The following is a 143544-nucleotide window of genomic DNA, read 5'->3' on the forward strand; positions in this document are numbered from 1 at the left end:
TATATTCTGTCACAGTTGGTTGTGTTTTGCCTTTTTGTGCTGATCTCTGTAAAAAAAAACGCAGCACGTAGGAAATTAAAAAACAATGAGAATGTTTCCAACATCATTGCTGTACCACATCCATCCAGCAGTAATTTAAATGTGTATGAAACAGAGTACAAACCTAAACAGATGGGAAGCTTTTAAACAAAACCTAACTTAAGACATCAGCGAATGACACTGGCTACTTTGGGATACAGACCTGAAACTAAGACAGAGTCAATGGAAGAGCTAGTTTTGTCTTTTGACCCAGGCCCAGGTACCTACAGGCTCCTGTGCTGTGATATCTTTGGAGAGAGGATCCTGTCTGCACATGTGGCCTTGATCCCTCATTCAGGTATGTGATGCTGCCATCGTTCCTCAGTTCTGCACGGAAAATGTGCCAGGTAAGTACAACTGGAGCAAAACTCTGAGACTGCCTGCTACAGGGTGATGTGGATGCTAAAAATTCAGACAGGCTCAAGGGGAGACGAGCCAAGCTGGTAGAAATGTACTGAGGGGCTTTTTAATGCATGGGTATCACCTCTGGCTCAGGAATTCTGCTTGGAAGCATATTTGGGGAAAGTATCATTTTGTGCTGCTCCCACTGTAATTCTCTTTCCTAGGTATCTGCTTTTGACTGTTAATTTATATGTTCTTAAAGTCTTACACAGTGGATTTCAACCTAACTATTAACTCTTTTGAGTCTTCCTTTCAACCACACTCAGCATGTCTTTATAACAAACATTCAGCCAATCTCTCCAGTTTACTGAGAAACACTTCAGAAACCTCCTGTCCTCCCACCTTTCTGCCTGCTTCTGAACATTCACTTCTCTTTCACAGCTTCTACAGCAGCCTTGCCACGCAGACCAAACATCAGCCTGCCGCCGGCCTCAGTTCTGCTCACCCCAATGACTAACAGACTGTTCATCCCTCACCCTATCAATTCTGCATGTTTCCCTGTGTTTCATGTTTCCCAATTCACATCAATTTTCTTTCCCCACCATCCCCAACCTCTGTTACTGCTTTCAGCTCCTAAGCCCTCCCTCTCTGCCTCCAGAGATAGAACTCCTTATCCTTTCCCATTTCTTTCTGCACCTTCCCCAGGTTAGTGCTGCAGAGAGTGCCGCAGGGCGAAGAAGTAACTCAACTGTCATCTCTGCATGGGACAGAAATAAGGAGCAGAGCTGCTGTGAGCTTTTGTTTTTCCTTTTTTCTTTTCTTCCATCCTTTAAAAATGAGTGTAGTGTTGTTTGAGAAAATACTTATGCCCACTCTCTGAAAAGGTCTGATAGGATGCTTTTACATGGGGAAATGGGCAAATATAGTAACCAGCAAATCAGCGGGGAATTTATCTCTGGCCGAATTAAAACATTGTAAGGTTATAGCAGCTTGCTTTGCTAGTAGATTCACTTCAACCACTGCCAGAATCCCATCGCTTGTGAGGAAATTCACAAGACAAAGTAGCATGCACCCAGAGCCTGTGTAATCATCACACCTTCCTTGTGTTAAGCTAATGCACACTACACAAAAGCTAGAGCTGTGTTCTACCATTATCTGACCCACCTCCTGCCTTCTGCAGCTGGGCCCCCCAAAGCAGAGTGGTCCCTTGTGTCCTTTGCCAGAGGCTGTGCAGTCAGAGGCCTGGCTGTACAGAGTCAATTGCAGGAGCGTGGATGGTGGTAGCTGTCTGAAGCAATTCCACCATGTTCCTGAAAGAAGAGTCACAAACAAGTTCTTGTGGTTTTGAGTCACAGGTTCTCCCTTTTGCCTCTTCATTTGCTCCTTAAAATTCTTTTAGACACTAAAATACACCACAGAAATATTTATCACAAGTCAGCACGTCTGAGCACAAGCGACCCTATTGATAAGCAAATTTGAAGGCCAAGGTTAACCTGAGCAGAAGCCTGACCCCATAAATAATGAGCAGCAAAAGTCAGGAACACATTTGAGCAGAGACCTCTTCAGCAAACATTTGGCCTGCCTCTAGGTGGACCATACTGTGCATCAGCAAATATGAAGAATTACCTCAAAATCCAAAAGAATTACTTAACTTTAAAAAAAATGGTATCATTTAAAGAGTTCAGCCTGTTTAGCTTGCTAAAAATAATATCATCAGGTGATCTGATCCAGTCACCTTCAAGGAGAGAAAAGCTTTAGGACTAGAGAGCTCTTTATCCTAGAGGAGAATGGCGTAAATACTCACAGCAGGAAAGTAAAAAGCATAGATTCAAATGAGAAAAATATTCCAACTCGTCAACACTGACGGGGATTAACTAGTGGGACACAATATCAAGGAATGAGACAAGTTCTCTATTTTTTACTACCTTCATAGTTGCACCAGAGGCATTTCTGGAGATAGATTGCTCATAAACTCAAGTTCCAGTTTCAATGGCTGCAAGGGATTATATGGTATGTAGCGTGTCAGGCCAGATGCTTTATTGATTTGTCCTGGCCTTAATTTCCCTGAAAAGTCAGCATCTGCTTACCCCTGTTACGTAACAGGAGTACAGACCAAACAAGCCACTCTTTCAAGGTGAAACAGGACGCCGCTGTGGGGCTGAAATCAGAAAGCAGAGTCAAGAGCAGTGCTCCCTCTACCTCAGATGAGGATTGACTCAAGGCAGGAGGAGCCCTCTGGCATCCTGGTTTTGCTTCTGCACCTAAAGGCCAGGCGGTATAGTCTGCACACTTACCTACGTTCTGTAACCTGAAATCTGCAACAAGGTGAACTTTCTCTCTCATGTTATGGCTGTCAAATTGTTAATTCACACGGGTATCACAGAATCAGAAGCAAAGGGAAAATATCTTGTTCTAGAAACCGAACATAAAATGCTGAGATGTGGTAAGGATGAATACTTTGGTTTCTTTCATTACATTTTTTTTTCTCTTCAGTGGAGTACAGCTAAGCTGACATATAAATATATTAAACAGCTGCTCATCAGAAAAATGGTATATTGTAGCCTTAACTGAAATTCATTCTGTTCATGGATTTTTTTTAATTTATTTCTTGATTTTCTTGACTATATTTGATCTCTGCCACTGCAGAAAAATCTTCTACTTGGAGTATGAGTTTAGACTTAACATTTTTCCATTCTTTTTTTTCATTTTTTTTCCCTGTGTATATTATGCAAGGTCAGATCACCCAAACTTGTCTCATCTGAAAATCCCTGTTTAATTCAGCGGGACTGGTCAGATAAGATTTGGAGACTCATGCTCATATTCCACCTTTTTCACTTTACTGCAGTATTTACAAAAGACTCAACAACTGTCAGTTCAAACAAAAACCTGACTGACACTGAATAAATGTCTCCGCATAGCTTTTGCTCTCTGAAATTAATCAATTAAGTGGGCAAAGCTTCACTTCATGAAAAAGACAGGAGATAATGTAACATTCAGCAACATTAAAAAGGAAAATGCACTCCAAAGAGGGACTTTGATTCCTTTTAAGTTGCAGTAAATAATGCAAGGTTGCAATAGCACATTTCAGATACACTCAAGATTTTAAAATGTGTCAAAACTACACATCTCAGCTAAGGCTACAATACCGAATTTGTACCTTTTTCTTGATGAGCAGCTGTTTTAAAATATTTATATGTCAGCTTAGCTGTATTCCACTGAAGAGAAAAAAAAAAGAAGCAAAGAAAGAAACTGAAGTATTTCTCCTTACCACATCTCAGCTCTTTATGTTTGATTTATAGAACAAGATATTTTCCCTTTGCTTCTGATTTTTTGATACCTGTGTGAATTAACAATTCGACAGCCATAACATGAGAGAGACAGTTCACTTGTTACAGATTTCAGGTTGCAGAACGTGGGTAGTGTAGAGTGCAGACTATACCTCCTGGCCTTTAGGTGCAGAAGCAAAACCAAGATGCCAGAGGGCTCCTCCTGCCTTGAGTCAATCCTCATCTGAGGTAGAGGGAGCACTGCTCTTGACTCTGTGCTTTCCGATTACAGCCCCACAGCGGTGTCCTATGTGATTGTGGGCAACACACTTTACTTGGTCTTAGCTTCAGTTTATCCATCTATTTAACAGGTGTAAGCAGATACTGACTTGGCTTAGAGTCAGGATGGTGAAACATCTCTCATTGATCTGAATAGTTTTGGATGAGGCCTTAAGTGAAAGAAGCCTGAGTGAAAGAAGCATTCAGGAGATGCAGATTTTTTTTCCCATCCATGAATTATGCATGAGTACATTGTGATTGTCTTGATTCTATCCTCTATTTTGAAATTATTCATCTAATTCCTTCAGAAAATTTTTGGTCTGTAGGCTGTTTGCAAGTAGTTTTGAGAATGTCTACTCAAGCAGCTGCTAACTTCCAGGTGGGGGTGGAAAAGACCCATCTTCCCCCAGAAAGCAGAATGGACAGGTGTCAACACAAGACTGTGATCATTCCCTTCCCTTCCCTTCCCTTCCCTTCCCTTCCCTTCCCTTCCCTTCCCTTCCCTTCCCTTCCCTTCCCTTCCCTTCCCTTCCCTTCCCTTCCCTTCCCTTCCCTTCCCTTCCCTTCCCTTCCCTGCTCTGCCCTGCCCTTCCATGCCCTTCCCTTCCATGCCCTTCCCTTCCCTTTCATGCCCTTCCATGCCCTTCCCTTCCATGCCCTTCCCTTCCCTTTCATGCCCTTCCCACCTTGCCCTTCCATGCCCTTCCCTCTTTAATTCATTTTTTTTTAAGACTATATGTGTTATGCTTCCGTATGTTCTTCTTATCCCTCTTAAGAACTGGATGAGAATGGACACAGTGGAAAACACCACTGGGTGTAGTGATTTCACTCAAAATTTTGCCACAGTTTAAGGTCAACAGGAAGTAGGGGAGAACATGTTAGTTTAACTAAGGTGGGTTGGCCAACATTAAATCTGCCGTTCCTTGAGCTCTAAGGACTTGACCTTGAACACCAATAATCTATGTTGTATTCAGGTGTCCTTGTACAAAATTCTCCTTCTCCTAAAAGTGAGACAATAGTAATACATGTCTTATAAAAGTATGTATAAAAACCAACCAACCAATGAAAACAAAACAAAACAAACAAAAACCAAACAAACACAAAACTATCATAAAATTATGATAATAAGACCACAAAACCATAGCTGGGAACCTAAGCTGTGTGGCCTGCATCTCTGACTGGTAGTACTTTGGATACTGAACTACCAGTAGAAAGTCATTACCTTGCAAGCCCTGAACCAGGTACGTGCTGGAGAACGAGATCAATGCAAGAAATGGAGAGAAGACTGCCTGAGTTTCTTGTGAGAAGCTCCTGTCCAGGAGAAGATGTAATTGTGAGGAAGGAAATGCCTTGAACAGAATTTCAAATGGAAAAACACATGAAGTCCCTACTGGTCAGAAGGCTGGAACAATTTGCTTGCATCACGTTTCGGTGAGCTGCTGTAAATTGAAGAGGGATTAGAACCTCTCAGAAAAAGTTACAAGAACACTCTGCAGTATTTTTTTTTCTGCAGATGAAGCACCTGAAGATGTTACTACCTTCTGTGTCATGTATGCTTATTAATATACTAATTTATAGATTCACTCTACTCTGACTGAAGTAAATATCTAAATAAATATAAAATTCAATCCTGTAATATTAGACCTTTCCATGAAATCCTAGGGTTTGACTCATTTGCATTTTGCTTTGTTTATATAATGCATGCTTATTTTAATTACTATTGCTGCACTTTAATTGTAATTCTCTGTGCAATGCCTGAGCACCTTGCTAAGTGGATAAGGGAAGCACTTTACTCCATAATAACATAATTAATCCATTATTATTCATTATTATTTTTTTTTCTGGAATGGACTGAAAAGAATGAGGACTTTGAAAAACACAATACCAACAAATTATCTATAGCAAAAATAATTTTAACTGAATTCATACTTTCATCATCTTCACCATTGTTTTCCTCTAGATATCATCTCTCCTAAATGGAGAAGCAGTAGCATTTAATGACCTGAAGACTGGGCTAAATGCCAAAGATGCTCGAAATCAGAGATCACCCACCCCGTCCCCTGCCCCGCTTCCTGTGTGGCCTTGGACAAGTCATTGAATCACTCTGTGACCCCACTTCCCTATTTCTGATGGCTGCAATCCTAGCATTCACCTTCAACGGAACGGTAAAGCTTACTTCACTAATGTGCAGAGCTTTGCAAATGAGATATACTAGGTACTGTGGCAGCGTAATCAAAGGGACACGATGGCTGGATAAAAGAGGAGGCGTTTCCTAGCTATGCAGGATTCTTGCTTACCGAGCAAAAGAAGACATTCAATTTCTTCTGATATCCTTGCAGATTCCTCTTGAATGAATACCCTCTCTTCATTGAATTTTCTTATTACAAAGGATTATGTAACTCTATTACCTCTTGAAATTTTGTAAGTAGATCCCTGCATAGTCTTTCATGTTAGGCACAAAAGCATTGTGCTGCTTTTTCCTTTGGCACATGCTCTCTGGAAACCTGGAAGGTCAGGGCTGGTCTTACCATTTTTGTCTGCCAGTCCCCAGACCCACACAGAAAACTGGTTTCTTTCTGATTCTCCTAGCTCATTCATTCAATCTATGGCTGTAGGTCCTTGTCTGTTTTATTTATGACAAAAAATTATGAGTAGAAACTGGGCTAATGAGGCTGGTCAAGCAAATAGACTGCAAAAAAAGCAAATAAATATATCAAGTCCATTCCAGACAGTAAAATTCACGTTGCCTGATGAGCATTCAAGCACCATGACACAGGACATCCAAGCTGTATTGTCCCATCCCTGGTCTTCCACACCAGGATACTTTTTAGTTACTATTACCTTAAGAATACGTACCACAACCTGTCTTACTGTATACGGATAGGCCAGCACAATGTCTATGGCCCTTATTCTGTCGTTGCTTTTATCCAGGTGGGCAGAAAAGGAACATTATATCCAACATGAAGATAGAACTGCGCACAGAGCTAGCCCCTAAGTGTTGAAACAGCCTGTTCCATTCTACAAGAGAAACAATCCCTGCCTAAAGTCTCTCCTAATGAGGACAAGGAAGCTCTCTTATCTTTGTGTGTGTGTGTTATGTACGTACCCCAATGTACCCACAGCTATCCCATGTTCTTTCCCAGAATTCTTTTCCATGCCAAAAGTACATGATTTCCTCTGGTTTCCCTGGACTCCATTCCTGTGAGACAGGACTGAACTGATGCTGCTCAGTAGTGTCTCTTGAAAGGAGGCAGCATACCAGCACAGTTTCCTAAATGATCATTTCTACTCTTACCCCAAAGTATCTTAGGTGCTTTCATCTCCCCTGTGTTTCTGCGTGTGCCTTTTTTCACATTCCCCTACAACCATCTCTCACCTTGCTACACAACGCTAGTTCCTGTTCAGTGGACCCCCCTCACAAGACATTAATGGCACACCAGGCAGTGAGGTGGAGAAAGGTCTCTCTTAAATATTTCCATTAAAATCGTAAGTGTGGGGGATTTGAGTGCTCTTAGAGTTCACTCTGGGGTCTTCCCCTGACACACAGGGGACATACTGCAATGTTTCACGATCCCCCAAAGCCATCTCTAAGTGCTTGCAAGAGAACTGTGAATAGCAGTTCATTTTTAGAAGTAATCTGTGAATGGTTTCTAATCCTGGTGATCCTGTTTGCATCAGTTTACATTCCCAAGGCTATCTGTGAACAGAAAGGACTGGAAATATACCTTTCCGCTCATCTGAGGCTGAGATTCTCCTTCACATTTCTTGGTTCCTCACTTCAGGAGCTCCTTGCTACGGTGCAGTTTTTGCTGATCTGAAAAGGCAAAATGAAAGTAGTTCTACCCTCAAAATGATCTATTTAAGAATAGTTGCTTTTCATTCTGTGGACCTGCACCTTTTGGATGCTCAGTCAAATCTACTGACATGCTTGCCTAAAATCAGGACTGCTTGCTACTCCTCCTGGACCTTCAGAGCCAACGGTGACTGACAAGGTTGCTGCTCTGTTACCCTCCACAGAGATCATCAAAATTCTTCACGGATCTACGCTGGAGTCCCTGTAAATAAGCAGGCTGCCTTTACCTAGGCTACCTAGTAATGAATATGACTGAAAGTACACAGATTGTTTCCTCAGACCCAAGTTTGTAAGTTTGTGAACTCACAGATGTGCATGAGGAAGGGCAAGGGACGGCATTTCTTGAGAAATGGACATCATCTGCAAAGAAATGAATAGTGGGGGCCCTGCCTGTCTTCTCTCTGCCCCACACGCCCAAGCGGAGCTCCGCACTTTGTCCCGTTTTCTTCCCAAGAAGCCAAAGGAGACCAAAGATTCAGAGGAGCGGCAAACTCGTGGGGATGTGGCAGGTTCCTCTGACATCCATTTTCCTCGGTAACTCCTTCCCTCCTGCGTGCTAACAAGGCAGCGTGAAAAACAGGACCGCTACCGACAGGGCAGCCAAAAACACCTCAAATTATTCCAGTTTGGTTAAGTGTAACCGAAAAAATGAAAAAAAAAATAATAAAAGAAACCACTAAGTCATGATGGGAATTAAAAAAAAAGGCACCACGCGGAAATGCCACCGAGGGAGGCCAGCAGACCGCGGCGGGCTGGCGGGGGGCTCCCGTCAGGCGCTGCCTCCCCTCAGCACGTCGGTGACAGGGACAGGGGCACCCCCCGGGGTCCCCCCGTCAGCCGCCCCCCTCTCGGGGCCGGGACCCCCTCAGCACCCGCCCGCCCCCCTCCGTCCCCCGGCGCCTGCGCGGCGGGGCCGGGGCGGGCTCTCGGCGGCGGCGCCCCCCCCCCCCCCCGCCCCCCCAACGGTCGCCTCGCCCCCCCCGCGGTGCCACCGGGCGGCCGTTGGCCGGGCGCGTGCCCGCGCGGGCGGGCGGGCGAGCGGGCGCGCGCGCTCCGGCGGGTGCGTGCGCGCGCGCGCGGTCCGGCGGGTGCGTGCGGGCCGCCTCCCCGCAGCGAGGCGCCGCTCTGGCCGGCGGCCGGGCGGAGGGGGCCCGTCGGGTCCGCGCGGGGGCATGGAGAGCCTGCTGGAGAACCCGGTGCGCGCCGTGCTGTACCTGAAGGAGCTCACCGCCATCGTGCAGAACCAGCAGAGCCTCATCCACACCCAGCGGCAGCGCATCGACGAGCTGGAGCGGCGGCTGGACGAGCTGAGCACCGAGAACCGCAGCCTGCGCGGCCAGCAGCCGGCCCCCGGCGAGCCCCCCGCCGCCACCGCGCCCCCCCCGGGACCGCCGCCCGAGCACCCCCCGGGGCCGCCGCCGCCTTCGCCGCCTTCCCCGCCGCCTCCGCCGGGCCGGCCCGAGCCGCTCCAGCACCACCAACAGCTCCCGGCTCCGCCGCAGCTGCAGCAGCCCGCGGGGAAACCGGCGGCGGGGGGCGGCCCCGGGGGCGGCCGGGCGGCCGGGCACCAGCACCCCCCCGCGCAGCCCCCCGCGGAGAAGGAGGGCAGGGAGAAGGGGTGCTGCAGCGCCCTGCTCCACCACAAGACCCCGCCGGCCATCGGGAAGGGCATCCTGAGCAGGAGACCGGAGTGAGTGGGGGGCCCGGGGGCGAGGGGGAGCGGGGCTGTGGCCCCCCGCAGCGTGTGGGTGGGTGGGCGGGCGGGGGATCCCCGCTCCTCCCCTCCGTGCGCCCCTTCCCCGGGAGGGCAGGCAGAGTGCGAGGAGCAGAGCAGCCAGGATGCTCCTGCCTCCCATCCTGCCTCCCCGCTGACCGCTTTTCTTTCAGGGGTAGGTGTCCGTGGCCCGCCTGAGCCCACCCGGGCTGCCCGCTCGCACAGCATCGTGCCCTCATCGCCTGACATAAATACATAAGTCTTGGAGCAAACACGAGCACGGTGTAGCCCAGGCAGGGGGAAGCCTTCCTTCTGCTTGCCTGAAGTCACCGGCATCCGTCAAAAAGCCCATCGACCCTGGAAGGAAAATCCCAGCTCCCAGGAAGGAGCGGGGATTTTCCTGCCCTCCCTGATGTAAGGGGCGAGGGGACGCGTTACGTTGCGCATGATGCATGTGGGTTCGCAGAGATACAGATGCTGTACATATGTTTGACATTTACGATGCGTATCGCACGCGCGTGTGGGTTGCCTTTTTTTTTGGTGAGTGGCACCTGATACCGATCCAGCGCTTCAAAAGGACCAAGTATTTTTTTGCTGGTCTTTCCCCTTCAGTGAAGAAAGCATGACTACTAGTGCTGAATACTGTCATAACGGTCTGTGTGCATGCATGTATAGTAAACAAGGATGAGCATTCCTGCACTGTAGCTGGTGGAAGAGGCTACTACTGAGGAGTCGCATTTGCTCGGATTGTGTGTCCCGTATATGCCGTCAGTTCGCCAGCTGGTAATAACAACTGCACTCGGCATTGTGCTGGCCTTGGTTTAGGCACTTTGAAAGCAGGGGAATGTTTTCTGCTTGAAGCCGGTTAGTGAACTTAGGAAGGGAAGGTGCTTAGTTTCTGATGTGGCTTCTTTCACGTGAGGAAGAAGCTAATGTAAGTAGTACAACTAGAGCTGCTTTTCCTTTCTGGAATGAGCCCTATTGTTTTGCTTATAGTAATGCCAACATAAAGTACGCAGGACAATGTATAGCCCTAAACATCTTCCTTATCTCTTTTGACACTTTAAAAAAAACAAGGGCCCCTTCTCTGTCATGTTGGCTTTGAGCACAGAAGCATAGCTATGATATGGAGCTTTAATTTCAGACGGTGTAAGCAGAATTACACCGCTTCACAACAGCAATCTATCACATGATTCTGTGAAAATCAGTAGAGAAATTACTATTGAAAGAAATACTATTAAAGGATTACGTACAGTCAAGGCATGCTTGAATCCCAAAAGACAGGTCCATACTCCTAAAATACTCCACTGTAATGATTCAGTTTTGCGATCACACCTTAAAGGAAGCAAGTGTATTAAAATACTCAGAGTATTGATACAGGTAGTAAGCATTTGCAGGATCTGGCCCTTATTCATCATGCAGTGGATGAAGTTTTAAAAAGACGTGGGGCCAGATCCTGAGCTCATGCTGCTGTAAATCCGGAATGGCTTAGTTGAAGTCACTCAGTTGAAAACAGTGAGAAATCCGTATAAAAATGCATAATCAACCTCATTGTTTTTGAAATAGTGAACCCCTGCAGTGAGGGCTCTGTTAGAAATGTCGTATTAGCAAGGGCTTTCCTTTCTTCCGAACAGAGTTTCTAACATATGTCATTACACAGATTGAAGAATCAATTTCTGTGCATGTCTAAATGTCTCTTCCTTATCCGAGCTTTTTTGTCGTGGGGTTTGGTTGGGACAAGAATCGTGGATCTGTTCTACGTATCAAAAGGCACAAAGAGAAGTGCTTTAAGAACACAGCTGATCACTGACATATCGTACCACAATCTATAAATAACAGATAGATAGATAGATGGATGTAGCCTTTTTGTGGAAAGTCAGGGCTGCTGCTGGGGATAACATAGCAATCCCTGCAGCGCTCTTCACTCACGAAGATTGAAATAGTCTGCTTCTGTTTACTTCTATAGCATAGGCAAACCAAAGTCTTTGTATAGAAAGGGAAATAGGAAAGATGCAAAACAGTCTACAGTTCTCACTCCTGCAGGTTCCTTTTTTTCCCCTTGATTGTGTACACCGGGTTTCATCCTCTCTCATCTCTGACTGTTAGAAGGAAATCAAAGGGACTGCAAAGCCTAACTTAAAGGCAACGCGAATGTGGAGGATCTTTCACCACCTTTTTGACAGCATGCCCAGTATCCCTTATGATCCAGCTGGCTAACCTGAGAGTTGTATTTTGGCTTTTGCGTGACAGCAGGGGACATGTACTTCAATACCTACACAGATTAGGTGTCTGCGCTTCCTTCCTTCCTACACAAATCTGAATGTGTTTTTCCCTGTAGTGTAAACCCTGAAATTCAATGTCCTCTGTTTTTTTCCCCTTAGCCAAGAGTGTAAGAACTGGCTGCTCACTACAGAAAATGGCCACTCTAAACAGAACAGAAATGATATTTTAGCACGACAAGATGCAGTGGCTGAAATCAAGGGCTAAAGCAGCGCCCAGGCAGTGCCCGGCAATCACAACCCGGTGATGGGATTTCCTCTGCCTCTCACAAAAACAGGAGGTTCTGGGCAGCATGTTTAAATGTACTGGTGGTGCCTCGTCTTACCTCAGACACAGCCCAGGGATTTTGCTCGATTTGATCTAGGATTGAGGTTTTTTGCAGCCCAGCTCACCTCAAGCCCTGGATAGAAGTCAAGAGCTGAGCTTTTGGACACATGTGACTATTCATGTCAAGTAGGGCAGTCTTCTGCAAGGGGCTTGGAAGAAAAAAACAACAGAATCATCTCTTCTTTTTAAGGGAAGTTCAGTCTTACTTTCGTTGTTAGCTCTCTTTAAAACTAATACAATTTTTGTTGTTGCTGTGTTTGCGTTTTTTTTCTTTTTAATAAGAAAATTACATTTTTAAAGAGAATAAAAACACAATCCCTCCTCTAGAAGGGAAGAATTCCTGAGTTTTTGCAGAGGCACACTAATTGTTGCCGCATGTTGCCTGAGAAAAGGTAGCACTGAGCTTACCTATGAAAGGGGAGACAGGGAGAAAGATTTTTGCAGAGATTCTGAGCAAGGATTAGGCTGATTATTATTCTATGGCATCTGTCTCTTTCTACCTTAGGAATCTATTGCATAAGCACCTCACAGCTTTAAAAACAAAAAAATAAGGTCATTCGTCATGGAATGTTTTGCTTCAAAAATACAGGTTGCTAAATTAGCATGGCTTAGATCACCCTTACTAGGCAGCCTCTTGTCTTAAGGGACCACCCGAAAGTATCATCAAATGGCGTGAGTATAAATTTTCCTCCCCATCTTTATCAGAAAACTACCTTCTTTTCCAGTCCTCAGTACCCTTCATTGAGTATCAGAGAAATGCCACAGGGTTGAATTTAGCACATTAAGTCTAAATGGCCTGAATCTTGCAGTCTTTTTTCAGTGGAACTCTCTCAGTGAAGCTCTGCCTATGGAAGGACTTCAGATTTTGAGCCCGTGCGTTTTCTGGAAAACTCACTTTGGGTAATACAATTAAATAATAGTTAACATTCAGTTGCTGTTTCTTCCATCGAAAGGTGTATATGCGATTTATGAACATTCAGTGTAGCATTCAAGTCTTCTTTTAATCATGACACCAACACTGAGAGCAGGTGTAGAAACAGTATTTGTCTGGCACGACTTATAGAAGCTAAGTAGCTCCTTTAAATTATTAGTCTCTGTTTGCTCTGCAAGATCGTCTCATCATGCAAAACAAACTCTTAAGACTCTTGGAAGAAATTTTCTAAAATCACGTTTTCCCAGAGGTCTTAGAGCTCATTTGTATTTGCATTAAGCTGAAACCTATTCTATTTTATTTTGTATTGGTTTAGGACAGTATTTTTTATCTTATTAAAGAGGCGTGTTTTAAAAGATATTGTTAGAGGCACCTAGTCGGTGCTGTGGTCTGAGGCTGTTTGCTGTATTTTTGTTTAATTTCAAAAGCTCAATTATGTAACTTTGAAATGAAGATATTGCATATGCAGAGGTGTTGTTTTCCATAATTTTTCTTTTTAACTATGCATTAATGTTCTATTCTATGGATTATCTCCAGGGTAAAGGCATTAGACAAAATCCCACAGATTTCAATGGGTACTAACAATAACTGTAAATATTACGGCTTACTATTAACATATTTTGCTATATTTGCGCATTGCACCAGCACACACAAAGAAAAAAAAAAGGAAAAAAAAAGAAAAAAGGGAAAAAAAAAGGCCAGAGCAACTCTGAATTGCCCGTGTACCCCAGATACCCATTCCATTCACTTTGGGTGCACAAGGAGTGCTACATATGCCCTCTGCTTTCATTCTTTTGGATTCAGATTTCCCCCAGCCTACTTCAGAGTCTAACTCCCTTGAGCTTTCACACACCAGAAATAGTTGCATTGGGGCTGCCCTGGGTTCTGAAAATCCCTGCTAGCAATGCACAGTTTCAGCATCAAAAGTTATTTGGAGTAGAGCGCTGTAAGCTGGTTTCAAATGACAGGAGTTTGCATTGGCATAGCTGCATGGATGCCAAAGCCCTGCTTAGACGAGACTGAAATAAAGATTACAATGAGAACAGAAAAGAAAGTAGAGTCTCTATGAATGTGTCCCATTTTAAGATATATCTGTACTGGTTCCATTCACATGGTAATCAGCCTAAGACATTCTTTAAGATACGAACACACCTGCGTCATATCTGCATCAGGGCCTATAAAGTCCCAGGCAAAGGAATATGGAATTAATGATTCATAACAATATTATAAGAAATCAGATGAGGCAAGAGAAGGAAAAAGTCTCAGCTTAGGAGGAGTTCAGGATGAAATTCTAGGTATAAAATGGCGTAGTAAAGATGGCATGAGGAATTCCCCCCACGGGGACAGAACTGCAATATGATGCTATATAATGTCCCAGCCAGAGAAACACACTATCAAGGCCTAAAAATGCTGCTGTGGGAAGTCTTACTGGCTGGCTGGCAGCCTCGGGAAGGAGTCTGTGTGCAGTACTAACTGTTGTGTTTGGGACAGATACTGCTGAGTTTGGCGTCCCGAGCCCAGCTAGAGCAGTCTAACAAAGACTCACACTAACCTTAACAACAATAAGCCAGGGCTCAAAGCAACAGCAAAAAAGGTGAAATGTTTAATGCTTAAATGCAGGGATGCATACGCATTGTTTTGTTTTTCTCGTGAGATGGAGATATTTTTATGTCACTCAGCTATACGCTCTGTTGCAGCCAGGATGCTCTTCTCTGGTGGCAAGGGTACCTTTCTTGCACATGCTTTGTGTCGGCCCGCTTGGTGTCACTTCGGAGGTTAAGGCTCACGAGGGGACTTCAGGAGCAATGGGCTTGCATGGCAGCACTGTTAGCAATCAAAAGAATTCATGCATAGCTGTTTGAAAATTGTATAAATGGAAAAATACCCCAGATGAATAGGTATTAAAGACACCTTTGAGAATTTCTGCCAGGTGACTCTTGGGCCAGCTGTCCCTTTCTTTGCAACACATGGAGCATGGAAGGACACCCATCGTTCTGAGATTGCAACAAGTGACTGATACTCCCTGTCCTTCGCAAAAAGATGTGCACACGGGAATATACGGTTTGGGCATGGTACATACAGCTTATGCATGCAGCAAGTGGCTACTTATAGGAGGCATAGACTGTACACATTTTCACCTACACCCTACATGAAATTATTTGCACTTTTATTCAGAGTAAGCCAGAGAAATCTAGCCTTGGGATGCTTTTCTAGTCCTTGGAAGATGCCAGACCGGAGCTTGGTAGCGGGCAGTTTGGTCTTTGATTAATTTCGGCATCTCTCTGCTCATTCAAAGGAAGTGTTTACCTGATAAAACAAAAAATATTTCTGCAATATACCTATAAGTACCTATAGACAAATGGATGTGTTAGATTGTAGTGATGCCTATCTTACATTTACTTTTTTTTTTCCTTCTGCATTGTAATCCAAGTAGAAACAGTGAAAAAGAGCTACTGTCTCTATCTTAATCTTTCTGTACCTAGGGTTTATAGACCCTCTGCTTTTGCTGTTATTTTCCCTATAATAGCCTTGGTGCTTTTTTCCCCTTTCTTTTAGTTCAATGATGTGTTTTTTTCCGTTATTTTTTTCCCTTTTTTTCCACCTTCATTCTCTGGTATGAAACCTTTTGTTGTTTCTCCCTTAGGAAAACATTATAGAAAGGCAGAAATATTCCTCTGTATAACGGATGGAAAATATTTCATTTGACATAAATTACCTGTAGCCTGTAATCATGGCTTGGTCCACATTCCATGGAACCATGTAAGAACAAATGAGCAAACGAGAAAATAGTCATTTATGGAGACAGAGCCTGAAATGTGACCTTTTTTCCTTTCCTTTCATACCTTTAAAATATATGGTATATTTTAATGTGCTTGTGCTATCTAAATTTTTCCCCCAAAGAGTAGTATCTTGAAACAAATTAATAATATTCTTATACTCATCTATTCTGGAATTTGTCATTTCATTTATCTAAGCCCTAGGTGAGAAAATGAGAGTTGGATTTGTTTTGAGCAATGGCTCTGTTTAAGAGGCAGAAAGATCTTAGAGTAGTGGACTAACAGTCTTAAGATCAAAGTTCAATCCCTCCTAAATGTATTTTTAACAGTCTTCTGATGCTGGACAGTCCCTTTCATCTCTGTATTTTTTAAGATCTGTAGCAAAGCAATTGGGGATATATTGTTACAGATAAGAGTGGGCAGACAGATCAGGAACAATCCTTTTTATAAATTTCAGCATAGGAAGGAGTATGAATCTCCTGTCATTACTTGCAATGTGTACTGCAGAGCAATATGTGTATTTGCACATACGAGAGAGAATGTATTTGCATGAGCGTTTGCCTACCGTAAATGTCTAAGAGCAAAGTTGAAACAGCACCTAGCTTCTGTGCCTTTTACATACAGAAAAGCAAACTGTCAGCGGGAGGAAATCAGTGTATCTTTACTGACGTCAATACAGCCATGGCAATTTACATCACCTGAGGATGTGTACTAGATTTTGTGCATCTGTCCTCACACACAAATACATATGCATCCACTAGTGTAAATGAGTGTTGACAATAGCAATAGATAGCAGCTGATCACAGAGATAACACTGAACAATGAGAAAGCCATTAAACAGCGTTCTGATCCTTCATCTAGTAGGTTTGTAATATTTTCCTATGGTATTTTAATTTAAGTTAAGCGTTTTGCCGCTGCAGGCTTATAAATATGTATTTGTTCTGTTTTATAATGTTCTTTTCCTGTGCTCTACCTTTTGTATACACTCACAGGCTGCTTCTCACACAGGTATTATTTTTATTGCCTTTGCTGAGATTATGTCCATTGATCAGCTGTTATTTTCATGTGCTCTGAAGTTATAACTTTCTGACAGGGATAGAAGGGAATCAATATTTTCCATGATTAGTCACGTCTGAGAAAGGGTATTTTGGGGAAATTGAGCTGATTTTGAATAAGAAAGAAAAAGTGACAAACCTTATCCTTCCTGCCCTCTTCTAGGTGAAAACAAGGGGGTCTGTGAGCTGCAGAGCTAACGAAGCTTGGCTTCCAAAAGATTTGTGTCATGGTGACGTTTTCTAATGCCTGACAAGATGTGAGTTCTGATCTATGCTTCTCCTGGTGCTGAGGCTTTTATAACATCTCTCTCCAACATGGAGACTTCAATGTGAAATGAGTTCAGCTCGCTCTGAAGGCTTTCCCTCAGTGGAGAACCTACAAAGTTCTCTCTGTTCCACACCACCAGCTATTTTCATGGAATTTGTAAGAGGTTAATCTCTCAGAGACCACTATTACTCACTCAAACTTGGCTTAGTTACAAAGTAGGAACCAACATAGAGGCGCATATGCACGTGCACACACAGAAAGACAAAGACACATGATTAGAAGGAAAAAAGAAAAGAATATATGGTCACAGAAAACCTATTTTGCTTAGGAATCCAGGCAAAAAAAGACCCTAGATATTTTTTAAATTAGCTCTCCAGTACCTCAAAGTGGCTGAGCAGTCCACTCCAAATTTGTGACATTTTCATGGAGCTAGTGTTCTGTGTGCCTTTTAAAAGTCTTGGAAGATTAAAATTACAAAGAATTGGGAAATTACTGTAGGAATCCAGTGGGCACTAGGTTGAGGTTTACCATTGTCAAATTAGTCCTCCCTGTTACTCCTCCAGGCTTCACATATGAAGTTGGTGGATCATCTTAATGCACCGGCCTGGATTTGCATGGTCATGGGCTGCTGCTGACACAATTAGTACTAAAGAGGTTGATTTATATTTGCACTAAAACATCTCTGTCATTTTCAAGACTAGTAGAAAATTGACACACAGAATGTTATGGATCTTAAGGAGGCTTGGGGTTCTCTGTGCTTTGGATGTTTTTCTCAATTTCTGACCATTCTATTAAAATTCAGGACCTTGCTGTCGATCTGTTTGTCTCTCTCATGTCGAATTCCAGGCAGTCCTCCAAAGCGGTTCACACTATTCTGCTCCAGTGAGAGAGTTGTTCTGACAGTACCTCCTTCAGCCTCAGCATCCAGCATCTTCTTGCTGCTGTGCCTGCGTGGGCACCGCCTCTGTGGAACGTTCTTGGATCTGCCTCCTGGAGAGGTGTGGTTTTGGCACTGAGATCCTTAGTGGACTCTATACGTGATGACATTTTGCAAAAGAGAGGTACCTCTCCAGATCTGTGGAGATTATTACCTTTCTTTCTACTTCATTTATGGAACCAAGCTCAAACCTTTCTTTCCTTTCTTTTACCCCTCTGTGAGAAATACTGTTTCTGTCTCTATTGGGCTGCTCCAGGAAAAGTTTCATCTCTTCAGTCAGTTCAGCATCCTCACAAATGCCCTTGTCTTTCATTTGCTGGTTTTTAATTTGCAAATCCATTCCCAGTAGGACACCAGTAAATTGCCTGTGTCTGCCTAGGTGCTCACATGGCCCCCTTCACCATAGTAACTGAGTATCTGGATTTGTCCTGAGGCCCCATGCTGATATCCATGCACACTGGACCACTAACCTTCATCTGAACTTGCAAAGAATCTGAGGAATCGCTCTTTTCTCTGAGAATTCCTTGGTTCTCATGCCAAAGACCTCTCTACAAGCAGTTTTCTTCAATAATGTTTTGAGCCAATAAACCTATATCAAGTCAAACTCCTAATATAGATAGACCAAATGGCTCTGATCAGTAATTTGCACTGTTTTCAAATCCAGGTAAGTCTAAGAGACAGATTCACTTAGCAATTAAATGCAACTAAGTGGCTGAACTCACTTAACATATTTGAAGGGATGTGAGATAACACTCATACTTATCATCTACATTAACAGTTCTACTTGAACTGACTTCCGTCCCACCACTGGAGCTAGTTCATTTGAGTTAGCTGTTAGCCTATCACATTCTGTGCATGCTTGCCATGCCACTCATTTGGGATGGCACAGCCAACTGCTATAATGTTTCCCCCAAGAATTCTTTATTACTCATTTGGGAAAATACTGATCTCCATGTTAGCTGCAGCAACATCCACTGCTGGTCCCTTGTTTCTGCCAAGAAAGGAGTGTTTGTCAAGCTGAATACATAAATATTTGACTTAGTAGACACGCTCTGGTTGGAACTATGATATCACCTCTGTCACCTCATTTACCATGGCTCTTATGCTGACAAGAAGACAGGGAATACCAGATTGTGTCCTTGATGGATGAAAAGCATTGGCAAACTCCCCCCCCCAAAAAAATAAAAAACACAAAAAACAACCCACATTATCAGACATTTAAAGGTCTTTTCCCTCCCGAATACGGAGGAAAGAATCTGCTCCTTTTTTAAGGAAGGAATCAGACTTATGCTGAACTCTAGTTGCTTTCAGCAAGTTATTTTACTGGTCAGCAGAAGAGAAGAAATATTAGTAACGGGAAGAGTGGAAGAAGAGGATGAGAGGCATCTACTGTGTGTCTCTACTCTCTGCTAAGGGCAACCTTCAGGCGGGTTTTAAGTCTGTATTAACCTGCTCTTCAAATCCCAATCCTGAAAGCATGGCTGTGGCATTGCCTCAGGACTGCGTCCCAGGGGTGTGAGCATCTGCATGCTCTCCAAAGCCTGCGCAGCAGTCACAGAATAGGTATACCATGCTTCTGGGTTCTGCAGAGGTTGTCTGTGCACGGAGATACAAGCCAGCAGAGGAGTGGACAACAATGCAGAGGAGTTAAAAGGGTAAGGAGAAACAGGAAACTAGATTGCAGGAGTACCAGGAGCCTCAGTAACCTTACCCTGCAGGGGCTGTGAAGTGCTTGAATGCCTGGTTCTTTTATGTGTGTGACTGTAATGATACTTTAATGTAGCTGGGGGGAGGGAAGGAATGACAGGGGTTTATGTTCTATTTTTATGAGGCTTCCTACTCAGGAGAAATTATTAATAAACAGCACACACTGAACATTACTCTTAACAGATACTGACTGCTTGAAGCTACCTTTCCAGTCTGCAAGTCCTGTGCTCAAGGAAGGAGCATGCTACTGTATGCCCCGAGTATATGTGGCTAGCTCTCATCACTGGGGGATATGAATTTTTCGGATCTCATGAAGAAATTTACCAGGCATTTTGACCAAGCAGTTTAGCCTGATCACTGTGTGGGAGATCTCCAAGAGGTATCCGGAGTGCTAGGAGAAGACAGTGGAATAGGCTGGAGAGAGCATCCCTTTCAGGATGCCCCCACCTGACATTAGCACCTGCTTTTCCGACTAGGTGTTGGGGACCATAGCCACCTTCAACCTTTCACAGGATGTGCACACAGAGAACAAGGGCATTATCCCTGTCCACATGCTGGTGAAAATCTGTCAGTGTGTTCCTCTCACTATTATGTCTAACTGACAGCAGGGCCCATTCTTAATTGTCTTCCTCTTCTGAAGTTGTTGTCTCTTTTGTGACATGGGTTTGAAATGCTAGCAAATCCTCACTGAGCAGTTCACATTCCAGTACCTCAAGCACAAATGATAATATGACTTACAAAACACTAAGGAATCAGGGCCATTCTTCTGCTGCCTTTTTTTTCTTTTTTTTTCTTTTTTACAAGGCTTCATTGCAAGCTGCTATGGCCAACTCTCGTATCTAACACCAGAAACAGCTGCATTTCAGAGATGAGCACATTTACACAGTAATGTTACATTTTCTAAATTGCTTAGGGAAGTAGTGCACTTATTGGCAGGTGGGATATTGCCAGTGTATGAGTGTATGTCCCTACCAATATCTAAAGGTGCAGCAAGTAGAAAGTATGTAAGCTTTTCCTCTAGTACATCTCTCCCCGTGACAAGGTCTTGCTGCAGGATGGATAATAGAAAGACCATGCAAGAATAACTAATAATAATACCACTGACTCTTCCGCATCACTCTTTATCAGTAGACCCTTCAGTGCTTACAAAGGCAGTCCTCATTTTACAGAAGGGGATGAAGAGATGGAAAATGTTTTGCTTGAGTTCACCCAGCTATCCAAAGCTGAGAGTAAAACCTGTGTCCCAGGGCTCTGATCTGTCAAGTAGGCTGTAGTGCCTTGAAAGAAGGAGACAAACAGGACGAGAAGTGCTAAATGTTATGAGGTCACTTCTGTGGCATAAATAACACTGCCCTAAATGCTGAAATCTGATTCACTCTCTGGACAGCTTGATATCAGGAAGAGTTTTGCCCAAATAACAGTCTAGAGCTTGGCCAAAAATCCCTAACAGCCACTTGTGATTGTTGTCATATATATATATGTATTAGAAAGAATGAGCAGTGGGGGCTGGAGGTAAAGTTGAGTCTTGAACGTGAGCAATTAAGACACATGGTTTCAGGTTGACAGGGCTGTGAATGTGTATTACGTGAAAGTCCAGCAAGGTTTACAAGGGCAGTTAGTCCAGAAAGAAAGTGTGTCTGAGTCAAAAGGTGATGTCTAAGTTGCTGGAGTGTGTTTTGCTTCTTGCAGCAATCAATTACAGGTTGCAGAGAATGATGTGGGGAGGGGGTAGAGATACAAGGGTAGTTTGAGAGCCTACAATCTCTGCTGTTTCAGTCTGGTTAATGGGAGACAGCTCAGTAAGCTCGCAGAAGACACCAAAAATCATTCCTCTCGTGGGAGCAAAAGGAAAAGCCTCCCACAGAGGTAGGCACTGCATGTGAGCTAGGGAAGCGGAAAGTAATTATCACAGCTGTGCATGTGAATAAGTTGACAGAGTGCCTTCTCCAAAAACCACTGCCTAGCAAGGTACAGTTCCTTCTTTCCACAGCTATATTTTCCCTCCCCGTCTGCCGTTAAATACAGAGCCATTCTGGGGTCTGTTGCCTTTGTCCCCTCCTCCCCTGACACAATCAGCAGTCTGTGCAAACAGCTAGTCCTGCAGACAGATTCAAAGTCTTGCTTGGTCAGATTCTTTCTGCCTCATCCAAGGAGAACTCTTGCATGACTGATATGTGTAGTTTAATGGATGCTGGGCTGAGGGTTCTTCTCGTTTCCAGTAATAAAAAGAGCACTTGCCCTTCTCCCATCACTCTGGTTTGTGGTACAGTGCTTGATGGTAAAAAAGTTCCATTAGCTCAGTCTGATTTTCTCTTACTGTCCCTTTGTACAGGGACTTGTCTTATAAGATGGCGTTTTGGCAGGCCTTTGTTTTCAGTAAGTATTGGGGCAGACTCCACCACTTTATAAACCTGAAGGGTGCTCTTTGGCACGCTGTCATGCATGTATGAAAGGGGGACACATTTGGGGAATTTTTCTGCAGCTTGAATCCATTTCCCACAGTCAGGGGATGTATTTGGTATAGACCTAGCCTGCATTTGGGAATGAAAAGAGATGACGAGAGAGATCTGGAACAAGGGCAGGAATACCTTAAGGATACAAATGTGCTTTGGATTTTTCTGGAGTTCCTTTCTCTTACTAGCAAGGAGTTACTTATGGTGGTTGCTTTTTCCTCTCAGCTTGCATTGTAGGAGAATAACGATTTCCTCCACTTGAAAGGACTCTGCATCTGAGAATCAGGACATCACTCTCTTTCCTTTATCTTCCAGCTCTATTTGTTATTTCTCCATTCCGATTTTATTTGCTGCTGTTTTGAATTCCTTGGGGTGAACACTAGCAGGAGGCACAATTAGTAACTGTCCCTTGGGATGCAGGATGATTGGAGATATCTCAAAAAAAGAAAAAAGCTAAAATATGACCAACTCATGACATTTCTCAATTATTACTCCTTTTATTAACATTAGGAAGAAAAGTTAGGACCTGTTTGGCTTCTGATAGCAACAGCAGCATTTGAAATGATACCAGAAAGAATGAAACTTGCCCTCAGGAAGAGAATATGAACCCCCTCTCACAACTTCAAGTCTCCTTCCAGACAGTACCTCTTTTTCATCCTTACTTGCCTGGCCCCTGCTCCTCTTTCTCCTAGCAGGAACATTATAGCAGGGGATGCTCTTATTTAAACTGAAACAGTGCATTTTGTCTGCTGCCACTACCCTCTGCTGGGCAGGGAAAGCTTCGAAGGCAAGAAGTTCATGAAGTAGGTGTCATGCCTGGAGGCTACCTTGACTTTGCTCATTGAAGTGAGCTTAGTGACTTGTGTCAACCCTTGTAGTGTAGGTATTTCCCCAACTGGAAAACTCAAGTTTGATCAGCAGAGTTGCTGCACAAGTCCAGAACTTCATTTACAAGGTAGGAGTTGCTGGTCTGAATTGAGGTGAATGTGAGAGGTCTGCAGTTTGAGGAGGAGATGCAGAGAACTGGCAGCAGTGATACTGCAGGACTCAAAGAAAAATGTTGCACCAAGGCCTAGTAGATGCTGCATGACTAGCAACATTGGTGAGAGTGCTTGAAGGAGCAAGACTTGAATAACACGGGAAAGGCTAAGACTGGATTCTAATGCACCAGCAGAGCTGTATGCACAATCCAAACTGGAATATCATGGGATAACAGAGGAATATCAGAGATAACAGAGCTTTCTATGTCAGCAGCAGAGCTATGTGGATGGATAGGTGTGGACTAGCAGGATCCAGTTGTGCTGGCAGTCACTGACCCCTCCCTTTCTCTCTTCCTTTGTAAGGTTCTACCTCTCAGGGAACTCCTTTTCACTGAATGGTTCAAGCTGGTCTTTGTCTTTTCAGCCTTGTGATTTCCACTAGTACCAAGACAGAAATTGCCTCATTTGCTAATAGGTATTCTAGTTAATAATAGCAGGTCCTTCCACTGAGGATATTTCTGGCCAGTTTTGGAGGATGGGAATGCTGTTCCAATGGCACAATGCTGGTGCACAAGTGGGAATGCTTACACCCTTTTGTGTAACTTGTGTTGACACACGATCTATTCACCAGAGAGCTTCTGATGTCCCATGTTGCTCGCCGAATCGTAACTGAGATGGTAGAAAGAGTGTAGCAATTCCACAGTCAGCTGAAAATCTCCTGTGTAGAAAAACACACTGAATTTCCTTGACACAGGTTTTCTGCATATGAATTCATTGGCTGTTTGGGGATTTGACTATAAAGAATCCAAACAGATTTTCTCAATCAGGCTTTTGATGTTGTTAATTATTAATTACATAAGAATAGGTTTTCAAGAAAAGACAGATCAAGCCATCTCCCAAGCAGCATTCAGAACAGATTTTCTACAGAATTAACTATAGATCTAAAAAAGAAAATTACTCCCATACTTGGTCTGTTCCCATTGTCTCCTACACAGTGCATAATACTGGTTCTGTTTACTTTGACGTAAATTGAGAGTAACCCTTCAACGCGACGAAAGCAGCCCAGTGGAAGCCCATGCCATGAACAGACGTAAGTGAGGAGGGAGCAGAGGCCCTTGGAGTTCTACAGGGGCCACAAGCAACAGATGCAGATTTAATTAAACTTTTAGTAGCTGGATTGAACAGTCAAGAGGGAAGACTATTTCAGCCTTGGTAGAAATACAGGCTGCATTGCTAACTAAAAAATATCTTGAATAAGCAAACAAGAAAGAAGGGTTGCACTCTAGTCAACAATGCCTGTAGTCAGTAAGAGAACAATTCACTGTGGTAATGGATGTGGCATGGGTCCCAGTGCCACAGCAGCTGTTCTGTGCACTGCTGCATATCTCTGCATATCTCAAAGGTCATACCCATTCTGGTTCTATCACCAGTGAGACAAAGATATACCAGGCAACATTTTTTTCGTTTAATTTACCTTTTTTTAGGCCCAACAGATATTTGTTTTCCAAACACTCAAAGCATGAAGTCTTCATTCCCCTATTAACTCATTTTGATGGAGAATACAGTCAGGATATTGGAGAACCATAAACTGGAACATCACAGGAAGACAACACTGACAGGACTGCTTTCCTTCCACACTCCCATTATTTAATTTTCCTTTAAAAAGGAAAAAAAAATCATCATCACCAAAATCCTTCCAAAACAGAACAGAAGTTACCCTACTTTCATCCCCCATCCACTTCTTCCCTAATACCCACTGTCAAGACCAAAAGCCCTACCAGGTTCCTTTCAGTAAGGATCTGACACAAAAGAAAAAGGTGGTAAGGTTGAGTAAAAACTGTGAGATGAAAGGAGGTCTGAAATTTAAAACTCAGTGCCATATGAAGGCAGCATTTATAAATGCTAAAGAAGCAAAAAGCAAAACACGTTATTTTGCCTTGCATTTCCCCAGAAAGCATTTACAGGTACACGAGTGCAACAGTCAGCCTTTTATAACATATGCATAGTTTTTCATCTACTTACTCAGTTGCCATCATTTTGCCTCCTTCTTTAACAGACTGAGGGTCTTGAGACAGACTGAAAGCTTTCCCAAGGAGAGCTAATAAGGAGAACATTGATAGAAAAACTCGTTAAGACAAATGAGTTTCAGGAAAGTGATTTATGCTGCTGAATTTGTAAAGGATCTTGCAGTCATTCCAGCCCCAACACTGTCTGACAGCAGTTGTTTTTATGAAAGAAGTTAAACAGAAGCCTGACTGCTGCCTAGGCCTTTCTTGCAGAAGGCTGGGTTAGTTAAACAAATAAAGCAAAATAATAAACAACTGGAAAGAGAACATGATGTAGCAGCTAATGCTATCAACTGATCAGACTTACTACAGTTCAGAGGTGCATGCCACCCAGGAGTCACAAAGCCTCGGCGCATTCTGCAGGATGGCATTTGGACATCAAAAGTTGCTGCTACTGGGCCAGATGGCCTTACTGCTGGAGCGTGTTGAGCAATCTATTCTTAGATGCCAGCGTTACTGCTTCATGGAGAGCTAAGGGTGATGTGGCAAGTTTCTCGTCCTCAAATGTGTTAGTATGGCTTGATCCTGGAGGTTTGCAATTACCTCACAGCCACTTGTACTTTGTAATGGAGCCCATCAGTGGAGATGTCTGCAGATTCGTCTGGGAGCAGCCTCCAGATGCATCTGAATTTCAATTCTGTTAGTCTGTACAATTCTCTTTTTTCTTTCTTCCAGACTGTATCCTCCATCTCTTTCTATTATTAACAGTTTCTCATCTTTACTTTCATTGGAGCACTCCTTGGATTGATTTAAAAGCCCTGACTTAATTAGCTGCCAAGGCAGAATTAGGATGCCTAAAACCCACGATGCCACTTCACATCCATCTCCTGTGCTTCCATCATCCTCTATTTCTTTCCCTTTTTTGTCTTGCTCTTTGTAGGTTTTTCTTCTTATGAGTCCCCCATTGGTCAAAAGCATCCCATGGCGAGAAAGAGAGAATTTTTATTTTGTCCGAGGTCAAACAATAAATTTAAGTGCCATCCTCTTGATCTTTGTGAGATGCTGAGGCTGCCACAGTCTTTCTGTGCCTTTACAAGCAGAAGAAGGGCTGAGGAAAGGGAACGAAGTGCAGGAACCTCCTGATTTCATCCTGATACTTGGAGCTCTCAGTACCAGCCGCTACAAAGTCACTGATTCTATTTTTCTTTTCCTGGCAGAAGCATCTGTGCAGTCAATATCTAGCCACAAAAATCCACAGAACCTTTATTCTATTTGCACTGCAGGCAGCAAAACACTTTCCAACAAACTTGGAGCCTCTAGCAATAGAGCAAAAGAACAAGAGAAACACAACTTGAAAGTGACACAGAGAGCAGAGGAAATGAAGAATGTTACAGAAATTTTAATTACTGCAGAAGTAAGATGTCATAAATACAACTCAATGACTGTAGAAAGCAAGCCATGGTGTCATCTAGAAAGAGGGATGATCAGCAGATAATGAGACTGAGGGATGGCATGAAAGAATATGACAAAATCTTTGAGCTTAGAATCTTCCAGGAAAAAAAAAAAAAAGAACAGTGGCAAAGACTTAAATGCACATAATCAAACTCCTCCCTCCCCTGCCATAACACCTCAGGGACTGTGATTAAGGAACATAAATATTTTTCTAGGCATTCCCATGATTTTGTTCAGAGCACTTGGCACATGAGAAGACCAAGTTGTTTTGTTGGTCTAAGATGGCCTGCATCTTTCACGTCTGCATAGAGACTACCAAACTCTGGGTACTATATAAAGGAGAAAAAAACCCAGAGCGTTTCAAATCACCATCACCCCTTCTCTGCTTACTAGCGTCTCATTAGCACCTCCTGCCCTCAGCTGTGCTTTAGCTTCTAGAAGTTGAGGAGTCAGTCTAACTACAGACATACTTTCAGACCTTTAAGAGTTCAGCGTTTGGTTATGGAGTAGAAGGTGATAAGGAAGGACACAAATAATTGTCTTTCCCATTTTAAGGATCGTGAAGGAAAACAAGGCTATGACACTGAACTGCTGAGTAAAGAATATTGAGGAATATCCTGCCAAGCTTTATTATCTTACCCATTCCAGCCAGCCACCATTGGATTTCTGGGCAGATTTCCAGAATCAGCGTAATGCAGAACTGTACACACATATGAAAGCTTAGCTCATCCTGTAGTCACTTTGCTATTTAATTTTCCTAAGGAATGTCTGGCATGCAGTTCCCTTGTGTGCATGGCCCCTAGCAGTGACCAGTGCCACAGATCATCTACAGAGCATCCGTTTGATGCAACTATCATAGGCCTCCTCTTCCAAGCATGCCCTCAAGGTGCCCATTCCAAAGGGTTCTACTTCTCCTCTAAAATCCCAGTTCAACAGTCTATTAGAGGCTTTGGTGTGCTTTTCACAGGGGCTCTTACAGTGCAGTGCAATTAAATTTCCATTAGTTTGTGACAGTTGCATACAGTGAACTTTATCAGAGAGATCTTTGGCATTCATACGTTACACTGAAGCACTAGTTTAAGCAGTTAAAAATTTGTCTCCCTCCATACACAACCTTAATGAGGCTTTTCAGAAGCATTCCCCCACTTAGGAGTTTGTGAATTAAAGAGTTCAGAGGATATGTAATTGGAAACAGTTCCATCAAATAATGGCTGCAGACTGGAATTCCCTTCTTGCCCTGAGGGACAATGTACTTTGTTTCCAAGCCAGAAGAATATTAATTTCCATTTACAGAACCCTTCTACATTCGGAGTACTCAGACGGACCATTACCTGCCACTGAGACACGGCTGCCTCTGGGACAGAAGGCATCAGTCCCCTGTGATCAGAACTGCCATTTCTTGCACAAAATCTGTTGTGCAGGTGTTAGGCTAACCAACTGAGACCAGGCCATTAGATGGTGCATAGGAGCATGGCCCCGGTGATTTCTGGTAAACAAATGGAATTTGACAGAAGACTCCAGGTTTAGGCATGCAAGCATGGAGCTGAAAAAGCATCCATTTAGTCTTACAAGGAGTTCAAGTGACTTTGGCAGTACATCTTGCTAGGCACACTAGACCTTACAGCGCTATGCCGTGGCACTGATTCAGTGAAGGCTCAGCTGGAAGAGTGGCACCCACTGCAGCACACCCTTCCATTTTTCTTGGAAGTCTTCAACTGTATGCCTAGACTGATGCACTTATCTTATATTAGTTGACATGAATGCAGCCTGAAGAAGCATAGCTGTAGGACATTGAGTGTTGCTAAACAGACTCTTTTTGAGCTCAGTGAAGGAAGTCTAGCAACTGCAATGAAAACTTGTCACAGTCTGTTTCCTTTGGAGTCACCCTGATTCTGATTTTGCTATGAGTTTTGTTGTCCTAAACACAAAGATCTCGCTCTAATTCTTTTTAAAGGAGAGAAACATACCCTTGCAGGTGGCAAGAATGCAGCACAAGCAATGCCCAGTTTTGCTCCTAAAGCATTTCCATCTGCCAGTCTTGAACAAGATGAGCCTCAGTGTGCACCTGTTCTCAATATTTTCACATTTTTTTCTTCTATGAAGGATTCTCATTCTGTAGTTTCTACTGATGTGAGAAAACTAAATTATCAAACACAAGTGAAGGGGTAACTTCCCTGTTTGTAATCACACAGGCAAACTTGAAACCCTATATGATCTTCCCGTATATTTTGCTAGAGAGGGGGTTTGTTTAGATATCCCTGGCTCAGAGCTCCTCTTTACACAGCTGTGCAGCATACTGACTGCCAAATCCCACCTAAGAGAGAGCTACAAATTAATGGCACTCTCTCTGTCTCTTTCTTACCTACCCCCCTTATAAAGCACTTAGAAGATTAATAGAAGTGTTAAAAAAGTTGTGTATCGTTCCTCTTCTGAACAGCTGCTGTACATTTGTGGTGGTTTCACAATGGTAGGTAGCTCAGCTTCACCATGCCACTTTTGCACTCCCCATCATCAAAAGGCTGGAGGCAGAAAATACAATGAAAAAAAGAGCTTGTAGGTTAAGATGAGGACAGGGAGATCACTCACCAATTACCATCACGAGCAAAGCAGACTCAGCATAGGGAGATTAATATATTTATTGTCTATCACTAGCAGACTAGAGCAGTGAGAAACTACAAGCAAACTAAAAACATCTTCCTCTACTCACCCTCTTCTACCTCCTCCCCCTGAGTGGTGCAGGGGAGCGGGTAATGGGGGCTGTTGTCAGTCCCTAAGACTTTGTCTCTGCCGTTCCTTCACGGTCACTCCCTGCCCCTGCTGCCCGCCCCTGCTCCCCGTGGGGTCCCTCCCGCAGGATGCTGTCCTTCCCGAACTGAGCCTGCAGGGGCTGCCCACAGGCAGCAGCAGCTCTTCAAGAACTGCTCGCACACGGCTCTGTACCGCGGGGTCCATCCCCCAGGAGCAAACTGCCCCAGCACGGGTCCCTCATGGGCGGCAGCTCCCCCCAGAGCCCCTGCTCCTGCGTGGGCTCCTCTCCACAGGCTGCAGCTCCGGCCCGGGGCCTGCTCCTGCGGGGGCTCTCCATGGGCCGCAGCCTCCTCCAGGCCACATCCACCTGCTCCAGCGGGGGCTCCTCCACGGGGGGGCTGCAGCGTGGAGATCTGCTCCATGTGGGACCCATGGGTGCAGGGGGACAGCCTGCTCCACCAGGGGCCTCTCCGTAGGCCACAGGGGAACTTCTGCTCTGTGCCTGGAGCACCTCCTGCTGCACTCACCTTGAGGGCTGCAGGGCTGCTTCTCATTTTCTTGCTCCTCTCTCCCAGCTGCTGCTGTACAGCAGTTTTTTTTCTTTTTTTCTTTTTTTTTTCCCTAAATCTGCTCTCACAGAGGCAGAACCAGCTCGGCTCTGGCCAGCGGTGGGTCCCTTTTGGAGCCGTCTGGAGCTGGCTCTGACCTGACATGGGGCAGCTGCTGGGCTCTGCTCACGGAGGCCACTCCTTCAGTCCTCCCCAGTGCCCCCATACAAAACCCTGCCGTGTCAGCCCAATAAAACCTTCATTGTACAGAATGTACAAGTAGAGCCACAGAGGGCAAAAATATCTTCACTGTCTTCTTTGCTTAGCTGTGCCCCTCACACAGGTTGAGGACTCAAGACACTTAAGTTTAGTATTGCAACATTAATTCTTCTCTCTTTCATATCTTCTCCAGCAATCAGGTTTCTAACATTTCCCCTTCTCAATATGAATGCAATTACATATGTCTCCATGGTTGCTACTGCTGCATGGGGAAGAACCTGTGACATGTCCCAGATCAATGAATAGCATTGCAATGTCTTTATCACAGCTACAGCAAGAAAGCAGACATCATAATGCCAGAGGATGGGGTGCAAGTGTGTGTGTGCATGTGTCTGTGCAGGGGCACATCTTCACAGGCTGTTCTGAGCAGTACTAACACCATTTTACAGGGAGGTTGTTTTCTCAGATAAAGTTCAGTTACCCTAAAGAGAGAGACGATGCTACCATGAGGGAGAAAACACTGCACTTAGTTCATGAGGATGGAATTGTGCTACCAGAATAACAGCACCTGTTGGCTACTCTGCAAGAGAATAGCTTCTCCATTGTAAGAAGTAACACAGCTTAGTTAGAATTCAGAAGCCCTTTCCACTGAGCACAAGCATAAGGATTTCTTGTAATCTTTCTCTGGCACCATTTGAGAATATATATGAACACTAAAACTGGCTAAGAAACCACCCACACATTTTCAATATATGATAAGGTCTCATGAGAACCTATGTCTTTCAGTAGAATGTGATGCGTAAGAATCAGCAGACTAGTATTTGTTACTGGATTTTCCGTTGGAAAAAGAAGGATTTTCCATTTCATGTGGAAGGTCTTTAAAAAAGTAGACCAACATGAAAAATATGAAAGTATTTCTTCTGGGCAAAAAAAAAGCATTTGTTTTCAGGAGAGTGTTTGGACTCTAGCAATTTCTGACCAGTTGTCATTTGATGCATTGTCATTCAGACAAAATCGTGACTGCTTTGACTTCTTTTGGCTTCGAGCGGAAGTGATATTGGTCATGGCATCTTTGGAGCTCGCTGTCAGAAATGACGCAACAATTTTGCCTCTAATTGTACCCATTAACAGAGCAAGGAAACTTCCTACTCATTATTCCAAGAATAGCAACAGTGCCTTTTGAGAGGGGATTAGCTGAAATTTCAAGTGTGCCAATACTTGTCAACTCTGAAAGCTCTCCCAAGCAGCAAGATTAGTCGGCAGAAGAAGGGAGCCTGCACAGCAGTGATGTGAATTGGTGTTGAGGATTGGTGACATAAGTTGCAATGTGCTGAGAACTCCTAACTATTCCATATGAATAAGCATAGTGAGATGGCCTTCCTACTGGCAGGCTCAGCAGAACTCCTGCTTCTGGGAATCTGCAAAGGTTGACAGCCTTCTCAAACCTAAAACCAATGCTGAGGCACAATGCTAGATCAACATGGAAGGAGGAGAAGGCTGATTTCCACTCTGCATGCATCCTGTGTCTGTTTGCTCTTGTGTTCTTTCATCATACTGGAAATTCAACATGCAGGAGGACTATGTGTTGGGATCAATCATGGAAGAGGATAAATATAATTTTGTGGGGGTCTGCATTTTATTTGTCTGTGTGGTTTGATGAAGAGAGAATGTCTCAAATGCTTGTATGAAAGTTTTTTGGTAATTGTTCCCATTGACTGGCCAAGACTCATTTTGCTGGCTCTCCTTTTTACTTTTTCCTTTGAGAGCAGTGCCTATTAGTGACAATCAGTTAGTAAAAGAGATATATTGTCGCCCGTTAGGGCATGTTGCAACTTTTCAGTCTGGTTATTTTATTAAATCAACCCAAATTAAATATCTTGCTTATGCTGCACACTTCCCACCTCCTGATAAACCTTCTGCCTGAATGGAAGCAGGCGAGGTGTGAGAACTCAAGTAGACTGTTAATGTGTGCCTTGGGGAAAGTTACCATTTTTAATGATCCCATGAAATAGATGCAAGTTCCAGACATATCCTTTATCTCTAGTTTCTTCATGCATACATGCCATCTGCTTTTTGCTTTATAGTAGGAAGATGTAGAATGTTTTGTTTAAGTAGTCCTGGAAACTGGAGGAAATAATTCCAGTGACACCTATGCATTCTCATGAAGATCCTCTTTTAGCTCAAGCCGAGAGAGTTCTTTCTCCAAAAGAAAACATCAGGGGCTCCATTCTCTACTCTCAACATACAAGCGGATGTGTAGCCAGGTGCTGCTGTTCCCATTTGCATGCTGCTGCAAGACTTTTACGAGCCTTAGAGGTGATGTCAACAGAAAGGTGTTGCTTATGTGGTGTGCTGACAAACAACTGGAGGTTCTGGCTGTGTTAGTGGGGTCATATTTTGTCTTTTGGAGAGGAGAGTGGTTAGAATACCTGTAAAGCTAGCATGCTAGTAACAACCAAGCAGTACAGGTTAGGTTCATTCCTGTTCCTGTTGTTTATTAGTGATGTGAGCCCATTCCCATTTTCTGTTGCCTTCGTTTTCTGTAAGGGTTTGGTTTGCCTAGTCTGTAACAACCAGGCTTATGTTCCTCAGGTTCAAGTTCTTTTATCTTTTCAGTTTTTTTTTTAGCCCTGCCAGAGCAAGGATGATGCTCAATTCAGGTCGGCACAGCATACTACTTCTAGGACAGACATACTCCTTTGGGACCACAGTTTAGGCTATGTAGAAGAGCACCAGGATTAACATGCCACTCCTTTCAAGAAGTGCTCAATTCTGTTCCTTGGGGCTGCCTCCCAGTAAAGGAACTTACCATGACCTTTAGGGGAGCACCGGGCCAGGTGAGCTGCTGGCAGAAGTGACTTGCACTCTGTTCACTAGAAAGTTTCTCCCTCATCTAAAGAGGCTTTTTGCTTTGCAGATTGTCACAAATCCGGGCAGGGGAAAGCAGTATGGGAGGGATAGATTTGACAGCTGCAAGCTTCAGCAGTTAAGCGTAGGCTGTTTCTGTCTCTTAATCAGTATACACGTTTCCCCCCACTCCCCGCCCCACCACCCCGTAACCTGTTGAATTCTTTGTGCCGGTTTCTTCCTCCCCTCTGAAATTAATTCTTCTGGTTCCTAGTACCTTCTTAATCCTTTGCAGCAATTTGAGCAGCTGAATGGAGAGGAAGCTTGGGCTATTGCTTAGAGACCAGGACCGAGGCATTAGAAAGGTAGGAGCTTCATGCTACAGACAGGCTTGCTGTGTGACAGTGGGGAGATTGTATTGTCTCACTTTACCTCAGCTTCCCCCTGTGTGACTAGAGGAGTGTTACTCACTTCCCTTGCAGGGGGTAGCACGAGGTGTCTGCCAGTGGGGTTTATAAAGAGCTTTGAGACTGCTGCCTTTGAAAGATGAACAGTTTTGCTGCAGTGAGTGCTCGATGACTGGACATGTTTGACAGCACTTTGTGGAGCAAAGAAATGAGTGGGACTGTGCATTGTTGTCACAAAGGGGAGACAGTTTCTGAGACAGCTTTTGAAGTTGAATTCTATATATCATTTTAATGCAAGAGTATATTTTAATTTAGACACGTATAAGGCACGACAACTTCAAAAATTAGAGCAGAGGCTGAGTCAGGCAGCCATGCTGGAACATTCCTGGGCAACAGGCACTGCCCCAGGGCCAGCACTGAGCTTCGGTTTCCATTCCCAACAAGTGTTCTGGTGTAGGTTAAACAAAGAAGGACCCTGAAAAGTGGCAAGAGTTACTTGGGAAAGCTCAAAGAACACAAAAGCAATGAGAGTGTTCTGCTGGTCTCTTACAGAGATTAATAGTATGTTTTATATTAACTATGTTTTGATGATGGGTATGGCATTCCAAATGCAATAGTACAATTTTCCAGTGAGAAGACTAAGAAAAAGAGTTGAAGGCTGAAACTCAAATCCAGCTTAGCATTTTTGCAGGTAAGTTTTTTGGATTCAGAGCTCATTTGGGAAGGGAGAGAGACATAGGTTCAAGTCCCTGCAGATTCAGAGCAAAGGTTTTCCTCTCCAGTCACTGTGAATTAGGTAGAACAGGAATGCAGCTCACTCAGTCTCCCACACACGGTATCAACAACCAGAAAAGCCCGTTATGCAGGTAGTACAAGACAATCAGAGGTCTCCTTTTGGCCTTCTGGCACACTCATGAGAGGAGGATGTAAGACAAGAGATGAGATAACTAAACACAGAGATCATTCCTACTGCTCTTTTCCCTTCAGACCGGATTTAGCTCTTGTGAGAAGTTCAGAACTGACGTTACTGAGGTCTGAGGTTGCCTGTTTACCTCAGAAAACGAGCAGAGCACAGGCTGTGGCAGCTCAGGCTTCCATGGAATGCCTCAACAAATCATCCTTCACCCAAAGGGATGTGCCTCGGGAGCACAGGGAGAGTAGTATACTTGCAGCATGCCACCACTTCGCTCTTTCAAAGCATCTTCAGCCCAAGGATGTCAAAGGGCTTTTCAGGTATTCCTAAATGATGTGCCTGGCACCTGCAAGAGGTTCACTGATCTCAGCAGATAGGGCAGCTAAGTACTACTGGTTTTTTTTGTTTGTTTGCTTGTTTCCCCTGAAAGTGAAGCACACACCTCATTCTACTGCAGGCTGTGCCTGCTCTCAGCATCAACTTAAGGGGACACAGTAAGTCGTGTAGAACTTTGTGATGCTGGCACACAGTCTGTACGGATAAGTGGGATAATTCACACTTCTCTTGCTGTTGCTTCAGTCTTTTTGTGCCTCTTGCTGGATCATATGTTGTGGATTATACGTGAGCCACAGATTCCTCAGAACTGCGTCCTCACTCTAAACCCATACTCAAGAAGCATTCAGTATAGAATCATTAGGGGCTCTTAGGATCAGGCTGTTGATTCTGCTAGCCATAGAAAAATAATCCCATTTGAAAGTGTTTAGGGTTGAATATAATTAGATGTGAAGACAGAGAGGACGATATAGACATTGCTAGGGGAGGCTGCTGCATGAGAAGCCATATTGTTTACCGATTCTCCTGCTTGAAATGGCAATAAATGACATTTCTCATGCAACAGACACAAGAATAAGATCTGTTCGCAAGTAGGAAGAGCCTTAATTTGAATGCAGATAGTTAGCATTTCAGTCAGGACAACCCTTAAGAGCTGAATTGGCTAGGATTCACTGCATGGGACTTGAAATCAGATCATATACAAACTCAGTGGAAATAGTGTTTTAGTGGGAGTTGGAGGAGATCCCAGATGAATAACAATTAGATTCCATTTCAACCCTTACTCTTGGCCAGCTGCTTCTTTTGTATGTGCTGTGGAAGATTAAAAAGTTTGGAAACAGTGTTCATGTGGCACCTTACCCCAGTGCTGGGGCATTCTCTGGCGCACTTCTCTATACCAGCAGTGCTAACAGTTTAATAAGACTAAGGTTCAGCATTTGAGAGTGTGATGCTGAAGAGCTGCATATAGCCAGGGTGCAGTCTATTTCAGTCAAATCCATTCTGCCTTGAGAAAACTTCAGGGACAAAGGATGATTAGATGTAGAATTGAAGCTTACTCGAGCAAGTAAGTGGCCAAAGACATAATAAGCTTTGTTTACTCTTTTCTGGCTAGCATACTGATAACAGTTATGACGTTTCCTCTGAAAAGAGTAAAAATTGCACACAGGTGTCCAAACTCCCCCATTATATTCCATACCTTGGACTCTATACAGAGGTCTCCCTGTGCATCATTGGAAAGCTATGGAACTTCTGGAATCCTTTCAGCGTTTTTCTGTATGGGGAATCTTCTTTTGTTTGTTTGTTTGTTTTGGTTCTTTTGTTTTTTTAATGGGGAATCTTGGAATATGGTTACCTTTTGCTGGAATCTCTGATCCTGTCTCAGAACTGTTGGTAAGCTGATTGCATAGAAACATTGCCACAGAACCTATGAGGTTTTCTAATAATTACAGCTGGACAAACTGATTCTAGAATGAGGAATATCACAAAGCTCATTGAATACATTATTCATTGATTTTCACTTTATTCACTCAGCTACAGAATGAATAAAAAACAAATTATAAAATGACTCAATTATTGTCATTTACCTAGCTACTGTATAAGAACAGTAGCTTCTGATATCAAGAGCTGCTTCTCCTGATAGCAAGAGCTGATACTCCCATTAAAGCTGTTGATCAGATAGGATCTACAAGTCTCCAAACCAGATACATCTGTGCGTAGGCTATTGTACGTGCTATTGATGCCAATAAATTTGCAGTAATGTTCTATTTTGCCTAAAGCATCCTTTTAGATGACTCTTCTCCACAAAATATAGTCTCCCATTGATACCTGAAATTTTTCACTAATACAAATTCACGCTGGTTTTGACTACTGATTTTTTAAAATAGCCTCATATCCAGAAGCACACGGATCAGCTCAGTGTTTTCAGCTATGTAAATAGTGAAAGCTGACTACTCCAGACGGCATCTTAACAATGCTACCTGAACCATGCAGTTTTATCATGGCATACAGTTACACACAGTGGCTGAAGCAGAAAAATAAACCCACTGTTTTTTCTCCATTGATGCCTCTTACACAATTCATCACTGTTTTGCAAAGAGGCTTAAGCTGTCCTGTGGCAGTAATCACTGTGAAATCTCCATAAGTGCTGGAAAAGGGTGGTCCATTCCAAGTGCAACCTAACCATGAGCCTTCAGTCTATAATGCAACCTGGTTTTCTAGATAGAAATTTCTCTCTCTGTCCAACTAAGAATGGGTCACAGTTTGGATGTAAAATTGAGAATAGAATCCAAGTCCTGCCATGATAAGACCTGAAGAGAAATACAGTCTCTTCCAGCTAAGTTATTTGAAGAGCATTCCTTTGGCAAGACGTGAATTTTTTTTTTGCTATGTTAAAACCCTGCGGGTTCCAAAATAGCATCCCCCTGGAACACCCCAGCATACTCTTTCGGTGAGCCTTGTCCGTGCTGGAACAAAACTTTGGCAGTATGATCTTCACTGTCTGATTACTGTATAGTACAGTGACAAGTAGTACACAAGAAGAGAATTGTTAAGGCTGTCATTGTTCCTAGACATAAAGGAATTAGAGCGCCCAGTAACCGAGGACATGGAAGCAATGTTTGAAATGTCTAATGAATTCCAGTTATTGCTTTAATTTACTTTGGAAAAAAAAAAGAGATGGTGGTGAGCCTTATGGGGTTTCCAACATGCCTGAAAGGGTGGAAGAATTCAATCGTTCTGCACAGGGGTGCAAAACCCAAGAAAACATCCTCAAATTCACAGTGGCATCAATTACTCTGAGCTTAGGAATTTGGAAGATATGTTTCAAATAAAGGAGAAAAACAATAAATGAGACACAGCCAAGTATCTCACTGCCCTTTATAGACAGAGTCATGGAGTGAAACAGCAAAACAGTCAATACTACAGTTAACTAGAGGATAATTTTTCAAGAGGAAGAGAACAGGCTTTAGGATCTGCCCTTTCTTTAAAGAGACAAGCCTAAAGCTTTTTATCCACTTACTGCCCCCAGCCCTCCCACTCCACCATGCTCCCTTGAACAAGGGAGCCTGGCACCAGCAGAGGGAATTCCACAGCAGCATAATTTAAGAATGCCAGCACTAAGAGAAACTTCTGACTTGCAAGATTTTTTTCTTTTTTTTTTCTTTTTTTCAGTATTCAGCTTTATACAAAGTGCCTGTATCTCAGGACTGTAATTTATTTCTTTGTGCCACATACGGACACACACCAATACTTTCAATGACATTTCTTTGGTCATTTTGTAAATATCACATAATACATCCTTGCTTGCAAAAGCAAAGATTCCTGATAGAAACTTACTTTCACAGTAACCCACCACATAATCTGCAAGTGTCCACTGATACTTTCCTCTTGCCAAGGTGTCTCTTGCTTATGAAGTTTCATATCCCAGGAAGGTCTGCTGTTTGCTGAACCCCATCCCAGTTGCATTGTGGGCCTAACTGCTGCCACTCAGACCAGAGAGATAAATTTGTTAGCTTCTAGCTTAATTTAAAAATATGGTGGATAGCAATAAGCACATCAACAAAGTATGAGTTTATATGGCATGAGTAAGCACTGACTTTTAGCTGAGAGAAAACTGGTAGGAGAGGTACAATGAGAAGAAGAGTAAAATGGAGTGAGAGGTAGGTTTTTACTGAGCTGGAGATCTGGTATATGATGGAGAGGTCAGCTGAGAAACAAGGAACTATCAACAGAGCTATTCTCACCTAATCTGGACATGCCATTGGCCAGTATATCAAAGGAACCATGACCAGGGAGGAGGCAGAGGTAATGAAAGTCTTAGGAGGTGTTTTTCTAGTTAAAATAGAAGTTGAATGTCTAAAAGGTAGATTTGCTTCTCACTGCTATTTGCTTGTGGGTTTTGCAAGCAAGGCAGAGCAAATTTGGTCTCAAAAATAGAGGTTGCCCCTTCTTCACTTTATTCAGGAATTTTTGTCTGTTTGCTGTGAGGATGGATGCAATTCAGTGTTACTTGCCTTCCACTATAAATTGCATTTGATTCTTATTATCAGGTGACTGCTGACTGTCCAGCAAGATTCTCACTTTACAGATGGTCCCAAGATCACTGTCCAAATGACCTTATGTGCCATATCCTGTAGAGACTATATAGTGGTCTACAGCTGCAACTCAAATTCTACCTTTCTCAAAGGCACACAGACAGTAGCCCAGGACTGCTTCCCTGCCTCTTCATACATTTCGAGAGTACATCTGCTGTGTGAGCATGCTGGTCTCTGCTAACTGTGTAGGGAATCAGGTACTAATCCTTTAGTAGAGGGTGTAGCAGTCACAGGAAGACAGGAATTGTGGCAATCCAGAATGAAGATGCACAGTATGAAGAATCATATCTCCCTGCAGGGTTGGACTGGGGTCGAGCAGCAGAGGTGCATGCAAACAGCATAGAACTAAATGACCCTGGGGACAGAGTACCCTTCCTAGCACAGTAGGGAGGGTATTTAGTCTCCATGGCACATTGTACAAACTCTATTTCATCTCCATGAAATAATGCAGTGACTAATGAATCTCTGTCACATTTTGTTTGATCTGAAGTCACCCTGAGAACAAGTATTATGTGTAGCTATGCCCTGGACACAAGGAGCTTCGTTTCAGCTACAAGCAAGGCTGATCCTCCTAGCCTAAAAGTGTGATAATTGCTCTCCCCCTTTCATACCTGTCCTTACCTCTGGGCTTCTCACTGTTTGATTAAAATCTGTTTTATACTATGCTGTTTTTTCCTGTGAGTGGCTGCATTGTCTCTTCCCACCACCTTTTCTGCAGCTTTGGGAGCTCTTCATGCACTACACGTTTTTTATACAGAACAGCTGCTGCCAAAAGTGGAATTTCCCCCACCACACAACTTCCAAGGCTAAACTAGAGTCTAAGCAGAATCTGTTCATCACCAGAATCAAGATTTCAACGACTCCTCATGCTAAAGTAACCACAGATGCAGATGCTGCCACTTCTGTTGCTTCTTCCCAAGATGGGAAGTATTGTCACATTCCTAGCATATAGGGTCTGGAACCATCACTGATGTAGCTTCACAGCTGAAGTGTGAAAGCACAAATAGCACTGCCAGCTTATGCTGAGCCACATGGTGTCAGCTTATGCTACCACCCTGTTGGCACTAGGGTACTGAAGCAAACTTGTTAAATCTGTTGCTAGAGGAGATTGCACAGCTGTAAGTACCACAAGGTCGGCATTGGACATCTTGTTTTAGGAGCAGAAGAACAATCAGTCCCACAGCTTCTCACTCTGATTTCCAGTAATTGTTTTTGTAACTTTCCTGGAATATCTTGGTGGAAGTCAGGCTCCTATAGTTCAGGAGAATCTTTTATTTTTATGTTTCCAGAACCACTCATATATATATTTTCCAAATAAAGGGAAGATAAAAGGACTCCAGCACATGGTGGGAAGCTCAAAGCTGTATTATGTAGAGAATTGCAATGGATTTGTAAGTCAGATGTTTTTGTAAGTTAAGACTCCCCACAAGGCACAAGCAAGCTGCAGTAAGGCACTGCAGGGAGATCCAGTGGTACATACAGACATAAGCAGCTCATCAAGATGAGCTCTACATTTGGTTGCAGATGCAGGCTACATAGGTTTCCAGAGTCATCACTGACTGAAGCACTGTTCTTTTGGTCAGGTATATGAGTGTAAGCTGACATTTGTATCTCAGTTCTGAGATAGGGCATGGATGAATAATTAGTGTATGTTAGGTATCAGGTGAAGAAGTGATACTTTTGGCATCACTTGTGATCAAGTGATCAAGTGATGCCTTTGGCAGAAGTGTGATGAATTTTTCCGAATGCTCCCCCACCACATGGGGAGTATAAAGTAATCCAACTCCTGGAACTAACAGCAATCTAAACTGTCTTCATCATGATAAATTGACTTGACAGCATGTCCTAATAGTGTTAAAGCCTAGGAATTACTGAGCAGTTAAGATGGGGAAAAGGAGCACATTTCATAACTTTTCCAAGTCTTAGAACACTACAGTAATTCCACATGCTCTTCTGCTCTCCTGGCAAGGTCAGTAGTTTATAAAGCCTCAAGAAACTGGGAAGTCTCCTCTTAACCCAAAAGTAAGTATCCATGATGTTCAACTGCTGAGCATACAAGTTCTGTCACCTTCCCACCTGCATTGGTGTCAAATGATGCGTTCCTTCCAGTGCAACTACATAGGCAAATTCGTCTGCTCTTGGTGTCAACCAGCTGCTGTTTCCACAAACAGTCTTGAGCACTACCTGTTTTCCATAAGTCAAAACCCTGATGGAAGTTCATGTGTCTGTGTGGAAGGGAAATGGGGAAATTAGATTTCCCCTGAAGCAATGGTTATTATTCCTATCTGTCATCTGAGGCATTAGAATCAGCTGTGCAACTGGTTCTGCCCTGTCCTCTGCTCTTCCCCTTTCCACACCAGAAGCATCTCAGCTTTGAAGCAGTATCTGTAGAACAGAAAAATTTAGTCTTGCATGTGCCACCAAGCAGCCTATGTCCAATTCTGCATTCCTAATTCTCCTTGTGCTTCTCAGCCAGGAAACCACACCACCTTCAACTGTAGGTGCCACTGAAGCAAGATGGACAAGACCCAGGTAACTGCAGGTATACTAGCCACTGGGTTTCCAAAGCCAGGACCCCAAAACAAGGGCCTGAAACAGTCTTCTGTAAGCCAAGCCAAGCCAGGCCAAGCTAGGCCTTGCCTCACCTCTTTCTCACTGAATTCAACTGCACTAGTCTTGTTATACTGTTTTGCGTCAAGCCTCAACATACAGTAGGGTCTGAGCAGCTCAGTAGGCAGCAGGATTTACCCCACAGAACAACCTTAATAATCTTTGGTGAGTATGCAGAATAAAACCACTACGGAAATATAGTACATCAGGCCCATGTGGTAGTAACAATCTCCTAGTGACTGTGCTGCTGGTGCAATTCACCGTTGTCCTAGTCTGGTATCCAGCACTGAAATCAGAGTAGCCTGCAAGGGCACAGGACTGCAGTCCTAGAAGAGGCAAATCTGTCCATGCATTTCCAGGCTGGTGCAAGTCTGCTGAAGGCAGTGTTGCTAAGATGCATGAAGAGCTCGGTGGTGAGCCATTTCTGTGTATGCAATTTGCAAGTTTATGGGATTCTGGATTATTGAACAGGAGTCTTTCATATAGATTTGTGTCATTCTCCAGTGCTGAGGGGCAGATTGGTTTCAGCCTCTAGAAAATTCCAGGGCTTTCTTCTTGTAGTAAGGGGTTAAAATAAGCCACATGAGAGAGCAGCCAGTAAAAGTCTAAGCCTGATTACAAACAGATCTAATACTGTCATAACAAAAATCCTTTTACTGAGTCCAATTCTGACACTTATTCAAAAAGTAAAAATAATTTATTCCTACTGAGGAAGAGACGTAATATCCATTTATATCTTGCAGTCCCAGTGATTATGAAAAGGATTGCCAATTCCCTAACACAAACCTCAGCTTTTTTGCAGTGTTCCTACATATTAGCCCAGAATAGGAGAGGAGAAAAAGGTGTTTAGTCTGCTAGCAGAGCATTCAGGCGGAGTGCTAGTTCTGGATCTCTTCAGGAGGACCACATACTCATTGGTGCTAGGCTGACAAACTGTAATTACTATATGAAGAACTGGAGGCGATTTGGAGAATGCTCATCAGTGTAATTAAAAGTGAGCTTTTGCCAGCTACTTCCATTTTATATAGTTATAAGTCTATTATTTGAACAAAGATGAAATGGCCTTTGTATAGTACAAAATAGAAGAGGTGTGAAAAAATGTTTAAAACCTACAAAAGGATGCTACCGGCATGCATTTGCAGGCATGTAATTATTCCATTACATGTATAACCTTTAAAAGAAATAATGGTATTAAAGACAGTTGAAACTGAGGAATACTGTCTTGGAAGAGATCAGATGCTATCTTGAATGTGGTGTTGTATGCAGACACCATATTTCCATTAAGAAATTAATCCATACAACTTCTGTTTATGGTAATTATTTCATTGAAACGATTTCTGGAACTTACATAACCTCCCCCTCACACATGCTTCAGATTTATATAGCAGCTTCCTATTTGCAATATTGGAAGTATAGTTTTGGCTACAACTTATTAAACCTCTCTTCACTCCCAGGAAGTGTTACATGTGTCACTAGAGGATCCTCTCCATGTGGTTAGCTGCACACATACATTTAGAATATTGGATTGCTCTTTTATACAGTAGCTGTTCTTCCCGAATACCACTGTTCACCCTGTTAGCCAGAGCAAATGGTATCGTGGTTTTTCTATCACAGTAAGTCATCAACTATTTCCACTCCTGTTGGGAGATCTAAACAGGACTGGTAGTGCACATTTGGCACAGTCCAATATACAGCATTTCCTCCCACCAAAGCTGCTTTGCATTCTTCCTCAGTGCTTGCAGAGCACCAGTCTAATTAGCAGACAACCATGTTCTGTGTGACTGGTGTTCCTTTTGAGGAGAAAAATCTAATTTAAATGGAGTGAATGGACTCCCCATTGACATGTGTTTCAAAGATACTTCAGGAGAGGCAGCTCCCAAGCCCTCTGGCAGCTGGTGACAAACTCACTTCTACCCAGGAGGCTTCTTCCTGGGTACTGCTTAGCAAGTACGATCATTTCCCTCATCCTAGTTCCTACTATGCCTTAGGAAAGAAATTAATGGCAAGAAGGAAGCTTCTGAGTGAATCACTTCTGCTGAGCAAATATGAGAGCATGAGAATCATCCCCATAAACCTAAGAGTATTTCCTTGGTTAATAATTCTACAAGAGACACCAACATAGTTACATCAGAGATAAAAGTATCCCTGTCCAGAGAGCTTCCAGTAGTGCCAGCATCCTAGCTTTTCCCAGGCCATTCAAATGTCCCAAACCAGACTGTTTTGTTCACCTCAAGTAGAGTACTTTTTCCAAATCTCCTCAAGTTGCTGCCTTTTATTAAAAGCACAGCGTGTGTATGCAATACATTATATTTACTGCTTTAAGGAACAGACTTTCTTCGTGCAGTAGATACCTGATCTCAAGCTTCTTCCTCTGGACAATTCCTGTCACCTAGATTGACTCTGGTTATAGTGAAGTTAGTCCATAGATAAATGAGAGCAAGCGTATCATTCTTACCTCACCTTAAGTAGATTATTTCATACGACTGTAGCAGAAGCACCAAAAGCCACCAAACTGCACAAAGAGTAAGGCACCACTTACCAAGAGAAATAATGGAAGTAGGTCCAAAAGCTGGCCCCAGGCTTTTCTTCTGGGTGTAACAATGAGGCTATTTCGCAAACTGGACCCAGAAGCCAGACTGGACTTCCCTCTTCATCTGATTCCCGGGGTCTGCATGAATACCAGCTGTTCCTTCCATTCCTTTTGCTGCTCTTGCCCATTTCTAGCACATAAGGGAAATCCTGGCAGTCAGCCCAGCCACTCCTTGTGGGCTTAACAAATGGATTAGATTTTCTTCAACTGTGTCAGGGTAACAAAATGGACTTGTCAGCAGCAATTTTCCCTGAATAAAGTGAGTCTGCAGGTGACATCTTTCCAATCTTCCTCAGTCTTACTAGTGATGCCTGGAGCCCAGATCCTTGGGGAAGGAAATTTTTGTCAAGTAGGCTGTCACCGATAAGAGAAAAGAGGAGAGTGTCTTGGTCTACAGCAGAGGAGCAGACCCCACTGAGCTAGAACATGAGAGGCCACAGCTCGTATTTGCCATCTCCTGGGCACATTACTGACTCTGACCCCAGCCGGCCTTGTGGATGCCAGCTCACACTCTCCTTTCATGCTCAGACCCCTTTAGTACATATCAACACACATTGTCTGCCAGTCATGTTGTTTGCACTAAAATTGGTGCAAAAGACCCAGTTTTTTTCCCCAAATCCTTACCCTTATCTACCAGTCATGCCCTCAATTTTCCCAAGAACTTCTTCAAGGTAAGAATGACTATATACAGGAGAAATGCCTGCCACAGATATGGATGAAAGTAACCATAGAAAGCTTCTGTTCAGGAAGATATGGCATTAATATCTCCATCCCTAGAAGCAGATGGTGATAAGTGAACGGCATATTTGACATATCTGTTATAGTCACCCACCCAACCAAAAAAAGATCAGATCACACCAGCATTGGCTCAGATCTTCTTCCTTCAACGCAGGAAAATCCATTTCCTCAGCACGGTGCCTTGTGCTTATTCTTACAAGCTGTGCTGTTCCGAAGAACCCACAATAGCTGAAAAACATATTTGCGTCAGCGCGTCATATTGAATTTTCACTTTTCAAATGTAGCATATGTGTATGATATTCTATATTACTGAGGTGAATTTGTCTTAAAATATTTTATGGGGTCTCTAAAATCAACATGTTCTGGTGAGAAGGAGGAAATACTCTGTCAGTGGGACTCCCTTCTTCATCCTGTCCTCTAGCACTAGAAAGACAGATTTATAGCAATGCTAGAAGAATATGATCAGGGAGTCAATGCCAGGTGTGTAGAACAGGTATAAAGTGGTTCCGCAGAGACTAGAATGTTATATGTAAACCCTTTACAAATATAGCACCGACCTTCCAGATAACTAAGGAACTAAAGATAGTCACTGCTATTTGAGGAGATGTTTCTGATGAAGGTGTGGAAGCAGTGATGACTTGCAGAGCAAAGTAAATCTACAGCCATAAAAACAATAGAGTGGAGTCCATCAGGCTTAGAAGGAGTTAAAGAGCTTGAAGTCCAGAAATTACCTTGAATTTATTTTTTAACTATGCGTGGTTCCTCTGTGACATAAACTTTGCCTATACTGAACTTCCTCCAAAGTACCAATCTAATGACCTACAAATGAGACCAGAAAGTAAGATAGCTAAAAAGTTTTAGTGGAGGGTATTTTGGAGAGAAAAGTGTAGGATGGGGAAGAAACAGCTAGTTGCTGAAAGGTACTCTTCTTTTGGAAACACAGCCTCTTTCAGATCTCACCTATGCAGTTACAGGTTTAATGAAGTCAGAAATAGATCTAACACAGGAGGGAGGTGACAGAAGGAGGAAGACCTACAGCTAATCTTAGCTAGGTTGTATCACAGCTCTGTTGGTAGGGATAGCAATGAGCTATACATTTTGGGGGAGTCAGAAGTAAGATTGTGCAACTGACCTTTCATAAACTTACCACTGCTAAATAGATCCTGTTTATTGTTCTCCAGCCCTTGTCTTAGGAAAGATAACAGCCAGTAAAACCTCATCTGAGATGAATTCAGTTCTCCTTTGACTCCTTCTGCCTTAATCTTCCCCTTCTAGGCCATGCTTTTCTGTGACTCCATCTGTTCTCATGCCAGCTATATGAAAAAATGCAAGATAAAGACAAGTAGCAAAAGACTCTAGGAAAGTTGAGATATCCAGCACTACAAAAACTTACTTTTGCCAGTCTTTAGCTTTTCTTCAAAAAGTGAAGTTTTAAAGAGAAACCAGAAAGGCTATGTGAGTTGGACTACATATTTACTGATGTAACATTGCTTGAGGGAGCACCATTTGCCTTTCATCATTGTCAGATTTCTAGACTGATATATATTCGTGCCACGGTCAAGGCTACTGAATATGCAGGCCTGTAGGGCCCAAGTACCAAGCCACAGAAGTTAGGCACCTACTGGCAGGTGGGGGACCCAGTGATCTTCACTGTCTTTGCACTAGGGGACATGCCAGCTGTGCAACATAACAGGTGAGTACAGCAGTCACGATCAACACGGGGTGATGCAGCATGTTCGAGAGAAGCATGCTCTGTGTACTCACAGTGAGAGCAGTTTTCACTCTGTCTTGTTCTGGCATTCCTTGTAGTCTAAAATCATTCATGCAGGAATGAACGATTGTCTGTGGGAATGAACCATACTGGATATTTGTTTAATTGAAGCTGACTGATAGAGAACAGGGAGCACCACGGATTTCTGTATGCTGGCTGGGTTGGGGGTTTGCTTTTTTGCATTGTGGGAGAAGATGAAAGAGGGGTTAGAGTTTTTTACCTTAATACAGCTCTCAGCAGACGGGTCTCTATTTTGGGACAGCTGAAATCAGCGACAAACTAGTGAGCACTGATGCTTTGGATGGTCAACAAGACTGAATGAACGTGAAGCCTCAGGTGCTTGTTTTAAGAGAAGATACAGTATTATGGCAATTTTAGGAAAGTTTGCACACCTTTGGACCTGTGGTGTCCAATCTAGTTAGCAACAGAGACTTTCAGTTTTTGGAGCTGAACACTTGTACTGTCTGTAACGGCAGTTTTTAAGAGAAAAGAGGCTTGGCTCTTTGGGATCCACAGCTGCAAAGGCCAAGGTAACATGAGTCAGAGGATCTCTTTGCAGCACAATCCAGATTTCTAAGAAGCCAAAAAGGTAGAGCTAACTCCTGCGCCAACGAGGCAGCTCATGCTAGCCAGAAGGTTTGGCACAGGCCTCTCTGAAGTTTGTCACAGAGCAGAAATTGTTGCGGCCAAACTGTTCATCCACAGATATCCCCAGGGAAGTTGGAGGCAGCTGGCTGGAGGATACCTCTTGTCAGGAGCAATGTTAGAGACAACTGAATAAAAGTCAGTCAGTTGTTTTCTCTCAGAGGAGAGGAAGCTGATGTTTCAGTTGACAACACAGGTTACTACTGGGTCAAGTACAGCTATCTCTGCATTTAAGATAGGTCTGGACTGTCAAATCCTTGCCTCTGGAGCATGCGTCCCAGCTAGACAGAGCAAGGCACTGACAGGCTCAGACTGTTCCCAGTCCTCCTCTTGCATCTTTGCTTGCCTTTGTCCTGTGCTGCTCCTCTGCACACCACTCACATACTGCTGGCAGCATTTACCTCAGTAGGCACTTCAACATGCCTCCCCCTCTCCATTTGCCTTTTTCTCTTTTGTACCATCCGACTCATCGTCACTCTCCCAGAACACCTTCCCTTCTTGCTGGCTTTTCTCTTCCAGCTTTTCTTTGGGGTGCAGCCCAAGTGATGACCATTTGCTTGGTTTTAAAGCAATACATTGCAAACACAACAGTTAACTGTATCCTGACAGACAGGAGAAATCATCTCTCTTCTTGATCACCTGCCTGCTCTGCCTAAAACATTGTTTTTTTTAGCAACAGTCTCTGCAATGGTTTGCAAGCCTAAGGAATGCAAGGTAGAGGACACGGAGGAAAAGACAGAAAGTCAAAAAGCAAGCTCTAGGCCTACCCTTTTAACTGAGGAACAATTACCAGCTATGAAATATTTAAAAAGAAAGAAACTACAGATCAGAACCCCAAAGTAATGAGTCTGAATCAACAGCCACCGGATTGAAGACACCTTGCCTTCCTCCCTGTTTTCCAAAGGCAAAACAAACCTTATGCTTTCTGGTGTTTAACTCCTCAGAGACTGCATATTCAAATTTTATGTAGCATTGTTGACTTCTGAAGTCAGATTTGTTTAAAAACTAAATAAAAAGAAAGCAGAGAAAGAAAAAAAAAACATCAAAAGACTTACACTGACTTCAGAGAGGTACTAAATATCTCAAGACTTATTTTAAAGCTGCAAAGGTTGACAGCACCACAGGGGAATGAAATCCTGGTAGCCACCAGCCATTACAACCCTGCCAGGCCCTCTTCACAGCATCAAAAATAACATCTTACCTGAAGACTTCACAGAGTTAAAAAGAGAGCTGCTTCCTAGAGCACTTACTTTGGGCTCAGAAGTGATAGCAGGGCCCTGAGACACTTGCCTTTTTCACCCAGATAAGAGCTCCTTTGTCCAGATGGCAATTAATACGGCCTCTTCAGGGTGAGAACAGGTCCATTTCTTTTATAGCCTGTCAGCTCTTCCTTTCCCAGCTCTTTCCTGGGTTATGTATGCCATGCTGTAAAGGCAAGGGGCTCACTTTTCACACAGATTTGCAAGGCATCAGATATGTGCAGGATCAAGAGGTGGAAAGAAAGAGGAAGATGAACAGGGATAGACTTCAAGATGGAACGCACTTTCTGTGGTGTGTGCCTGAGTAGGTCAAAAGAGGAAGAGATACAAGTTGTAAAAGAAGAATGTGAGTAGACCCAAAGTTGCAACTGCACCTGGGTATTTGGGAAACTCATATGTAATAAGAGTAGTAAAATATCGTTCTTTGCCCACAGGGAAGAGAAAGTTCAGCACTCTTGGAACATCCATTTACACTGTGTATCTATTGGGCAGTGCCTGCTCCTCATCACCTCCTAGGGCGCTTCTCCTTGGGTGTCATGGCCCTGGACTCATGGATCCCAAATGGCCTGGAGGCAGATATCTGCCAATGGGCATAATCAATACCTGGTAGTGGTATGTAAGCTGTGAGACTACTCCAGAGATATTGGGATCTCAGAAATTCAAGAGACTCTGGTTTGGTCAGAAAATAGCCAAGGTTAGTGTAAAACACACATGAAAAATCATGAGAACCAAAGTCAACAGCTGACTGTGCAGCTGCAAAGCTCGGAGCATCCTGATTCTCTGAAGAGCACTTGTGAGATGGTTTTTCTTAAAATGTCCATGGGACACTGAGCCTAAAGTCCTGTAACTTAATGCCACTCTTCCTGGCCCTGTTTCCCCAGTACTTTTCTCTTTGCTTCTATCCTGATAATTAGCTAACAAGGCATTGCATCTCTATACAAGCTTCTGTTTCTCAGGTTTTTGTCTGTACTTTTTCATTCCTCTTTTTCCCTATGTTTTCCCTCCCTGTTGTTTGCTTTCTTTATGTGTAATTAGCAAGCTAAGTGGTGCATCTGATGTTAGGCAGAGGACAGTGCAGACTGCGCTGGGAGTTGGGCAGAACAAAGAGCCAGGTGAATGGAAAGACTGGAAACCTGATGGCCCCTGTCCAAAGGACTACTTGTACGGTATGGCTGCGCTAGAGCTTTGGGATATGGGGACATGGACCTCCCAGTAGCTTGCTGGGAAGTCCAGGTAAAACTCTGTGATTTGAAGGATCTTTGTCAAACCTAAGATGTCACCAGATAATTTTAGTCTGATGATTCAGCGTTTTCTGCAAAAACAAAATTTTATCAGAAAATTCCTTTTTCCTAAACACTTCTAGCTGGAAGCAGAGCAACAAGATATAGGAGCTTGAGTGTTTGTGTAAGTCTGCTTGAGTGTAGGCTCAAAAGTGACCTTACCACCTGCTTCAGTAAAAAGACAACACAGGTAGTTTATGTACACACTAGACAGACAGGTACTTGCCACATGATAAGTTTGAATATAAAAAAATGTAGTGAGAATCAGCAATAACCAGGCTGGCAGGAGAGAAGGTATATGAGCTGGGTAGTTACAGAAATGGAAGATCAGGAGATGAATGTGGTATGTCACACAAACATGTCCCTTCTTTTCTAGCAGGCTGCATGTCACAGGCAGGTACCTAGGGCATGGACAGAGATCAGAGAGGTAAAGCTAACGCTTTCTTCTTCACCTTGCTGCGTTCCTCCTACTAATCCTGTTGCTTCTAGGGAAAGATGCCTTTCGACAATGCATTGGGAGTCAAGGAAGCAGAAGAACTGAGCAGTTTGTTATATTGAACTAGCTAAGAGGCTGAAATGTGGTGGTTGTGAGGAGGATCATTGTTGTCTGTAATTTAGCTGTCTTTGTGGCCAATCTCTGTCATATTTTGAGAAAGACAAAGGCAATAAAATTCACATTTCAGAGTGACAGAAAGTGTGGCATGACCATTGGAAGAATAAGGGACCCCATGACAAGCCAGGAGACTTAGCTTTACTGCTTATGTCTGGGCTAGAAGCTACAAAAATATTTTTAAAATGAGATGACCCCATCTGAGCCCTGGGTCTCCGCAGTAGCACTGAGAACAGAGCTCTAAGTGCTGTTCCACAGACTTGGAGACAGGGTGATTTGTGCCATCTGAGGGTTCAGCCTGCTTTGTGTCACCTGCTTTTCTTCTTCTCTTCTTCTTTTCAATACCGTTCATCTAGTACTTTTTTGCCTGCCACTGTGTCTCTTTTTAGTGACTCCTTTTCATTGATGAAGGTCAGGGTGTTCAAAGTTGGCTGTTGATTTGTGCTGCCTCTGACACCTCAAGGGTCCACAAGGAACTATTTTGAAAGGATATAATTTCCAGAAGTGCTGAACAGGTCTTCCTAGGTTCCAGTGCTATGGTAGTTGCCCAACAACCCTGAAGATGAGGCTCCTTAGAAATATTTCCAGGCAAGAGACCCAAGAGTATGTCACTCAAGATTAGTGAACAGTTTTGGAAAGCTCAGTCTAGCATTTCTTTCTTTGGATGAGTTCTTTTGCCTTTCTCATCTAATAAACACATTTTTAGCCTTTTGTTTTCCTATTTTCCTCAGGTTCGTTATTTATGTTTTTGTTTTTCTTTGCTGTGATCTCTTCCTACTTTCTGTTCTTCTCACGATCACAGCCCACCCTCTTGTGCTTGTCATGTCAGGTTTTCTCTACTGTTATTGGCAATCCCCAGTAATGATGTGCTAGGGCCATTTTTGTGCTTAAGAGAGGCTTCAGGAGAAATGTCTGCAGAGTTAATTCAGCCATTGCCATGAAAAAAAAATCAACTTCTTTGCATTTAAATTTTACAGGAACCATATCTAGGGAAACACATCTAAGGAGATGTTTGTGTCCCAAACTAAATAAACATTAGAGACTGGCAAACCTATTTTTCATGAAATGTATGGGATCATGAGACAGATAATGACAGAAAAAAAACCTTCCCGTTTGTGTGCTTTTGACTGTTCTCTACAGTTTCACCTCAGCAGAGGGAAGAGTAAAGGAGAGGTATAAAATTGCTAGCCCCCTTATCTCCTGCTCCCCAACATCTCAGAGTGTAAAACATTCATGTAATAATCAGGTTTCTCTTTCAACATCATTGGGTGTCACCATCCCCTTGGAACAGACCTGAGTTTTCTGCTGAGTGAGCTGAACACTAACCTGTTTGTTTTTTTCTTTTTCTTGCAGGAATGAAACTGTTTTACACCAGTTCTGTTGCCCAGCAGCTGATGCAGAGCAGAAGCCTTCATCTCCAGACTCCTCTCCAAGGTGGGAAGCTGCTGCTAGTGAGGTCTTTTCTTGTTCATCCTCTCCTGCTTTCTCATCACCCATCACTGATCTTCCTGCCCCAGAAAAAACTCACATATTATACACCCCGACCCAATTCCACCCTCCCTTATGCCCCACATCCCCAGCACTGCCGTCCCTTTCTTTTTGCTTACAGAGATTACTCCTTCAGTGTAATTGCTCACAACCCATCTCTGGCCTTCACTTACACACCCCTGTGTGCCTCCAAACACAGTTTCAGCCTCTCTTCCAACATCTGCTTTCATCAACCCACATTCCCCCTTGTACCTTTTTTTACCTTCCTGCATCACTTTGGCAGAGATACACACGTGCCTCACTCTTCTCCTTCAAATTAGTTACCCCACATTGTAAGGTGCCTGGGCACACAGTAGTATAGACCTTTAACCTCCAGCAAAAGTCACCAACAAAGTCAGAGTTCTGCCTAACACTGGCACACATGGTATCTGTTTCATCTCTCCCACGCACACCTGGGGCGAGAGTTGACCTCTCAGAAATGCCCTGCTGGGATCTCACTTGTTCACAACTACCAGGACTGAGGCAGCCTGAAACAGAGGGGTGCGGTTTTACATAACACACAGCTGAAATGATTTGAGCTTGCCAGCGATGGTCAGTTATAGGCTGGTGCTATTAACCATTACCAACTTGTATCCAGTGCAGGTAGGGTTGGGCACACCAGCACTTATCACAGCTGTCGTTCATCAGTGGAGGACATCAGTGCCAAAACCTAAGGGTCCAAGGAGTACATCAAAATTACTTGAGATGCACATACTGGATATAGTTTCCATGCTTGCCTTGTTCCTCCATTCTTGCCATCTCCTTCTCCACTCACAGCCTCTTACACCATTTCACAGACCTGCTCCTTTTTGTCATGCCTCGTCAGCCTTCTGTCAACAGTAAACAGATTTCTCTTTAAAGATTTCCCTCATCACACTGCAAGACTTTTACATCTGGCATTTGGCATCAGTATAAGAAGCCCAAGTTACAGGGGAGGGCTCTGGGCAGAATGGGACAGCTGAATTGCAGTAGTGAGGCTACATCATTTTTGAAATGATATTTCTCTTGCTTGTTCTGTTCACTGGAGCAGGCTGTGATTTCTGATTTCCTTCCAAGGAAAAGTGTAAGTGCTAGACAACTGTGAAGAGAATAGGCATACGTGCACATGGGTATGTTCAAAAGTAGGCTTCAGCCACACTTGAAGACAGGGTAAAGGAGCAGGACCCCTCATTCCCCTTTGTATATGAGGATGGAAGGGTTAGCACCCTGTGCTGAGAGCTCTCAAGGACTGGTAAAGTTTGTGTGACAGCCCTGTGGGATGTCTGCAGCTGCATCTCAGTGTCACATGGGGAGGTACTGGCAAGGAAAAGGAAACAACAGAGGTTGCTGTGGTAGGGACAGCCACCTCTCCCTTGCATTTCTCAGAAGAGAGGGTTTTGATCACATGCTCTGTTTTATCTAAACCAAGGCTCGATTTTGCCATAGCTAGCTGCCAGCATACACTGATCCTTGACCCTGCCCCATTCTTGTCCCAGCCTCCATCTTATTTCTGATCAGCTCCCTTAGTCTGTAACATTTTCTTGTCCTACGAGGCTGTCATTCCCACAGTGCCTTAAACACTAGGTGAATTTTTGTCATGCTCATGTGTCATATTTTCTTTTTCCAGCCTAGTGACTCCCAAAGACCCTACCCATCCCTTGAGCCTCAGTTCACCTGCCCTCTGTGTACTGGGAACCACCAAATTTCTCACCTGGGATTTGGCATGTAAATCAAAGAGAAAACGATCATTTATTCCATTAATTTAACAACTTGGAAAATTGCATCCAAAGATGCAGAAGGTCAGAAGTGGAGATGAATGACACTGACCCGTTGACCCAGCATGTTGCATCTGGGCTTCCAGTTGAGGGCCCTCTCATACTGCTCTATGCTGTCCTTTTTATGTCACCTAGACCGTCTTTTTCAGCTTGTCCCACTCTCTAGGTCCCCTGCTTTCCTTACTTTCTTTACACAGCTTTCTCTTTACCATTTCTAATGCCCCTAGGCTAGACCCTAGTAGCAGACTGAGCCTGTCTGTGTGTGATGCACTATTCTGTGTAGAGACAGACGTGGTTTAAACCACCATGGCTATTTGAAGACAAAATATTCAAAAAGTCTTTTGCTTTTTGAAAGAGAGCAGCATTTATATGTGATCCCTGTATGCGGTGGTGTCAGGTGAGAAGAATATTCCTGCTTCCCACACTGTGCCACTGGAAAGGCAGAGAACATGCGGGACTACTGAGATCAGTGGTCAGCTTTGTGTTGGCCAGACCACACCTCCTAGCCTCCACTAGGTCCTGCAGTCTTCCATGGGCACCCTTCATTCCTGAAGTTACATATACAGTGCAGTGAGGAGGGCAAGAGAAATGCAGAGCAGGAAAACCACAGGGTCACCATGGAGCTCGCGTCTGTAGCTGATAGCTGTGCTGCTCTGGAATAACTCAATACACCGCTGAGAGAAGCTCATCAGATCATTTACAGAGCCCATCACCCTGCTCAGATCATGAGCAGGCTCCCTGTTGAACCAAGGCAGAACAAAAGTCAATCAAGACCGAAATATGTGGGTCAGAGAGCCTGAATAGGCAATCAGTTCCTGGGTGAGCCAGGAATATCCCTAAATAAGCTCATCAGGACTCCCGATGGGAGAGCCTGGGACACAGGAGCTCCCTGTACAGCTCTCCTGAGCACTGCTGAAGGGACAACCAGTCACAAGTGGTGCTTTGGTGAATTCGATAAACCAGCTTGGGTTTATTCTTTCTTTTCTCCCTCCATGATCAAGCGTTTCCCTAAATGAGATAAATCCTGTCAGAACTGATGCCACTAATAACCATCAACCGTCTAGTTTTAATTAGAGTTTGCTTCATTAATGCCCCAACTCCTCTCTGCACAGCAGATTAAATAATGTACTTGCAGCTCATTTACACAAACCCCCAAACTGCAGGGCTGAGCTGCAATCCTTTAATTAAACAGCCCAGCTGATCCCTACCACTGCCTCGGCTCATCAGTCTAAGCCGATTAAAGAGAATAGGGACTAATAAAGAGCATAAACAGGGAAGTGACTCTCGTCTCTTCAAGGGACTTGGAGACTCCAGCAGCGATCGGCTGCTGTCTCCTCCTCTGCCAGGAGCCTTTCCTCAGCCCTCATCACTTCCTTCTGGGACCTGCGAGAACAGCCCTGCTTCAGGGAGAACCCAGCCTCATCTCGGGCGACAGAGGAAACATGGGCAGCAGGGAAGGTGAACATAAAGAGGGGTATCTAGTTCAAGGCAGTAAGAGGAGCGATTGCCTGACTGCAGGACAGAGCAGTGAGAGCAGCCACACAGCTTTGGTGGGGCAGAAGGAAAAGAAAACAGTAGGGTCAGTTGTTGGGATCAGCCTGGGAAAAAAGTTTGGTTCTGCTTGTGTTTTCTGATGGTCATTGTCCATTGTTCTTGTGTGGTCTTCCCTGTGGTTTGTCCTACTAGGTTTCTGAATCTTTCTTTGCTACCCATCCAGCAGGAAAGGCCTTGGCTTCACCTGGGTGGGAATGACTGGGAGCAGATTGGTGTCTAACTGCTCAGCAGAAGCCAACTTGATGAGGCAGTTGTGATCATTCCCACCCATACCGTTCAACTTTGCTTCACTGACTGCCACAAGCATTGCTCTCCCCCTTCTCCCCTCCGGTGCGTGAATTCATTATTGAGGGATGGGGGTGGAGCTGAGTGTCACAGTCCCATGAGTTTAGCGATGTGAATTTCCCACCTGGTTGCTGTGCTGGCTTGCACCGGTGGTCAGCAAGACTGGTGCTGCGGGCCAGGAGCTTTAGGAGACAGATTTGATGCAACATCTTCTGCCCCCAGGAAGCGCAGAGCCAAAATACAGTATGTGGTGATGGCAGCAGCAGGCAGGTTCCTGTTGCTGAGCTCTTCTTAGGGCTTCCCCATTTCCAAGTATAGTACAAACCCTGGACAAGAACCACCACTTTCTACAATGGATCTGTACACTACTGGCTTCATGATCATATCCCATCTTTCAGGTTGGGCTTCCACTGGGGATGCCAAAGATCAGGCTGAGTGGAGTGAGGAGACTCCATGAAGGCAGTAGGAGCTAACCCTGCTCCTTTGCTGAGGTGCTGATTAGACTGTGATTTAGCCAAGCCCTATAATTTCATAAAGCAACTGCTCTTTTTCTTGCTGGCTTCTGCCTGTTAACGGCAGGGTTTCATTCTGGGGATTTGAATAGCCTAGTAATTGCATTTCCCGCTTCTCCCAGTCTCACAGTGGAGACTGGCATCCCAGAACAATGACCTTAAAATGTGTCCAGCAGCAGCCCAGCTCTAACAGGATTACATACCATTTGCCTTTGTGTGAGGTAATAGGGCTGAGATGAGAAAGATTTGTTTCTATTAGAGTAATGAGAGGAAATGATGGAGTCACAATTGGAGGGAACAGTATATTCATTCAATTGCCTTTCATAGGCTTTTCGGAGCCTGCTTCTGGCTTGCCTGTGATGCTGAATAGGAAATCAGCAGAAAATCACCTCTGCTCCAGTGGTGAGAAAAGTTCTACATAAAACATTAAGCACCTGGGGCAGGTCCACTTTGGCAATGGTCATGGGGATGACACAGGGGTGCTGAATGATCTTGTCACAGAGGAGAATAGATGGGATCCAAGTATAATTGTGCGAAGGGCAGGATCAGACCTCAGATAACTCTTTGGGAAGGGATGTTGCTTCACCTGTGTATTTGTGAGAGAGATGGTCCTTCCTACCTGGAAGAAGAGCAGGTAAGAGCTGACCTGCTTTTAAGGCAAAGGAGGCAAAGAGTCCTCCCAGAGAGAGGTCAGGGTTCTAAGGACTGTCGTGTGGAAGGGCTTGGATGTGGACTGAGCAGGAGAGCTAGGGTCTGAAATGTCCATGGAAAAGTTGAGCTGGCTCTACTCAAATTTGTACATAATATTTTCTCATGAGATGTAACTTTCCAGTATGGAGAGTGCTGCTTAGTTCAGGGCTGAAATATGATCAGTACAACTGGCAAGTGTTTGCTTCATGATTATGGACCAATTAAGTTTTAACTCAATATAGTTTAAACTTCAAACAGCTGTGTACTCATTTCTAAAGTGCCTTCTGCATTAGTCACCGTCACAAATTAGTTACTGCCTGGCATCACAGCACCCATTAGTGGCGAGGAGACATGTAAGCCATTGGCTACATCCCCAAGCCAACCTTCCCTGCATTTCTGGTGAAACTCCCTTGTGCCCTGTTTCTGACTTACCAAAGTACTCAAATGGAATAACCTTGTCCTTGCTGGAAGAGGAATTATGTTTGTTGCTCCATTGTTGCATGTGGGAGGGTGAAAAGTGGATGGACAGATTTTGGACAGTTCTTTGAAATCAAACCTTCAAACACCTTTTTTTCCAACTGAGCTGCATGACAGTATGCTATCCCTTAAAAAGCACACAGTTAAAAACAAAATCTGATTTCCGTTACTTCTGGAAGTCTGCTGTCTCTGACTCGTCATATATCTTTATCTGAACTCTGTTCAGAGAGAGAACGTGCATTCGTTCTGTGTCCTATGAAGTCATGCTAGAAGACATTGGCACAAAAGAGCCATGCATATTGTCCACTACACCATCACAGCATCATGTCTTTCTTTGACTCCCCCCTGCTGTAGCCCAGGAACATTTCTCCTCTCAGAATAGCTCTTACTTTGCCCTTGGGTCATGCTAGGTGCTCTACCAGTCAAATCCTCCTAAGAAAGCCACAAGGTTGTATTTGGTTTGTGAATGCAGTAACCCCTAAGACTGAAGCCCGTGAAGTTGATAGGAACTGACCTGTTCTCCAAGTCAATTCTCCTTTTTAGATACCACTGAAGCATCTTGAAAACAAAACCAACCAACCAAAAAAAACCCAAACAACAAACAACCAAACAACAAAAAAAAACCACAAAAACAAACAACAAAACAAAACAACAAACAAACAAAAAAAACACACAACTTGAGTTTGGTGGGGAATGATTTTCCACCAGTATCTGTCACTCTATAGCCATTACAGAAGAGCAGATGAGCTCCACATTATGACTGACCCTGTGAAAGACTAACCTTGCCTAACACAAAGAAAGCAAATCCAGTTCATGAAATGGGAAATTGGCCTTTTTGGTTTAGGATTGCTGGCAGGATATTGGTGGCAGGATATTGGATATATAACCTGGAGGTCAGTGCTTCCTCTCATCTCAGAGGTACTCAGCTGTGGCCCAGGTGTGAAGCACGATAATGATTCTAGGCTGTATCACATCAGATCTATAACCTACCACACGAAACAGCACAATAACTCCGACTAATTGGCCCCCAGCTTGCAGTGTCAAATGCAAGCTCCCAGAATTAGTGGAACACGGAGGCTGAATTCTCCTCTGATTCTTAATGGAGAACACTTCAGGTCAGGCTTACAGCACCTGGACACACCAGTGTAAAGCAAGCCTCCACAGCCGTGGTCTGTGCCTTGTGTGCTCTGAGGACAAGCGACTTTATATACAACACTCTTCAGCCTGACTTTCATTCATGCTGAAGCTATGCACAGCACTGTTTTTGAAAACACACAGCAGAAGTTTGAGCAACATTTCTGCTTTGTTAGCACATCCCGTTTGTGCTTCTTTTCTCATTTCTGTTCCTTATTGAGGTCACAGGCATGAAGAGAGGATTTTTTCTGCTTCTTAACAGCTCATCTACTTCTTATTCTTTCCTCCCTGTAGACTTAATAATCCTCTGTTCAAGATATTACAACTGGAGTTTGTGGAGATGCTGCAAACAGGCAGGGATGGGTCAGCAAAGTTCATATAAATATTCCCTAGGCTCACAGTTGTCTGAGTTTTGATTTCAGTTTGACACAGGGGTGTGGGCCAGGAGTAATGTCTGGACCCAGATCAGAACTCTTTCTAAGCCTGAGAGCGAGTAGATCCTTTCTTTTTATGAGTGTTTTGTACAGTCGGAACAAGCAGCTTTAATTGCTTTGTAGAGACCTAGGTCCAGAACCACAAAGGTATTTAGTGCATGTAGATTTAGGGGAAATGTTGAAACACAATTATAAGCAAAAAAATGTTTTAGAGAACATCCCTAACATCATAGTTACCAACAACCTTGGGAATCTCTTTCAGGGAAGTATAGTTGGCAATTCTGGTACATGACCTGGGAGGAATGGCTCTTTCTGGAAGCATTTAAAGAAACAGGAGGTGAGTTTCAGATGCAGTGGCTCAGTCCTGTAAAGGAGATTCACCAGGATGGAACATTTTTGTACTATCTTCCAAGCAGATGTTTCTCTGCTTCTTCTCTCCAACAGCTGGTGCAACCACTTTCAGGCAAATTTGGAGAACGTGAGGGTGGGGAGTTAAAGTGAGGAATAGATGGGCTCTTCAACAGGAAAAAAAAATCTCTGGCAGCAGCTGGGGCATTCCTGTCACGTTGGTTGCTTTATTTGACCTCTGTCAACACTTTTCTTAAGGAAGAAAGAAGATGGCAGGAGAAAGGTCAAAAGAAACCAGTCTGAAGTATCCTGTTTTGAAACTGCAAAGATACCATTCAGACACATGTGTTTGCTGGGAGCCTGAGGCTGTATCCAGCCATTTCCTGGCCCCTTGCTTCTGTTGCCTATGTGGATCCTGCTCTAAAGGAATTCAGACTTGGATTTAAGCACTCTTCTCCTGCATGTGACAGCACTTTCCATTTCTTGGGCCACAAGAGCGGTAATGTCAGTGAGAGGTCATCATAGCCAAACCCTGCAGTTGTGGGAGCTACTTTCACCAGCTATTTAAGTGGTGTTTAAGCTATTAAGCTATCAGTTTGTTGCTTTAATATTGGGTGATTTACTTGTGACTTGCAGATAAACCTCATGTTCTCTCCCCTGTGTTGCAAAGAATTCCCTGTCCATAACATGGCAACTTCTCAGTACCAGTGGAATGCAACATTAACACCTTCTGTATCCTGTGCTTTCTGTGTGATAATGCCACAGAGCTGCCTGAGAAGAAGCAATGGCAGCTTTGGAAATAGTCCTGTATCTAGCACTGAAAAATGGGCACAGACGGCTGATAAAGTCATAGCAGATGGACTGTGGTGGAACTAACACAATTCATTCTAATCCCCTGCTGGTATCAACTGACCTGATCTGCATCAATCAATATCCTGTCCCCACCCCAAAAATGGTCCATTCCAGATCTTTTGTGAATGAAGGTGCATTCTGTGGAACTCAACAGGTGGTTTCTGTGGACCCTCTGTCCACACACTTCTTCATGGCTTACAAGGCAGAGAGAGAGATGGGGCAAGTACGTAGTGAGAAATTGGCAAAGTGATGAGAAAAAAGCCATTGAGAAAGAAAGGGAGACATACTTAGCTTAAGAACAAAAGCAGTGCTGCTGAAAGGAAAGGGGATGGCAACCATACCACACAGAGAAGGAGAACAAAAGAAGAGAAGATAGCAGAAAAAGCAGAAAGTTAAAAAATGACATAGATGAAAGAAGAAATTGGAGGGAACCAGAACATAAGAACAGAAGACAGTGAGCAAGTCCTTTGACCAGAATATTCCTATTCATGCCAATATTCTTTGGCAGTGACAGGAATGAGGCTCTTTTTATCACACATTTTCTTGCAGTGTGATGTCAAACCAAGGGGCTGTTGTCTTTTCTGTGCTCTACAATACTAACTCACCCTTGTGCAGGTTCATCTTCTCGCCATCCGCATGGGGTAGGTCCTGTGTTTGAATACAATAAGCTCTCCTATTGGAAACACATGACTATGCTCCAGAGTTCCTTCTTCTGCCTGGCAGGCTTTCAGATCCTCCAGGAAGAACTGAGGAGTCTGAGAGGCCAAAGAGGAGCACACTGTACGGCTGCTCAAATCACTTAATAGAATATCCTGAGTTGGAAGGGACCCACAAGGGTCATCAAATCTAACTCCTGGGCCCACACAGGACCACCCAAAAATCAGACCCTATGTTTGAGAGCAATGCCCAAGTACTTCTTGAACTCCAGCAAACTTGGTGCCATGACCCTGGGGAGCCTGTCCCAGTGCCTGACCACCCTCTTGGTGAAGAATCTTTTCCTAATATCCAGTCGGAACCTCCACTGTTGCAGCTTCATGCTGTTCTTTGGGTTCTGAATATAGCTGGATAGCTGAGGGAGAGGGGGTAAAAATGATAGGAGATTTTGGAACTGTCCCTGTTCAAAACTGCAGAAGAGCTGGGGTCCATCCCATCTTCTGTGAGGAAAGATCATCCTGAAAAAAAGCATTAAGACATAAACAGGAGTTGAGACTGAGTGAGATTTGGGTGCTTAATACCTTCATGCTCCATTCAGAGATTGTGGATGCAGAATCTGGATGGGGCCTGGAAGGTGAAGTGTAGTGCAAGGATACTGCTAGTAGGGTGGAAGGAGCAGAGTATGGGATAAAGACAGAAGCAAACAGGCCTCTGTGTGCAGAGAGGGGCTTCTTGGTTCCTACCAGTACATGTCCTAAAAATGGAAATGCCTAGCCCATTTCCTAAAGCCTTCCACTCAAACCTTTTCTCATTGCTGTACATGGTAACTTGCCATTGTACTGGCTAGATGGAAAGTTAGTGCAGAGGGGAAACAAAGGAGAGAGGCAGGACTAATGGCTAGATGGAAGTTTGTAAGCTGTCTAATGAGGGTACTGAGGATACAACATTAGAGTGGACAAGACTTACCTTTCCTTTTTCAGTTCCCAGAGCTTTTTGCATTAGCATGCAGTACTACTGCAGCAAGCCTGCCTTAGGAATTGCCAATATGCTATATAAGAGCAAGTAGAAGTGCTGTTCAATTCTGGGTTAATTTTATAGATTTAGGTCTCACTTCCCATGAGAGTTGAATTTACTCTCCTGGGTATCTGAAGACAAGTCACCAAGAGGGTATGTAGGTTATTTAGTCCCTACCTAGTGGTCCTGCTTTTCAAGGCTGTCAAGTTTACGCAAATGTCATTGAGGTGAGATGTAAGTTAAAGACCAGTTTGCATGTCTGCAAATTAGGCTCTTTTCTTTCTAGATTGAGGAACCTGACTCTGGCCACTCAGTCTGGAAATTTACAAACAACTTATAACTATGTCTCGTTGGTAATTTGGTTCTTTCCATATACAGTTTGCAATGCTCTCCCACAGGGAGCTATATTTGCCTGGTGACAAGAACTATGTGTCACCTTTTTCATGTCCCATACTGGTAAGTCGCTGCTTTCCCATAAATAGGTTGTGCTGCTGTTATTGTTGCCTGTGTATCTGGGTTGACTGCAATCTCTCTCATCCCAGCTGTTGGGGAAAGAGGGAAAATGAGGATAGGCTGCTGTGTGTACATGTTGCTGGTACTCTTCTGCACATCTTCTTGGGTGAGTGGCAAAATGTAACAGATGCCTGTAATTTCCCAGGTTACACTAATGCGAGAGTAGAAGGTCAAGATGCACAGAAATTGATTGTGCGGAAATGCATTGTGAAAATTATTGCTGTGCTGTTATAGCACAACTGGATTTGATAAGCATATCATGGGTTGTCTTAAAAATATAGCATACAGGACTACATCCTCCATTGACTTTGGTACAGTCCACTGGTGTAACACCATTCAGCACCAGCCATGGTTCTACTCAACAAAACAATAGGATTGACTGTGTCAAGACAAAGTCCTGTGTTTCTTAACTATCTTGTCCCAAAACATTCATGTCTGAGTACAAAGTATAGGGATGGGAAACATTCCTCATAGGGAAGAAAAGTTGAAGTGGCCCTGGAGGAATCTGAGTTTATATGTCCAGATGTGGAAGTTGCTAAGACATTTTCTTTTCCAAATAGGAATGAAAAAAGATAGAAAAGGGATTAAGGCCTCAGGAAAGAGAAGTCACATAAAGAGGATCAGGGTGTGAATGAAGCAGCAGTGAGGTTAGAATATGGGAAAGTGGAGCTTTGTGCCTGCTGCACAAGACTGTGATGATAGTCATTGGTTGGGGAAAGGGGGAAGGATTACTAACCATGCTATTTTTATCATGGTCTTCAGCTATAAGCCAACCCCAAACCCCAGATCTGAACACACTGGTAAAGTTTAAATCTGGATCAAATCTGCTTTCCTGAAGCTGGTGAATAATGTTTTGAGTGTCTGTATGGAGGATGGTAGTCTGAGTCTGTGTCACTCTTTATGTTGAGGAGGACAACTGGGCTTCCTTCTCGTTGGTCTGACACAAACAGTGGCCTTCTACTGGGTTGTGGTGATCACAAAAGCTGAGACATTTGAGAGCAGCCACAAAATGTATCTGGGTTACACAAAGGTCTTGTGAATCGTCTCCCTCACTGCCTTCGGTAGGCAGTGACCCCAGTCGCTTAGGAAAGAGCCCAGAGGGGCAGTCCATCCCTGGGGGTCTGTCACAACAGGTGGAAAAAGAAAAACACGGAAGCCCTTGCCTAGGTCTATAAATCCCAAGAGCTGTGTGCCTGACCTGACAGGTAGCTGGAATAGGAGAGCAGTGGGCTGAGGGGATATGCAAGGTTTCCTTCCCTCATAGAGGCTCTGCTGCCTCCCAGCCCTGAATTCATCTCATTTTAGCAGTGAAATTCTATCTTCTGCATGATTGCACCGGCAGGCTTTTGTCAGCGAATTTGGTGATGTTCAAACCTGCCTCAGGGATGAGGAGCCAAGAGATCTGAGTCGAAGTGGCAGGAAGACTGCTGCTGAGAAGCCAAGTTTCTCTTTCCTGGGGTGCTGAGTGGGCAGTAACACTAATGCAGGATGCCATCTGTTTTTTCCTTCTCTAAAAGGTCGTGTTTACCAAACATTGCAGAGGCAACAGAGGTCTGGGGTTAAAGTAAAAGTAATTAAACCATGTAGGGCTGGGGCCTCCTGTGCCTTCAGTGTCCATTTGGTGCTTTTCACACCTCAGTAGTAAGTACAGGTGCCCTGTTTGACTCAGCCACAGGTAACCCCTCTGCAGTGACAGGCTGTGGGACCTCCTCCCAATCCAACCTTCAGAGATAGCACTGAAGCCACCACCTAGGGTGTCAAGCACCAAGGCGTGGTGGGCAGCTGGGGAAAAGGGGCTGTACTTTCTAGGCTGAGTCCTGTGCTCCTGCAGCTGGTGAAATAGCAGATGTGGCTGGGAAGGGAGAAGGAAAGAGAAGTATGTTGGAGAGGTGGCCCAAGTTTCATTCTAAGGTGTCACCCAGACAGACATAGGAGCTATATGAAAAATATATATATATATATGTGAGAACAGTACCACCTGGCATGGCTGGCCTTGCACCATACATACCACCTCTTGTTCAATGGGAGCTGCCTTAGATGTTCCAAGTCACTGTCTGCAGTAGCCTGTCTGTCTGAAGAAACAGAGATGCTAGCCCTCAGGTGGCTGAAGCTGGTCATGGAGAGCCTGCCCCTCAGACAGACAGCCCACCCAGCTTGATACCTGAACAATCATCTTTGCACCACAAGGGCAGGGAGTGCATCAGGAAAGTTTAGCTGCTATACTACTGTTCTGTAGCAATAGACACAACAACACAACAACATGGAAGTTACCCAGTACATGGGTATCACGTTTAAATATCGAATCTGAAGTGGGGGCCTTGATTTTGGCACATCGGACCCTGTGGAAGTTTGAGACATTTGTTAGTATTATTACATATTCAACCTGCTTAATATACATCTTGCCAAAACCACTTTAAGTAATGTTGAAAAGATGTTGCCAGTTTCAGTCTGTGCTAAAGGATGTTAAATTTAATTCATTTCCAATATATTAAGCATACTGTACTGTCAAGTCTATTTTACAGGTGTGTGTGCCAGCCTTTTTATGAAACAAGTAATATATTCTGGGATGGGTAATGAGCTTGGTTAATTATCATTAATTCCTCTTGGGTAAAACTAGTGTGAGAAGATGGCTTGGTGCCACTGCTTTGCAAGGTGTTACGTGAATGTAGACAAAATCAGAATCTTGTTCCTATTTCAGTCTGTGTTGGGGGAGACTGTCTGAGAAAGCTGCAGCTCGGCTGGCAGGGGATGATTTGCCAAGATCAAGTTCCAAGTTCCCTGCCTCTCTGGCAGGAGACACTTCTGCCTTCCATCATTTTCAGCATGCTCCCAGAGAGCATTGCCTCCAAGTCACCCTAAAACCTGAACTTAAAAGCAAATCAAAAGCAATTCTTCTGCACTCAGACACCCAGCATGTCAGAAATCTCTGAACCTTGAAAAGATCCCATAATATATTACCAAGCCTGTCTCAGCCATTTTTCATTGAATTCTGATCAACCCATTCACCATATGTTATGGGTGTCCTCAGGGAACACTGAAATGAAATAAACTGAAAAGGCACTTTGGACCCTGCTAAGTCAGCAACTGTGTGTTTTTTTTTTTCTTTTTTCTTTATTTTATTTTTTTTTTCCTGAGGAAGAAGAGGAGAGAGAACAGGGGAAATGCTGAAATGTCTTAAGACAGAGTGAGATTAGTTTCTTGCAGACTTGGGGTCTGGACTCCTCTCTGCATATGTTAATGACCTCTTTTTCTAATACTCCATATGGTATTTTCTAAAGGTTTATATTCTGATATCTCTGAAACTTTGAAGTCTCATATGGCTCTCAGGTCATGGTAATACTAATCAATTACAGCACTTCAGAGCAGCATATATGCATTAACCAGCTGATCCTTGTAAAAGGCTCTGTGAAATGGATTCATAAATTATTGTGGCCCTTCGCAACTGGTCCACCTGGTCTTTGCCTCAGTTACAGGGCAGAGTGATGTATACTGGCCCTGAATACCATGGAGGAGGTGCTACACATGTGAAACAGCAATGTAGTCTTTTCCCAGAGTGCCAGAGAGACTCAAAGAGGAGTTGAGATCAGCCCCTGTAGTACTTTAGTAGCACCTCACAGCTATACCTTCCTCCAACCCAATTAGCTGGACCTTCTTTCATCACCACTGTACCTGCCAACAGGGCATCTGAGCATCCTCTTCTTGGGTGACTGGTTTCTTACATCTCTGGTGAAGTTCAGGAGAGCTGTTGCTATTTCTGTTACTTTGTTATTGCTCTTATTTATCTGCAGTATTTTTTCTTGTTGTAGGAGAGCGGGAGAAAAGAGATGTCCTTTGTGTCTTGACCACATGGGAGCTGTGTAGCTATGGAGTGTCAGTGAGAAAGTTCAGTTTTAATTTCTTACAGGTCTAACATTACTGTCCTTGAGAACAGTAGTTCTCTTGGCCCTACAGTCCTGTTTAGTCACTCAGCTACCTGCAAATATATTTCTGAGAAATTTGAAAATTACTCTCAGACTGCAAAATTTTTCTAATATTTGACAGCAAGGGCAAAGGAATGTAATGTCTGGAGCACCCAAATTCTGTGTTCCTGCTTATGGGAAATTTAGCTTGAAATTGTCCTGAAACATTTGGGGACAGTGGGCTGCATGTTCTTTCTCAAGTATGGGAATGTTTAAACCTGGCAGTCAGGATCCAATGAATAACCATGGTTCAGCTCCAAAGCTGGCAGTTTGAAGCACAGATCCTTGCCAAGCTGGAAATACATGTTTCCCACAGCAAGGAGCTGGTGAGGAGAATGCAAGGAAGTGCAGTTTCTTGATCTGTGAGAACTGAAAAGCAGTCACATGTCTCCCAGGACACAGTATGATACAACAGCTCTGTACAGACACAGGGAGCTGAAACTACTAGGAAAGGGGTTGGTGGGCATCTCTGGCTTAGTAGTCTGTTATTACTGATTTGAGCTAGTATCAGTGATTTTTCATCTGTCATCTCTCTATGATGATACATTCTTCTCTCAGTGTATTCATTATAGAAAACTTTCCTGAGAAATCTGTACCTAGAAGCCAAATCCCAGTAGTCTCATTTACCTGTTCTAGACACTAACAAAAATATGTATGGGTGCTCAGCTGAATTGTCTCAGTGAGAGCTTTTTCACTACCCTGTTTTCTTGAAAGAAGATTCGTCCCAGAACCCTGATATCCCTGTTTTGAAATGTGGTTTATGCTAGACTAGCTGTTCCATTTCATTTAAGACCTGAATCAGATTGTCTGTAGTCACCATCTTTGTTAACAAAACTGGTTTCTGTCTGCATCAGGAGTATACAAGTCAGCAGTGTAAAAGGAGGAGGAGATACCTGAAACAATTGAGAGAGATTTTCTACAGCTGATGAAATCTATCTGTAATAATGACTAAGCTAGTTGCTGTGGGTCGTAAAAGTCATATAGGTACATTCAGAAAGAAGAGAACAGCTGAATTTTTAGTCTTCCTTTTTTACCTGATTGCAAGTGATTTACATTAATATTACCACTTTTGATCAAACAGAATTCAAAGACATTACAAATCTTCTCTACCTGATTGCATGATGCGCAGAAAATTGCTTCATTTATCATGCAAGAGTAGCTGTAAAAAATGTGGAAGACAGTGGTATATGATACTTTAGGACAGCAAGTAAAGAACACTGATTACAGCTGAAACTGCAGGGGTGATGCTGGGATACAGAACTAAATTAACCTAGTTGGAGTTTGGCCAGGACATTGGGATTCACACCTTAGACTCTGCATGGGATTTTTAATTATTACAAGTGGTTAGAAAAAAAATCTAATCCAAGAAACCAAATGTGCAATAGGACCATTCCTCTCCTTCATCACACAGCTAGAGCATTTAGTTGCTCACTGGGCGAGGGAAAGCAGCTATATCCCCATAATTTGCTTAATAACATTTTTTCCAGAGATCTTCCATACTATAGTGTCTGTCATTATTTATTTTCTTACTGTTATTTTTGTTGTTGTTGTTACTATGATTACAATAGCCTGTGAGCCTTCACTTATTAATAAAAACTTCTCTACCAGTGCAGTTCAACTGTGTCATTCAGGACAGTGGCAAAAAATCGGGATCATTAAGGTTTTAGCCTGTATTTCACTGCAGTATTAGTCTGGATCTTTAGAAGTGTATTTTGTCTCTCCCATATGGGGGCCTCATCCATTGCTGTTAACATGCAAACATTCAGGCAGCTAAACAAAATCCATTTCTTGTAAGTCACTGAATTTTCCCAGATCAAGCTGAAATTTCCCAGGTTTGGTCTTTTACCTGAAGGTGAAGTAGGATTGTCTGTTTCTTTGGAGCTTTTTTTCCCCACTAAATAAAAATGGTTCAGCCATTTTTTTCACAAAAGAGCATGTAGACAGTATTCCCACTTCAGCATGAGTATTTGCTATTGCTTTCTGAACAGCACAACAGCCAAACCAGCAGGGGGTTAAAAAGTTTATAGTTAGCATAAAAGTATCTAGCTGAAAAATGCCTTTGAGTGCTTCAGTGGAATCTGATTTTGATTTGACTGAGTTTTGACCCTCAGAAAATTCCACACATAAGTGCAATGCATTCTGTATGGGTGTACTCACTGGGCTCAGTGCATGCACAGAAGAGGAAGACAAGGTTATATGTGTACGTGTGGTTAGCTTACATTCTTATCTTAGCCAAGTGTCTTCAGGGGGTTGCTTCAGCTATGCATTGTTAAGTGGGAGCACTGAGGCTGGTGGTGCTTCTCACGCACTTCTAACTGAATGCATGCACTTAGTGGTTGCAGGTTAGGGCCCTCATCTGTTTTGAGGAACACCTTGGTAGTCTAATGAGGTCCAAGAGGGTTAAAGAGGTTCTGAGAATTTTGGATTGGGCCGACATCCTCTGTCTGACTGGGCAAGGTAAGGATCAGGTTGGTGAAAGTAACTAGAGTCAGCGATCTCTGGGTAGGTCCACAGTGACAAGGCAGGTCCAAGGTCAGGCTGGGGAGTCAGCCTCCGGGTCAGAGTCTAGATCAAGCAGTTCCATGGCTGTGGAAAGGGGAAGGCTGTGGTGGGGCTGGAGACCAGCACTCTTATGGTGCTGCTAGTGCAGGGACCGATGGCCCTGGGCTGGCTGAAATGGGGTCCTGGGTCAGGGGATATTGGTGGGGGTCCAGGTGAGGCTGATGAGGCCCTTAAAGTCTGCTAGTGCACTAAGAGCCCTGACAAGGCTTTCCTAAGAGCCTGGGAAATGTTCTTCTCCAGAGGTACTTAAGAGATGACGGGAGAAGTCCCAGATCAACCACACATCTTTGAAAATGGACCCATTTTGAGCAGACAGTGAAGTAGAGACGTCATGACTTCTCCTCCAGCCCAGAATATTCCATGATTCTATAAAGCCTACTGTTTGCTCTATATTAGCTGGGCATATAGGATAACCTGTTTCTATGGATGTTACTCAGACTCTAAACTGTGCGCGACAGAAAACCAAGGAGGCAGCATACACTGGAGGTGACACACAGCCTCACAGAGCAATGACACCAGAGGTGACGTACAGCTTCACAGAGCAATGGGCCTGAATGCTGCAAAATCTTATGCACACACTTCATGTTCTACCATGAGCAGTCTTATGGCAGTTAGTGGAAGCTCTCAGAAAAATATAGTTAAGCACATACGTGAGTGTTTAAAGGACTATCATGTCAGGGAATATTTGCTGGCATTTACAGTCCATTCATGCTCCCAGACAAGTCAGCTAACTCTTTAGTCCACTGCCTCAGGCTCTGACCTGCCCTTAAGACAGCACACTGCACTGTGGCCTTGACTCAGCAAAGCAATTTGGGGTACATGGCTTGCTGAAACAGAGCTTGTGAATCTAGCTGAACTTGCTTTGTAAGACACAGTCCAGTTACTACTGAAGTAGTTGTGTGGGTTTTGGCATGCATTTCAAAGAAAACATGGTCAAATCCATGTTCACCTGGTCATCCCTTGAGCTAAGGGCAAAAATTACTGCCCTGCTGGCTAAAAGGAGAGCGGACAGAACAGAGGCATCCAATGAAGGTGTTACAGTGAGAACTGTAAGGTGAAAGTCTATAAATGTTTCCTGAAATGTGTATGGACATAGAAGGAGTTAGAAATGGGGAGTTAGTTTACATGTACATCTTCAGGTTTAGAAAAAAACATGTTGAATTATATGGTACCAGGAATACAACAGGAAAATATTTTATAAGGCATGTAACCCTGCAGAACAGTTTTATGCTTCATTTTAATGGAGACATTTCCTGATTGATGAATATACAGCTATGTCATCTTAACGTTCTTTGACCAAATTGGTTATACAGGATTAATGTAAGAGATTGGTTTATTTGAATTTATTTTTAAGTCTGATTGGTGACTACATGCATGCATATGAAAGGAGAAACTTTCTACTTTTAAATCCTACCTTCTTAGTTCTGAAGTTGTGGTACTGTGTTTGACTCATCACATTTAGAGTCCTTATAGAAACTTTCTAGAGTCCTTATAGAATATTTCTAAACATGACTGTTAAATTGCCATTGAAGATAACAAACTTCATTTTAAAGTAACAGTAAGTAAAGTGCTCCTAGGCTTACGAGGTAAAGTCTACTTAGAAGACTTGTGCTCTTAAGAGCTCACAGCACTTTTGCAAATGAGTCTTAAATGCTTCTAAGTAATTTGGGCACTATAGAAAATCATATCTAATTTCCCCGATTTTGCTCTGACATCAACACCAATCATAAAACGATTTGATATCTAGGTGACAGGAGAACTGATCATATATGGAGCAAATCCAAGAGAAAGAAATATGATTTAGAAGTGAATTGAATAACGTAATCATGTTTAAATATGGGAGGCAGTACACATCTTTGGTTTCAATGGAATTAAATGCATTGGCTCTGCAGCAATTATTTCCAAACTCAATGTTGCTATCGACTAAGTGCTCATCCCTTGGAAAACAGCGGAGCTGTATCCGGTGTACACTGTGCAGCAAAGTCCAGAGTTCATGCGGGCTGGCCTGCCCGCTCTGGGAAATTGTAAATTATTCATCTGTAGCCACTGGAAGGAGACTGACATAGCAACAAACAAACACTCCCATAGTTCAAGCAGTCCCCCAAAGTCTTGTTTGAAATTGGATGATTTCAGAAAACATTCGGCAAGAGAGGTTAACAACAGACTTCCTCGGTACTTCAATGGATTGGGTATATGCTAATCCCATCCTGTTCGGAGCAACATGTCAGCCCTCTTAAAGTGCACTGCTGTCAAGCCTGGTTCCATACAATTACTGCCGTGGCTGACAGCAGAAAAGGGTGTTTTGCTTCCTCCACAAGACCTCGGTGGCACAGCAATCTGTCCTGTGACTCAGAAAGAAACGGCTTCTTTTACGGAAGCTCTGCAGCCTGCTATGGCTGTGTTGCAGAGTTGCTTTAAAGAGTCAGGACCTTAGGGCTGGCTGGCTGGTTCTGCTGCAGTGTTATACTCTCAGCTCTCCAAGAGTTTCTCTGGAAATTCTGTAGCGTTCAGCTGTCCTCACACAGTTTCTCACATGCCCACAGAAGCTCCAGGGGAAAGCTGGATCCTTGGGATCCAGGCTCCATACCAGATGAGCCTCTGGGGTGCACAGGGAGATGGCAAGCAGTAGGCAGCAGGGCACAGAGGTGACTGTCAGCTGCTCCAGGGAGCAGGAGGGGTGTCCTTCGGCCGTGACACCCTCTTTGGCCCCTCACCTTCAATTGCAGCACCTTGAGCAGCGGCAGCCAGGCAGCTCCAGTGTGTGCAGCACAGGTGCTTGCTCTCAGGGAGTGAGGAATCGCTGTACAGTCCTGCTCTGTCCCTGAAAGACACCCCTTGCAGCCCAGTCTCCTTAAGCATTTAAAATGCAGATCAGTGAAAGAGTATAGAGAACAATACCAAACATAAATAATACAAATAATAATAATAAAAATAATAATCAAAAAAAACAAATAAAAAAGAGATACATTGCGTTTTGTTCACAGTGACGATCCCAGCGGTTCCACAAGCAAGAAAGCCGGGTGTGAAACGGAGGATCCGAAGGAGGCCGGCAGACAGAGTGGCCAGGAAGGCAGGTCCGACACCTTGACGCTAAAAGCCCAGCATGCGGAGCTCCAAGAAGAGCAGGCAGCGGGGTGTTCCCCTCTGGTGCAGAAGGCGAGCCTCCACCACACGGGCTCCCCAGTGAGAGTGCAGCGCAGCAAAGGGACGGCCTCGTGTTCCCATGCAGCTGCCTCCGATTATGAGCTCTCCCTTGACCTAAAGAATAAACAGGTACAGAGGCTTCCTCCTCAGGCTGTGGGAGAAGGGGATGGGGCGGGTGGGACTGCATTCACACTGTGGTGTGCCATATTTCTGCAAATTCCGTAGCCTCCTGTTTGCTTGGATCTTTTGCCCTGCCTGAGCAGGCCTGGCCCTTTGGCTGTGTGGGGCTGACGGAGGAAGTAACTTCACCACCTCTGGCTGCAACACTTCTTTCACCCAAGCCTGCTGGGCTCTGCTCCTCATTGCCGGTGTTCTGTGGTCCAGGTGTGACTGTAGGTTTAGAGTTGACTTGTAGGCAGACGAGGCTTGTGGCATCCAGAGACACTGCCTGCACAGAAGTGCATGGTACCTGTAGGCTTCCCAGCAAATGATTGTCTCAAAAAACCTCCCCCATTGGAGAAGTCTCCAAGAGCCGTCTTGCCTTCTTGGATCACCCTGGGCGGGCCCCATCTGCACTTCCATGTTAGCCTCTTCAAAGCGTGAGCTCTTAGGGGGAGTGTGGTTTATTCCTAAGTGTCCTGCACAGTATCTACCATAGTGTTAATGTATTGCTACCTTCACATCCTTCAGTCCAGTGATGGGTGCTGAAGAGACAGGCAGGTTTACCAGGCTGAGAGAAAATGATTCAGTCCTGGAAGTTTCAAGCCTCTCCTCCTGTGCCTGAGGCTACAGCCTAGCTCCAAAGCACAGTCAACCCATCTCTAGCTGCGTTTCCCAATGGGACTCTCAGCCAGGGATAGTGGGACAGGGGCTAATAGCAGCTGGCCTCTTCACTCAAAGGCAATGAGGTGGAATGTGCCCTCGCCACCCCTTGTCTCTGCAGATTGCAGCCCAGGAGAGCTGTTGTACAAAACAAAACCTAAAGAATTGTTTCTGACTTTTCCCTGGAATGGCAGCTCAACTAGAGGCTGTCTAATACACAGATCCTACAGGATGTGAGATGGAGTGGACAAGCAAGTGCTAGCAACACTGTCCAGATTACATTCAGTGGGAGAATTCAGTGGGAGCTGTGCTATTGCAGATGAAGGGTCTAGGCTAATGAGGTTCCCACAGAAGAAACTGCTGCTCCTGGGACATTTCTCTGCCGTTTCCCTCAAGGAATTGCTGCTGTCTCAAAACAGATATGTCAGATCATTGGCCTACTAAATTCCTGAGTAGAAAAGAGGCCTTGGCTCTTTAGCTCTGTCTTTCTCAGATACTGCATACCCAGCTCGGACAGAATTTTTGCTTCACACCAGGAAAAGAAACAAGGGAGACTAATTAACTGGCTTCACAAACTAATGTGACATATCCTCAGGGTGGGCCATATCTTGGCTGCTATATTTGGGCTTAGCCTCTTCAATGTCCTAGAGATGCTCCGATTTGTCCTGGGGAGTGTCTGTCCTGTGTTATTTTAGCTTTAAGGTCACATTGTCCCATCACTGTTGTTGCAGCAGAGGCCAGACCTGCCCTGGATGCATGTGAGACAGAGAGACATGTTATCTGCTTGTTCATTAAATTCCATTGCCTCTCAGTACTGACCTTGCAGGGACCTTGCCTGTCTCATAGGTGAAACCATTTTTCTCATAGCAAAGGGGGATTATAGTATGTGTGCTTCTGCAGCCTGATGGATGTCCTCCGTGGATCACCTCCTGCTCTAGAAGGGGAGATTTCCAATGAGAGAAAAGTATTAATTCCTCCAGTCTTGCAGTCTGTAGTATGTGTTTTCACAGGTATTCCTACCAACTTACTTGTTGAGGAGTTCTCTTGAATAGGAACAAGGATGACAAGACCCTCACAGCACTGTGACAGTAGTTCCCTAGTCACAGCATGAATTTTCTTGCTATAAGTACTACTAATATATTGTAAACAGGTGGAAGGAGAGATCTTCAGCCTCACAGTGTAGTTGAAGTCACATTTAGCTCTTGGGAGAGGACTGAGTGCTCCTAAGAAAGGAGGGCAGCATAAAGCCTCCTCTGCACAGCTTGGAGGTGCAGTTCATCTACCAGTCATTGTCCCCCAGGATTATACTAGCGGGTTGGTGAGTTCTCCTGTTTATGCTTTGTTGGAAAAATGGAAATCACAGAAGAGATGAGCTTTCTGTGCTGAAGGGCTGACAGATGTCTCATGTATGAAGGGAAACATCCCATTAGCACATGACCTTTATAGCAATGTCCTTCCATTGTGAGAGGTTGGTGTGTGTGTGTGTGGGGGGGGGATGTTAAGAAAGGGTGATAGAGAACATGTATGCTCTGTATTTTTCTTTTTTTGACAGTACATACATTTACTCAAGCAACTCAGATTCTGTCACTAAGTCTGATTCTCTTCTTGCTAACATGGAGGCATGTAGCCATGTTCAGTGGCAACCTGGGTGGAAAACTAATGCTAACCAAGAGTAAGATCAGTCCCATTCTCTCCTGGCAGACTTATGCATTTATGCCGATGGGCAGCAGAGCCATGGGGTGTGTACCTCAACTGTTTGGCCGTATCCAGGCCTGACACTTAAGCTTGCCTTAGGCTGACCTTGTTAAAGCTCCCTTCATGTGCAATCTCTCGTGGCAATGGATATTTCCCGGCCATTTATAATTCAGCCACAAGGCTTGAATTGCTCAGACTGAGTGTTTGTGTTGAGGCCCAGAAATGTATTAAGCTAATTATTCTTTGAAATCCCCCCTGCCCCCCTCTTGCTTTTCCCTTCCTTTGGCGCCGGCTGTCGGATCATTCCCCAGAGAACAGTAGCTTTAAGTAGGCAATTACTTGTGATTCATAGGGTTTATTAGGAGTGAGAGAAGGCCAATCATGTCTGGCCTTTCTCGCCCCTCAAATGGGCAGGGAAGCTTCCTGCAGCAAGCCAGACATACATCTCCATTACCTGTGACTGCTGTGGTGTGCTAATGGATGCCCTTTCTTCCTCTTGAGAGGAGGAAAACAGACCAACAGCTGTGTGAAATCCTTAATTCCTCTGGAGGGTTGGTTAGCTAGACCTGGTAGCAAATGTGATTGTCTCAGACATCAGTAAACCATAAATGGCTGGGCTACATCAAGGGGAGAGAGACAGAGACCCATTCCTGCAGAGCACAGGTGAGGAGGGCACTGCTCTATGGGTGTGCTGCTTCTGGCTTTGCCAGTCATCTCAAGCATCCTTTAAAACAGTCCCTTGGACTTTGTTCTGCCAGCTGCAAGACACTGTAAAATGCCCCTTGCTTTGGCCAGGGCTGGATGGCTACACGCCACATGCAGAACCTGCCCTTGCACTCCCGGTATGAACTGGAGAACAGACTAGGTTGGGAGTCTTCTCACTTTGCATGTTGTTCTGCTCCTTAATGCCTTAGTCCTTTGGGAAGGCTGAGATAACAGACTGCAGGAAAACTTGTGATAGTTTTGTCAGGGTACTGCCAGCTTGTGCCTTTCCTTTAGACTTTTTGAAGGATCGCTCCTCTTAGTTATTAAAATCTGCCTTTTAGGGAACTGTCCTTGCATGAGAGAAACTGGCCTTTTACTTCAGATCAGCAGTGACATCTTGTCTTGGCCTCTAATAAGATCAGAGCATATGAATTTCACGTTTTCAGAATGGCTGTCACCTCCTTGGAAACCTCAGATAATTATAAGGCTCTTGCTTCTGCTTTATTTTGTATCTTACTATTATTCTGTTCCTCAAATAGCTGTGTCTGTCCCTCCCATTTGTTCCTCTTTCCCTCCCAACACAATTAGCTCTACATTTTGATTAACCAGACCATTATATTAAGTGCTCATGGTCAGTTGTCAGCAATAACTGTCTGGGTTGGGCCTGTGCAAGTTATTGGTTTAATTTGCATGTATTTACATGAAGCTTCCTCCTGAAGACAAAGGGCCAAGGGATAACTCACTCTCTTTCCAGGGAGGCCAACTTTGAAGAGGTGTGGCAGGAGTGCTGGACTATGGTGGGATTTCAGATGGTTATTTTGGAACTAAGGACAGGGAACTTAGCAAATCGCTTCTGCTGACTGCTGAGAATCAGTTCTAGTCCCTGTATTCCTCTTCCATGCCACATCAGACAGACTCTGGGGATAAGTGGAGATGTTAGTTTTCCAAAAAAACCTTACTGATGGGTCTTGCAGTAAATGAACCTGAATCCATGATCATCGTGTAGGTGACTTTTTAAAGCCAGTTTTGTAGATACGTTTTGGGAAGGTAGTAGGGCAAATATTACGCCAATACTTTTTATTTAGGGGTACGCAGAGATCTGAGCTAGATGCCTCTACAACTGCATGACTGACCCTACTGCTAAGCAAATTGCTAGTATTTGTCAGTGCTGGCCTTTCGTGCTTGCTTTGGGCAGATATGAATTCAGAGGCAAGGCAAACAGAAAACAGAAGTGCAAGACAAAGGGACCCTTCTTCACTTCCACAGAGGGAAATATGAAAGGATGTTATCCCCTTGCTCTGTCCATGAAATGGCAGCCTCCCATCCAGTGCAACAGGATCCCATGTTTATTGCTGCCTGTGGTGATGGGGTGGCAATAGGCAAGGACTTTGATTCTTATTCCAGCAGCCAGGGTACCAGAGCAGGGGCAGAATGTCTGGGCTCATGTCATTCCTGTCTTGCTGTCATCTCCTGAAGTCTTATCATCTTCCCCTACTTCCAGGGGAATTAATATTGGAAAGGTGCCAGGGGTGATTCGCACTTCTCACAGCTGTCATTCCAGGCCCTCACTTGTATCCAGGCCACTCACTGGTGATTTTATCTGCAACTTGCATAGTGTTATAAAAAAAAAAAAGAAGGAAGCAGATGACATGACATGACTCTGAGAGCTGGGGCTCGTGTCTCACTCTGGCTTTGACTACAAAAGTAGTTTGCACTTTACCTCAGATCTGTGAGCTCAGTTGTTCTTCACCCTGTGAATACTGGGACAGCAAGGCATAGCTCGAGGGGCAGCAATGTGTGTCTGTGTATAAGGATACTCATCACATGAACAATGTAGTGAATCCTCTGTTAATTCAGGACTGAGTTTGCCACTATCTCAGTCCTGCTCTTCACCTTTTATGGTCTTTTCCACATGTGCACAACCACATATACACTACAGTCTGCACCTGTGCCCTGCACTGTGAAGTGCAGACAATGTAGAGTTCAGCCAAAGCTTCGGTGAAGTTAATTTTAATTCATCTTTCTTTTTTCTCCAATCTCATCATCCACCATCATCTTCACACTGCCCACCTTGTCCACTGTCAGTCACTGCCTTGGAACCAAGGCAGCAAACATTCTCCTATAGTATGTTAGTGAAGGCCCAGCAGCAAAATAAGAGTGAAGGCATTCCCAGGAAGTACAAATACTAGACTATGGAAGAAAAATGACCATATATACTTGCTTTTTTGAAGCCTGTTCAGATGCCACTTAGCTGTATATATATGTATTTACATGTGTATGTGTTATTACCAGCTCTGGAAGGAGTAAATCCTCCTACCAGTTGTTCTTAGTATCATGTCTCAACATTTAAAATCAGAACTTCTTACCTTTCAAAACTGAGAGTGGTTCTCTTCCTGAGTTGTTTCCATTTCACTCCTGGTTAACACCTGAAATACTCAGAGATCAGAAAGGACACTGGGATTCAGAGAGCTTTCTAAAAGAAACAGAACAAACCCAACTTCCACTGACTTGTATAGAAGTTGAAGGTTCTTGCTAGCTGCTATGATCAAGCCAACATTTTCTGCTTTTTTTCTTTCCTTTTTCTGAATGGGTTCTCCTTTCTCCTGGGAGTATTTTCTGAGGTGACTAAGGATGGGAGGAGCATAGTAGCACTCTGAGACAAGGGATGCTTGACATTGACAGAGCACTGCTGAGCAGGAAGACACATTTGCTGGAATAGTGTATTTGCAGAGAAGAGCCTGCCCTGAAGACCGTCAGAAGTGGGAATGCGAAGGAAGGGCACTTCCAGGCTCTAGCTCATATGGGTAGCACTCTAGGAGGGGACATGATCATGACACAGCTGTGAGGAAGCTCACAATGCTGATGCTTGAAACAGCCATGCCCAAAGGGAGGCCTTCTGTTGATATCAAGGGCACAACAATGTAGGAAAAGGCTAGTTCAATATTAAAAGTTCCTCTGACAGTCATTACAGACAAATCAGTGTAGCAAGTGGGGTCATGGAAATCCATCAACTGTATTCAACAAGTAAACTAACAAAAAACCTCTCTTCTTTGTGTATCTTTCAGATTGAAATGCTAGAGCACAAATACGGAGGTCACCTGGTGTCTCGTAGGGCAGCCTGCACCATCCAAACTGCTTTCCGGCAATACCAGCTCAGCAAGAACTTTGAGAAGATCCGCAACTCACTGCTGGAGAGCCGCATGCCACGCCGCATATCTCTGAGGAAAGTCCGGGTCCAGAACTCCGAGAGCTTCTCTGCTGAGAAAGCCCTCGTAGAAGGGTACAACTTCGTGGGCATCCCACTGGTGAGGTCCCCATCTTTGCCAGCCACAATCAGCGGGGCACTGACTGAGCTGGAGGACTCCTTCACAGAACAAGTTCAGTCTCTGGCCAAGTCTATTGATGATGCCCTTAGCACTTGGAGCTTGAAGACCATGTGCTCGCTACAAGATGGAGGCTCATACCAGATAAGAGAGACCTTCAGTGCCAGCTCAATGCAGCCAAACCAAGACTTAGAAGCTGAGCTGCAGGACAAGGAGAAAGAGGAAGGGCTCCTGCCAGATACCCTGCCTAAGAGCAGCAGCACTCTCATGATGGCTTTTCGAGATGTCACGGTCCAGATTGACAACAAGAATATCTCTGTCTCATCGTCTACCTCGGTGTCCATGGCAAACTGCCTCAGCAACAATGCCCAGGCTGGGCTCTCTCAAGCCACCAAGGCTGAAGAAAGCCCAGGAGAAGGGGAGGGAGAAACCAGTGAACCACAGGCTGCCCCAGAGAGCTTACCTGAATCCAGAACTCTCCAGAACAGCCACACTTTCACCGAGGTGAATGTCAACACTAATGGCACGGGGGACAGCAGTGCAGAGCCTGGGCAGATGGCAGTGCAGAAGCTCCAGCTCGATGCTAACAATGAGACAGGGCAAAGCAAAGGCTCCGAGTCTGAGAATGCAGACAACTCAGAGCAGCTGAGCAGCAGTAGCACCTCCACTTCAGCAAAATCAGCTTCTGAGGTGTCCTCAAAAGAAGCACTGCAAGCCATGATCCTCAGCCTCCCACGGTACCATTGTGAGAACCCAGCTAGCTGCAAGTCCCCCACACTTTCCACAGACACCATGAGGAAGCGCCTCTACCGCATTGGGCTGAATCTCTTTAATATGTAAGTGACTCTTCATCTTCTGTGTTTCACAGACTACTTCATGCCTCACAAGAATAGATGATGGCAGGCTCTTGGTCTAGGTCTAGATCTGTGGGGAAGTTCTTTCATGTTCAAGGGCATGACCCTCTCAGCATCCAATGCAGACCACCAGGTGGCTGCCCAGTGGCTTTTTCCCTAAATTTTCCCCAGTGCTGTTCTGATCTTTTGCCCAACAGGGGAACAAGCCCAGTGCTCCATGCTGTCCTGAATTCAGAACCTTCAGTTGCTGTCCATTTGGCATCCTGCTCCATTCTGTTGCAAAGCCACAAGCATAGCTGGGGATGTAAAACCAGCCTCGGTTTCTTAAAATAGGGCATTTCCAAGGAAAAAGAAAGAGAGAAGTAGAGCTGATCTTAATGATCCCAGTATGAATGCTCTGGCTGTCGTTTTCCTTCTGATATTTGGGTGGATTTTTTTCACCTGACAGACCAGGTTTAGTCATCTCAGTCTCTCACACATCTGAGTCCGATATCCTATGAAAAGGCTGTAGGTGTGAAAGCAAAAGCAGAGCAGCTCAGAGAGTATATTCAGAAGAGGTGAACTCGAAGGGTTACACATAGCCTATTGTAGATTGGCAGAAAGCAGCTGAGCTCCAATAAGGAGCTTTAGATTTGCACTTTGTCTTTCAATGAGACATTTCTCATCAAACCAAGCCATGAGAAATAGTTTTTTTTTTTGCCCCATCATTACACCCTTATCTCACGCTGTCTTCGTTTCCATTTGAGTCCCCTGAGGAAGGTGCTGGGAATGTAACACACACATACAAGCAAAATGCTTTGCCACACATTAGCATGGGCCTTTTTGTTAGAGCAAGGACAGAGGTTTACACGGTTATAGACAAAAGTTTTGTACAGACAAGAAGCAATAAAGGGTTTAAATATGTGTAGGATGGAGGTTGTGGACTCCAGGAGGCAGGAATCTGGATGAGAGGGCTGGACACAGAGCACATACAGAGCTGAAATGGTGTAAGAACAGACAGACTTGGGTCTCATAGAGAACTCAGGAGAATACTGAGGAGAACAACTAGCTCTGAGATTAGGTTGTGAACAGGTGGGTTCACATGTATATATCAAAGTCAGGCTCTGGCCGCGCACAGATTTGCCTAAACAATGCAGGCAGGCTCGAATGAGAGAAGGTAGGCACTGGGGACAGATGGGGGCTGATTATGATAGAGATAGTTCCATCCCCACACAGATGTTGTGGTGTTTGTGTTGGAATAGGAGTCCTTCTGGAGGTGGACATGGGGCTCACATCTCTGCAAACTAAGTTTCAGTATTTTCAGCCATACTTGGCAGGAGTTCCTACACCCAGTGTACTTTTCTTTGGTTCCTGCAGAGCTGACATGAGCACTGATGTGATGATAAAACAGGAGTGAAGTCTTTTCCCAGCCACTCCTCCCGAAGCCTGCCTGGCACATATTCATGTGACAGATTAGCAACACCAGGTCGTTTGGGGAAGCGGCTTTGCTGTCCTCCTTCATTCAGCGACCTGGGTTCACTGCATCTTGCAGGTCCCCGTGGGCTGGAAGACTGAGTAACACTGCAGAGCTACAAAACACAACTTCCTGGCCAGGCCTCCCCTGCTGCCTTGAAACTCGCTGCTGAAATAAAGTGCCAGTAACCTGTGAGGCTCAGTTTTCCTGACAAAACGTTGGAGGATAGGGAGAAAGGGTGGAAAGCTAAGGGACGTATGGCTCCCCTTGTGACACTATAGTGCACCCCAATCCATCTGCCACAGTCCGTCCGGCCTCGCACGGCGTTTTCTGTGAGCAGCGCTCTGGCTCGGAGCAGGCCCCTGGGAGCGATCCTGCGCTGCTGTGGCACTTTCCCTGTGCCCCCTCCACAGCGAGGGGGTGGAATCCCTGGAACGGAGAGTGCCTCGTTATGCAGCACTGCTGCAATAACTCAGCGTGTGTGGGCAGCTGGCTGCGTGGGCAGAGGGAAAGCCAGCAGGACGTGAGGAATCCCGCAGCATTTGCTGGCCGCGCTTAACACCCCTGCAACACTAAGGGGAATAGCAAGGACCAAGCTCAGGAGGGGCGGAAATGAAGCTATTTGCTTCACATCTGGTAAAAGCCACATGCTGCAGTATATGAGATACATCTGCACGTGTTTAGTGGCAGAGATGCTGTATCACTATCAGGATTTTGTGGGGAACAACTTGAATTTGGGGAAAGGCTGATGTAAGGCTGCTGTTAGTGAAAGAATTGTGTGTTCATGTATATTTGAGTTACAGTCTAGGCAGTGCAGGAGGGCTGTCAGAGCTGGACTGTTTTATCCTACATCCTCTCACTTTGTGTGTGCCATCCCTTCTGAAATCTTCATATTTATACCAGTGTATGAGCTGCATTTTCCTGGCCACAGTCAGCTCCTGGTTCCTCTGGAATGAATCCAAAGTCAGTCCAGTGGCTTAGGAGTCACACCGGTGAAGCTGAAAACATCCTCTTGCCCTGAACACTATACTGATGCTTGCCAAACACTGAAGTATGCACTTGGAGGTCCATTTTATGGACCTCTGTTGCTGAGCTTGACTTCAACCATGACCATCTAACCCTCGCACTTAGCAGAGAACTTTGCCTGTGCTCTTCAGAGGTGACAGGAGATCTGTATGATAATACAGAAGGGACCTTGTTGCTTTTCCTTGAAGAAGGCCTGGGTTTTCAACATTGGATCTTGCAGCTCTCCTGTTTGTAAATTTAATGGGGTGACTTGTTCTCTCAGACACTTTTCCTGAGGATGCCACACTGCCCAGGATATTTTTTTGGTGACATTACAGAGTAAGCAGAACTATTTTAAGCCCAACTACTTCCAACTACTTTTTGTATAACCATGAAGCCCCTATAGGGAGCAGGCCATTCTCCTGAGTGCTGATCCCCTTATAGCTAGACATATGTTGCTCACCCACATCCTTCACCACCTGACGGTGTCACAGTCTGTGCCTGCACATATCATGCATTCATGTGCTCAGAGATCTCATCCTATCCTTTCCTCACCCCAAGAAGCTGCCTGAGCAAACTCAGTCCTTGAGCCTTGACAAAGATCCTTGAATTTGGGTTAATGGTGGAAGTATGTCATCCTTCCTTCCATCTCATAAGGGTGCTACCCTCTCACCTCTCCCCACTCACCTGCTCAGAGAATGAAAGGAATGTGGAAATCCTCCAGGCATTGCACTAATTCCCCTCAGCAATAGTGTACCATGACTGAGGCCCTTCAGTGGGACAGACTGAGGTATAGGAAGAAACCCCCTTGCATGATGCACCCTTACACTCATTCTGGTGTGTGCTGTAGGACAGGCACCCCCATAGACTCAAGACCACTCCCAGGGTGCATAGAAGCATGTGTCCTTATAGGAGACATGTGGAAAAAGGCAAATTGTGTGGACACAACAGGCCCCTAGGAACTTGTATGGTACAAGAGAAATCTGCATGTACAGGGGACATGGACACACGTGGATGTGTGTACTTGTAGAGACACACACTACACCCTGAGAGGCAGGCACAGACACCGGCACTCCTCTCAAGCAGAAAAACACTCCCCCAAACAGGCAGGTGGGCCCACTCAGCACCCAGCCTGATGTCAGAGGGGCACCCGCAGCCAGCAAGGGAGAAAAGCCCTCAGTCTGAGAGCCGTGCACAGCTCTCTCCCAGCTCTGACAAGGCGTTCTCCAGGTGCATGCTCTCATCCACCTACACACACGCACAGATTTCTGCCTGAGGGGGCAAATCAATAGAGAAGGGAAGAAAAACACAGCTAAGGGTGGGGAAAACTAGAGGAAGAAATAATGCAAATATGAGCATAGGATTTCAAGTGAGGAAAGCAGAAAGTGTCACTCCACACTGAGCAGTAAAAATGTATGAAAAACAGAATGAATTTTTGCTACAGAAAATGTGTCCCACCTTTGGTTATTCCCCTCTGTGTCTTGAACCTCTTTTGCTCATGGCAGCAATGTCTTCTAAGGCTTTCCTTTGCCTTCGTCTGCCCTACACAAGGTGCAACTGCAGCTTTCTTGAGACAGTAGCGAAGGGACACATGCCCAGCTCTCATCCCTGGTCCTTGCACATACTGAGGGCTGCAATGCTGTAAGTCATGAGATGATGCCTCAAAGAGGTCCTGCTAGCTCACCATGTCTCTGTCCTTCCTTTTCAGAAACCCAGACAAAGGGATCCAGTTCCTGATCTCCCGAGGCTTCATCCCGGATACCCCCATTGGAGTGGCACACTTCCTGCTCCAGCGGAAGGGCCTCAGCCGCCAGATGATTGGGGAGTTCCTGGGCAACAGCAAGAAACAGTTCAACAGAGATGTCCTGGAGTAAGTGTGGAAGCCTCTTCCTCTCCTCCCTGCCCTGTAAAGAAGTCACCAGCCCACCTTGCCTCTGGCTGCACCAGCAAGCACCCTGTCCTCCATGCCCCTCCATCTTTGTGAGAACTTCACCATTCCCACTCCCTCTCTACTGCCTCTTATTTCATTTCCCAGCAATGTGTTTGCCCCTTTGTATCAGCAAGTCTTTTGTTTCAGTTTCTCCTTCCCAGAGGGCCTGCCATCTGCTAGCAAGAGCTCAGCACCATCAGGGAGTAAGACTAGTGATGCTAGGAGGTTTTGTGGCTGGGAAACTCTGTGGTTGGAGTCTCAGCCCATCCAGATAAAGCACCTCTGATGCTTTCTGCAAAGTGCTGAGAGAGGCAGAGGAGGAGAAGCATCTATTCCTTGCTGTTGGACCAGCAGCAAACAGAAAATGCTGGCTCCACACATGGCTCTTTTGTTGTCCAGGTCTGCAGTGGGTGGGATTTTCAGTTTTTCCAGCTGCTCAATGGAGAAAATAAGAAGGGAGATGGTCCTGTTGGTGGTGATGAAGAGGCCTGCATGAGGAAGCATGCTGCTAATGGTTTAGTCTGTTAGTCATAGGGCATTGAGGAACATTCCCATTCCAAAAACTCCAGTGGGCTGAGCTGTCTCTTTTCTGAACAAGATGTCAGGTATCCTCCCTGCTTCTGTTCAGTGGCTGTCTTTGCTGGATTGTTCCCTTCAGTTCATTCACTGTGACCCTCTCCTGCTCACACAAGCCATGCATCTCTCAGCCTACACCTTCTTTTTCAGGCCTTGCAATCTGGGCTGCAAAATGCTGGAAACACCTAAGACCCATTCATGCTACTTCAGTGCCTGCCTATTGCTCTGCCTTCCATGTTGCTAACTATTGCTAACTTGTCAGCCCCCTGCTGTGGGCATCACAGGAGCAGCATAGAAGTGTTGGGAAGAAAAGCATCTTACCCATTTTTCTGAACATTGTCCAAGATGACATGCTTTCTGCAAAGACAGCCCTGGGGAACCAAGATGAGCCTTCATTTCCTGCTTGGTCCTGATCTACTTCTTGCCATTCAGATAAGGGAGAAGGAGAAAGCACAGCTCTCTATATGATAAAAAGCACTGGTACACTGCCTCTGCCTAACCCTGTGAGCCACAGCAGTGATGGCAAGGGGAGTTTGTGCCAGAGTGTGAACGTGAGGGCTGCCATGCGTGGTGATGTGATGCGTGTGGTCAGGGGGCAACAAGCTCATTCAGGGACATTTCTAGAGATAATCAGCACTCAGCTAATTCTTTCTTTCATTAGGCAGCAGCACAGTTCTTACTGAGAGCTGCCTTTCCATTAGGCAGGGAGTCCTTTATACTGGATCCTTTGTCATATTCTCTCACTCTCCAAGATGTTAACTCCATCTCCCTTGAATTTCACGGGTCTCATGAACCAAGACCAACAGAAACCCTAAATCCAACACACATGCCATTCCTACTCCACAGAAAAAATGTAGAATCGCCATACAATCATAGAATGGTTTGGGTTGGAAGGAAGGGACCTTAAAGATCATCTAATTACAACCCCCTGCTGTGGTCAGGGACACCTCCCACCAGACCAGGTTGCCCAAAGCCCCATCCAACCTGGTCTTGAACACTTCCAGGGATGGGGCAGCCACAGCTTCTCTGAGCAACCTGTGCCAGTGCCTCATCACCCTCATAGTAAAGAATTTCTTCCTAATATCTAATCTAAACCTACCCTCTTTTAGAGCCATTGCTCTATCACTACACTCCCTGACCAAGAGTCCCTCCCCAGCTTTCCTGTACTCCCCCTTTAGGTACTGGAAGGCTTCTATAAGGTCTCCCTGGAGCCTTCTCTTTTCTAGGCTGAACAACACCAACTTCTTCAGCCTCTCTTCAAAGCAGAGGTGCTCCACCCCTCTAATTATCCTCGTGGCCCTCCTCTGGACTCGCTCCAACAGGTCCATGTCTTATGTTGGGGGCCCCAACGCTGAAGACAGTGCTCTGTGTGGGGAGGATGCCAGTTCAGCAGCCAAATTTGGGCCCAAATTTCAAAATCCATTCCTGCTGCAATTGCTGCTACCTATTGCTGCGGGTACCTCACCTTTGGTCCAGCCCTATTTTTAATATTCCTTATGGGCAGTGATTTGGCCAGCAATGAGACACGTTTTCTCCAGTCTCTTCATGCTGAGAGCTCCAATTAAAAGTCATTGCTTCTTTTTCTCCAGCAAGCAAGGTGTGGGCTTGCTGCCCCTGACAGATACTCTGCTGAAGTCCAAAGCCAGACTTTGCACAGACAGGGAGATCTTGCAATAGCAATGGCCTGGCACTTCTTTGTAGTCCTAAATTTGATCCCTGCAAATGATCATGTTCCTTCATTTCACTTGTGACTACAGATTGTGTCAGCAGCTCCTGGGAACAGTCCCTGTTGCAAAGGTTGGTGTCTGCCTCCCAGCCTCAATGCTCAGGTGCTGCTGTGTAGTTGCCTGTATTGTCTCTGGATGTTGCAGGAGAGACATTTTAAACTGTGCCTGTACTCCATCATCCTCATTACTCTCAGTTTCCACTGTGTCTCTCAGTGTAGCATGCCAAATGTACTATACAGGACTTCTCCTGCTGTCCTGTTTACAGATGGAGAAAGCAAGGCTCAGAGGTAGGAAGTTGTTGAGGTTGTGTCTTTAAACAACTGAGTCTGAATAGTCTGAATTCAGGGTTCAGACCTGTATCTGATCTCTCCAAGCAACAGATAATGTTCTTGCACTAACAATTCATGCTGCCATACCCTCTTCACAATAAATTGCTGACTTGTCTTCCTTAAAGGCAAAGGTAAAAGTAGACATAAAATATACACAAAATGTTCTACAACAGGAAGGGAAAAAAGACAGAAAGATTGCCAAACACATTCTGCTAGTTGCATCTGTGCTGTTTGCAGGTACTTTTATTCTCTTGTCTATTAGTTTTGAGCTTGCGGATAGCAATGGCTGGTGGGTTTTGCAAGCAAATTTTCATCAGCTGCTTGTGAGAGCTGTCTGGGCAATGACTGCACACACAGTGGTGTAGCGTTCATGGAAACAAGGCATTGCCAGAAGAAATCCTCACCCAGGATTATCACCCTGGATGTTTTTGCTGTCTTTGAAGGAGGAAGAAGAGGGCTGGTAGTGCTGTGCAGTGTGCTGGCATTTTCCAGTGCACTATAGCTCAAGGGCTAGCCACTATTTCTGAGCTGTTTGTGCGTGTGCATGAGGCAGCTCAAAGACGTTCTGGCATTTTAGAACTGGCTAAGACCTAGTTTGATTCTCATTTCACTGGTGTGAATAAAGAACAACTCCCATATCAGACTAGCTCAGAAGCACTGGCACAGGTTGGGGGAATGGACTCTGCAATGTTTGTCTTGCAGTCCCCACATCTTTGCAAGCCAGTATTAGGATACATGGTATTCCCCTGAGAGCATATGGCAGTCAGGATAGCTCCTAATGTAGCTTCTGCACAACCCGCTTAATCTCACTCTCATTTTTGTGGTGCAAGTGACCCTTCTTCTGTCCGTTGGGCAGAAGGAGAACAGGCACTGCTGGGCAAGCTCAAATGCACAGGCAGAATGGCCATTAGCGGGCTGTAGCCACTGGACAGGTACTAACCACCTGCACGGAGCAAGCCTCTGTGTAGGGAGAGATGTCTCTGCTCCTTCACATCCCAGGCCTGGCCCTGGAGCCTTTCTGGCTCATCCTCTCCCCTCCCGAAAGCAATTTCAATTATTGATGCCACTTGCTGTGTTAGTTTAGCTTTCGCTTGATGTGAAAACTTGTGTTAGAAATGTGTATTGTAAGCATTGTTTCTATTGCAGCCAGGTTGAATTAACTCAAGCGCATGAATAAATAATAGGACAGCTTTTAAAACATCTACAAAAGCCTCAGCCTCCCTTGTGCATTTGGAGGTTGGGTAGAGCTGCCCGGGTTATAAACTCCAGACTCAGCTGTAAGTCCAGCCATTAGTCTCTACTCTGCAAACTTCTCTTGGCTTCCATGGGTATTGGAGCGGTGCTAGGTGACAAACAAGCCAACTGCTGCCTGTTCCTGGAGTCAGGCAACAGAGCTCGGGTGTGTGCAGTGGCATTTGGCACTGTGAAGAAGATCCCACCTAGCGAATGCAAACCTCCAGAGATGCATCAAGCTGGTTGCAAAGTTTCTGATGTGCATGGTGGGGGGTGAGTGGGGATAAACATAGTAAGAGGCTTAAGCCTTTTGGTATGCTGTTTTGGCTTCTCACACCTGCTGTCCAACCCCTAAACATCCTCAAATTGTGTTCTCCCTTTCATCCTCCCACTCTATCTTTCAAACTTTAATTGATTTTCTTGGAACCCAGAAAAGGTGTCTGGATAACTCACAGGTAATTATACACACTAACCAGAGGAACAAGGGAGAGCGTAGGGGATTTTCAAGAGTATCTAACTACAATTGGCACACATCCTTTGAAAACACTAAACTTCTCAATCTCCCTAAACTGTTGTTGTTTTTTTTTTAGGGAGATGCAGTATGTATTTTCCCCTTGCAGACAAGGCTTCAATCTTTAAAAGCAGGATGTATCTCACCTATTGTTAACTACCACCAAGTTCAGCATCAGCTCTCAGTTTATGAATTCCTTTAGTCAATGGAGAGACACAGGCCTCTCGAGTGCTGTTTTTCTCTTTGTGCTAGTTTAGGCTGGACATCTAGCTTTAAATATTTTATGTTACGGGAGTAAATCCCATCTGTAACCAATTTTAAGCATCCAACCACAGGAAGATCCACTTATGGTGGTCAAGCACCCCACAGCAAGATCCAGCCTCTCCTTGTGAGAATCAGCTTTCACAACCTGACCTGCAGCCAGCTGTGAGGAGTCCCTGGGGACCTACTCCAGGGTTTCAGGATTTATCAGTCCAGGGAATACAGCTGCAGAGAGATAGCCTGGGCTGTTAGAGCACTGTTCTAGTACTGAGCAGTTTTTATCAAATCTGCCTGTCCAGTGTTGTGGGAAAATCATTTTGTTACTTTGAAAAAGTCAGGGCCAATGCATTAACACTTTTTAAATGAGGCATATTATCTTTCTTACATCTTTTCTTTCTTTTGTATTACCTGCTCAGATGTCTTGTTTATTTCTTTTTGTGCACTCTTCATTCTGTGTTTGTTGCTTTTGTTCACCTTCATCCTTTCTTTCACTTTAGTTCATTCTTCCCCTACACATGTTTCTGACTCAGGATTTTTTTCCCTTTATAGTTCATTCATGAGCAAGATAACGTGAGTGATGCCATGAATGGAGTCAGCTGAGCTGGTGATGTTGGATGGTCTGTGCTCAGGTCATGGGACTTGGAAGTGCAGAAGTGGCTGTCCTGGTGCATTTGCTGTCAGAGTGGAAAGGGGCAGGGGTTCAAGCAGAGGAGACATTGTGCTGAATCGGGGGCTGGTTCCTGTTAGACTCTGAGTTGCTGTTAGACACACTTCCCTTGCGGGTGAGCAGCTCTCGTGTCTGTCAAGCTGGTAGTGTCTTCTCTTTCTCTCCTGGGAAGTCAGGGAGAGAAAAACTGCTCTTGGGAGTGTAAATTCAGAGCTGGAAACCCAGCTAAGAGGCTGTCTTTTCAAAGAAGCGTTAGATTCCTCTGACTGGCAGAGTGAACTTGACAGGTAGGCCCAAACTAGCCTACCTTCCCCTTCTCACTAAGGACGTTACAGAGGATCAGTAGGGGACTTGTGTTACAGGAGGGTTTGAGCAGCACAGTGCTGCCGCTTGTGCTGTGGAGCAATAGATAACGATGCAATGGAAACAGAGAACAGAGGGAAGAACATGTTAGGCAGTTCTGACCTCCTGCTGCAAGCAGAGCTGTGGCACAGATCAGGCTTGTGAACAAGAGAAGCTTTCCCATGCCAAGCTGCAAGGGCTGAAGGTACAGCTTGAACCTGCTTGGCTGCCCAGGGAAATGCTGTTTTTTCCTTGCACAGAAGCTCGTGATGTCCCCTGGAGGGGGAGATGAAAGATGGGCAGAACTCTTCTGCACAGCTGACATGTCTGGAGTGGAAACAGCTTTCCACTTTGGAAGACAGCTTTGGCCCAAGTCAGGGCATCGATTTCTCACTTAGGCAGGTGTGGATGCCCAAGTAAATAGCCATGCGGGCTACCAGCAGTCCTGGGAGGACAAGTAGGCATGGCAGCCCCAGAGGAGAACAGGCAACACATGCAGCACAGCACCTCCTACAGAGGATGGGCTGGTGTGGGCCATGGTGTCCATTGCAGAGACTGCCCTAGCACTAGGAGAGCAGGGAGAGGTGCTGCATGGAGGGCAGGACTGGGACACATGCCCCTGCCTGCTGGTGCAAGTAATCAGTGAGCCCCACTCACTTTTCTTACTGTGGGCCTCAGTTAACCCCTGCAGGGCAGCCTTTTCGCAGGGAGCTGACCTCTTCCTCTGCAGCTCACCCTAAGCCGGGTTTGTCTTCAGAAAGAGCATAAGGGTAGGGATGCTGAGAAGAGGGATGGCTTTTATTAGGATCTTTGAGCCTTGTGGTTTTAAACTTTCCACCTGACTGCCTCCCCCTTTGCCCCCTCCCTGAGCATGGGCTGCAGGTTCATTACAGACGCTTTTAGTTGCAGCCCAGCTCCTGCTGCATTGTCACCTGAGTGGAAAAGCTGGAAAATAGGTCATTACGCTTGGGCAAGCAGATCCCAGCCCCACACGATACAGCTGCTTCTTGCCTTCTCTAAATCCTTTTGCCAAAAGGCTTTTTTGTTGTGCTTAGCCCTGTGCTAAATCCTCACAGCCCCGATGCCACCGTGTCCACCCACTTTAAGGGGGACCCATGCCCTGCAGCCTAGGAGGCAGCACAGCCACCATGGACAGAACAACAGGGCAAAATGGTGCAACTAGATCCCACCCTGTGGTCCCATCACCTGACACTGGGAGTGCAGTTCTCTGCAGTTACGAGGTGCCAGTCTGCTGAGTGCCTCGGGACAGACCAAGCTCCCCCTGGGCAGTTGGCACCACATTGTTTATGAGGCAAGGTGCCAGCACCTTTCTTCCTCACTTCAGCAACAGGAACCGAAGGTCCAAAGTCCTGTCCTGCAGGTAGTGGGCTAAACACATCTATGGATGTCCTGTGAGAAAAACTCACATTGCTTGTTGCAAGTCCATGGGAGAGAAAGAACTAAAACAGGAGGAGATTTTATAAGGCATTTCCTTCACCCCTGCTTTTTATCCTTCAGGCCTCCTGGTGGTCCTGGAATAGGCATCTCACAAGCATGCTGCTGTTTGTGGAAAAATGAACTCAGCACTGGTTTTGGCACATACACATAAGCTGCTGGTTTATTCCTTGGATGCAGAGAGCCCTCTCTGCTCATCCTTTGTCTTTTACATTGGCAAATCCAGTTTGGGGGAGAGACAGCCTCCTCATGCATGTGGTTCTGCTGCCTTTTACATTGCAGCTCTGAAGGCTGATGAGATGAATGTACTTTTTGCAGTATGCTTGCCAATATATTGTGTGTCAGCTTCCAGGGTCTCTGTTTCGGGAAGAAAAGACCTCCCAGAGAGAAGCTGCATTACATTTCAGGGGAGTTCGTACATGGGCATGACAGTGCCTTCAGAAAGTTAATGGGAGCTGGCACAGGAATCTGAGGTCAGGCAAGACAGCAAAAATGTGTAGCCACCTAGAACAGGAGCAGGAACAAGGCAGCCCCAAGGCACAAGGCTCTCTGGCCCTTTGAATGGACTTTGCTGTGTCACAAAAAATATCCGAAAACTATGATCCACCATTCTTTTTACTGTCGGTCTAGCAGCAGAAAGCAGTAGCATATCTGGTGCCTCCTCTTGGAGCTATTTCTCAGGCCTTTGGCACAGGCTTTGACAGGTAAATCAAATGCAAGCTCAGATTTGCTAAAGTCAAACTTTCTTTCTAACCTGTCCTTTCTGCCTGGTCAACATCTCTCAGGAGCTAGGACAAGGGGACACCCTTCTTTGGGCTGAGGGACAAACATAAGGGACTCCCAGGAGTTTCCTCTTAGAATTTACAAAGTAAACCTGCATCTGTCACTCTGTGCACAAAAATCTCAGAGGAGAAGCAGTACATAACTCATGTAGCAATACCTGTTTGAGTTTGAAAAGAACTATAAACAGCTGCCTTGCACTGCTTGTCCTAACAGAGGTTTGATGCCTTCTGTTTCAAGAGCATTGACTTTATTATTTGAGATTCGGACATGAAACAGAGGATGTGTTAGACTAGATGGCATGGAGGGGGATGGACTGATCAGTGAGGGAAGGAGGAAAAGATACATGATTTAATGCTGGTGGATTGGGTTTACAAGGATGACCTGAGCAGATCTCACTGGTGTGTGCAAGGACTTAGCTTTCATGCATCTGGAAGCAGACAGTAATAGCAAAATCGTTGGGGTCAATGCTGAGAAACATCATGTATCAGAAAGGATTAAAAAATGATAACAAAGGTCCAACTCCAGAGGTGTTTGCAGCTGTGAACACGATAATGACTAACCAGAGAAAACTTTTCTTAGTATCAGAGATAAGTTCCAAAAAGCAGAATGCCTTGATGGCAACCCAAGGGACAAGTGAGTGCAAGTATGAGAAAAATAAAAATAACAAAGGAAAGGGACAGTAGAGGAAGTTTTCACTGCTGCCAGAAACGATTTGTAAGTGCTTCTGCAGTCCACTTCCTGGAGAGGGAAAAAAAAAGATTTTGTATAAGATTTCCTGTGAGAGCAGGCCCATTGATTCTCTGCCCTTGCTCTTGACCACCTACATTTTGATTATATGGAATTTGTGCGGGGAAAGAGACCGTGTTTCTTGGTTGAGATTATAACTACTCCACCCTTAGAAGATGCTGAACACCCTACATTCGTCCAGAGCTCTTGGAAAGGTATTCTGTGGGTGTTACTCTGGTTTAGCAATATTTCAGCTCTTCACTGGGGGAATGCAGGAATAGGAAAAGGTCTCAGAGCATTTGAACCGTATCCCTCACCCATTAGAGGCATCATGTAACAATTTTTTGTTCTAGCAAGGCTGCACATAGTATTCAACAGCCTAGCTCACAAAACACTGCCTACAGCAAACTGCAGAACTATTGCAAACACTAACAGCGAATTTTCCAGGATATCACAGCAAGGAAGCAGAAGAAACTGATTAGAGCACATACCTTTATTTGCAAAGGTTCAGTTGGTAAAATTTCCAGGAACACTAGGAATTGGAAGAATCCAGAAGAAAGCTAATCCCCTCCCCCCTCTATTTTCCACTTACCTCATTTTCCACATTCCTCATGCAGTCCCAGACAAGCTGTCTTCAGGAAAATTTCCTCCTAACCCTAAATTTGGGGTCAGTTTATCATTTACAACATGAGAAAGGCAAACCAAACACAACATAGAGGATAAGATAAATGGAATGAAAGGTAGAATTAGCACCCAGAGGATATGGAGGCAGAAAATATGAATTCATTGAATTTTTAATACATTTGTGATGTCCAGGTGGTACTATTTGACTGAATACTAGCATACTAGTAACTTCATACTTAAGGAAGTTGTAAAGAAAATGGAATTTTGGTACCTGTTAATTTTTTGGTCTGTCAGATAGAATGTCAGATTTGAGAATTCATTTATGGGAAAGAAATAATGGCAAACAAGAAGGTAAATGGTACATACCAAAGCCTGTAGAGAGTAGATTCCTCATCTGATTTCATTCTTCATTCACTCTTTCCTTGATAAAAAACTGGTTTTCTAGACAAAGAACATACAGAAGATGATTCTAGACTTCAGTAAAGCATGTGATGTGAGAAATTGCTAGTTGAGCATGGAAGAGAAAGATATTAGCAGAGGAATCATAAACAGGGGAGAGAATTGGCTGATGCAGACATTAGTGCCTACATGCTCTGCTGAAATGGGAAGTTGGGCTTAAGAGAGGTTATGAGCAGAGTTTTCTGAGTCTAGTCTTTTGATGAATGTTTGCAGCAATGACCTGGACAGAAATGGTAGGAGCATGCTAACAAAATGTGCTGAAGCCACATGGGGAAGGTGTTGCCATTACAGATGAAGACCAAAATATCATGCAGTAAGAATAAGAACTAGAATAAGAACTGGAACTAATACAGACAGGAAGAACTGTAGCAGTACATTTTGGAGAGTAGCAGTAGGACTTTTATAAAATGAGAATACTTTAGCGGGATACAAGAGAGAAGGGATCCCTCTCTTTGAGGATTTAAGTTGGCTATGAATTACCAGTCTGCAATGTGTTGCTGTCAAGGAAAAGCAATACCAGATGTGTGAGGTGACGGACTTCCTGTGATAAAAGGGAATTGTGGCACTGAAGTATGGAGGAAATGGAAAAGATTGTGTGGAATGGGTAGAAATGTGTAAAATGAATAGTGCTTTGGACAGAGTTAATTGATGGGGACTCCTGGTGTCTGACTAAATGAGCAGAGTTTTACCCAGCCTTGCTATTACAAGCCAGCTAATGGTGTAATGTTATTTTTAGATAAGAGCTTCCATTTCCCATTTTCTTTGAGTGAGCTCTGGCCTTTAAAGACACAGTGAATATTGTTGCTGCAGTGTTTGGGTGGGAGTGAAGAATGGAGAAGAAAGTATGGACTGCAAACGAGGATGTATGCTTGAGTGAATAGAAGGTGAGGAGAGGATGAGTGCAGTGAATGCAGATAAGAGAAGGATGGATAAATGGGTAGTGAACAAGTGCCTGTGCTGGGAGGAAAGGGGGAATGGACAATGTGCGAAGGACTGCCAGATGACAGGAGAGGCAGAAATAGATGGATCTATATCTGTATCCATATTGGTGTTCATATATAGGTGTCTAAATATCTGTATCAATATAGCTGTCTAGATATCTATATAGATACAGAAAATATCAATACAGATATATGAATTATATATATTGTATATATGTGTATATATGTTGAGCATGGTACAATATGATATATATAAAACATAAGGTGTATATATATATATACACACACACATATGTATGTGGTTAGGCACAAGAATTGCCCACCTGCCGTAGAATGCAGGAATGGCTTGTCTGAAACCTTTGCCATTTTTAAGAACCATGTGGGCATCTGTAGTGACGTCCGAGGGCCCTTCCCATGTTATTTCCCTTGGGATCTCAGTCTGGACAAAACAATGAAGGAGCCTGCCTGGCATCCTTCCCAGGAGGAGGTGCTGACAAAGGCCGTGTCCCCTTTCCACAGCTGCGTGGTGGATGAGATGGACTTTTCAGGCATGGAGCTGGATGAGGCACTGCGGAAGTTCCAGGCCCACATCCGCGTGCAGGGGGAGGCGCAGAAGGTTGAGCGGCTAATTGAGGCCTTCAGGTAAGAAAGCGAGCCCTGTGGCCCCACTATTGCAACTGGCTGGAAGCAGAGAGCACACCCAGCACAGAAAACATGCAGCAGTGATGGAATGAATGGCCAGAGATCTTCCTCCTAAAGAAGCTGATTGTGGAAGGGCTGATGAAGTGCAAAGTCTTGTGTCCCACTGCTGCTGCAGAGCCATGTCCTTGATGGGTGTTGAGTGGCATGAAGGGCACAAAGGGCCAGAGTAAGCCAGCCCTGACATGTCTTCCAGCAAAGGACTCCCTGTTCATTGTTAACTGACAGGAAGAACAGTCCTGGGGCTTGCAGGGGTGCTGGGTTGTTCCTTTGGTGCATCCAGAGGAGTCCTTTGTATTTAGCAAGTCAGGCTCAAGTAGACCCCTCCTGCATTACCACTACATTCCCAGCCTGGGTGGTTTCTCTACTGTCATTTGCTATTTTGGCTTCTAAGAACAAAAAGGCTGAAGTTTTAGTGGCCAACTTCAGCCATTGGTGTGTAATTTGGCCTTTGGAGAGCAGGCAATTCCTTCTCATTTGTGTGAGAGTTGGAGTGAAAGGAAGAATTCGATCCACATGTGACGAGGCTATTGTCACCCTGGAGCAGACGACTTTGCTGTACTACTCCGTGTTAAGTGTGTTTATCCCTCCTGCTGCAGCCAGAGGTACTGCATGTGTAACCCAGATGTGGTCCAGCAGTTTCACAACCCAGATACCATCTTCATCTTGGCCTTTGCAATCATCCTCCTCAATACGGACATGTACAGCCCCAACATCAAGCCTGACAGGAAGATGATGCTGGAGGACTTCATTCGCAATCTGAGAGGTGAGAGTCCTACTTTGCTTTTTTTGCCCTTTTTGCTGTTCTAAATCCTACTGAGGTGAAGGCAGCAAAATCCTAGTGGAGCTGTCTTTCTCCAGGGCTGCTGCTGGTCTTTGTGAGCCAGACGTGGAGGAGGGTGCTTTGAAGTGTCCTGTAGGTTGCTGGGGAAGGGGAAAATCTGTGCTTTGTCCTCTACAGAAAGCTGTCCAGCCTTTTCAGAAATCAACCATTTTCTTTGAGAGATGATTTCATCTTTTAATGGATTTCACTGTTTAGAAGGAGTCCACCGTATTACATTTTTCTATTGTTCAGCTCTGTCCTTCCTAGACCCTGCTGGATTACACTAAACAAGCCCATGCCCTCCTTGTTGCTTTGAATGTATGAACACATTTTCCTTCTATTCAGGCTAAAACTTCCCTTTCTTAATTGCTTGCAATTACTTGCAGTAACTGCAGGCCTGACAGAGTTCATGCATATATTACCTCTTTGCAATTTCTGATATATCAGTTCCACAAGTCAATTTTCTTCTATTTTTCAAGGTCCTTCCCATCTCAGTAATAGGTTGCTAAAAGCATTTCTTCAGATGTGGTCACAACATACTCATATTTAGAACCACTGCCTCCTCCTTATTTTCAGATCTGCTAATGCAGCCTAGTATTGTTTAGCCTTTTTCACAAAACGTCTAGACAAACTCTAAATTTCCCAACTGTGTTTGCTCCTGGGTCTGCCATCTTCCAAAAGTCTTTTACTGCACATCTACAGTTCAGTTTAAGTTTCTTCAAGGTTTTCCCAGTGTAAATCTTTGTCTAGAGCTTGAACTTCTATGGCTTCCTTTGGCTTGTTTCTTTGTCCTCATGGCTGTTCAGACAATGTTGTTCCAGCCTCCCCCAGCTTCTCCAATCTCCAGCCACTTCAGACTGGAATGATGTGGCATGGAGGGCTTCTTTCAAGTTATTTTCTGAGAATGGGGCTGATACCTGTCATCATCCCCTTCAGTATCACAGCAACTAACTCAAAAGGTTTTCTTTTTTTTTTTTTTAATGTTAACTTTCACTTAGAGTTACTTGAAAATCTGTCAGCTCACATCACAACATGAATTCAGCCAACATGAGGATCGTGCAGTGGACAAGGAGAGACAGTTCATTCCAGACTCACCTTCAGCCCAATACATAGGCCAGGAGCTTCACTGGCCTGTGTTTAAAAAAACAACCAACCAACCAACCAACCAAGCCAGCAACAACAACAAGAAAACCAAAACCAAACCAAAACCAAACCAAACCAAAACAAAAAAGTAAAAAAGTATTCAGGCTCTGTTTCCAAGGCATGAATTAGGGAGTTGAGAGATGACAATGTCTCTCCATTCCACAACAGCTCCTCACCTGCAAGACATCAGTCAGTGTAGTATGCCTCAGACCAGGGAGCTGGAGGGAAAGCAGAGAAAATCAGTGGAAAATGATTGAAGGAATTCAGTTCAGGAGGAAAGACTGGCAATTTAATTTGTGGTGTGTGGCTCAGGGGGGGGTGAAGGAGAACTTTTCTGCCAGGCTCTGCAAAGGCTGGACAGCAAAATTTGTAGAATTATCTAAGGAGACATAAAAGAGGGAAGGGACAGACCCCAGACAGGGAAATTACAGGCAGACTAGCAGGAAGGTATTAACCCTAGGAGACATCACAGAAAACAAATGTTGGAGTCCACCAAGTATTTACTATTTAGTTTCTCCTATTTAGGAGAGCTGAGGCTTGCATTGGCAGGAGGAGCAGCTGGTTCCTATTGTAGATCTCCTCCACATCTAGCACTTATAATTTTATATGAAATCAATGCAGGGGTTGCTGCTGAGTGGCCCAAGATATATGAATGTGAAACTGTAGCCATAAAACCTTAGGGAACAAATGGAAAGGAGCCACCATGCAGAGCAATGGAATGATGAAATCTTCTGCATTGGCCTTAGATATGTCAGTATCTGCTCCTGATGCTTTAGGTGTGTTAGACCAAGAAAGAAGACAGCCTAAAGCAAAATATTTCTCTTTCTTTCTGCCTTCCCATCATTGCACAGAGCAGAGATCTGCCTGTCAGGGACCACCAGTTCTTCCCTTTTGTTTTCTCCCTGCCTATTCTGCCGAACATTTTCTCTGTTTTGCAGGAGTGGATGATGGTGCTGACATCCCACGGGAACTTGTGGTGGGGATCTATGAGAGGATCCAGCAGAAAGAGCTAAAATCCAATGAGGACCATGTGACTTATGTTACCAAAGTGGAGAAATCCATAGTTGGAATGAAAACAGTGAGCACCCGTAACCCTGCTGGCACCCACTCACCCTGCTCACACCCACCTCCCTCACTGTCCCTCTTTTCTGCCTTTTTCCTCTATGTCTCTTTTCCTTCATAATAATTTCCTTATTTGCCTTGATGCATTAATTCCTTTTTCTCCAAACACCTTCTTCATTTGCTTTCTCTTTCTTTCCTACTTCTTTGGGATCTTCTTGGCCAGAATTTGCTTTATCCAATACAGTAACTGTTTGCCCAAAAATCTCACTGCAGCTCCTGCTTGCCAGTGCAGGTCCTGACTGCCAATACTTCAGTGATAGCCCTGCAGTGCTCTGAACTTTCAGGCCTTGTGAGCCTGTAGGATGTGAAAGCCAAAGTGATAGGAAACAATTTCACCTACCTCTGTCTAATGAGTTCTCCAAGGATTGCTGGGGTTATGAGACCTCCAAATGCAGAGACTGCTTCTTTAGCAGAAACTGTTCTGAAATCCAAAAACATTCTGTTTACTCAAAATGAACAAACGCATTTCTCAATGCCCAGGAAATATGCAGATGTCCAGTGCTCTGAGAGAGGATGAGCAGTCGCTCAGTGACTTGAAGCCGGAGGTACATGAAGATAGGATATATAAGCAAGTGGCTTGCCTATAGCCTGTTCTACTGCTCTGATTTATCCAAGTCACAAAGGCTCCCTGATACTGGGCTAGCAGGATGAGTGGTGGTGAGGAGTGGTCATGAGATGATTTGAATGGGCAAACTGGGCAGAACTGGCTTGTGCCTCTGTGATTGGGCAGGTTTGTGTGGGCTAAGGGTGGTGGAGACCCTCCCTGGCACCTCCCATAACCCCCACATGCTCTTGTGGATCTTCTGCAGGTTCTGTCCGTGCCCCATCGCCGGCTGGTCTGCTGCAGCCGTTTGTACGAAGTTACCGACGTGAACAAAGTGCAGAAGCAGGCAGCTCACCAGAGGGAAGTTTTTCTCTTCAATGACCTGCTGGTGGTAAGTGTGCTTTGGCATTTAGGCACTGCAGTGATAAAACTAGCCCCCAGTGTCTGTAAAGAAATATAAAACGAGTCCAAAACATTACAGTTTCCCCCCTGTCCTAGGGACAGACCATCTTCTGGTCCATCCACACTGCAAGACACAGCTCTGGATCCTTCCCTGTTAAAAATGTACCAAACCTAAAACTCCTCTGACCTTTGAAAAGCAGACTGTCGCATCCCACAGACGTCCAAGTAACGTCATTGCTCTCTCTCATCCCTTTGCTACTAGGGAAACTCATTTTGTAAAAGGGAAGTTCATTGGTTTGGCTGTTTGTACTATGGTAGGAGAGCACTCCCATGCACTTTAAAAGTCTCCTGCCAGACACTTTAAAACCATAACCTTCTATTGCAGAGGCTGTAGAAAGGTATATACAACTTACTGGAAACTGAATTGTATATAGTAGTTTTAAAAGTGTCCTGCCCAAGGGACCTTGCAACAGAGTTCAGACAGGTACAAAAGGGAGGAGAGCACAGATTCTCTGAGACTGGAAGGATGCAGAACAAGAAGGAAGTTTTGCTTTAGGCACCTGAAGAAAAGGCCTGAGTTTAATGGCAAAAGAAAACTGTGGATGTTGCAAACAGGTTTGTTCCTTGCTGGCCCTCCATCCCATACGATAAACCAGATCCATGAGAATTAGTGCTGAGGGATCAAGGGCAGCACTGCATGCGCATGTGCTCTGGTTTCCAGACCTGAGGTATTTCTGATGGGTTTCCCTTAGCCTTCCAATTTGGCACTCAGTGAAGGAGAACTACCCTTGCAACATCGAAACTAGGGGCATCAAAAAATCAGCATCTGGGGAACTGCACCTGAGTGGGCCCCAGGGCTATGCATACAGAATTTCAAGTGTTGCTACAAGTGCAGTGTGCCAGGCAGCTTTCTGGGCAAAGAGCCTGTCCGTCACCAAGTGTAACTCCCATGTGCAATTAGCAGAGCCTGCAAAAAGCTTTTTCCTATATGCTTTTAGTAGTTTGTATCATTCTTAACTCGCTGTTCATCGGCACCCTGCCCGATGATGCATCTGTTCCTCCAACAGATCCTCAAGCTTTGCCCCAAGAAGAAAAGCTCCTCAACCTACACATTTTGCAAGTCAGTTGGCCTGCTGGGGATGCAGTTCCATCTCTTTGAGAATGAATGTAAGTCTGATTCTCCTTGGTTGCCTGGAAGGGTTTGGTATGGAAAAGGAGAAGGAAGGAGGGGACTGCATTGCCCAGTGAGATCTTACATCAGGGTTAAAATGGGAGGGGAGGAAAAACTGAGGCTTGGTGCTGAGGAGAGCACTGTGCAGGTACAGTGTCATGGGAAGAGGCTCCTGGTCCCTCTCTCTAGCTCATTGCAGTGGGCTGACTTGTTATGGTGGCAGGGAAGGCACTAGTGCGGAGACATGAGGGAATCAGTCCCAAGATACACCTCACATAGTTCTCAGGAGCCAATGGTGGGCGGAGAACCTCACTGAGAAAACTGCTGCTGCTAGCTTTAGCCCCTCTCCACTCATGCCCGAAGTCACAATTCTCACCTCTACTTTTGACACTGATAAAAGCTCAGGTGCTGCTGCTGCCTGCCCACACTGAGATATGCTGTGCCGTGCTGAAGGCTTCCTGAGACAGAAGCAGAGCCCTTGGAACAGCACCCACCAAAGAATGGCGGGAGGCCAGCCCTAGTCAGCCTGACCTCGATGGTCTGGGAAGAGAGCCACGATGTGTCATGGTTGAGGCTGGTTGTGTAGCAGAGGGATTCCAGAAACAGGCAGGCTTCCTGCTGGCACAGGCAAAGGGGCTGCACAGTGGTCCCAGGCAAGCACGGCTGATGCCCGCTGGGGTTTTTGTGAGCACCAGCAGAATATGCTGCCGGGAAGCACCACTGTGTCTTCACTGAGTTCTTTACATCCTCGCTCTATCCTGTTGACAGTGAGCCACCATCTCAACCCCCTACCCTCTGCAGCACGCAGTGGCTTTCACATCCATGTACGTACAGAAGAGCCATTCATAACTGAGCATCCCCAGGAGGCACTATTAGAGCTGGGCTCAGCTTTCAGGGGTATGGTGACTATCCTGTGAGTGCTCAGGGGTCTTCTGGCAAAGGAATCCTTTTGTGTATACTCCGCAGAGACAGAAAAGCAGATGTCTAAAAGAACTTGAGATCTGAACAGATGAGACAAGACACAGGGTGGGAAAAGGGGCCTGGGACACAAACAGAGGGAGCTGAGGACTGGCAGAAAATAGCAGGTTGATCTTTTAACTTGTTTAGTAAAGATTGCTAAAGGCATAGGGTGGGGAAGGCAGACAGATGCAGGAGCAGTGGAGAAAAGGACAGGGGAAGAGAGAAATTAAATGTAGGCAAAGGAGAGGGGGAAGGAGAAAAGGAGCTGAAACCACCGGCCAATAACCGAAAGACAGAGAAGTCCAGTCACAAGCTTAGCAACTTCCCTGCGTGCCTCATGGATGTTTCATTTGCATTCCTGACAGTGTGTTTTGCCTGTTGGGGGCTACTAAGCAGAGACCTGCAAAACCACATCCTTCTCTTTACCATTCTCTTTGCACAGCACGATGAGCTCCCCACTCATGCTGTGCTAACACCCCTGCTAAGTTCCCTGCTGATGGAAGTAGACACTGAGGAGAGGTCCTGCCACTGTGGATGCTAATGGTTGTTCTGGCTTTGAGTCCAGGAGCCAACCTGTCCTGCTGCAGCTCCCGCAGGATAAAAAGCATTGGCCTTGTGTATCCTATTAGCTCTTCCACAGACTCAGGAGGGTTTTGCAGTCCCACCTCTGTGCTCAGGTTCTCAGAATCAAGGTTACACTGACTGTAACTGAGTTTTTTGGCTATGGCACCACTATGGTAGTGGTGGTACTTGCCTTGCCATTGCAGCGTGGCCATTCTGTTCCTTTGGAGTGCTGCAATGCTGCAAATTCCTACCGCTTGCAGCGTGACAAACTCTAAGTGTGCTATTCCTCTGGACTAATGTTAGAAATTCTCTGTCCTGGAAAGGCAGCAAAGCAGCCAAGTTCTCCAGCAAGAAAGCTTAATGCCTCTTTATTGTGTTTACACATCTTCTTCACAGATTACCCCCATGGCATCACACTGGTGACTCCAGTTTCGGGCTCAGAGAAGAAACAGGTACTGCACTTCTGTGCTCTGGGTGCTGAGGAAATGCAGAAATTTGTGGAAGATCTGAAAGAGTCAATAGCAGAAGTGACAGAGCTGGAGCAGATACGAATTGAATGTAAGGGCCTCTAATACAATTCAAACTCCAATGCCATCACACTGCATGTGTCTACCAGGGAGAAAGGGTAAAATCAGTGGGTTCTTTGGAAAAAAAGGACAAAGAGGATGAGTAGCAGAATCTACACAAGATTGTTCTTGTGTTCACCAACAGGGTGAAAAAGCAGTCAGGTTCTGTGAGTACCCACCAGTAGCAGAAAGTAAATAACTGCTTATGATGCTTATGAAATAGAGTTTAAGATACAGTGGTCTGAAATGGTGAAGTTTAGACTGCCAGACCCAGAAGACCCAGAAGACTTCTCCATCCCATACTCCGACTATGCAAATACATTCTGTATAAACATATGAGCCCAAGTAGCTCAGCATCAGTGGTTCCTTTCTGTGCAGCAATAACCTATTCTGTATAAATGCAGGTCATACACAGAGGTCTTGCAGAGATATGTAAGTTCCTCCACATGTAAAATCCTTTCAAGTTTCTGTTTCTCTCTTAGCTGTTCCTCTCTCCCTCCTTTTTTGACATTCTCTTGTCGTTTTCTTGCATTGATTCTCCTTGCTGTCTTCCCACATTTCTCCTTCAATATGCTGTGGCCCTTCCATCCATCCCGTTCCTCGTTCACTTCCGCACATCCATCTTGCAGGGGAGCTGGAGAAACAGCAAGGGGCAAAAACTCTCTCGTTAAGGACCAACGGAGCCCAGATGGAACCACAGTCAAAGCAAAGCTCACCTACAGGTAAGAGGTCACCCAATTTCTCTTGGCCAGGCAGTGCCGCCTTTGCAAATGTGTTCTCCTGTAAAAATAACTGCAAAAAGAAGTGATCAGTTTTGTATCCTGTAGCCTTCACTGAATAGAACATGCATCTTTCAAATAACCTAGAAGAGCCATTTATGTCTCATTACCCAGTCTGTAGCTGTAACATCCAGCAAAGAGGGGTTAGTAAGTAGTACAAGATAACTGCTGCAGAACATGGCCCACATTTTCTTCCAAGAACTAATGCAACACAGAAACTGCACTGTCAACTTCCTCCAGAGTCTTCACCATCACTTTTGCAAGACTAGCTTCTTTGTAGCAGAGGCTTTGTCTGCATTGGGCTCTTGGGCTTTTGTGCCAGCAAAAATCAAGTACAGTGGTGAGTGGCTATAAGCTCATTAGAACTGCATGAAAGCCAGGACCTAAAGATAGGAGCCCAAAGGGGCCTCCCCCTAAACCACTGAGCAGTTATCAGATTGCAGGAGGCTTGGATTTATCTTGCGGTAGAGTCTTACTCTCCCTTTTACCTCTCCCTTGGGCTTTCCAGTCCACAGTATGAGGGCCAGCTCTTGACTTGAGGCACAGACCCCATGAGTGAGATCTTTTCTTTTATTTCAAAGGCAAGAAGGATTTGGGGGAGAAGGTCTCGGACAGCACAGTGGAGGTAAGTAGAGTGCGAAGCAGCTGAGGTAAGTAATTCTCTCTCACTTCAGCTCTTCTCACATTCTCTGTTGTTTCTTTTCTCAGGTTTTAATCAATGCCTCCCCAGCCAGACTGACAATTTTACCAATTTCCAGAGATACAATTAAAAGTTACTGCTAGGACGGGTAATACAACTTTCAAATCCAAACTAAACTTCAAAGCATTTTCAATCCGTTTTTATAACTGTAACATCCCTCATGGACCAAGCTCCCAAACGCTGTAGACTAACCCACCCCACTGCTTACGTGGAGACTGAGAACCACACTAAAGACTTCCGTGACATGCTAACTCCATGCAGCATCACATGCGAATTCCCCTGCAGCCCAGCTTTCCTGCACAATCTCTGCAGCTCTGTCTCTCCATCCCCCCTTGAAGGGGATTAAGCATGGCCTTTGCGTATCAGAGACTCTCCCTAGAGCTTCACCTCCCTAGGTAGGGAGCTTGGCTGTCCTGTGTGCTTCTATCTTAGCAGGGATGTCTAGCATCCAGTGGGTTGCCTGTTTCTTCACAGACACCCTTACTCCCACTGCCTGTGAGGAAACAGGAAAATGCAGTCTTCACGCTGAAAATCTGATTTACTAATTCCTACTCTTTCCCTCTCTGGAATATCTCTGTTGCCCTGAATTTGCCCTTTCCCAGGGTAGTTCTTTCCCCTCTTGTCATAGTATATTTACTTGAAGAGTTCAGCTTCTCTGTGGGGTGTGGGTGTTGCTGCTTTTCCCTGAAGGGCACCCCATTTCCCTGTAGACACCCCTTTTCTGGGCAAGGTGCCTCTCCCAGCCAACTTCCAATTTCTGTTGGGAGGAATGTTTCTTTGTGGAGAATAGCTTCCATTTATCTTAATGTCATTAGCACTTCATGGCCCAGCAATCAGTTTTTCTGAGGCACTTCCACTGCCTGAATAAATATTGACACAGTGTTATGTCCTGCTGCGCAGTGAGCCTGAGCAACCTCCATGCTTGGGCAGGGACAAACATCTCATCTTTCTTCCCGCATGGTGGAAAGCTTGGCCACTCCACAGCTTCTCCTTCATGGTTGCTGGCTCTGCTGCCCAACATACAGACTGTCAGGGCACCCCTAACGCCCCATCTGCCCATCTGTACCTCTGCTGTGACAACCTGCAAGCAGTAGTTTCCTACCCAGGGTTTGTCATTTGACTGACACTGTTTTGAGCTGTGCTCTGGGGATTCCATCAGCCCACGTCCTTGCCAGGAGGAACTATGGCTTCATTCACCATCCGGGTAGCCCCGTTTTGCTGCTGCACTCCCCCCTGAGGATTTCCAGTCCAGGCCAGCTCCCTTTTTCAAGCTGGACTCAGTGACCTCTCTTATTTGAGTGACTCTACTATCAGCATCTCTCTGTGGGGACCCTGATGACCTCCTCCTTCCCTTCCCCCTTCCAACTGCCCAAGCAATACTCTGCCAGCAGAGGAGCATTTCCATTTCTTTGAGATTATCTAATCTGCTGCCATTTCATCATAAATTTCTTTTATCATTGTGTGAGCTAGACGGACATTTTTTCTTTCTTTTTTCTTTTTCTTTTTTTTTTGAAAATCATTTCCTTTCACTGACAAACCATCAAATGGATCAGAGGGAGCTGTCGTTTCCTAGAGTATGTCAGATTTCTGCTTTTTCCTTTGTAAACAGATTAGCCAGTCATGTGGTGTACCCTCCTACTCAGAAAGGCAGGGAGCTGCGAAAGGCTTGAGCCTGTCTGTCTCTATCTCAGATTCAGCTACCGTCATTTTTGCAGAAACATACAACCTCGATTATCTGAAACACTGTTATCTAGTTTCCCCTTCCTTTTTGCTGCTGGGGACAAGGGCATAACCTCTGAGGTTTGTTCATTATCATGAGAATTCATGGACGCCTCCACTCATAGAGTTGATTTGCGTTCCCTGTGCCTTTTGGATAATCAAAGTTGCACTGCATTTGGGAACTCTGGCCCTATCGCCTTTGATGTGATGGAAAGGACAGGGGCACTGAGGCCTAGACAAGAAGATGGGGCAACTGGGAGAGAGGGGTGCAGCCAGGGGTTGTGCCTGTTCTGTTTTTTAAAGAGGGGAGGGTTTAATGCATGTGAGGCCAGCTGCTGGTGGGGGTTCAGGGCAGCCAGTAGCAGCAGATGGGAAAAGTCTTGTAACATTTAATGCTTCTTTGGCTGTTTCTAAACTAGGTGTCAATTCACAACAGGCTTCAAACGTACCAGCACAACTCCGCCCTGGGGCCCGAGAGTGGAATGCAGCCCAGCATGCGTCTTAACATGCCACGGGAGCGGCTGGAGACAGCACTGGTGCCCTCACACCCCGCCTCGGCGGGGACACTTGTACAGTGCCAGCAGATTGTCAAAGTCATTGTCTTGGACAAGCCGTGCCTCGCTCGAATGGAGCCGGCCCTCAACCAGACTCTGACACGCTACGTCACCTCCGACTCCTGCACCTCCACCCCCTGGCGCAGTGTGGGCAGTGGGCTCCCTGGGACCCCCATGAAGCTGGTCCATCAGCCTCCCCTCCCACCTCCACCTCCTCCCTACAACCACCCCCACCAGTATTGTCCCCCCAGCTCCCTGCTTCAGAGGCGCAGGTACTCCAGTGGCTCACGCAGCCTTGTGTAGCCACACCACCAGCACCAGAACAGCACAGACTTCCCCGCTTCCCTGCCCCACCGCCTCCCTGGGACCCTTTCTGCCTACAGAGATCTAGTTTGTGATTTATTTTTTAGTAAAAGAAAAAGAAAAGAAAAAAAAAAGCCGACTGACCTAACTCTTACCCCGTCTCCCCTCAAGATGATGCTAATTGTGAGGAGCCATCTATAGAGACTGCCAACCTACATGCTCACACATCCTCACGTCCTGCCAGCCCTGCTGGCCTCCTGTGCTCACACCGTCCCCATGTAGCACTTTGTTGCCCTGTTCCTGAGAGGCTTGATGACCTGCTGCTTTCTAGGCACTGTCTTCCGTTTGCTACTCCTCAACCTCCTTCCTTGCCTTGCATTTACCTGGCCATAGGTTTGTACCCCTCCAAAACTTCGCCAGCCTCGGAGAGAAACAGACTCACCCGTGCCAAGGACTGACCTTGGGGCACTCAAGGGGTGGAGTTCCCCCTGCCTCCACTGCTGCTGCCTGCTAAGCTGGAGCTGAGAACTTGTACCACTTGCCATGCATCCTCTTCATCGCTTTTCAGATATTATCTCCTTGCAGCAGCCGGTTCCAAGCGAGGGAGCGCACAAGTGACAGAGAGCTCGAGAGGAGGAGAGACTGTCCTAAGCTGCAGTACAAGACAAAGATCGCCTCACTCTGAACATGAAAACTGTTTCTGTTATATTGGAGCATTGTACCAGAGACCTCTGCTGAGACCTAGCAGACCTCATCACGTGTAAATACACCTGTATGGTAGAGTATGTACGGCGCATGCTTACTAAAGGAAACACCAAGCAGTTCTGAGGGAGCAGAAATGAGAGATTAAGCCCAGGGATCTTCCTGGGATGGATGAGCACTTTTCCAAAGAGATGGCACCAAGAGGTGCCCTCCCACCTCAGTATACACACACACAAAGGTTGTCTTCTCTAGCATGAAACAGGCACACCTCTGCTTTTCTCCTTCTAGCTGGCTTTGTGTTTCCTTCCCACCTGCTCTTTTATATTCTGAAAGCAAAGCTAAGTGTTATATTCACCTTCTGGGGTGGATGATCCCTTCACTTGGGCTCTTCCCCCTTGTGCTAGAGGGGAGGGGCTTTTTGAAGACCACCGACGTAAGCTCCCATCTGTATCTCCCAGCTGGCTATGCTTTTTCCTCCATCAGCCCTTCCCCTAGGAAAGCTGTGCGCCAAGGTCTTTTCTCCTCTCTTCCTCCCTGTCTCAGCTTCAAAGTGAGGGGAGGATAAGATTCTGAGATAGAGATGACAGCTCAGCTCCTCTTCTTTATTGGGGACATTGATGTGAAGGCAGACAGCATTAAAAATGAGCTATGGCTGTATTTTTAGAAGAAAAGAAGTATTTTCGAGCAGTAGGGAAGGGAAGGTATTAATTAGCTTAAAGGCTTTGGTCTCGCTCACTCACTGTATCTCCTTTCGATGCTTAAGAAGATCAACTTTAGGATTTTAAAATAGGACAGAGCGCCTTTTAGGGCCTTCATTTTTATTTTAAGAGGGAAAGAAAGAAATGCTCTTCCTTCCTGCGCGAGGCTGAGGCATGAGCACCGGTTGCTGATGACACAGCCATCGGGTGAGGAGAGGTAAGGATTGTTGGCAGTGGTGTGGATGTGCAAAATGTGAGGGAAAGGGGGACAGTGAAGACAGATGCAGGAAATATTTTTTTACTTTGTGTGGAAAAAGCTGCACAGCAATATTGCTCCAGGATAATCACCTCTGGGGCTATTGCCAGTGACAAAAAACGCAGTGCATCAGGCTCTGGCCCTGCTCAGTGCTCTTTGGATGTCCACTGGCTCTGCTGAAACAGTCAGATGAAAGAGTTCATTTATTTGACCTGGGCATACACCCAGGTGGGGTCAGGGAAGCAGGCAGGGGCTGAGGTGAAGGCGCCCCTGTGCTTGGCCAGCCCTCCAGGGCAGGAGCCTGCTCATCTCTGGGTCTGCTGGTTTCTGAGCCTGACCCTCATACCCAGATGTGCCAACAGGTCTTAGTTGTCTTAGTTGTTTCCTTTGCTGTCTGGAGCCAGATAACAGGCTGCTGCTTCTACATGCAGTGGCAGAGGTACTGACCACAAACCAAAAGGCATAGCCTCAGGGAGGCCTGTGGAAGCAGAAGACAGAAAAAAAAATGTAACAAAACCCTGAGTAGAAGCCCAGTCTCCCTCCAGACCAGAGAAGCTTTCTCCTACCCTGTCCCCAGGGGCGATGAGGGTGCCCCGTGTTCCAGAGCCAGCCTCAGGAGAGGTCCTTGCCCGCTCCACAGGCCCGTGGCCCCAGCTAGGGCTCAGCCCCTCACCCTGCAGCGAGCCGTGAGACATGGCTGGCCCGATCTGCTGCTGGATCTGTCCGAGGTGGCACCACGCCATGGCACGGCAGCTGCGATCTCATCCCACCTGCCTGCAGCTCCCTGGGAAATCCTATGTGTGGCACCTGCCCCTCTCTGGTCAGTGTGGTCTGTGGCTCCATGTTGTGCTCCCTGCTGAGGTAAAAGGCAGGTACCCGAGAGGCACCAACACTGCCCTTCCTCCTCAGCAGTCGCTTCCTTGCCTGAGAGCAGTGGCAGAACTTGCTTGTTTATCTTTTCCCAGAGTGCAGGGAGCCACAGAGGGTCTGTGTGCGTGTGTGTGTTAAAATAAATAAGTTAGGTTTTACTTGACATTTAACACGGAGTGACAACAACAAAAACTTTAAGGTACTTGATGAAATAATTTTTGGGGATGAAATATTTATAACAATGTCTATGAAGTTCCTACCAGAGAGGTTTAATAGAGCTGCTTTAATAATTGATTGGGAAAGCAAAGAAGAATGTAAAAAAGAAGCAAGGAACCTTCCGTGAGACTCCATAACGCTGGGTGAAGGATGGAAGCAAATTACCTGAAGTGCCAAAATACCTGAGGCACAACAATCTCTCAGGGCAAGTTGGCTCCCCTTGCCTGACCTTGCAAAGGCTAACACTGGCCTTGAGCTTTGGACAGAGAAGCAAACATAGATAACCCTTGCCATCTTCTAGCCTGCTGAACGCAGCATCTTCCATTGGAGTTGGCCGGAGAGATACCAAACCACTTTATTCCAGGGTCTAGTGGAACAGGTTGCTCTAAATTCTGCTGTGTAGCTGAGCCCTTCGGACTTCACTTCAAAATGTGGATTTTTTTTTTCCTTTGAAGGTTGGTCTAGAAGGATGACAAGCACTTTAAAGCACGTCTACATCTCATCTGATCTATTGTGTTGTCTGCTCCCACAACCCTCCCACATGCAAGTGAAGACACAGGCTTTGTATAGCTGTAGTACTGTGAGTAGACACCCTTGCACACAAACTAATCATTGGCAGGGAGCAGGCTAGAAAGATCGTATCAGTGACAATCGGATGAGGGACTAAATGTATACCGCAGCTCTCCTGGAGGGACCAGACCACAGAAACATCACCAGCTCTTGACAGCAGTGATTCCGATCATGAACCTAGCACAATCCTTCAGGCAGTGGGATCAGGCAGGAAGAGCTGTGGCAGAGATCAGATCAACTCTAAAGAACCTGTGGCTGTTTGCTGCTGAATTCATATCCTTCTGTATTAAGAAAAGGAGGGGAGGAGAAAAGAGAAACCCAATTAAGAGCATTCTGCAGTAAGTTTCTGGTGCTCAGTGGCCAAACAAGAAGGTGGCTCTGCTGGAAGATGGAGAAGGCAAGGTGTTACTGCCGTCTGCAGAGCTGTGGTACACAGACCTTCAGACTCTGTCCAGGTTCTCTCTTGCTCATGCTGGTGGAGGTCCAGTGAAATTGATTAGTTTATACCACTTACAAAGGGATGAAAAAGTTTGACAGGAGGATCAAGCTTAGTGCAAACAAGCTGGGCTTAATGCAGTGTTTGTCCACTGCTGTAGTACTTCTAATGTTGAAGACTGGGCTACTCTAGTAGCAACAGTTAGTGCTTTCTGCAAGACCTTCAAAGCACTGTTTGTGTTTCTCACCTCCTTGTAGATGGAAGTTGTGGGTATGGTCCACAGTTAGAATTTTGTCGATACTCAGTCTTCTTCACAAAAAAGCACCACCAGTTTTGAAAGTATTTGAGGGCCCCTGACCTGCAAGAGTTTGAGTTTTTTTCTGTATGTTTTTCAGAAGGCTTAACCTGCAACTATTTGTGAGGTTTCCAAAACTAATCTGAGCCCTAATTCAAGAAATCTGCTGCTTGGGAGAGTCTCTGCTTTGAAATGAGAGTTGCTGAGCAAGCTCCCCCATCTCCCACTCCACCAGCCGCCTCACTGTGCTAGTGTAGGCTCCAGGGACTGCCAGCAGTGTTTCGTGAGCTAGAGCTGTCCTTGTCCTGCTTGCTCTTTCACAGCCATGCCTGGGACAGCAGCTTTGAAGTCACCCAGCTCTTCAGCACTAGTCACAATCCCATCTGAATGTGTCTTTTTAAAAAAAAAACAAAGTTAACAACAGAAGTGTTACCTGTGTGTAGGCTGTTGAAAGCACCTGTCTGTCTGTACCTGTTTTCTGCTGTAAATATCACCAAGAAAAGCTTCCTTCGGGGAAAGTGGTGTGGTCACACCTAGCTAAGAGTCCAAATGGCGAATATTTTGTAACAAAACAACGAAAATAGATCAGAAGTATTTTATCTGTTCAATTAATAGAGTTTTAGAAATTATATTGAGATATGTCACTTGTGCGCTAATGTCTTCTTTGCCTCAGCCCCCCTCCTGTGTCCCTGGGCTCCGTTGGTGTGCGCAGGCGCACGGGCGACACACCAAGGCTGTGCTCCCAAGGCGTGCTGAGCATCGTGGCTTCCTGCTGGCCTCGGGGGCAGCCCTCTGCCAAGACTGCTGATTTCCCATCAACTGCAGCAGGAGCCAGCTCAGTGCTCAGGCTCTCTGAGGAACAGATCAAGAGGAAATCAGGATGAAATAAACTTGTCCAAGGGAAGGCAACTCAATGTGAAATTCAACCCTAGAGCAAGCCTGTTGTCCGTAGGTATAATGCTTATGACTACAGCACAGAGGAAAACAGGACAGGGGGAAGGCAAAGCCCTTCCATGCTGCAGCACCTTTCTTTACACCTTGCTGGCATGCAGCAGAGCCAGCCCCAACCTCTCTTGCCCACACTGGTGCAGCTCTGCACCCGTGCAAGGCATGTGCTGCTGTGCGAGCAGGCTGCGGCGAGGAGAGCAACTTCACATGCCACATGTGCCAATGCATGTGTTGTACGCCAGCTGGCCGCAGAGAAACTCATGCACCCAGAGACATCGGCACACACTGTGTGTTAATGCACACACCATCTGCCAGCATATAAGACTATATGGCAGATAACATGTAGGCGCCACTACTGTCCACGCGGCTGAACATGCCCATACAAAAATGTCAGGCACATGCAGCCATCCGCTGTCTGAGTGGGACAGCTGTGCTGGCTGCAGTTACCATCACAGCACATTTCCTAAGTTAAGTAGGCTCAGGCTTGATTAACATTTGGATGGGGGACACGTAAGGAAAATGACATTTCCCATGCAAATCAGATATACATGCATATTTACACAAAGCATAACCCCAAGGTTAATGAAACCGACCTTTGTAAAGTTGTGTGCAAAGAAGAGAGACATGATCAGAGACAAACACGTGCACACAAAGCAAGCTCTCCTCTGCAAAGGCTGGGGGGAGGCAGCCTACATTCTTGCAGATGGGAGTCCAACACAGGCAGGGGTCAGGCTGCACCTGCTGAAGAAACAGTCTATAGGCTGCAAATTCTTTGCTGGCTTCAAAGAATCCCTTAGAGCCCCAGGCCCACGGTGAAACACTTGGGAGGACAGAAATCCCTCTGGGACACAGACAGGAAATTTCCCAGGGATTCAGAGGCTTCCGTTTATGTTTTTGTGTGCCACGGATATATATCAGTCCATCCCAAACACATCCATTTTCTAAGATGTTTTGTAGCAGGAGTTTATCTGGAGAAGTTTCTGCCTGATGTTTAGATCACACACCTGGCTGTAAAGATGAAAGCAATAAAAACAGATTGTCTATATGTGATATACTCCTACCTTGCTCTGATGTGCATACACTAACTGTTATTAAGAAGATGGCAGGTCCTTTTATGATGGATACAGTGTAGGCACGTATAGGTAGTGCCAATACAAAGAGTTACAGCCCCTGAAGCATATACCACAACTGTCGTATTGCATCTGTACACTGTAATATCTATACAGTCTACATAATGCACAATAACATACCGACTGTACATTCAGAGCTGATCAAAATATGCCAGGCTTTTCTGCAGAGAAGTCTGAGATGCAATTTTCTCGGAAACTTTTGAGATGGACTTGAAGTTAAGCACATCCCTCACGTGCTTTGCTGTAACTGGGTCCTGCCCACACCCATCGTGCAAGATGCAAGAGAGTCGCCACTGAACTCAGCACTACACATCCCGCTGGCTCCTGCCTTGCAGGCGTTGTTCTCGGAGTGAGATGCTCATCCCAAGCCAACACAAATAGTGGAGCCCTGAGGGAGCAGCGTGGTGGTGGCAGGGTTACCACAAGCCCAAACACTTGGGTGGTCTTGAAGCATCTTTCCTATAGCTAATGACTGCAACTGAGGTTACAAACTGGATGAGGAGTTGTGTTTTTTTGCCTTAATGCATACAATCCATGAGCTGGGCTTATTCTCAAAAATGTAGAGTAGGGTCTTATTTTGTGCAACATCCATGCTCCAGCCTTGCGGTCCGGCAGCATGGCGCAGATGTTGGTGACTTCTTGAAAACAAGAGTCCTGTGTCCCTGGGCCTTCCTGCTCATGAAGGGTAGATCCTCACAAACAGCTACAAGTTCGTTGCAAAAGGAAAAAGGGAATGAAAGGGGAGAGGGAAGAATTTTCCTCCACAGGACTGTAGGGCCAAGGCTGCAGTGCCAGCAAGAGGCGTAATGGTCCCTCTTCTCCTCCTGCCCAGCTGCACGCCCACCATGTGAGGCTTTCCCTGCGCTGGTTGCCCACTGCGCTCATCTCAGACATTTCCCCTGCTAATTCGGAGAGAAGAGAGCAGCCTCCTCCCACACCCCACCACAAGCCGGCACCTGCACGGATGCTGCTCCGTGGGCTGTGCAGCCCGCGGTGCGGGGATGCTCTCCCCGCACACTGCCGTGTCCCCGCCATGGCCGCAGAGCCGCTCGCCCCCACGCTGCTCGTCCCACCGCTGCATCCCCCTTCCTCCCTCGCCGGCTTCTTGAAACGAGCGGTTTCTTATCTTCCATAAAACGCTCGGAGCGGAGTCGTTGGGCAGCACAGGAGGAGGAGGAGGAGGACAATGTGTTCCCTGCAGGGAATTACAGATCCATATATTCTGAGCAGACACCTCTGTGCTGGCTCCAGCAAAGCCCCGGGCAGCTCAGCCTGGCAGAGGCGGCTGTGCCAACGCGGGGCTGCCAGCCGGGCTGCGGCAGCAGCTAGCTGGGTGCCACGGGCAGGGCTTCATCCCCACCAGGACAAGCAGCTCTGGCAGGACTAGGAGCGACCTGATCCTGCAGCAGCTGTAACCATCCAAGTGAAAGACAAAAAGCTGCCAAAGCCTCTGCAGCTTCCTGGGCTGGGGGAAATAAGGGGAGGAGAAAATAGGGCAGAGCTCTCCCGAGTGTAGGGAATCACCGCATCTGAGTTTCCCTTCCCACTCTTTAGGAGAACCAAGCACAGAGAAAGTCTCATTGAAAACACTGCTGCTACCATGGCTTCTCCCAGCAGTGATGGCACAGGGGGGCACAGGTGGGGCCGTGCAGGTGACGGCAGTGCAAGCAGGAGCACAGGTTGGTCCCTGCCAGCCAGATTTCTGCCAGGGTGAGCAGGCAGTGTGCTGGTTTCAGCACTCGCATCAGCTTTCTGTGCAGTTAGGATCTGCCCCGGCGTTTCAGACACTTCTCACCTCTGTCTTTTTGCAGGGGGAGAGCCTTGCTCAGTGAGGGCCACATGGGCCCAGGCAGGATTATCTTCCCTTTAAAAGGGAAAGAAAAAGAAAACATCCCCTGGGATCTGACCTTGGCCATCACATCTTCTGGCATCCCCAGTGGAAAGGACACCCCGTCCAGCAGCTCAGGACATGTGGCCAGGAAAGAAATGTGCAAGGGAAAAGCAGGAGCTCTTATTAAATAGCTTGTTCAAAGATAAACCCCAGGCCATCTGTCAGCTTGCCCTAGAAGAGGCACTGCTCTAGTAATTAGCAGAGGGAAAGGCAGCAGAGACGCCGAGAGAAAAAGAGCCCAGCAGCACGCTAACATTTCACGCAGGTCTGCCACAAATGCAGTGCAAGGAAGGAGCAGGGGGAAAAGCGCGAGGAAAGGAAGCACACAGTGCCTCGCAAGGGCAGAGGATGCTGGAGGTGTGGGGCAGCAGCCACCCAGGGCCCACAGGATGCTTGGGGTTGGTGCATTTTGGCACTTGGCATCCCAGGAGCAGCTCCTGCCATGGGGAGCCCCAGGGATGCTGCCGCAGGGTCCGTGCTGCCGTGGCTGGGGCTCTGCCACCGAGCTCCCCAGCAGCATCAGGCTGAAGTTCCCCATGCAAAGCTGAAAAGCCGCTTTAAAATGCAAATCGTGGATTATAATTCCTAATCCCTTCATTGACAGCAAGCGCAGTTAGGGGACAGAGATGTCAGCTCTCTTTCTCTCCCTCCTGCAGGACAAAAAATGCTTCAAGAACACATCAAAGTGTTGGTGCTGCAGTCTGGGCAGGTGGCGACCCGGGGACAGGGCCGGGGACATCGTGGTGACATGCCCCAGGCTGTGACAGCAGGGACGAGGGCTGTTGGTCCCCAGGGGCCACAGCAGGGACAGATGCCACCCCTGAGGTGCTGTGGTTTTGCCCCATGGCTGGCTGGCAGCGAGCACAGTGTCTGGGGTTGGTCCCTGAGGCCCCGGTGAGGCTGGTGCTGCTTTCTTGGCAGCAGGCCGGGCTGTCAGGAGACATCTCCATCAGTGTCACGGCCGACAGGTATCGGTGTGGGAGCACTAACCTCTCCTGAGTGTCTCCAGACACGGATACTTCTCAGCTGATGGCACCGTGGGGATGATGGACAGGGGCTGGGCTGGAGCCAGCACTGCCCTCGGCGCGCTGCCATGGCCAGTGCTGCAATGGGGGTGCTGTGATGCCACCCCCTGCCCCCTGCCCCCTTTCTACCTCTGTCCCAGGGCTCCCCCAGGGGCATGGTGGGGACAGGCACCAGCCGTGGGGTAGCTCTGAAGGGGGTGAACCAAGCCTGAGAGCCCAGGGTGACCGTGTCCCCACCACCCTGCGGCTCTGAGCAGGTCTGATGTGGATGTCTCAGGCTGCCTGCGCCTCTGACCACAGGCACCACTTCAAAGATGCAGAAAGGTTGCTCGTCCAGAATGACCTCATTTTTCCCTGCACAGCACGGCTGCACCCAACGCATTATTTAATGGAGAAGCAGAGAGACCACAAGCTACACGTTGGCCAGCTAGCCGAAGCCTTGCAGTGCCACAGGGCACCCGTGTCACACTGTGCACGTTACACACAGTTTTGCACAACCGGCTGCCAGCTGTTGGGGCACATCTGGGAGAACGGCGGCAGGAAGAGCTCCCCCGTCCCAGGGGAGAGCATTGTGCCCATGTCTCTGGGGTACGTGGTACTTGAGCAGCATCGGAGCCATCCTGCCTTTTGCATCACCCCTCAGCTCCTGCTGCTACGGCAGAGGGTGGGGGCAACGGCATTCATTTTTATTTCTCACAGCCCTCAGGAAAAAGAGGATTTTGAAGGGATTTGAGCACAGCTCCCTAAATAGCTCCTTAAAATTAAGAGGTTTCACGGCGGATTATGGTAAGCGGCCGCCTGCGGCGAGCGGGAGGCACTGGCAGGTGCTGGGGAGCCGCGGGGCAGAGGAGAGGCAGGAGAGCTGCGGGTAGGAGCAGGACCAAAGGAGCAGGATCTGCCCCAGGACCTGCTGGGGGCAGAAGGAGCAGGGAGGTGGCCACCAGTAGCTGCTGGTGGATGGCACGGAGCAGCCCTTACTGGGGACTGGCCACTGGGGCGTGGGTGAGCTGATGGGGCCGGCCCCATCCCTGCCTTGTCACCGGGCAGGAGAGGGGAGTGCAGTGGAGGTGGGAAGGCTGTTCTGGCACTATGGGAGGAGAGGGGCTGGAAATGCTGCAGAAGCGTATCAGCCACTAAGGCAGAGCTCGGCTAAGGACAAATTCCTCCCTGCATGGCTACAAATGCCAGACTTTGCAGATCCGAACATTCATGGTGGAAGTGAAATAGTGCAAAACCAGGAAAGGCCACAAAGCCTTTCAGAGCAAGCAGAGCTCTGCAGGAACTGGTGGAGCAGGGTTTGAGGACCCTCTTCTAGCAATACCAAGAAATCATATTTCACTCATTCTGGTCCAAAGAGCAAGAGAAGACAGCTGGGATTTATCAGTTTTGCTATTGGGGCGCATATGGGTGCTTAGGGGCTGGATCCTGTTGTAAAAAGCTGAACTCCTCCAGGGGTCCCGAGCTCCAGCGTTCAGTGGGAACTGGGCTCACGGTGAGCGGCTGAGCAAGGGGTGAGCAGAGAACGGTTGTAAGGGTGGAAGGAGGGGGCTTGAGAGGAGCTGGGAAGGGACCTTGTTCTCTGGGCCCTTCCTTCCACACCAGCCTGGATGTACAGCCCTTGTACAGCTGAGGTCTTTCACAGTTTTAGGGTCTTGCCCAAGCATTGACTCTTCTGCCCATTACCCATGTTTGAAGCTCTCAGTCTGCGTTTAAGGGGAGGGAGTGACCGGGATGCACAAGCAAAAGTAGGTTTCTAGTAAAGGACATAACTGCAAAGATGAGAGCAGCGTCTGTTCTCAACGCAAATGCCCCTCTCAAAGGATTTGAGAAGACTGTGGTTTCCTTCATCACCCAGTTTATAAAGATAGGTGAAAGTGGAATAGAAAATTTCAGATACATAAGTGCCTGAAATCACAGGACAAGGAAAGATGACATTCTGTAACTACCTGAGATTAATTGTGCTGAACTATGAATGCTTAGTTTTTGGCTTTCAGCTTTATGAGACCCAATGTGTACACCCAGAGCTCCCTGGTGTCTATCCATCAGCTGTGACTTTTTTGACACAAATATCCTAATGATGAGATGTGGGATGGGGCCTGGTCTCAGCTCGTGGTGCTGGAGGCTGCAAAAAACACCCCCAAGGCCTGATGAGGGCCGTGCACTCAGCGTGCTGCTCACGCCGCCTTGCCCAGGGAGCCAGAGCTCTGAGGTGTTACAGCACCTACAGCAGGTCCCAGCCCGGTGCTGTGTGTGCTGCCTGTGCAGGCGCTCCCCAAGGGAAGTCAGCACCGCTCCATGGGGGGAGCCTACTGCTCACTGCATCCTACCAGGAGCTCCCGTCTTCCACAGCCTGGGGTTTCGGTGCTGCCACCTCCCAAAACAGGTAGAAGCCATGCTACCCGTGGGCACTACCCTGCGTCTTGCTGCCTCCCACCCGGGGACATAGCCAAGGAGGGTGCTTGGCAGGAATCGCCCTGTCCCAGCCTTGGGGCAGATCCACACCATGCCAAAAGGTCTCCCCATAGCCCAGCAGACCACTGGCCTCCACACAGAGCAGAACATGGTCAGCATAGGAAACAGGACAAACACCCAGCAAAGAGCCCTCTTAACTGCATTTTAGGGTCAGGGGGTGGCCACTGCAAGCAGCTTCAAAGAGCAGGGCCCTCCAGGAGAGAAAGGCTGCCTCTGTGCTCGGCTCTGGCTCATGGGGCAGCAACACCTAGAGACATGCAGGACTGAAATACAACACCCGTGAGCAGCACGTCCTCTCCTGATGTCCTTCTCCAGTTTTGGGGTGGTTTCCTACAGCTATTAGCATGCTGGGCTCCTCACTGGAATTGGTTGTCCTGCTATGTCCCCTCCAACAATGCATTTGCTAGTGTTGTTTTATGCTACATCACTTGATAACCATCTGGGATTGTAACCTGGTGGCTTTCCAGGGCGACAACACAGCTGCGTGCTACTGGACACTCAGTGTGGGATCACATGAAAAGGGAAGATGGAGAGGAGAGAAGTGGCGAGCGACCAGTCTAAGCTCTCTAGAAGCTTCACCTCTCTCCAGGAGGAGGGAGCCTTGGGCACAGGATGCTCCCCTCTGAGAGCCCATGCCAGGACGTTGCACGATGAGGACGGTCACCACACAGTGCCCTGGTGGCACCTCGCACAGAGCCGTGGTCAGCCAGGAAGGGGGGAAGAGATGCGAGGGGGTCCTCCGCCAGGTCCTTTCTCCTCCTGGAAAGCCACCAGAGAGCCGGGGACAGCGAGCTGTGCTGGAGGATCTGGAGGGATGGTGTGGCACGGGCAGCTACGGGGCAGGGCGAGGAGCTCCAGCTCTCCTCCTAGACGGTGGCATCCGAGACCCTCCCGTTCAAGGACATCTTCGGCTGGAGGCCGTTCTCCTGTACCTGCGCCTCGGGCTGGGGCTGCGTCATCTGCTGCAAACGCTGCCGGGAACAAGTGGAGAGAGCTCATCAGATGCTGACATGGCAGCAGCTGAGGGCTGGGACCCCCATCACCACCCTTGTGGTGGCCCCGGTGACAGCAGAAGGGGACGGTGCACATGGCAGGGGTTGCTCCTGCAGCACCGCTCAGCCACCCACTGCAAGTTGCCCTTGCTTTGGTGCTGTGCAGAGCACAGCAGCGCCTGCTTTTACCTGAAATGCAGGGAGCACCTTTATAACACGGGCACACTGCTACCAGGCAGTACCAGCTGCAAGCAGGAACAGGAGAGAGCTGTAATGTCACAGACTTCAGAACAGACCCATTTTCCGAGTTCCCCTATTTTTTACAGCTAGGGTTTATTACGGAGCATTATTAACTAGCTGCAGCATGCTGACAAGGTCACAGTCCATGCCTCTGATGCAGATCAGACATGTCCCCCTGCACAAACCTCAGCACCAGCAGTGATTCCCGTCACCCTAAAACTGATCAAATGAAAACTGTAGAGCAAGGTAAAAAGAAGCAAGAACCCAGGAAGATATGGAGGGGCAAGCCATTACTGGAGGCGTGTGGACTGAGCATCAGGAGTGATGAAAGCAAGTGAATCACTTTTGCCTGTCAGGGAGGGGCTGATGCTTCAAATTGCAAAAGAGAAGGCAGAGGAGGATTGAGCCTGACCTGAATAGGCTTCACTAAGTCAGGAAGAGGCTCTTTCCAGCAAAGGGAAACAAGCTCCTACTCTCCAGCACAGCTGAAGAGGCTGTTGCTGGGTGAAGTCCCTGACATGTTCACTGAGCTGCTTCTGCCATTCATGGTCTTTTTTTTTCCCCCCTCGCATTCATGCTCGGTAGGATCAAAATGACTTGTAATCTTCCCTGTCTGTCATAACCACTTTATTCAGCATTGGCATCTAATTTCCCTCCAGCTTCAGTTCTATTACAAACTAATCCAGGATCTGTGCATATAAGAGGCCAAAAATTCTCTCCGTCTCTCTGACACACACACTCGCACGCACGCACACAAAAGCCTGCTTTCTTCCTGCTGCCATCTGCTGCTTATTGCTGGATCTATGGGCACTGGGGAGCACAAGCCCTCAGTCAGAAGGAGTGGTGCTACTTCTGGGGGGACACAGCTTGGCGTGGGCTCCCCCAGACACCAAGACGTACTATCCCCATCCCATCTGGGAACGGGATTGAAACAATATCTGTATCTGCACACTTCCCTTTTTCCCCCTTTTCAGCTCCTATTACAAGGTGGTAAGGAGCCCTCTAAATATCTGAGAAAGGATCTGCTATTGGAATTGCATCGACCCAAAATCACCTGAGTGGCTTGAGTCCTGTGGGAACCTCAATGCTGGCCTCAAGATCAATGGCAAGAACCAAAAAATGGCCTCAGATGAGAGACCAGAAATGGAAAGCAGATCTGAGACATCAAACCCACCCATCCTGTACCGGAGCCCATCCATACAGAGAGCTGGGAGGAAGAAGAGTCAAAATCCACCTGCAACCTGACCTCAGAGGTAGGGAACCTGAGGCTGACCTCAGCCCAGTGAATCCAGCCAAAACATTTCCAAATTAAACATTATTCAAGATACGTCATCCACGAAGTAAACTCAAGTGGTTTAGGTGGCATCTGCTGGCTGTTGCAGCTGAGCTGTGGCAGTCGTAAATCAGCAGCACCCCTGCAGTGACTTCTTGTGCACTGAGCCGGGGATGTGGTGCACGGTGCTCTCAAGACTGAGCATCGACACTGTAATTGAGATCTTAACAGCAATCACTAGGTAGGACATACAGAGACTCATGATTCACTGCTGTATAAAACCTTGCTCAAATCACACACACACACAAAGAAGTTTTAAACAAGATTAAAGAGTTGCAGGTATTTTAGTTCCTGCATAAAATTCTGCCTTGCTTCTTATCCCCCTCATTCACTGACTGCCATTTGCAAAGCACATATCAAAAGATTGCTGTATGTCTCCGTACTAGCAGGTCTTAGCCCTGAGTTATTTCAAGCTCTGTGCTTGGAGGATGTTGATTTCTCTGCTGAGAAGTGCAAGGTAGACTTGCTCTTAGCCAGGGACTGTCGGGAACTGGGATTTCTCTGGGTTACTACATTTCAAGGGTTTTTATTTTTTTTCCAATCTCCTCCAGGGCTCCAGTGCCCAGCTGTGCTGGGAACTCCTCTCCAGCCAGCCCACGTAGCCAGAGGCTGGTCCGTGCCTTGGGGCTGACCCGAGCCTTCCTGGAGGAGGAGACGTGCAGGGCTCCTGTGGCACCCAACTAAAAACTCTGGCAAAACGGACTTTGTCAGAGCAGTCTCTGCTTGGCTCTCCTCGGATTGGTTCAGCAGGAGGCTTAACTCTAAGCAGAAAGCAGAAGAGGAGAGGTGAAGCCATTCATACCTGCTGGAGAGTCCCTGTTGAGGTGAAGAAACAGTACAGCATGTATCCTGGAATCAGCACCATGGAGGACAGGGCCATGAGCCAGCCAATGCCTTGCCCCCACGCAGGATAGACGTATTTTCCCAGTGTCAGAGGGGTCATTTCCACCACGCTGAAGAAGAACACACCCTAGGAAAAGAGCATCAGCCATCGCAGGTGAGGGTGTGCAAAATCAGAGGCCATCTGTTCATTTTTTTCCTTCATCATCCTCTTAGCTCACAGAGGTATTACAGAAATCCAGTAGCTCCTTAAACTATTTTAGATGCTTTCAGCCCATCATCTCTTAATTTTAAATCATTTCTCCCCTGATTATCCTATGTGAAATGCTGGAACTGGAATAACCCTGGTTTTCTTCTCCACCAGACTGCTCAGATAAGCTGTGCCCCCTCTAAGCAGTTCCTAACCGAGTCAGGAACTTGGTTACTAACTGGCCTCAGGAGCCTTCAGCTCCCTGTCACTGGCCTTCTCATGGCATTCCTTGTACTACTCCTGCTGGAAATGTGGGAACCAGCAAAGGCAAGATTGCTCCACAATCAGCTATACTGTATTTGCTGGTGTCTTTTACTCTGACAAGCCTATTAGGCACTGAGGCAAGAAGCTGCAGCAGCCGAGAACCTTCTCCAGTACCAATAACAGCTTCTAAAAACAGTAAATTATTTGCTTTTCTCTTGGCATCTCAGAAAGAACTGATAGCATAATTTAGATTAAAACAATCACTCTGGATCTTTTCTTATGCATGATTTCCAGCAGGCAGGGTGAAAGAGGGTCTTGTATTACTTCACCCATCTCAGATAAGCCTACCAAGCACCTTGAAGTTATGGACAGACCTTGAGAACATAGTGTTTCCCCTATGGCCCATCCAAACTAAGAGGCCCGTCTGGATCCACTCCTGCAGATAGGTTCCTTCTGTTCTTACCAGGCATACAAGAGGAGTGAAGAAGGCCCAGCAGATCTTCCACCAGATGCAAGGTTTGTAGCCAATCATTTCTTCGATGTTCCTGTAAAATCTGTTCACACCTACAGGAAGAAACGACTGTTGGAGAAAACCATCCATTCTCAGTGCCACAGTCATCACCTCTTCTCATGACAGAGCAAAGGCCAGCCACAGTGAGAGGGTGACAATGCTGTGGCATGGGAATCATTATCTGGAGGAGTCAGGAGACGGGGACACAAACACAGATTCAGCTTAGAAGCTTTGATGGTCCTGGTGTCCTCGGGAGGTACCAGAGGGCAGGACCCTAGGCATCTGCCAGTTTGTGCAGAGGTCTTTGTGGTGGCCTGGAGAAGTGAGATGACAGCCTCCTACTCCTGATTTTCTGGAGTTATCTGCCTGAGCTATTTTCAGTTGCAAATCTTTCATTGGCTTCACCGTTGGACGCTTTAGAAAAATCTCACTGTGCCCGTGGAGACAAGAAAGAAATAAGGTCTTTTGTGCTTACCATAACACCAAGAAATTGAGATGGTCTCAAAGAAGACAAGAAAGAGAAGGCACATGCCACTGGCTGAGTAGTAATCAAAGAGCTTGAAGACATAAATGCCACCCTGAGGAGACAAAGCCAGGGTCAAGGAGCTTGGTTATAGATTATGCTTGACAATATCAGCCAGCTGCTTGGATTGCTACTGTTTAAACTGCTGGCTTTAATGTTAATTTCCTTGGACAGCAGAGCGAGCACTTCAGTGTTTCCACTGGAATCAGGTTCCCAGAAGAAAAACCAATGTGCTCCTGCAGACAATTAGCCAGCTTGTTCTGGCATGGCCAATGGTGAGGAGAAAAGCAGCGACTCACTAGGCTTTCTTATTTTTCTCTGGTTTAGGTGGAGCCACTTAATTTAATCTCCTTGCCCCTCCCAGGAGCTTTGCTGCTTTGCCTCCTCACAAACCTGCAGAGCTCCACAAGTGGTCTGAAGACCACGCAGCCCTGACGTCCACACACGTGAACCTTGGCTTCAGACCCAGAGGTTCAGGGCCCCAAGAGACTGGTTCATGTTATCTTAACCCTTTGTACCAAGCATTCCTTCAATTTGGGCTTTTCTGGCCTGAGCCCTTATTGCAAACAGCAAAAGAACAAACCAGGCCCCAGGATGGTGGTGACAATGACAGAGGCATCCTAAGTCACCTGAGACGTGGCAGTGACGATAAGCCCATTTGTTCAGCACTAGGATGGCCCCCATGATTACAGTCACTTCTCCCCAAGCTTTTGATGCTACTGTGATATGCAAAGGTGCCTGGAGAAGTGCCAGGAGCAGAGGTACAAGCTGTCTGTACCTGGGTGATGTTGGAGAATCCAATGAGGTAAGAGATGAAACAGACTATCGCAATGAAGACCTTCTTCCTGGCTCTCAGGACGTGAGGATATTCATCCATCAGGGCTGTAATGAACCCCTCCACGGTGCAGAACTGTGGCAAAAGATATACACCAGGGACTTGTCTGTGAGTATCTGAACCTGACACCACCCCCACCTCCATTTAACCTCAATGCTGAGAGCCTCGTTTCCTTGAGTGTCATCTCCAGACACTAGAAAAGAAGGCTCTGCACAATGTTGATTTTCATCATCTTCTGAAAGTGCCTCTCTCCCTTCACTGAACATAGAGGGAATTAAAAGGACTGAGCTTAAATGCCAAAAATTAGCTGAGATATATCTCCACCTTCTGCCACCCATGGAAAGCTTCCTCTTTCCTCCCCGACTTCTTGAGGGCCACCCACCAGTGCCCCGCTCCCCGAGCTGCCGGGCTGTCCGTCGCAGCAGTGTGCCTGTCTGCTGCTGGCTTTATCTCACTTTTCAAGCACACAGTACTTTAAAAGACCATCCTCACAGCACACGGTCTTTCTAGAGCTGGAGGCACTCATGTGGTGCTGTACCAGGCACAGCGTGCTAATGCTGCCTGCACCGTGACACATAAAGAAGTCCCCATGAGTGTGACCTTCCTGTCCCGTGGCACGAGGGCAGTTTGTATATGGGCAGTGCATCCTTCCCTCCTATTCCTTGTTAAATTGTGGGAGTCACTTCTATGTCTCACTCCCAGGAACCACTGGTAACACACAGCTCTCAGAGAGCACATCACACCTGTAGCAAAAATACTGGGAAGCTTATGAGACCATTCCCCTGGTCACCCTCAGTAAGTGCATAAGCCAGTGACAATGACAGATCTTTCATTGCTCTTGGGTGTCAGGGACTTCTCTGTCTCTGGGAGGGCGCTCTAGAATGTGAGGGCATTTATAGATTTAGATCTGAACAGGGAGACAAGAAGAAAAAATAAAAGAAAAATCAGTGGAGGTAGGGGTAGAGATGCACAGCCTAAAAAGAGCAGCATAGCGCTGGAAAAATCCGTGGAAGAAAAGCTGGGTGTCTGAGTCATGCCTGCTGCTGGGCAGGGACGGTGGAAGAGCTCACGTCCTGTCGGTTCTGGGGCACAGAGCGAGGCAAAGAGCAATGTTTCTGCCCAGGGTTTTATCTGTACACGGTGTAGTGTGGAAGGCTGCATCCCAGAGAGCCCAAGCTCTATTGCTTTGACTCAAATTTATAATGAACTAAGCCTTTTATGTTGGACAAGAGTGCTATTAAAGCATCCTTTGCTGTTTGGGCAGGGGTTGAGCTGCCTTTATACTCATCGACAGTGAGCTCTGCATCCCCATCCCACCCAGCTCGCTGTCTGGAAGAGTCAGGACTGAGCTGGCACCATGGTGTGAAGCGCCAGCATGACAAAAACAACCCTGTCGAAAGCTATTCCTTCCACGTGGCTGCATGGCCAGCGCTGGGCAGCCTGGCACCAGGCAAGGCAGAGAGGTTGGGACCAGGGGGAGAGGGTGGATGTCATGGGTGTCCAGCTAGCTAGACAAAATTGGGAACCAAATGGTGGTATGCTTTTTTTTTCCCTAGCCATAAAAGAGGCAGTGACCTTCATACCGTTCACTGAAAATTGCCTCGCCACCTCATTGCCTCAGGCTTGGGAGGTGATGCAGCCACTGGGGCTGGAGGAGGCTCAAATTCCAGACCTTGCTTCCCTGTCCAAAATTCCCAGCCCACACACTTAACCCCAGACATGCAGCCAGGATGAATAGGCACCTGAGGGAAAGCACCCTGCTTCCAGGAGTGATGAGTGTCTGGTTATTGTTGTGCCTTCTGGACTTCTTTACTTCACCTTATGTGTGCACTTGTGGAGGCAGGTGGATACACACACATACACATGTGCAAGCACACTTCAGTCTGCTTTCCAAAAAGCTCCATTTTATGCACTGTCTCTAGCCACAATTTTTAGCCCGTTCTGTTCTTCTTCATGCTTCTCTCCATGATATTGTTTTTCTCCTAAAGACCGTATTCCCAATCACCTCTCTTTTGCTCTTTTTCCCCTCTTGGTGCTTATTCACTACCCAAGCTGCTGGGTCCAGTGACCTGGGCTTGGCAGCCTCTCCCCCATCCTCCCATGGTGCCAGGGGCTTGCTAGCCCCTCGGCCACGCCAACCAGAAGGAACCCCCTGACCCAGCCAGGACCAGGGCCTGGGGGTGGCTTAACCACAGCTGCCAGATGTGCAGCGGGGAGCCCTGAGCATGGGTCTGGCTGCTCTCAGCAGCAAATCCTCACGGATAACCTGCGAGAGGCGGCCTCACATGGGACAGACGCAGGCTTGCAGTCACAAGGCTTGCTAGCTCCCTTGGGGAGAAAATGCCTGACCTGGAAATCGGTAGGTTAAAAGAAAGCATTAACATATTATGCAAGAGAGCTGAAGCCGGGGTAGATCAGAAACAGAGTGAACATGAAGGACCAGGACCACGAGCAGCAACTGCGGGCACGGCTGGGAGGTGCATGTGCCCCGATGTAGGTCACTGCTCCGCTCATCGCACCACGGAGGAGAGGATCACGACAGCAAGGAGGTGGCTGGAGCTGGGCAGCATCTGCAGAAGGCTCTCTGCTGAGATCGTGGGCACGGGCACACCTCCGCCCACCTTTTTTATTTTTTAATGGATGCTTCAAAACGCATGTGCGATTGCAGCCCTTGTTGAAGCCCATACATGTTATTTGTTTTAGATTCACAGGCTGCCGCTCTGTAAATCGCGCGTTTGATTGACTCAGAGCTCCTGCATGCACACAGAAAGCTTCTCCCCATCTATTTATCTGCACTTTTTTAAAAGCCTGTTTTCTGTTTGATGCTTCCTCCCCCCCTGCTCCTCCTCCAGGCAGCGATAGCCCCCCACAGACTGCCTGCCCTCTGAGACTGGCTGGCAGAGGGGACTTGGAGAATTTCAAGTGGTATTTGAGAAGCAAATGCAGCAAATAAATTCCACACTGTGCTTTGAGGCTTATTGTCATGTCTCGAACTATTTACTAGAGCTGAGTGAATAATCCATGGAGAGCAATTTATTTATTTTTTTTTGTAAATGGAGCTTCTTTTGGAACATTTAGTCATTATTTGAAATTATTTGCCAATAATGTCTGTGGTCATGCAGCTGTGAGCTTCATGATGTGTTTATGGGAGTGTGCCATAATTGAAAACCAGGTCTGGCTGATCAGATTTTCTTGGAAACCAGTTATGACATTTCAGGAATATGTCTGATTCTGAACTAGACTCGGGTTTATGAAGGCTACATGTAATCTGGGAGAGCATCCATTTTGTGCCAAGGAAAGACCATGCAAGCACAGGAGAGGATGTGACAGACCAAACACACGCTTCTGAAGGAGCCTTTGGTTTTAGTGCACTTCCCACCCCAAAGGGGTTACTTCACTGGGTAGCTACTTTTATGCTGAATTAACAGAAAGAAAAAAAAATAAAGTATCATCACTTGTAAAAAAAAAAAAAAAAAAAAAGAGAGCCCATGCTGTTTTGTTTGGGGAGCCTTTCCCAAGGCATGGCTCCCTTCCTCTGCCAGGAGCCTGCTCACTACAAAGCTGGTGAGAGAGCTCAAGCAGCACAACACTCCACCTTGTAATTAACAGGACTACACTTGTTATCAACAACAGTGCCAAAATCCTGCACCGAACCCCCATCACCACGGGGGAGCCCTGCTTCAAACACCACATCACTGCTTTTCTCAGTGCAACCTGCCGATGACACAACAGAGTGCTGCAGTCTGGCCAGAGACTGGTACGTGTCGCACAGAGATGCTCCTGCCAGCTCCTGGGAGTGGAAAAGTTGGGGACTTTCTACCCTAGCTCATGCCAGTAAGCCAAAGTAGTGGCATTTTCTTGGCATTGCCTCACCAGAGATAGTTTGGTCACTGTGCTCCATGATACAGTAAGGAAATCCAAAGCACACAAAATTAGCTTCTCAAAAAATACCAAGAATGGCAACAACCACAAACTGTTATTGTGTGGACACAAAATGAAACAGTTAATACTGATTTCCCTTATTTTCCTTTCCCTGTCAGGCCACCTGGCAAGACCGGGACACACTGTGCCCAAACAGCAGCACCAACACTTCTCTAGGGCCAAAACCCATTCTGAATGGAGAACAGCTTTCCAAAAATACTCCTACAGGGAAGTGGTGATCATCTCATAAGGCTAGCTGGTTCTGCTGGTCACTATTGTGTTTTTAAACGGCAGCAGGACCATGACTGGTACGCTGGAAGGTCAGATACCACCACGCTTGCAGTGTGTATGACCATGTTAGGGAAAGAGTGCAGGGGTGATGAGCACACAGGAGGTTTTGTTTCACGTAGCTGAGTCTAAGAAAAGACCCTACTCATCACTGACCCAAGGTGCAGAATTAAAAACCACCATCATGTCCAAAAATATCTCTGTATCTCACCCCACTTTGTCCCTGGGTTGTCTCACCTGACTATCCAGGCCCAGCATCATCAACATAGAGAAGAAGAGGATGGACCAGAGCGGGGACAGGGGTAGCTGTGTGACCACTTGTGGGTAGGCAAGGAAAGCCAGTCCGGGGCCTGTGGCAGCAAAAAGAAAGGTGAGTCCATGTTTATAATGCATTTGGTGGAAAGTCTGAGTGACAAGCAACAGTGAGGGAGAGTCAGTGATGGCAGTTGGGAAGTGCAGAAATTTAAGACAGGAGCTAGAACAACATGAGCCTTCACCCGTGACACACCAACCCTGTGGGGTGAACAGCGGTGGGATGGGGAGGCATCAATGACTGAAGAAATGCTTTGCCTTTTCTTCTCCTGCCAGAAAGAAAGTCATCAAATCACTGCTACCAAATAGAGCTGGAATACTTTGCTAGGAAAAAAAAAAAAAAAAAAAAAAAAAAAAGAATGAAATTCAGAGCTGGATGTAACTTTCCTGATATCCTTTTTTTTTTTTTCCCCTCCCATCACAAAATGCTGTTGCTTGAGATTAAAGTTTTCTCTGGGAAAACAGCAATTTCAAAATATGTCTTTGGGCAAAAAGACGGAGTCCCATCTAGGTTAAAAAAAATATTCTGAGATTACAATTTTTAAATTTTGCATGGAAAAGGGACTCCAAGTTTTGATCACATCTGCTGAGAACACAGGCAATGTGTGAGGAGCCATCTATTCTCCAAGGAAGGTTTCAGAAAGCAAGCAGCCTAAATATTTTACTGTAGCAAAAGCATATAAAACTTCACCACTGAAAGCAGGTGAACATTAAAAGTAGACAGGGATGCCCCTGGCAGCAGGAATTGGTGTGCAATAAATGGCAGCCACAGGTGCCTTGGACCCATCTTGGTGGATGGGCATGCAAAGAGGGTTGCACACTTGGCTTGTGGACAAGACAGGAGCATCCTGTGTTTGAAGTGGTATTGGTTACACCAGTAAAAGTGGTGCCATTACACCAATGACAGAAAAAGCTCTGGTACTCTGTACATATACAGTGCAGAAAGGTTTCACAGGAAAATATTAAGATCTGATTCTTCTCCATTTTAACTCAGGGACAACCTCTGAGTATCAAAGTAGAGAAATACAAACCTGAATAGGGGATGTTGGAGGAGTAGGGATGAAAACACAGTCTGAGCCTTATTGGCAGCACTGCTGTGACTGCTTACCTGAGGAGGCCAGCTCTGAGATGGACTTCTTCGTGATGTGCGACATGAAGCCAACGATAGAGAAAATAACAAATCCAGCGAATATGCTTGTTGTGGAGTTTATACAGCAGACAATAATAGAGTCTCTGCAAAAGAGAAAGTAAGAGAAGAAACCAGCTGCAAGACCCTACCAAAGAGGCAAGAATCAAAGGGTGGGCAAATGGAAGACTAAACCTTCCCCCTAGGGAGACGGCAGCGTGCCCCTCAGCTGCATGGTGACACAGGGGGATATCAGAGGTCGGGCACCCAGACTCACTGTGACCCCTCCACACCCACAAACACTCGGGGCAGAGGGGCTGTGGGATGGTGGCTGCAACGCTTTGCTGCGCCCACCACACGGGGATGCAGGAGAACCCAACAGACCTGTAGACATTGTTATGGAAAGTGTTGTAGCTCCCCAGTGCGATTAGGGACCCCAGCCCCAGGCCGTAGGAGAAGAAGATCTGTGTGGCCGCATCCATCCAGACCTGTGGAGAAAGAGCCAGCTTTGAGCCTGTCCTGCACCGTGTGGCCAGCTGGGTGGGTGAGGCCCACCACCACCCAACCTCTGGGTAACACAGCCCATCGTTCCCTCCCTCAGGGGCTGGCCTCCACGCTGCAGGCAGCTCCACACGGGGCCACTGAGGGGGCCGGATCCAGACCGCAGGGTTGGTGACTCAGCCATCCAGCACACCACCACTTCGCCATCTAACACTTCCAAGAAGTGCTGTTTTGTTCCCTGTTGTGTTTGTGTTGCTCCTGAGCTCCCAACACTAGTGCCACCACATCATCCTCTCCCTGGGAACACCAAAGCAGGGCCAAATCACCAGCCCAAGGTGATCAGGGAAATGAGGCACTCCTGGTGCAGAGGGGAGGCTCCTTTGTTGTGGTAATTTCTCACTTAAATATCACTTAATTACAAAACATCTGCTGCACTCATTTTCCACCCATTAAGGACCTGAGTTTTGCCTCAAATTGTGAGGGTTGTGACAACTTTAATGGGGCAGCTATTCTGTTTCATTTTCAATTCCTTCTTAAATTATTCAAGGGAAGATCCCAGGGAACACTAACAGGGAGATAGCTTGGATGTCAGAGCTCCCAACAGGTTACGTACAGCCAGGCTACCAACCTCGGAGTCAGAGAGCTTTCTGAAGTCAGGCGTGAGGTAGAAGAGGATACCCTCCTTGGCCCCTGGCAGTGTGACTCCCCGGAAGAAGAGGATGAAGAGCATGAAGTAGGGGTAGGTGGCTGAGAAATACACCACCTGTGGGAGACACAGTGGGAGAGAGGCCATCAGCCATTCCTCTTCCTACCCATGGTGACTTTGTGGCCACTGTGTCCCACTCTGAGGAGGGACAGGGTCCCCATGCATTGCCACTCTTGGCTGAGCCTGTGATCGCAGGGAGAGCAGCCCGCACAGCCCCCAGGGAAGAGACTGGCCAACAGCTTCCCTGTGTTTTCCATCTCCTGCTCCCATGTAAGTAACATTTCTGGCTGTTTCTCTCTGCCAATGACATGCAAGGACACATTAATCGCAAAAGTAGCAGGCGAAATTCTGGATGGATTGCCCAAAGACAAGGGAATTGCAGAGGGATAAGTTTAGTTCACAGAAGTAATCCCTTTAAGTCATTGCATCCTTATTTTGCAGAGCTAAAGCCGGTGTTCCTCTAGTCCAACACATCAAGAAACATTAGCCATCTTGGCTTTCTTTTCAGCAATGTTTCAGAGAATCACAAGCACGTGCCGTCCCTCAACACGCAACAGCAGTCAGTGGGGCTCTGCTGCGGCTGCGTAGCAAAACCTCACCCAAGAACCCCCACAGGAGTCAACAGTTGAGGTGACCTACCTCTGAAGTGCTTCTTTCTGATCTTCCCTCTAGATTATTCCTTCCATAATGCTGTCCCTTTACAACACGCTGTGCTCTAAATAACACACCTCAGTATCTCAGCATCACCGTTTCACTAAACTAAGCAATTACCTCTCTGCTGTGCTGGGCTGAAATGCTACTCAGTGAATAACCATATGCTTCTCATCTGTAAGTCTCCCACCAATAACTAAAGGGCAGCAGAGAAATTTTCAATCCAGGCAGTGAGTGTTTTTCAGCCCACAGCATTTTAAGAGACCCCGATTTTCAAAAGGGGGAGCCCAGAATAGACCTCACCTTCTTGAACTGTCCTGAGATGGGTAGCATAAGTCATCTCTGAAAAATCTCTTCCCAAAACCTTCAGAGAGACTGAGCGCTCAGACCCGTGACTTTGCAGGGAACAGTTATTCTCTGTGCTTAGACTGAAAGTTACCATGAACACAGTAGCAATTTTTTACAACCGTGTAAGGTAAATGTCAAGAATTTAATAGCATCTACTGTGATTCTGCCTTGAAACACCGTAACCGTAGTTATAGGCACTCAGACTATATCGAGGCTGGAGGACATTTCGACAGTGCCAAACCACACGTACCTTGCCTGTCCACTCCACGCCCTTCCAGATGGAGAAGTAGACCAGCAGCCAGGCCAGGGCCAGCGTGCCGGCCAGAGGCCAGCGGATGGAGCCGGGCTCCCCCAGGCCCCCAGACATCTGGTGCATGTTCCTCCTAGGGGAGGGAGGAGATTGCGTTAAAGGGAGGCCCAACCCTTGAGGACAGAGGGGTGGGAGATCCCAGAGGTGGCTAGAGAGAGAAGGGCCAGGTGCAGGCATGCACAAGAGCCTGCAAAACCCTAGGGGAACCCAAGGCTCATCATGAAGGGCTAATGGAAGGAGAACAGATGCAGAGAGGCCGTTACCCTTCCTATTTATCTGACTACACATCACACCCCACACCCATGCCCACCCCAGCCAGTAGCTGGCTTTCCAAGGCCAGGACTTGACAGGGAGGGCAGCAGCCCCAGCTGGCAGGACGGCCACGGTGGGGGAGAAACCTGGTGTAGGCAGCTGTGGACATACTCCCAGAACTCGGTGACGGCACTGGTGAGGTTGGTGGTGTCCTCCAGGGAGTAGTTGGAGAAGCAGCGTTCAGTGTTCCAGGCGTTCCCGCAGCTCTGCCACGGCAGGTCCTGGGGAGCATGCATGTAGTTAGCACCACATCTCCGGCAAGGAGTGAATACTGCCTTCTTTTAAACTGCAAACCCATTATTATTATTATTTTATTTTTGCAAAGAGGACAGGTGGTTCATCTGGATGGGCAGGAGCCTTGCAGCCAAAGGCGTTAAATGCTTTTCCAGAATAACAATGAAGTGTGATGCAGGCTTTTCCAGGAAACAATATCAAGACATGATTAAGGCAATGTCATAGCTCTAATAAAATGCAGCAATTCCCTGGATAGGAAGCAATTTCCAATTAACTGTTGGTAATTAATAGCTACTAATTAAAATAGCTACCAGCGGATATTGTGTTTATAATCACTACAGCTTTTGGCTATTTTCACACAACAAGAGGTTGGAATTTACTGCACAAAGGATAAACTCTGTTTTGTTCCTTATCTCCTATTTATACCAGGCTCCAATGTGTAAAAAGCAACATGGCATTGAGAACTGGGGGCTAAGGGCTTGTCTGTATGAATAAACTGTTGCAGCATAAGCTCGGAAGTAAACGTGAAGCGCGGTAGTTATTTCGTGCTGTCCCCTCCCCTGATTTTAAGCAGTGCAGAGAGGTTCTTGGGATATGTTTACACCGTGGGCAGCAGCGTGACGGCAGCACACCGTTGCAGGTTGAATGCAATCAGCTCTGGAGCTGCAGCATCACGGGCTGTATGAGCACACAGGGCAGCGTGCCCTTGCCACATAGTGCCATGGCTAAGGGAGCCCAGCTTGAGCAGCTCAGACACATCCCCACGTGCAGCAGTCTCATTTCCCCAGCGCAGAGCAGGCACGTCCACAGCACGTAGATGGCTGCAGAAGGACTACTCTGGATGATTTCCCTTTGTTGATTAGGCCTCGGGCTCCAGCTCAACAAAGCCTTTGGGAATATGTTTGTGTCCATTCCTATCCATCCATGAATGCAGACCCCATTAAAAAATATTATCTGTGTTTCAAGTGTTTTGTTGCACCAGTGCCTATAAGCAGAGCCACACAGCAGCCCTTCAACCAAGTGGTTTGCATGACAGAGATGCGGCACAGCTCTTCCAGGAGGGGTGGGCAGGGAGACTTTTTTGCTGCTCTATTTCCTCTGGATCTCAGAGGACAGAAGCTGCACAAGGCAAGCTGGGTTCCTTGTTCAGCTTCCAAATACTCCTAGTCAAATTTAGGAGGGGCAGGGGTCATGCATCAGCCTAGCTTTTTGACTGGCATGTTGGGAAGCATCTCAGGTGAAAGCAGACACCTGGAGCTGCCTGTGGAGACACTGACACTGTCACCAGCCAGGTCTGTGACACCTCAACAAGCCAAGGACACATCCTAAGATGCACCCTGCCCAGCCTTTTGTTCACTTGGGAATCCCTTGAGGGTGTACTAGTCATCCACTGCTGAATATTTTGTTCAGGACCCAGCAGCCTACAGTGAGTAAAGGCGGTATAAGTGCAGCTGGGCATGCCAGACAGAACATTTTAGCTGAAGTGTTAACAGACGTGAAATCTTTTGATCAAACAAACAGTGCAAGTGGTTGTACAACCTTTGTAACAGCAGTTCAGGCTTATATTTAAATGAAAGTCATCCCATTTGAACCATAGAGTTGATGTCTTTAACGCTGCAGGTTGCTCAGAGAGCTAAGGGTGCTCTTCTCAGCTGCTGGGCCAGAAGAAATCACCCAGCTACCAAGAAATTAACATGGGGTGTTCACATGGAAATCTCGCATGGTAAAATATCCTGCTGCAGGAGAGGAGACCATTATATACCGCAATGCTGAAGTACCTGTTAAGGGATAGTCACAACCTGATATCTAAATGCTTTCTGAATCGTGTTCCAAGCGGAAGAAATTGTGGGGATTTCATTTATCAAGAGAAGTGTAAATGAGGACTAATTAAGGTCAGGACCTTAGATAAATCCCATGTAATGAGAACATGTTGTAACAACACACAGCTGGGGAACGTGCAGTCTTGGTTTCACACAGCTCCAGACGTACAACAGAGACACGAGGTGGGTTTTAAAACACACAAGGTGTGTTTCATGGCATGAGCAACTCTTCCCTACACAGCAGGGAGTAAGGACTGCACAGCCAACACCACACCGCAGAAATGCCTGTGACTCACCGCAGTGAAAGAATTGAAGAGATAGTAGAGAGACCAGGCGATGATGACAATGTAGTAGATGTTCAGCCAGAAGGAGAGAACCACAGCTGCCAGCCCCACTCCTAGGAAAGAAGGCAGAGAGCAGCATCAATCCAGGTCTCTGGTGCCCATCTGAGCTCCTGGGCACCACAACAAGCTTTGTGGCAGAGCCAGAAAAAACATACACAGTGCCTTCAAGTGAACTGGTCAGCAAGGGAGGCTTATTCCCTCACATTTCTCACTCACTCATTTCCATTGGGTGAAAATTTCAGTTTGCTACAGATACTTTAGGGACAGAGCTCCACAAAAACAAGATCTGGTCACTTCCCCAGCAGAAACTCTCCTTCCCATGTCCAAGGCATTTCTAAATCATCATTTGTTTCCAGAAGGCTGTGACTCCAGATGTGGCAGCAGGTCCGCAAACTCTATCTACAGCCTTCCCAGGCAAACAAGGTGAGCCCACATGGGGAGGATAGGGGCAGGTCTTCTGCAGCCAGAGCCCCTGCATCAAGTCCTTGTTGCTCTTGAACAGCTCTGTCACCACACAGGACTGCTTAACTGCACGGTGATGTTAGCAACTCCAGGCTTCATGGTCAAAGACAGCCCGATAAATATAGATGGAAAAAACTCTGCTGATCTGGCATCCCACCCCAGCTCCCCAGGGGTTTACTTCCCGGTACCATTGGAGGACTTTTTTCTGTAGCTACATGCCACCACCTCCACAAACTTACAGCACAGTACCTTTAAACATGGGTGCTAATTTCCAGACCCCCAGTCCACCCACAGAGGTATACTGGCCAAGAGCAGTTTCCAGCAGGAAGAGGGGAATCCCAGCAAACACCAGCGTCAGGAAATAGGGAATGAGGAAGGCCCCTGAAAGAAGGAGAAGTGTTATCATGTGTCTCCCCATTTTACCAAGAAGTAAATGTCTCCAGCTGCTGTTTCTCCAGCAGCACCCACACGATGATGAGCAGACTTGCTCAGAGGCAACAGCTGGTGTTGGTGAGTTTGGAAAGTCTCCCACTGAGAGCACTGAGAGCCTTCCCCTTATGTAGTCATACCACTGTGGGTATATGTATCTCATATATATATATATATACACTACATCATAGCCGTGTGACACCAGTCTCACTTAGTTGATAGATTCTTGGGTGCTGCCAAGCCCAAAGTGACAATGAACCCAAATGCCCAGGTACTGACATTGGTAACTTGTTCTTGTGGGTGTTTCCTGGCTTACCTGCAGTGACACAATTCTCCACCTTGGGGAAAAGGGCACAGGAATATCTGGTGTTGACCACCATTTTCTTTGTTTGCAGCTGTTTCAGTCTTTTAAGGAAACTATGGCTAAGCCTGTATTTGCTCTTCTATCAGCCCTGTATACCTTGCCACCCTTCCCCTAGGTTTTACCCTTGAAGTCACTGGTGAAAACATTATTCCTCTCTGTGAATCCTTTTGGAAATCCTCTTGTCACTAGAAGGGAGGCAGTGCAGCCATTCAGCAGAGATATTACTTGCACCCCAATATTAGAAGAGCAAATACAATAGGTGAGCTTTGCCATGCGATTTGAAGGCTGTACATGTGCAGGTCATCTTGACTTCTAGGATTTGGCACAAAGCTCACTTTCCAGCTTCCTTGTGCATGTGCTGGAGTGTACTATTGTCCCTGAGGAGGACAAAGTCTTGCAGAAGATACCAGTGGGATATAGAGAGGGGGACACTATGCACAGCAGCAGCTGGCTGTGTCCAGGGTGGCACTGATGTCTGCACCAGCTGGAGGGCCGAGCTGTCAGCCCATGTCTTCTTCTGCAGGTGTTATCAGGAGAGCAAACACGGAGCCAGCCAGCAGAGCCACCTGCAGAGCTGCAGCCCAGCTTGCGCCTGGCAGAGCCAGGCTCCCTCAGCTGCTCTCCTAGGGTGGCGAAGCAGCGAGGCTGTTGTGGCCGCTGGCCTGGGGGCACCCAGCTGAGGATGCCTGCATGCCAAGCGGGGAGCTGAGCCCAGCTGGGAGAGCTGGGTGCCAGCACCCGGCGTGGGACTCAGCAGGGGCCACCGTGCAAGCAGAGCTGGCAGCAAGTGGTGGGGAGGAAACGCTGCAGGCCAGCAGATCTCTGTCTGTCAGCCTGAACTGCAAGCTGGCATGCAAGTACAGGCTCTCAGCTCCGACAGCAGCCTGGTGAGGAGGAGCCAACAGCTCTGAGCATGGCAGCAGGATGAGCGCTTCCCACACAGCATCCTACCCGTGGGACAGGTCCAGCCCCAGGAGCTCTGCAAGAAGCCAGAGGCTATGGATGCTGCCTTGGTGTCATTGTAGAGCTTGGGGACTGAGCTTATCGGTGGACACAGTGTCTGGCTCACTTCTGTGCAAGTAGCTAATGAAATTTGGCCACTGCCTGGTCCTGCATTTTTCATCTGCAGCAGGCCAGGAAGGTTTGTAAAAAGTTTTATTAGACTACTGAGAGAGAAAATAAACCAAACCAAACCAACAAAACAAACAAACAAACAAAAACAGACAAACTTTTGGACCCAGGTCAGTTATCCTGGCTTGACCCAAAAAAAATCAAAAAAATCTAGAATTGGGGAAAATCTTCAAGCCAAACTGCAGACTTGAACTGAGGGCTGTTGGCAACAGTGCTACTCTGCAGGGCCAGGTTCCCCAGCAGGCACTGATAACACCCCCAGAGGTTAAATCAGTCTGGGAATTATTACCTAAAATCTGCATGCCTGTGCCTCACTATGCAGCCCCACATCTATCTCCAGTCTCCATCTCCTAATGCCATACAGCAAGGAATAACAATTAATCTTTAAGCCAGTGAACACTGCCCACGAATCAGTTGAGCATTACAAGCTGTTATGTGCCTTTTCTTGGCATCTCAAAGTGTAAATGAGAAGTTCGTGATGCTTATTTTAAAGAAACGTTCCTCTCCCAAGTTATTCAAACAGGATCTCATAGACAATTTTTAGTACCTACTGAGCCACATTTAGAGTCAATTTAGAGTCCGGTAAAATCCTTTTGACATCAGAAGGACTGCATGGAGCTGAGCATTAGTCATCGCTGGGCTCATCCACCTGCGCGCAGAGCCAGCAGGCAGCCTGGGCATCTCTCTGGATGAGGCCTGCTCCATGCAGTGGATGGGGCTTGTATGGGGCTGCCATACCCAGGGTGAATATCCCCTAACTACATGCCCATCTACAATGCAGAGCAAATCAGCCACGAGCTGATACAACGTGACAGCAGTAAGGTGACAATATTTCCATTCAGTCCAATTGTCCTGTGTGCGATGGAAGCAGCCCGCGCCCCGCACAGCACACATGCAGGATGCTACAATTAGCATCCTGCCCTCTGCCTGTGCTGCCCACTGGCTTGTCATCAGATGCAGCGTGACCCTTCCTCACTGCTCACCGCCAGGGACCGGTGATGCCTGTGTGCGTCACTTCTGCCTCTTCCAGGCATCAGCCGCTCACTGCTCTTTGTTGCCAGCTGTGGGCACAGCCAGACTGGGATGGAGCTGGAGGAACAAGCAGCACAGGCTGCCACCAGCTGCACAACCCAGCAGGCAAGGCAAGGCATGAGAGCAGAGGTACCAATTCCCCCATTTCACCTGCGCAGTGTTCCCCCTGCGCAGAGTCCCCCATTCACCTGGCAGATGGCTGATCCCTCAGCATGCCTGCAGCTGCCAGGTCAGTGGTTACCCCACCTGCCATTGCTGGCACTAATTACAGCGGTCCACATCTCTGCTGCACCATCCCTCTTAGGATCTCAGATGGCTTTATAAATTGGATTGATTTTAGCTCAGAGAAACCTCTCACCTAATTATAGGTATCACCATCCCAACCTTTAGATGTGAGGAGAGGGACAGCATAGATACAGTTTTTTATAGTTATAAACTATAATATACTATATTATATTATATTATATTATAATGTACTATATTATATAAACTAGTTTTGTATAGTTACAGTGTTTGGGATCATGCAGCTATCACAGGGCAAAGACTGGGAAGCTTTGTATGAGGGTGGGCACCACAGCCTGGTGCCAGAGCATGGATGGATAAACACAGGAAACCTGCACCATGGCTCCCCTGCACAGACCTGGATGATGCCCACAAACCTCATTCAGCTCAGCCACTCACTTGTGCCTCCCTGCGAAATGACACACCAAAATCAAAATCACCTTGTCAAAATGGATAACTGCCTGGTGTCCCACTGGGACTCACTCCACAGGCTTCAGAGAAAGGGCCATGATTCCCCTAAAAGCCACGGAGTTACACGGAAAGACCACTGCAGGTTCCCAGGAGGGAAGGAGAAGGTCCACCTACACCCCCTATGCCAGGGACAGCAGGGATGGGCTGGAGACATGAGAATTCATGAGAATCGGGGATGAAGCAGGTTTTGAAAATAAAATTTGAGGCAAAAAGAGAAGGAAAAAGGTGAGGAGAAGATAAATGAGAAAAGGAGACCCTCAGAGCAGCATGGACAAACATGACCCTGGGGATGAGGACTCTGGGCAACAAAGAGCTAAGAAGGAAGCAAACACCAACATGGGAAGGCTAATGTGATGATATAATTATATGTGCAGCCTGAAAGGTGAGGCGGAGGAGTTCAGACTTGTGGAGAAGTCTGAGGAATGGCTCAAGGAGGTGAGCAGCATGTTAAGGAGGAAGGGAAGGTTATTTTACTAATAGGCAAAAACACTGAGAGAGATGGGCATGGGGGAGGAGGAGAAAAGGTTGTCTGCTCTATTGATGTCAAAGCAGCACGTATTCCCCCCCACAAAAGCATCGCCATGCTGAGGTTGAAGATACAGCACCATTTTACAGAGGCAAGCTGAGACACAAGGACGTGTTTAATGACTTGATCCAGGTCATGGAGAAAGTCTGTAGTTGGGGAGGGAGATGACCTCCCATCTCTCTTGATTTCTAACCTATTGCTGTTTCCATCTGCCCACCAGCCACTTGTACAGACCAATACCAAGCCAGAGCCCATCCAGGGGGCAAGGCTGCTCAGAGGTGAGCGCAGACACTGTGCGTTTCTCTCACCTCCTCCGTTCTTGCCGCAGAGATAGGGGAAGCGCCAGACATTGCCCAGCCCAATGGCATAGCCCACGCAGGACAGCAAGAAGTCAAATCTCCCCTTCCAGGAGCCCCTGTCTGGGATATCCTTCTTCTTCTTGGTGCTCAAGGCTTCAGGGGCAATGGGCTCCGACTCCTCCAGGGCTGCCTGCTTCACCTCGGAGGGAGAGCTCAGCTCCACGGAGGTGTTGTCCATCTTGCCCATGGTGACTCAGATGTACAGCTGCTTTTGCTCAGGGGCTGGAGGAGCAGAAAGGGCAGCCTTGGTCCTGGCCAAGCTCAGATGAAATGGGAAGTGCTGGGCAAATCTCCTGATGAAAAAGTGAAGAAAGAAGTTACCCAGTGTTAGTGTGTCATGCTCAGGGGAGAGCCTCACAGGGCTGAGGTGGACCCATGGGGTTGACTCATGCACATCAGGGCAGCCTCCCCATGCCTCCCTGCTTTCACCAGAGGTAACCAGGAGGGAAATTTTGCTCTACTGAGGAGCCATGGTCACACAGACTGCTAACAACGGACGCAGACCCAGTTGTTATCAGCATATAGCAAACCCCTCACCTCTCATCTCTTCCTCATCCCAACGCTTACTCTGTGAAAAGCTCTGGGACCAGTGTGCATGTGGGGACACCCCAGCAGTGTGAGCTGCCTGCAGGTGACCCACCACAGTGCAGTCCAGGCAGAGAAGTATATTTGGCATGTCCATGAGACAGTGGACAGAAGGGCACACCAGAAGTACCACATCCCTCATGTCCAGGACCCAAACCTGAGTACACAGAGCCACCTGAGATGGTGTGGCCCAGCCATCCATGCATGGCTGTAACCACGTACCTTTGCAACAGCACCTCCACTATGGACACGTGCTGCTTTGCTACTCATTGCCCTAAAAGACGGATTTTCATGAGTACTTTGTGGAAGTACTCCTGAAGGCATCTAAGCAGGCCCTTGGAGCTGTGCTGTGCACCCTAATAGGGTGTCCGAGCAGGGCCCAGGGCCTACATGCCAGGTCAGAAGCCATGTGGGTTTATGAGGCCCAGACAAGGCAGAGATGCCCAGCTGAGGGAGAGAGCAGCCTTTGCAGCACCTACACACTCCCCAGCTCCTTGGAGCATGGCAGAGGGATCTATTTTGGGCTGCACAAGGTGGCAGTGACTCAGCCATGATCACTGCAATACCTGGCAAGGAAATCCCTGGTCTGTTCGGTGCCTCCTTCTACTCCCTGACACATGTGATGTTGCACTCACCAGATGATGATCAGGCGATGCTCATGAGTAGAATCCACCAGGATTTTCACCAGAACTGAGGAGCTACCACCTCAGTTCGGGAAATCCCTGAGCTACAAGCTATTGGAGGCTGAGGGGCTCTTCCAGGGAAGCACTGCTCTGTACTTCTCCTGGTTGTTTCCTTTCCCCTCAGCATCTGCCCTTGGCCAGAGCAGAAGACGGGGCCTGGGGCCAGCATGGCCTTGGCTCTCGCCCAGGCCATTTTCCGTAAAAGTGAGTATAAGCCTCCAACAGGGGCCATCATGGTAGCCAGTGCTACAATCTCCCAAAAAAGTCTGTTGACAAAAACCTTGCCAGATACACAGATCAGAAGTAAATGTCAAGTGGGTATATCAGGAAACAAAACCATACTATGAAGAGGTGGCATAGTCTAGTAGTCAAAGCTGGCCTTACTTGAGCTACTTATTCTTGCCAGTCTCATCTAGTAAGCAAAGAGTGCCCATTTGCCCCACAGGATACTTGTGAGTACTCACTAACAGGTGTTTCTAAAGCTTTCTAAACAGACACCCTCCCAGCCAGGCTGAACAGCAGCATTGGATCCTGCTCACTACAAGTGACGCCCTGCGACTACAGCAGATGGATTTCCTTCCTCCACAGAATTTGTCACAGAGGTTAGAAAAACTGCCAATTGCAAAGAGAATGGCTGAGCCAGAAAATAACTATAATTTATTCTGCTACGTCAACAGAGAAGCCAGAATACTCCTTGCTGCAGAATAAAGGCTGTAAACCAAAGCCCTCTGAGCTTCAAAGCCAACCCAGAGCCACACAACTCCTTTAGCCCGAGGATGGTTGCAGGTAAGCCCAGCAGTAAATGACAGCACACAGAAACCTCCTGAGGAGAAGAGACGGTTTCAAATAGCCCATGACGCAGATAGCAGAAGAAAGCATTTCTGGACACCCGACACAAAGGCTTCAGTTAATGGATCCTCTTTCCATCCTACACTTTGCGATAGCACTGTCACACCAACTCCCGTCTCCTCAGTGAGGCAGGGAGCACAAAGATTATACAGAGCGTGTAGGAGGAAGGTAAAATAAAGACAATTTATAAATCAAAACAGAAGAAATAGCACCAAAACCCCTGGGAAGAATTCAGAGCTGGGCTAAGTCAGGATAATTAGCTATGCCTGGAGACATAACAAATTAGGCTCAGCAGAAGCCATTTTGACTCTCTTTTTTTTCTTTTTCTTTTTTTTTCTTTTTATTTCCTGAGACAAAAAAAAAAAAGTAGGTAAGTTGTTATCGTATATATATATGTCTAATATATATATATCTTATATCCTGCTCTTCCTGTGCTGTTTCCCTCTGTTCTTGCTGCCACAGTGCTGGAGCAATACTGTAACTAGATCCATACTTCATATGCTTGGGGTTAGGATGTTAGAGGGGCAGCAGACCATACTGGCAGTTTCTTCTAATCTGAGAAGTGAGTTCCTTCATCAACAGCTCTGAAAGAATAAATTCTGCCAGACTCTAACTAGATTTATAGATGTTTCTCCATAGCCAAGAGACCTAGCAGAAAAACAGTGAAATGGACCCACTGACAGTCCATCTTACGTACTGTCTTGTCTCTAATAGTGATGGATAATTAGGTAAAGAGTATAGAAACACAACAAGTTTGAGATGGTGTCTCTCATAGTGTATCCAGCTTCCTGAGCTAGGTTTTGCACCTGCATTTTAAGATTTAATCAAGTCTGATAGATTTTTCATCCGTCAGAGAGACATCTGTCAGGGAGACATCCATCAGAGAGACATTTAGCCTTGGGATGTGTCCTTTTCCACCCTTCCCTCTCCACAGCACACAGGTGATACTCATTGAGGGGTATGACCAATAAGACATATAACCTCTCTTGAGAAAGCTCCAGAAAGCCTCCAGGCTGTGGATGACCATCTCTCCAGTTCCCATGTATCTGCTCTCAGGTGTCTCAGAATCTCACCAACCATTGGTACTCAAATAAAGAACAGAAGTCTTAAAAAGCAACCTTGTTCAGGACTGAGAGGGCTCTGAGAAGAGCAGTCTGATGCCCCACAGAGCTGTGGTGTCCCCTGAGATCTGCCCCACAGCCATGGTGGCAGGGTCCACATGTGTCCTGCAGCCTGGCCATGCGATGTCCAACCCATGCATACATACACCTCTGAGCAGGAAAAATCCAGGTATTGGTTGCTCCCAGGTGCAGTCTTTGACTCTTGTGTTGGGACATGAGCTCACACAGCAGAGAATTGGTCCTACCAGGACAAGATACACCAGCCCCTCTGCTTGGCTATGTGGTCTCCTCAGCACAAGTACAAGCCTCTGCCCTGTGCTGAGAGCCTGGAGAAAACAGAGTGGGTGCAGCGGCTCTCTGTCATGTCCCATTATTTGTTCTGAAAAGCACACAGTGCTTTGGGCACAGCAAAAAGCCCGAAGGACTGAGAATGATAATCAATAAGAGCAGAGTTACCAGCTGGAGGTGGTCTGTGCTCAGCAAGGCCTTGAAAACAAGGTCAAAGAGTCTGAGGTCAAAACATGACACTGCAGCAGGTTTCTCATTCAGCTTCTTCCAAACACATCATAAACCGAAGCTAAGGCTTTCAAAACAATCATTAAAAGCTGGGGTCATAAATCCCTGGCAGCAAAGCAGTGACCTGAGTCTCAGAGTCCTACAGAAGGCCTGGTGTTCTGCTGGTCAGGTCAATAGGAACAACAGCATGGTCTCCAGAGGGTGCAGAGCCAGGCTGCAACGCCTTCTGGAAACAGTCCTTTACCTCGTTTTTGAGGAGTTTCACCGAGAATAAGAAAATAGCCCTGAAAATATATTACCTCTGCTTGGAATGCTGCAGCCTGAAACTGCTAACAACGGTGACCTTTCTGCTTTCCCCTGCTTCGGTGTGAAATATTAACGGTCTCCTCAAATTTGATAGAAACCAAAATTTCAAGGGCATAAAATT

General features: G+C 46.2%; 2 protein-coding genes across 3 annotated transcripts; one reads left to right on the top strand and one right to left on the bottom strand.

The window, feature by feature from the left end:
* The first annotated feature begins 8990 nt into the window (after positions 1–8990).
* Positions 8991–106197, top strand: IQSEC3 (IQ motif and Sec7 domain ArfGEF 3). Of its 2 annotated transcripts, XM_035550876.1 has the most exons (14): positions 8991–9508; positions 51668–51748; positions 71568–71856; positions 78015–79108; positions 83293–83454; positions 94668–94790; positions 95447–95613; positions 97752–97891; positions 98745–98870; positions 99949–100048; positions 101973–102134; positions 102772–102864; positions 103503–103546; positions 105760–106197. In XM_035550876.1, the coding sequence occupies exons 1-14, from the start codon at positions 8991–8993 to the stop codon at positions 106195–106197; spliced, it is 3537 nt and encodes a 1178-aa protein (XP_035406769.1). The 2 variants fall into 2 exon arrangements, with proteins under 2 accessions (XP_035406769.1, XP_035406770.1); XM_035550877.1 differs by lacking the exons at positions 8991–9508; positions 51668–51748; positions 71568–71856; positions 105760–106197 and adding an exon at positions 103630–103704 and having other exon boundaries at positions 78021–79108.
* A 12375-nt stretch (positions 106198–118572) lies between these two features.
* On the bottom strand, positions 118573–139550 carry LOC118250074 (sodium- and chloride-dependent GABA transporter 1-like). Its single transcript, XM_035550704.1, has 14 exons — positions 139313–139550; positions 135019–135150; positions 134260–134360; positions 132021–132130; positions 131538–131670; positions 130211–130345; positions 129466–129569; positions 129064–129188; positions 127881–127993; positions 123378–123509; positions 122552–122654; positions 122029–122129; positions 121074–121241; positions 118573–118677 (listed from the first exon to the last, which is right to left on the bottom strand). The coding sequence occupies exons 1-14, from the start codon at positions 139548–139550 to the stop codon at positions 118573–118575; spliced, it is 1800 nt and encodes a 599-aa protein (XP_035406597.1).
* Positions 139551–143544: the final 3994 nt, after the last annotated feature.

Source organism: Cygnus atratus, chromosome 1 (assembly GCF_013377495.2).
Source record: "Cygnus atratus isolate AKBS03 ecotype Queensland, Australia chromosome 1, CAtr_DNAZoo_HiC_assembly, whole genome shotgun sequence".
Lineage (NCBI taxonomy): Eukaryota > Metazoa > Chordata > Aves > Anseriformes > Anatidae > Cygnus > Cygnus atratus.

Excerpts from the sequence above, each read along its gene's own strand:
- IQSEC3 (XM_035550876.1), top strand. The coding sequence starts at position 8,991 with ATGGAGAGCCTGCTGGAGAACCCGGTGCGCGCCGTGCTGTACCTGAAG. Across the intron at positions 51,749-71,567 it reads TCTCCAGACTCCTCTCCAAG|TGACGATCCCAGCGGTTCCA; the intron begins GTGGGAAGCTGC and ends TTTTGTTCACAG. Across the intron at positions 71,857-78,014 it reads TTGACCTAAAGAATAAACAG|ATTGAAATGCTAGAGCACAA; the intron begins GTACAGAGGCTT and ends TGTATCTTTCAG.
- LOC118250074 (XM_035550704.1), bottom strand. The coding sequence starts at position 139,550 with ATGGGCAAGATGGACAACACCTCCGTGGAGCTGAGCTCTCCCTCCGAG. Across the intron at positions 135,151-139,312 it reads CTGCGGCAAGAACGGAGGAG|GGGCCTTCCTCATTCCCTAT; the intron begins GTGAGAGAAACG and ends TCCTTCTTTCAG. Across the intron at positions 121,242-122,028 it reads TCACTCCTCTTGTATGCCTG|GGTGTGTTCTTCTTCAGCGT; the intron begins GTAAGAACAGAA and ends CTCTTTTCCTAG.